This window comes from Chelonus insularis, unplaced genomic scaffold (genome assembly GCF_013357705.1).
Source record: "Chelonus insularis isolate UGA/USDA-ARS -01 unplaced genomic scaffold, ASM1335770v1 contig_159_pilon, whole genome shotgun sequence".
Taxonomy (NCBI): domain Eukaryota; kingdom Metazoa; phylum Arthropoda; class Insecta; order Hymenoptera; family Braconidae; genus Chelonus; species Chelonus insularis.
The window spans coordinates 35,376-139,119 of NW_023276399.1; the positions used below are offsets into that span (position 1 = coordinate 35,376).

The following is a 103,744-nucleotide window of genomic DNA, read 5'->3' on the forward strand; positions in this document are numbered from 1 at the left end:
TTTATAAATTTTAGGAAGAAGTAATTTGATGTAATTACTAGAGACATAAAAAAATATTATTTTATGGATTTATAATTTCAATTAAATAAAATTATATGAAGAAGAGTTAGTGTTGTCACACAGGTTTTCATGAAGAGACTGTTATCTAAAACTGTCTTATCTGTTATCAAACTAGTCTTGGACTTACGAACCTCACTTCACTCAAAAAGAAGAATTAAGTTTGAGTTTAAATTAAGACTCGTATCAAACTTCAATTCAATCGTATTGTCTAAACCAATAAAGATAGAAAACGTGATACCATCGTGCTCATGATAAAGATAAATGATAAGAAGAAGATACTTAAGGCGACAATAAAAATGACACCTGTGTTCCCTAAACCAAGTAAATTGAAATTCTCACATACCGATTGGTAGTAATTATTAATTTAAGTAATTTAAATATTTATGTAAATAAATTCAAGGTAATTGGTGAGGCTTTTAAATGATTGAATTACCTGTCAATCACATAATGATTATTTCATTTTGAATTTTTCCTGAATTATTCTTAGAAGCTTCTTCTTCATCAGGTAATTTTTTTACTTATTTCAAAATCTGTCTCCTGAAAAATAGAAAAAAACAAATTAATAATCGTTGAAAATAATTATTATAATTACTTGTATTTTTAATGATTTTTATTTGTTTCTTTAAAAGTGCTTTTCATCACTAATTATCACTTGCTTATGATAAAGAAAGTGACGTCTACCTGGGTATTAAATTATTTATCCAATATTCAAATATTGAATTTTGATAATTACATTTCATATAAACATTTAGCAATAATTAATCCATTTTATAAGAAAAAATTATCATTATCTTTAATAAATATCGATGCTGAATTTAATCAGAACTATTTTTATAATCTTTTATATTTTTTTAACTTCTTCTGTCAATAAGAAGTGTCTTCTAATGGCGATAACTCTCTTAATAGAAACGATAATGATCAATGTAACAATGAATCTTCGCATGAGAATAGTAATTAAAGTTTTTTTCGCTTCTCGAGAACTAAAACTTCAATGAACTCTTGAATGAAATTAACATTGATGTAAACAAATAATAAAGTAGGTCTAAAGGTAAATGCGTATATGGTTGAAAATATTAAAATGAACAAAAACAAATGATTGCCTCATAAAATTTTCAATATTTACATGATGACTTAATGATTGTCTGTTTCTGCAGCGAAGTAGAATGTACTTCTCCAAGGAAAGGAATTGGTAATGTTGGTGGGGAAGTCAGGGTGAACCAAAGCCAATTGGTCCTAAGGCATTGCATTATGTCGACGGGGGAATTCCTGGTGGAAAGGTAAGAGACGAGGCCTCACAGCTGAAGCCGCTTATTCTTCTTCGCGGCGCCAATTTCGCGCATCTACTCGTCGTGACTTGAACAAGATTCTGTTACCTCTCGACAACACACCACAAGGACGCCGACAGAGACTTTCATCAAGTTCCACATGTGAGTTTTTACAGTTGAACTATATCAAATATACATTCACTCGATCGATTCGCGTAACTTGATCTCCATTTTTTTTATTATCACAGAATGCAATTTGATAAAATTACAGTGAATTGCACGTGCTTCATTTATCACCATTTCCTATCCAATTACTGCATCTTTGGCTATTAGATTCATTACATTTTGTGCGTGTGAGTGCAAAGATTTTATAAAGAATCATTTTTGTCATGACCAGTAAAATTATTTAACTGAGTCAATAAATGTTACATCATGTTTTCAAATAAATTTCCTATGGACTGTGAGTTTTTTATAATTATTTTTTTTATGCTGGTTAATTATGCTATAAAGGTATGCGACTATTGCTTGGAAAACTTTTATTGCTATTTTCTAACTTGTTATAAATTATTGCTTTTCATTAACATTTATGATGTAGGATAGTAGAATAATCATGTGAAATACTTTTTTCCTTGTCACTTAAATTCATTCAGTCATAATCTGTGTCTTTGTCATCTATCGATACAAATAAATATTATAAACATTTGTTTCAATTGTCAAACTGATAAAAAAATCGCCTCCTTTATCGCGTTTTTAATGTTTCAATGAAAAAAACATTTTTTCTTGCCTTACTATCATTTTCATAATTTATTAAAATAATCAACTTTTTGCTTGACAATAAATTAACTATACTTTGTAATACCAAATTGATCAAGTATATTTATCATTTTCAGTTGATATGGTTTAATTTTTAATATATTAACTTCAAAAATTTATAAAATATTTAGCCTGAAGAGTATTATTTTAAATTCATGAAACAACATATTTTTCATCAATTACAAATTTTTTTATAAAGGTATTCTTTATATGCGTCAACATGCAATACTGCTCCAAAGTATTATCACAAAACAGAATGAAAAAAAAAAAAAAATATTTAAAAAAATAATAATCATTGAATGAAAGCTACGCTCTGGCAATCGCATCCGCATTGCAATTCCACATTATTGTATAGTCCTTCTACATTGTTTACTCCAAATTTTTCCTGTTATCAAGGTTGATTGTAGGTCTACATAACATATATACATTATATTTTTTTCAAATCACAGAGAAATTTCATTATTATGGCAGTTTGCTTAATAAGTAAATTCTTTGTAAGACAATTCTCTGAATGCAGAGTCAGTGATTCCCTAAGCGCCTACACGTATTAAAAGACTTTAAGTGATTCCCTGCGAAAAGTGAACAAGGTTTCTCAACATTCTGGACAGCAATCCAGTCATCTGTAGCTTTCTCATGTAAATCATCCGTAATAAGGAGTTATCTTTTATTTAGACTGACGGGTTTAGTACTTGCTTTTAGAGTATTACTTCTACGTAGTTTCTGTTCGAGGTCTTTTGTTAGACAATAACAGAATACTCATAATGATATACGTCAACCAGGAAAAAATGGTTAAATATTAACGAATAAATAAACATAAAAAAGCAAATAACGGAAATAATATTTGAAGATAAAAAATTTTTGGTGATAAATACGATCATTAATATTTTAAATAAATAAATACTGAATACTAAGTAGTAAATATAAAACCAATCAAAATCTTCATTTGAATAAAGTTGTAAATTTTATAATAACTTATTTAATATTTATTTTATTAAAGATATGATAAATTTATTAGTAAATTAGAATGAATTGTTGGTAATAATCATGATAATTATTTTATTATTAGTACATTATATGAGAGGAAAAAACTCTGAAGAAAATTAGTCGTGGCATTCCTGATGCTTTAGGTCAGTTTATCATTATGATTATTCGTCTGCGTCTACGACATAATACTTCTATGAGACATGTTAATGTCAACGAGATTGTTAACTGGCTTATAAATTGAATGTAAGTGCTTTTAATTGTTGAAATTTCTTCTTTCAATCCTTTCGTGATTCTGCGCCTCTTTTGATTAGACTCTTTTGGGAGTTCAAGTGTCCACATGCTATAAAGTTATAAGTGAACTATATGAGTAGATATTTCATAAGAACAATTTTGTGAATTCATTTGTATTCATGGTGAGAACTTGTACTCCAGTCAGATGCATTTAAAGTAGATACACCAGGATCATATTTTGAGGTTTGAATTTTTTAATTTTAGTTTTTTATATAGATACCAAGCACAAAGTGATAATTTCTTCTTATAAATTCTTTGCAAAATAAATTATATAATATGTGACATTTAAAGATCGAAAAATTAAAAATCAAGATATAATTAATGAAATTAATGTCATAGAAAAATAATTTTCTTAATAAGAAAAAATTGATAAGATTTTTTTCTTGTTTATGAGATTGAAATCAATAATGTTAATCCTCAGTCCAGAATATTCGCTTTTGGGTTCAACAATAGTCGAGTGGATGTTGTCTTTTAATTATCGATAAATAAATGAAGTATATAAGAGTGAATAATCAGACTTAACACGGAAACATTATCAATAGAACTCATTTTAGCAGAAAAATATATGTTTTATTCAATGAGTGTTTAAGACTCTTGAAAAAAATTAATATATATGTATTATATATTAGGTAATGATATAATTTAAGAAATAACGTAATATTATTTGATAAACTTCAAAAGATTATATTGTACCCTTGTCATTGACTTTTGGTTTTCAAAAGTCTTCCACAATGTTCATTATGTAAAAATATGCAACATTATTCAATTTATCATGACAATCGTTTGTCACAGCTTTACTCCAAATAAAATTATGCTTTATAAATTATCATTTTATGATTCGGTTCACACTTGGATCATCCTTAAAGTTTTTCCTTTTATTTGTATATTTTTCGTAAGTATTTTTCGTTTTTTGTAAGTAATAAAGTTTTTCCTTTTATTTGTATATTTTTCGATAGAGTAAACAACTTGATAATATATGAGCTTTGACAATTGGTATTAAGACAGATGAGATTAATTGATGACATCCTTTTATGTAAACTTGAGTTACAATGAACTCCAAAAATAATTTTTGAAAAGTTTCTATTCCCAATTGCACCATTCTAATAAATATCCTCCAAGTATTATACTGCAGAAGGAAAAGTTCAAAGAATTCAAATTCGATAAATTTATCAGAACTATCTCACTTTCACTGATTAAGTTATTACTAATTGTATTTTCAAAATAGTATTCATACTAGAACGTGAGAATACAAAAAACATTGCTCCATTTTCAGTTGACTCCATGTATGTAAGTCACGTACACCGTAAAAAAATCGATCAATTGTTATTCTGATAAAAAAAGAAAGATCTAGAGTCTGGCATCAGATAAATATTGATTTGTCCAATTTAAAACTTATTTGTTTCGGTATTGATTGTTGGACTCTTTGATAGATTTAAAAAATAAAGATTTTCAATAGATATGATATATGATGTAATTTATGGATAATCGAACTCTGCAGGAGTCTATTGATAAGACTATTTGCCAGGAAAATTACTTCAAATCACTCCTTAATTGAGTCATTATAAAATTTCTAAAATGATAAAGAAACTACAATTATCTGACACTAATACTCACTCTGTATGATAATGGCTCATTTCAATAAGTTGTTTGATGCATAATGTATCTGAAAATTTCTCGGGGTTTTCCTATGATTTTTTAACACATATTCATGAGCGGGAATTCTGATGGTGTTGCTGTCACTTCCGGCACCAATACATTCTCCACTCCAGCCTCTGAAAAATAAAAACAAACTAATTTTATGCAGACGTCAATAAATATTTTTATTCAATTAATTATATTCTAATCATTTTTTTGTTATTAACATCTTAATCATCATAAACATAATGTATTTCTATTCATTCAATGATTCATTTTATTGAAAAATCTATAAAAGTTATTTTTGTTTTGAATATTTTTCCAAAGAAGTTTCCTATTGCTAGGGCTTCCCCTATTTAAATACAACAATAATTACATACAGAACTAGAATCTGGACGATTCAACAACCTTATCCTTTTCAATCATGCACGCAGTTTGCCTTGAGCAACCAATTTAGTGTTAGTATACAAGAGTCGCTTCCCCTTCGCTAATTCTTACAACGAATACTTTCACTATTATATGAATACCCAGACTATCTGTTGCGGTAGTAGGTAGCATACAGCAATGAATGACCTTTGTGGCCAATGATCGCGTAGTAGTCAACATCTCAAGCTTTACTTCTAGTAGTCAGACCTACGAAGTAGAAATCCGGTATTGATGACAGCGTCTTTTCCTACATCATTCGGGAATCCCAGCTATTTATGCACCTGGCGTCCAAACATTCATTTTCATGACGTCAAGAGACCAAACATGACGTAATTAACATTTAGATGAGAAATATATATTCAAACATTTCTCAAAGGAATAAAAAAATGTACTTGTTTGTTTCTTTAAATAGACATGAAGAATTATAATTATTAAGATGAAATCTTCTCTATCTTTATCGGCTGCTTTTTTACTTGATCAGAAGTCTTAAGTCGGTATAATGATTAAGTATTGCTGTCTCTGTTACCACACACAATAAATTCAATTTGTTATCGCCACGCACTTGCCGATTAGAAAGATTGGGAGATGATACCGTATACATATATATCTGAATGTGTCACGGACTGAGACAGTTAGTAGGCAACGCGATTACCGGGGTGATTTAAATTGATCAGCTTAGTAAAAATACAAAAAGAAAGTTTACTAAATTTTTTTCAATTAAACTAGATTACTGTTTACTCCATTTTCTCGACTGATAAAACATTTATATAAGAGTGTCAAGATTCGTTATGTATGTATATTTGTTTTTTTAATTTACTAAAAAAATTTATTTTCCTTTTTACTGATAGTTTAACTTGATTCCCGGATGAATGTACTTACCACTACCCACACTATTCACATTTTACTATTGTACAGAGATGGTCCAATTCGTGTGTCCACGCTTATTCACTCTTATTCATCATCTATTTTCTCTTGCTCGTGCTCATGTCTCAGCAATTCATTTAGTTGATTGAAAAAAATCGCTACAGTTCAACTGAGAAATCGTAGTCTTCCGGATTTCATTGTCTCCAAAAGATTTTTAGTCTGAAAAAAAGAAGTTTTTTTAAATTCTGAACAATTAACTAGTCTATGATAATAATCTTTAATATTTATTTAAATGATTAATCTATTAACAGACAGAGAATATAAAATTAAATCATAAATTAAAGTAATTGTATCATTTTTGACCATTTCCACAGTAATTATCTTTTAATATCTTTTAATAAACGTGAATAATAATTTTAATTAAAAACTTTTTATATACAGATTTTTTTTAATACGAATATTAATAAAATTTTATTTCTCTCAATATTTATTCAAGATGAGCCTTTGTTGTCAAACTTTCTGTTTGTGTTTTATGAGTCGATAGATAAAAATAATGACAAGTGAATGATTCTTACAGTATTCATTAAAATTTTTTACTGGATTCCCAAGAAAAAAATTATTATACACATTTATTTATAATTTATCAAAGTTACACATTGACTTTATTATTCATTATTTATTTGTTATTATTACTATACTAAAGAATTTAAAAAACAACTGTTTCAACAAATTTTTCATTATATAAATGTGTATTCGATGACATAAAACAGTATCAAACCTTTTTGATTGGGTAATAACTCAAGTATTTTCTTAAGTAATTAATGTAAGATATAGAACGAACATCTGTGTAAGCATCTGTAAGATTCATTTGCAACTAAACTCGTAGTATTATTGACACTTAATGTGCCTTAATGTGTGATTCAAGGTGTAATTCCCTTCTATACTATCACGTGTCAAATTATTGAATTTGATTGGTTCTTGGTATTCTATCATACTTGGACTGTTTAAATTTAACAGTTTAAACTTATACACCGAAAATGTAGATTATACACTGCCTCAGGTAGTTGAGGTGTCCCTAGTTCAGGTATATTTCTATTCATTGGCTTTAAGAAATTCGTTAACGATTATGTATTTTTGACGATTTACAGAAACTACGGCGTCCACTGTCTACGACTGTCTGGAGAGGTTCGAAAATTAGTCAGCAATGGCACCTCATCAAGAAGAGATCGTCGAGTTTTTTACGCAGAAAATAGATTCTACGATGGACGCTCACGATGATCACAATCCAACAGCTGTTCTTACAGCTAAAGCTGTTACTATGGTGGTTTTGTGCGTGGTCAGTACAATTATGGGATCGATACCACTTCAACTCAGCAAATGTTTTAAATGGGGAACTGATAAAAATGATAATCCAAGGTAAGTTTATTTTTATATCATAAATTGCTTCAGTAAAAATAAATAGTTCATTTAGAAAGTGTATTAATAAATTTGTAGCGGCAAGTGGAATCAGAAATAATTTTTCAATGATGAAACAATGAAGGTTGTTATATGATTGATTTATAAAATGATTTTCAAGTGAAAGAAAAATTGGTGAATTCAAAAAGATATTTACTTTTAATTTTTATTAAATGTATTCAATGTCATAAAAAATGTTTCATGGTCAGGTCAAACAGAAATTTGTGGAGTAAAAAATCTAAATTTAAAGTGTCTGTTACATCATAACAATTTATGACTCTATTACAGATCATCCAGGATTGTTGGAATGCTCTTAGGATTTGGTGGTGGAGTTCTATTTTGTACGACTTTTTTGCACATGTTACCAGAAGTTAAAGAAAATGTAGAATCTCTTGTTGATGGTGGTATTTTGCCGGATTATCACTTTCCGTGGGCAGAAACTTTCGTCTGTACTGGGTAAGTCATTGTATGATAATATATTATTAAGTGTTTACGTGATTTCGTTTTCCTGTATGATATTTTCACGTTGATAATATGATAATTGATATTAATCTCAACAACAGCAATTATTCCCGACAAATGAGTGAATGATTTGTTGTTTTTCATTATAATAAGTATCAATGATCGTCCAAAGTCATTGTTGATTATGAAGTTAATGAATAAAACAGAATAAACACATGCAATCTGAATATTTCAGGTTTTTCATCATGTATTTAGTGGAAGAAATAGTACACACTAAACTCAGACAACGAGAGCAACATGAAGTGAAACATGTAGAAAAAGATGTTAATCACAGCACCAATGAATTGGTGGAAAATAATGGTTGTGTAGTTGGTCACGGTCATTCTCATGGGTAAATATCATCTATTACTAAACAACTTATTGCATTATCTTTAAATCAGTGTAATGAAATTGTTTATAACTAAAAAAATTTATTCTAATGTAGGTATGGTCATGGCCACACTCACTTACCAGCACCTGTTATGACAGATCATCATGACTTCGTAATAAGTTCATTGAGGGGATTGTTGATCGTATTAGGACTCTCTGTTCATGAACTGTTTGAAGGCCTTGCTATTGGTCTTGAGGGATCGGCAAATTATGTCTGGTAATTAAATCATTCCCATCATCAAGTGAAGAAGTTTCAATTAGTTAGCACAGTTGAGCTTGATTTAGTTAGTGTTTTTTTACTTCATTTACTGAAAATGTAGTTAAATCATTTACGTATCAAAGTAATTCACTTATATGAAACTTCAATTACACTAGTGAAGAGTAAAAACATAAAGAATACCTGAATAAATAAATGCTTAAATTGTAGGTACATGTTTGCTGCAGTGGCAGCTCACAAATTTGTCATTGCATTCTGCATCGGAGTTGAACTAGTTGCTTCAAGGACGCATCAATGTTTAAGTGTGATATACGTTTGCACGTTTGCAATCGTATCTCCAATGGGTATTGGTATTGGTATGCTTCTCGTTGGAGGTGGCTCTACAGCTGCTAGTGGACCACTTCCAGTGATTCTTCAGGTACTATAAAAATTGATTAAACAATTAAATTCCTTCAAATACATTTAACTATTATGATTATTAAAAAAAAAATTATATAAATACTAAATAAACTTTGATTGATTTTAGGGAATTGCTACGGGAACTCTACTCTACGTCGTATTTTTTGAAATCTTGCATCATAATAGGGATGGTCTTCATCAATATTTGTCCATTATCATTGGTTTTATGGTCATGTTTGGACTTCAGATAGCAAGTGAGTATTAGTTTATTTATTATTTAAGTATTTTTTTATTTGTTTTTCAGATTTAAACTGACTTTAGACAATTTCAATATTTACGAATAAGATGAATCAGAAAAAATTAGGCATCATTTGTGATCGAATATTCATCCACATTTATTGAAAAATTTAATGATACATGCATTGCATTATATCATTTCTATACCATCAACGGAAGATATAAAATAAAAGTATTTTATTTGATAGTAGCATCATTTTGTCATTGAAAAGATAAATTATAAAAATAATTCATAATAATACATGATAAAATGTTAGTATTTATTAGTCGTGAGGCATAAAAAAAAATTTATTTGATCGACTTAATTGATCATCAGTGACCTACATACCTATAAAAAGTTTTCGAGGTATTTCGTGGGCGTATTAAACTCAAGTAAACGGGTAATGAGTTACGTCATTCAAGTTTCGATTTCCGTATTCAAAAGTTTGCACTTAAAGTACAGATATAGGAACAGATTCATTATTCCATGCAAAGAATAATTGTTTTCATTTGACTCTTGTATGTGTAACTAGACTACATAATTTCTGACATGAATAATCTAATAATGAGTATGGTTTTAATGAGGCTATTATAAAACTAATCATTGTTTTAAAATACTTTCACACATTTTTTTAAAGTTAATTTTCACAACTAGGCATGATTAAATTTAACAACTCTAATTAACTTTAGTTTAATATTCTTTGAATATAATCAAAAAAGAGTTTTTCAAGTCCTTTCACTTAAACTTTCAGTTAATGAATAAATGAAAATTGGCGAGTTAAAATTAAATTAAAATTTTATTTGAATTAAATAAAAAAATTGCAGGACCAAGTATTAAAGTAGTCATTCATCGTTATTTTCAATTTAAGTCTTATCTTAAGACGTAATTACAAAATAACATTTATCATAATACTTTTAATTTAACCCCCAAGGACTTATAATGGAGCAATTGTTCATTTTTTCTTACGAAGTAATTGTTGAAATAGTTTGTTTATATTTTTTCACACAATATCAAAGCTAAGTGAATAAATTAACGAAGACATCAGACTTTATACTTAGAAATAAACCGGCTACGATGAGTTTAGCCGTGTGTCGTTGGAGCAGAAGATGATGAGGCAACGGAGAACACGAGGGAAGTCTGTGAAAGGCGGTGGAGGGTGGAAGGGGAACACGATTTGCCGTGAAAACTGGCAGGAAGGGGAGTGATGGATGTTGCGACGTAAGACGCGCGAGGGGATAGTCCGCAACAAGGCCCCCAGTTCCAGGAGTGCTCAGTTCGTTCTACCGCGAGGACGTTGGCTTGTCATAATCGTCATGGCGTTCGTCACGGCATTCTGAATATTTGTAAATAGCTAAGAAGTTATTTTATAACAGAGTCTTAAATATTTAATGGATTTATCAGCTTAAATGGAAAAAAACATGATGAAGAAATATAATTACCAGAAGATTTTGAAGAGTGTGATAAGAAATGGAATGATTATTGTGCATGATGTTATCATGTGCTTTTAATTAACATCAGGAAGTAGGAGTATAATAATTTATAAAGCACAAGATACATCTCCGGGAATTCAGTCTTTCAATAACTTTGCAACTACAAACTCCAAAAAAGTTATTGCAAACGTCATCAACAGTACCACGTTAAGAAACGGATTTGAAGATAACTTGTTTCGCTATAACGCAATTTTTTTATAGTTTAGCTGATAAGACGATATCTTTTAATAGTTTTTAGTTTGAAAAGTAAGTGAATATGAGATAGTTAAGTTAAATATTTTGAAGAAGACTTAAGAAAGTCACAAGAATAAGAATTTGTTTTGAACATCGGACTATGAGCAGATTGATAAGAATTTCTTCTCTATTTTGTGATGACACCCTCTTCTTGCTTGTTAGCATAACAATCTCAGTCAGTATATATGTTTAACGTACAATGGCCTAAGCATCTGAGTTTCTTGTTTCAAGTACTATGATATCACTATCAACTTGAATAAACGAATTTAAAAGTCGAAGGGGGAGTAAATGATTAGTGATATCAGACGGTGGCCAACACTCACTAGGGAAACAGTTTTTCTGTCTTCAGCATTGTTGTCTGAACAGTGTTACTATCAACATCAAGCATCATGGAAAGCATAGAGCCATCAGTGTTGTTCAATCAAACCATGCAAACATCTCAAGTTTCTTTACTGCTTACTAAAATAGCAGCGATGGTCATTCTTGGTCTTGGATCACTATTAGTTGGACTACTACCTTTAATCATTGGTCGTTGTAGATTTAAAAGACGTCAAAAATGTAGTTTGTCCAGTTGTTCAAGCACTTCCACTGATACATCTTCAGCTATAGAAAAGAGAGCTCAGGTAAATATTTTTTAATATTATTTTTTCCTTTAATTCGATTTCAGTATCAATATATATTTAATTTAGATAAATTCCATTATAATCTAATCCTAATTTTGATATTGATAAAATAACTTGATTTAACATGACTATTGTATTATTAATTATAAAATTTATTTCAGGGTCTTTTGACGTCTCTTTTACTTTGCTTTGGCGGTGGAGTTTTATTATTCACAACATTTCTACATTTGGCTCCTGAGGTACGTCAAAGTGTTGAACGTCATCAATCGAATGGCCAACTCATCACTATTGGAACTCTAAGTATGGCAGAGCTACTATTTTGCGTTGGATTTTTCTTGGTTTATTTTGTTGAAGAAACAGTTCATGCAACATTGACGGGAAAAACTCAACATTCTGAAGATCTTCTTTACAGAACAGTATCTGTACGTCGATGTAATAAGCAAGCACCAGTTTCTACATCTAATACGACGATAACAACTGTAACTACTAATAAAAAACCTTCATCTCCAACATCTTGGAAAGTTGGAAGATTTAGATATGAAGATGAAGAGAAAGATGATCATAACAAATCAGATTCACCCAAAAGTAACAAAGAAATAAACCAAGCAGATGTATTACCTGCTGTCTTTGTACAATCTTTAGCACCTATGGACTCTCCACTTGATGCTGGTCGTGAAGATGATCAATTTGTAACGCGTGTGTATCCCCCTCGTGCCAAATCCCCCAAAGGCCACAATCACCATACTGATACTTCAGTTCGTGGATTGCTTACAGTAGTTGCATTATCATTTCATGCAATCTTCGAAGGATTGGCAGTTGGTTTAGAGCCATCAATTGGATCTGTTGTTTATCTAGCAGGTGCAATAGCTACACACAAACTAGTAATAGCCTTTTGTGTTGGGATGGAACTTTACATTACTGGAGCTTCAACAAGAACAATTCTGGGATATCTCACAGTTTTCTCTATGGTCACTCCTTTAGGAATAGTGTCTGGACTTGGACTAGGATATTTTAAAAATGACAGTGAGAATCTTGGTGCAACTCCAACAATTCTACAAGGCATGGCAGCAGGAACATTGCTCTACGTCGTCTTTTTTGAAGTGCTTGCTAGAGAAAGGGCTAATGATAAAAGCGGATTGCTTCAATTAGCAGCAATAATTGCTGGATTTATGCTCATGTTGGGTCTTCAATTAGCCAGTGAGTCATATAAACACAAGAAAATAATAGATGAAATCGATTTGTTAAATATTTATGATGAAGAAAAGGTGTTAAAATAGTTTCAAAAAACTTTGACATTAAAAGCTTTACTCATGAACCATTTTAATCAGAAAAGGTCAAAGATTCTTTCGTTTTAGACTTTCGTGCAAAACATTATTTCAAAGCGTCCTTGCTTTTCTCTTCATTTTGCATGTATTTGTGATAGCAGATGTTCTGGAATATGAAGAGGAATCCACGGTGGATCGATCATAAATTCAAAAATGAAAGAGCTTTACACTCTGGCCATTGTCAGGTCACGGTCACGTGAATCGCGTGCTGAAGATCATTCGACATCGATCAACCGTTACATTAATCACCTTAAAATACATTTGATTCAGTTGAGAATGCAAATTACCGTTGATTAGAAAAATGCCTAATCTGGAGAGACTTTTAAGATCTTGATAGCTATTTATTGATTGAAACATTTGTTTCTATATCTCAGTATCGAGTTTCGTATCGATGAACAACATTCATGTTGAACTTGTCATGTTCATATATTGTGGCAATATATTAACTATCATATCTACAGTAAAAAAAACAATGTAAATTACTCAATTCTCATTATACATTCAACGTTGCGGATATTACATAATTAGATATCATCCACGGTTTGTGCTTCCATAGATAGGAACGACTAGCAACAACTTCCTAATGATGACTTATTATGTTTTTCTATTAAAGATGTTTCATCCTCATGTATCAAAGCTTGGAGTCAAAATAATTACCCATAAAGTTGTAGCAAATCACTCCAAAATAATGATTACCTCATGGGCGACATTTAGGTCCAGGGTAGGGCAGGACAAGTCACGCGCGTGTTGACGACCCAGATGTTTAAATAGAGTGCTTTCTCCTCCACTGACAATGGACCTGACTCCGAGGTCGTCGAACCAAACGTTTCATCGACCGACTTTCGACAGCTTTCTCGCGTACCTATGACCAATTACATCTATTTCTATCACTAGTTCGATTATTTTTCTTCTTTATACATTTTTTATTCAACGTTTTTAAGTTAGGAAAACTGTTTACGCTCGCTTACCTCCTTCAGTGTTTAAGTCATGTCAACATAATTTTTTTCAAGTATTTACATAATTATGCACAATATGTTTACAAAAACATTCAGACACTTAGCAACACCATTAAAATAATAAGTTTTATAATAGCCTTATTTACGACCTACTGAAATATCTTAATCATAAGAACAACATTTTATATTCATTTTAAGAATTATTTTTTGATGATTTCATTGACTAATTACAATTCTTGTTTCTTTTTTAGCTGCACACTCACATTCTCATTCACACTCTCACGGAGGTGGACATGAACATTTATGTGGAGTTGACGAGCATGAGGACCATGATCATCATGATCATCATAATCCTTCGGTCAAAGCAATTACAGAAAATATTGACAGGATATCATCAACAGTAGCTGATGCAGTCACCAATATTATTGCTTCTACAACGACAAGATCAAATCCCAGTTCAGGACACTCGTAAGATCACTTAGGTTTAATTAGAGATATATATTTATTATAAATAATCGTACCGAACTCAAATGAAGAGCAATTATTTAAGTTTTAAATTGCATTTGAACCTTATGCCACATTTCTCCAAATTAGTTGGAGATAAAGCAATATTTTTTCATCAAACCTAACAAGAATATTGACTGAAAATGGTTTATATACCGAAATCAATGTTCTTAATGCTATTGACTAAGAACTCGAGATAAAAAATAATCTAGAATCGAGTTTTAAGAAATTCCCATGATTCATGGTCAAAAATCACATGGATGTTGACGTTTAATTAAATATCCTATGGGTAACGTGACAGATATTTTTAAGCCGATAAGATGTGAAGAAATGACAATAAAAAATAGAAACACAAAAACAAGTATATAAAAGTATTTCAAATATGACTCAATCTTGTATAAAGAAGATAATTATGAGAATTTAGTCGATTTACGAGCTTACTTGACAATATTGTTGTCTTCTTGATGAGTGATCATCATGTAAATATTAGACTGAATGTCTTAACTTCTAACGAATTTATTATTATTAATATTAATTTCTATAATAATTATTTTCGATGTAAGATTAATGTTAGTTAACTATTCATTATTTTATTTTTCATAATTATCGTATAATTAAGAAGAACGCTCATGGATTTTCCAATCTGTAATCTTTTCACGATAGCTGAATGTCAATATGATGATACTAAAGAAGTGTATTAATATAAATGGTTATCTTTATTAAAACACTTCAATGATTGAGTATTTTTATTCTTGTTATTATTATTTATTTTTTTCTCATGATTTTCCGTAATTTGACTAGTACTGATTACTGCATATTTTTCATTTTTTTTATGTTTGTGTGTTCTGCGCGTGTTAAAACTCAATAAATGTATTTTAATAATAAAGAATCAATTTTATAATGAAATAAAAATGTTATGAAATTAACAGTGAGTTGTTAATACTTTAAATATATTTTTCTACCTTAAAACTAATTTAGATCAAAGTTTGTACAAGTGATAAAAATGTATTTTATTTAAATATTGTTTTCAAAACAATCAACAAACTTTTCAAAATATCTTGAGTTCAAAAAACATATTTCAAAATAATAAAAATGAAAACAAAAATATTTCTTACCCCGACATACAGTAGAAGCACTACCCACGTATTAATACATTTGTTGCAGGGTGGAAATCATATAAATATTTCATTCATATTGCTCATCACTTTTTGTAAGTATTCATTTGTTATTGTGTTTATTATTGTTAGTGTTATAGTTAATGGTAATAGGTTTAACAAATCTATCAAATATTATTGAAAACCAGTTACTTCTTAGCAATTTGACTATCAACAAATTGGAGGTAACTATGACCAGCTTTTATAGCCAACAGACCAGTACCTACACCCGCTATGGTACATAATGCTGGGTTAGGTGGGATGATTGATCTGACAACTGCCCACACTAGGACGGAGCCAAAGTTCAGAAGCAGTGCGCCTGCAAAACTGAAAAACAATTGCAAATGTATGAAACTGATAAAATAAGAACAGTTTTATTATAAAGTCTGTTTCAATCAGCAAATTCACTTTAAAACAAGTGAGATTTTCTTGATTTTTATTTGTTATCTAGTTAGATTTTGATAAAAAATTAGCAAGTGTTATTTACCTGAACGTAATTCTCCAACACTGATGAGCTGATTTTAAATGCTCTCTTGTGTAAATGTATGATCCCGTACCAATTAAAGCACCGCCCAATAAATAATTTGTTATATCAGTTTTCGGAAAAACTCTGAAACAAATGGAGCAATTAATATTCATTCATTAAGAATTAAATGCCATTGACTATGATTACGTAACGTCTACAACTCTTTATACATTGTATGATAATTATGATAATCAAGTTTAATAGGTAAAGGAGGTTATGTTTAATCGATTAAAAATTTTACCTGATAACAAGTTGAGGATTCATCACATTAACAGAAAGTCCTGTATAAGAAGCTACACCAAATGCAGGAATATAAAATTTTGTTAAACTACATCGTGTAACTGGTTGAAGTCCAAACTTTGCTAGGATTGAGTCAGAAGGTGAATCTCCAGAACCGGCCATTATTAGATATTTTATATTACTAGTAGTTTAGGTTTAATGAATTTCTTTGTATTGTGAGTCAATTAATTATAAATTAATTACAGTCTTCTTGAATTTATAACTAATAATAAGTAAAGATACAGTTATCTTATTAACAATTTATTAAAGTGCGTTTATTGACTCAGGAAAAATTCCGCAACATTTATGACGGCGCTACTGTCCAGGGTGGCGCTGTTTTCGCTATGTCTTCCATTTTCAATATCGAACTTTGGTAAAACTACAAATCCGTAAAATTGTAATCAAGACGATTGCAACTTTATTTTTATAAATAATTATAAAAACAATATGATTATTTTGTAAATTATTATTCGGGATTTTCATTTTTATTGTTAAATACATTTTTAATTGATCATTTCATTGATCAAAATATTGTCGAATCTTTTTGTGTACGTTGTGTACTATTACAAGATTTTTAATAAACAACATGACTTCAAGTAATCAAGAGAATACTTTAAAAAGAAAATTAGATGATCGTGATGATTCTGAGGATGAATATGGTGAGTTAATTAATATAATTCATTATTTTTTACTGATCTGTTAAATTATAGCTTTTACAAAATTTGAGGTTACTTTTTCTATTTATATTTTATTAATTCTTCATATTAATATTTACAACTATTCATAATATTTAGGAAACAATGACAATGTCAAGAGTAAATCAGAGGGTTCTTCATCAAATGCTCTACGACTGTGTCCATATTTAGATACCATAAACAGACAATTTCTAGATTTTGATTTTGAAAAGTTATGCTCTGTTTCGCTATCAAGAATCAACGTCTATGCATGTTTAGTTTGTGGAAAATACTTTCAAGGAAGAGGGACGAATACCCATGCATACACTCATAGTGTTGCAGATGGACATCATGTATTTTTGAATTTACATACGTTAAAATTTTATTGCCTGCCCGATAATTATGAAATCGTTGGTAAGTATTGCTGTCTATAAGAAAATATATGTATCTCAGTTTCCTTATTAAACGCCTCAAATTTTTAGATTCTTCTTTGGATGATATTAAATATGTGTTGAATCCAACATTTAATAAGGACCAAATAACTCAGCTTGATATAAGTGACAGACAATCACGAGCTATTGATGGTTCAATGTATTTACCAGGCATTGTTGGTATGAACAACATCAAAGCCAATGATTATTGCAACGTTATTCTGCAGGTAATATATTAAAAACGAACTTCATGAATTGCTTAAGCTTAAAAATTTAATTTAATTCAAGATTTAAGGTTGATAACGTATAATAAACCAACAGGCATTATCACACGTAACTCCACTGAGAGATTATTTCTTGAGAGAATCAAATTATGCACATATTAAGAGACCTCCTGGAGACTCTTCATATCTTTTGGTTCAGAGGTTTGGAGAGTTAATGAGAAAATTATGGAATCCTCGTAATTTTAAAGCTCATGTTAGTCCTCATGAGATGCTTCAAGCAGTAGTTTTGTGGAGTAAAAAACGTTTCCAGTTTACGGAGCAAGGTATTCAAATTATTTTTATTATAGCATAAAAAGCATAAACCAAAAGAAGGAGTTTATTCATTATTCAATTGAATTTCAGGTGATCCTATCGATTTTTTGTCATGGTTTCTCAATGCTCTTCATCTTGCATTAAATGGTAGCAAGAAGAAAAATTCAAGTATAATATACAAGACGTTTCTGGGGCACATGAAAATATATACAAGAAAAATTCCACCTCTTGAACTCGAGGAAAGCCAAAGAAGTGAATTATTAAATACTGTAGAATATGGAGAAACTGTTACAGAAAGTCCATTTTTGTATTTAACTTGTGATTTGCCTCCACCGCCGCTTTTTAAAGATCAAATTAGAGAAAATATCATCCCTCAGGTAATGAAAATTTCCATGTTTAGAATTATACATTAATTATTTAAATAATTTACAAAAAAAATGCAATAGTTGACATTGAAAATTCTTGATAAAGTAATAAATGATGCATTTTCTCATGCAGGTGAGTCTTTACACTCTTCTGAATAAATTTAATGCTATCACAGAAAAAGAATATAAAACGTATAAGGAGAATTTTATGAAAAGATTTGAGATAACTGAACTACCACCTTATCTCATTCTTTATATCAAGGTGAGTATTTATATTTTTTCTTCAAAATCCCATTCGTTATGACTGATCATATGAAACTTATATAATTTATCTTTACAGAGATTCACTAAAAATACTTTTTTCGTAGAAAAGAATCCTACGATTGTTAATTTTCCTGTCAGGTAAATTGTTAATAACAAGCATTCTATAAATCAAAATTGATGCTATTTAATTGTTTCCTTATGTGTAATATTTTAAATCAATTATAGAAATGTTGACTTCGGAGATATTTTAACTGCAGAAGTGAAAGCGACTCATCCTTATACTACCTATGATTTAGTAGCTAACATAGTTCACGATGGTGAACCAGGTCAGGGAACATATAGAGTTCACATCTTACATAGAGCTACAGGTCAATGGTATGAATTACAAGATTTACATGTTACACAAATTCTACCTCAGATGATCGCATTATCGGAAGCTTACATTCAGGTATGATCAATAAACAATTATACTATTTTTATTAGTTCAAAGTTATGGTTGCAACTGACTTTTGCCTTAAGGCTTTCAGCCATAATTGTACATGCCTGAATTAACTGAAATGTATGTTTATTTTACAGATTTACGAGTTGAGGAAAAGTGGAAATCCAGAGAATGGTGTATCAAATTAAATTTGATAAGGTTTAAATTTTTATATTAATAAATAAAAATTTTATAATTGATTTGCATGGTTTAAACAAAGAAGTACCTCTTATCACTTTTAGTTAAATTTTAGTCGTTCTTATTTAATTGAGGTTATCAAGGTTATACCCTTTGTACTAAAGTGTCATGTAATGGAGACTGAAGTTCATAATTTACTAAATGGCTTTAAGTGCAAAGGGTTAAATTAAATGTGTCGCGTCTAATTCAATTATTTAATTATCACCGAATTCCCGCCGTCATTTAAATTTTTTTTTAATTTCTCAAGTTACCGTTCGCGGAGCTATCAGTCAATCTCTGGTGGGGCGCTATTAAAATGGAGGGAGAAAAGCGTCGCGCCAAACGAGTCTTGATGGACGGGGCAACGGCAGCAGACCACGCGAAGCTGTTGTAAGCGGTCTGAGTTTATTTTCACACGCGTTTACGGTTTTACACACGTTACTTGTGATTAATTTCGTGGTTTTTAAATACTGTTAACTAGATTTTATTATTTATATGGCTGTAAAGCCATTTAATGTCATGTAAATCATTCATATACAAGATGTGAATTTTGAGTTTTCATCGTTACAAAGTGCCGCGAGTGTTTGTGATTGTTTTTGTGAATATCTTTTGGATTATCAAATATAATAAGTATTTTGATTTTTGCGAGAAGTAAGTAATGTTTTATTATTTAATTTGCTCTTTTTATTCTTATTTAGTTTGATTCACCGACAAGATTCAATGGCGTCATTTCGATTCTTTTATAAAACTCGATTGACGAGTAATTTTTTTCAACTTTTCAAATTTATATGAGTGAATCTGATTATGGTTATGAATAAATTACTTTTCGTTCATGTTCTCGAAGGTTGTTGAACGTTCTGATATAAATATTTGGGTTTAGTAGATAATGTCGATGCTTTGGAGCTGATAATTTTCTAATGATACGGTTAGACATTTTAATAGTTGTTAATCAATTGGAAAGGTTTTTAGGAATAAAATACCAATGACGATCGTTTTCCCATCTTCATTAGTTTCTCTTGAAAACGGAATAATATATATTTATTCAAAGTAGGCGGTTGCAACGACTTTTGTCGGTGTCGCACGAATCTTCACTGGTCCACTTGGTCCAAATACCTGTTTCACGCGAGGTCCAGAAGAAAAAAAACTCGAAATCCTGTGGCTGACTGGGAGGCCATAAAAAAGATATGGTGGGATGAGATGAGAGTTCGGGCGTTGATTCGATGATGCTAAGGCTTAAAATTCTTAACGATCGATTACGGGGAACATTTTCAAATAAATAAAATCTTAAAGAGATACAGTTACATGAGGTAATAGTACACGTTTTTCAAATTCTATATTTTATATAAATATTCCATTTAAATAAGATAACCATAATTTTTCGTTCTTCTATTAACAGTATTCATTTTTTATTCAACAAGTAAGTTAAACCTGGATGTTGATGATTGTACGCAATATCTTTAATCCAAGATATAAAATATTATACACGTTATTTTTATAATTTATTTATTTATTTTCGTGCCGTAAATAATTGTCCTACCAGCAATTGCATGAAGGAAATAAGTGTCTAGGACATTGGAGCATAGAGACAGGTGGCAGGTGCATTTTAGTCCTTAGTAGTAAAAACAACTTACAAGTTTGTAATGTAATAGTCAATAAAGACATATAGGATATTTAATAATATGATATAAATTATGCAGTGACATTATTATAAAACAAGTACACTGGCAGGAAAATTATTTTTAATGAGTAAAAGAAAAAAAAAATCACTGAATAAATTGTTTTCCATTTAGCTAGAACTTTTGTATTACATACAGCGATTCACTAAGTCTATTGTTTCCTCAGTCATGAATTATTTAACGAAAAATGTTTTCCTTTGATAAAGTATAATTTTGGAGTGCAATTTATAGTACAGTTAGGTATATATTTACTTTCAATTAAATATTATTCCAGTTCTCCTTGCTTATTATTTTTTTCTCTTATTACTGATATAAGATAATTAGTAGTCTCGATAGATGTAACTAAATAAAAAAAAGCTTGTAAAGTTTTTTTTCAATAATAATCAATCGCCTGAAATCAAGTTTATATCCAGCAGTATTTTTCTCAATGAAGTTTTTTTTCAAACAATTAAAATGATTTGATTTAAATATTTTATCTGTTAATCTTGAAAATAAAAGTACAAAACACAAGTGTATCTGTGGAAGAGTATAAAAAAAAAGAGCTTCAGTATGAAGTCTAAGGGTGTACTTTAATCGGTTCTACTTGGATGAATAATTGAGTCTAATCGATTCATTCCGAGATTTGCCAAGCTTCCGCCTTTAATCGACAGTTTCAACACAAAACCTGTCTGGTATCATCCATTTCCTTCGAGGAATTTTACTTCCTTTCAAGCCCTAGAAAAAATAGAAACATGTTAAGCTTTTCGAGTTTCCTTTGAATAAAAAAAGCTACCTACGAGGGACATTTTCTATCAACAGTGAAACGTTGAAAGTTATTGATGTCAGGTGCTTTATATCAACGTCTTCAGTGTCCAGATGAGTTGTCACCTGTACAGTGACATTTGATTTTTATTCATTCGCCACAGTTGGACGTTTTTATCATTAGAATTTCAAAAAAAAACTTTGACATGATAAAAATGCTTGTTTGTCTCAAGAAATATCTTTAGATCTATTTAGCACAATGTGAAACTATTGTGCATTTCTTTGATAAAACTGGGCTAGGAGGTCGGGAACTCGGTTGGAACTGTGACTTGTTAAATACAAGAATTTCAACAAGCGGATAGGAACACCTTAGAGGGTAGACTTTACCCACCATGTATGAAATACTTTTTATGATGTTCTATTTCGCGTTAGGGCGTGTGGAAGTAACGTAGCGAAACGGCAAAGAAACACTCACCATGCTTGGCTGATCGTTAGGAGATATGTAGGGACATATAGAAGAAGACAGTAAAAGACTAATGTGTGTATATGAGTAGGTACTCGAGCGTTGAGAGGAAAGAGGCCACACAGAATACAATGGATAACCGAGGGCTACTCTCATTTATGTAATGCACCTACAAACAATTGCGGGATCTACTCTATTCTTGATGAAATACTTTGTCACATAGATAGACAGTTTTGGATCTTTTCTTCATGAGAAAATACTTTATAAGTGGTGTTGAAGAATTTTATTCGTTTTTATTTAGTTGAATATAAAAAAGACAAAGGGAATAAATTGATAGAAATTTCCAAGACTTCCTTTATTTGAATGCTAAGTAAATTTGAATATTTAATTTCAAAAGAAATATAATTGAGTTTAGGTGTTGTTAAATAGTCATTGTTTAATGATAATTAATTGATTCGATTAAATATTCTATTGTGTTTATAATAAATATTAGATTTCTTATTTTAATTTTTCTGTTAATTTTTTTATCTTCATGCTAATTTATGCAGTTCTACTTTTTCAACAACAGTCATAATCAATATTAATTAAAGAATAAATTTCTAATTTTTAATTAACAATTGAAGCTATTTTATAATCCTGATAGTTCTTTATAAATGGCCAATGATTACATGATTTAACCTTTAAAAAAAATTTATGATACTTAAGCTGGTGATATTTCTTGGAGCACTTCAAATGATCTGTGCTCTTAAACATACTGTAAAATCATTAATTAAATTATCGTCATTAATATCAGTTTATCGTCCATTAATATTGTCTCATTCGTAGCTGATTTACGCTAGAAGAGTCATTCAAAGAATCGAAGCAGTTTATTATCTACTAAAATTCAATTTTTGTTGCCAATTAAAAGAACACTTGGGCTATAAGAGTGCATAATAATTCCATTTCCTTTTATTTTAATAGTCTTACTCAAACCAGCTGTTATCGTTATGGTAATAACAACCACCCGGTCAAGAAGTATGAATCTTATCATCACGAAATGTGCTGTGTAGAACTGGACTTGAGTTTTCAGTAATCAAAAGCTTCCTATTGTAGTCTCATATTTGTTTCTTTTACTTATCTGTGTTTTCTTTGTTCTTCTACATTTACATTTTGTCGACTTATTTCCATTTACTGAACGTAACTTATAGAACTGTAAATAACTAGACATTTTGTATATGTATAGAACATGCACAATATTATGTTTGCCATGAAGACACCTGTTTTGTTTTGTGTACTTTTATCATATGAAAAGTTCTTGTTTTACTTTCTGCTGCTTCTTTATTACGTCTCAAGTTAATTTTTAATATTAAGTTTATCATGATATATGTAATACTTGGAAGAAATTTTAACATTGACGTCGTTTCTAGTTAAAGATCAGGTAGCTTGTACGGTAAAACATACAATGATTGGCACTTTAAAGATAGTTATTGGCATCAGTTCTACCTGTTTTAACCCATTGACTTGGTATCGAAAGTAATAATGACTGTTTGAAGTAACAATAGAATTGTTTATCTTATCTTCAATAATTTTAAAGGTAATCAGTTTCGATTGTTATTGACTTTGTGGTTGGTTATACAAATGTCCAGATGCATAATATCTTTAGCACCTGTCTTTACGACAATGCAATGTTGGATGGTTCAATATTTTTATTTTAGCCTCTTGATTGTACCTTTTGTCCTCATTCGTCATACTTATTTGATGACTCTTCTTTTTCTGCTTTTACAAATTATTGTTTTCTATCTAAATGCCCAATCAGTAGACCAAGTGGTATTCCATATTTTCTGTTTCAGTGGATTTTGGGAATTTTCTAGGTTTTTAGAAAAAGGGGAGGACAGTTCTTGTGGCTTTAGGGGAGATATGTATATCTAGAATTTTTATCATGTTTTTTTTATCCGTGAAAATTAGCTGAATTATTTATATTTTCAATTTGTCTTATGTACAAATTTATGACTATAATAAAAATGAGTTTAGTTACCAAGTGAGGACAGACTTGATAAAAAAATAAAATTGATTAGGATTATCAAAAAATGATAATTATTACTCCAATTTAATAACAATATCATTAAAAGTGTATATAAAATATTTTTATTATCAACCAATAATATTGTTTTTTTTGTATTAATTATTTATCACCTTTATTCATTTCTAATTATCATTCATTTATTTTACATGAAATCAGTTATTTGTCGTTTATACTTTAAATTATTTTTTAAATTAATGATTATTAATGAATGAAGACGGTAAGAATTTAAATAAAAGTTAATGAATAAAATTATTAACGATCTAATGGAATTTTTATAAATTAAAATTTATCTATAATAAATAATAATGATCACTCAATCTGTGTAAATAAACTCATGAAAATATTTCCATTACATGACTATGTAAATGACAGTGCGTAGGCAGAGGTAAAAGACTATAACATTAGAAGCTAACAATCTTGAAGTACTGCAGATTAAACCTATTTAACGCTTGAATATAATATTGTTGGCACAAAGAATCCTCACTTGTGTTATGGATATTGTAGAATGTACAGGGTTGACCATCAAGGTCGTCAGCATCGTCCGAACGGAAGTCATTGGCCACAGGTGGAATAATCTCAATTTGCCACATTCTTGTATATTTTTCCCTGTAATCCCTTTCTTTAGACGACTCTTAAAGATCCAGTGGCTTCCGGCCAATACCTCTTCCGGTTTCGTGTCACGCATACTTGCATGCCGGTCGTCCTCGAAAATATAATAACGAACCAATGGTGAATATATTATTTGGTGATGAACTTTGTAGATGATGATTACCATTTTCTCTTTATTTATTTAAATATTTAAATTTAATCATTTGTTGTGAAATAAAATATTTTTATTTTAATTAAAAAAAAAATCTTAAGACGAATAATTTTGTTATTTACCTACTAAAACATTTATTCTAAATTCGATTCTGACGAATATTTTTCTAACAAGTTCTTGCTTGAATGAATTTACTTCCATGTCAATCCATCCAATTATTTTTGATGCGAAAACGAGTGAGAAGTGTTAGAATGTGAGGGTTGATATTCGAGAAAATCCCTTGGATTTACTAACAATTTTCAGGCAATTTCATGGCAATTTCCTCATTCTTGTATTAAATCCTACGACAGTATAGTAGAGATTTGAAGAAACATCCCTGTATGGAAGATCATGATCAGTGTATGTATCTATCAAGTTGGTGGTGTTATCATTTCAGTTGGGACAAACATTGTCGCTGAAGGGGAGAAGTGCATGCCATCCTACGCTTGGGAGAGTCCCTACCGGATGTGTTACGATGAGGAAAAAATGCTGGTTGCCTGGAGGGTTTTTAGTTGGCGATAGGGCGACGCCTCCTTCTGTCACTCCAACTGGTATCTCTTCAGCGTACTATATTCATCTCTCTCTCTATCTCTATCATCTTACTGGCTCTAGACGATTGACTTACAACCCTCAAGATGTCCGGGACAAGCTGTAAATTCTATTAAGAAAATTCTCAACCGGAAAATCTATCTTTAATTCGGTTATTTAAATTTTATCCCACGGGTTTTTGAATTTGATGAAGATTTTTTAAACTCATTTTGCATATTTTGAAAGGATATGTTTATTTATTAAAAATTAAAAAATCAATTACAGTGTTAATATTTAATTATTTTTGATTATGAATTTTTTTTTAAATGTTTGATACTTTCAGTAAAATAAATTTTGATAAATATTTAATTTAATTGAATATTACTAGTGAGTAAAAAAATAATCTGTCGGCTTTCGTGATTAAAATGAAGCATAAATTAACACGAAAAAATTTATTTTTAATTTGAACTCAACATGCAAATTTTTTATGCAATGTTTTTTGTCAGGTAACGTTGATAATAACTCATAAGAAATTTCCTCATCATATTTATGAGAATTCTACAGAATTTTATTGACGTCACAGAGCTAATTATTGCAATTATTATTAATAAAAAAACGATTCATTATAGAAATGAACAAATAGTTAAATTTTTTATCAATATACTAGTGGTTTTATGTATTTAGAAAGTTCATTATATAAATTTAGTTTTCCAACACAAAGATGATCGATTCTTAATGATTGAAGATGGGATAGGCTCGTTGATTGACAGAGAGTTACAATGAGGAACCGGAAATAATAGAACGTCTGATTATTTATATGCATGGGCACGTAGAATCAGCCAGGTTGATAGCAGTATAGAATCACGAGGTTGGAATTCGAGAGTTCGTTCGCTGTATGCTGCCATATTCGCTCATAGTCAATCTAGTGCGAGGCCAATTGTACTGTCCAATCGATCGGAAACACGCGAGATGCTAAAAGGTTGCATAACTTTTGCTCTTAATGTGTAGTCTGTATAAGCACTCAAGTTCATCGATAAAATTGTCATGACTATTTCTATCAATAGTTGCTGACTATTTCCATCCTGACAATCTTTCAAAATGATTCGTTATTTCAAACAAAGGTTACATTCAAAATTTACAAATGTCGTCAACGAAAATATTGCAATTGATTTTTGTTTCGAATGGTTTTTTAGTTGGATTCAAGTAAATAAAAATATTGATGAGAATTTAAATATTCATGTGCATCAAATTAAATACTGTTCTTATTGTTCAAACAAATACAGAGTAAAATTTATTGTTAATAATTTATTGGAAACATTTGTTGTTAGACAAAATGCATTGTCAATGAAAATTAAAATTTTATTATTAATTATTTGAATCGAAATTTGCAGAATTTCTTTTATCTAGTTAATTTTTGAAAGTCAAACTTTCTAATAACTTTAATTAATCAACCGACAAAAATAATTATAATTTACCGTGGCATTGTTATTTAATTAGAAGTTCAATATCCCGCACCAGGTAAATAATTAAATAGCTCTCTATACTAATTAAAAACTGTTGGTAAACAAAAGATGCATTCACACTCTCACCCTATAGAATTAAGAATTAACTTCATGATAGCCATTAAAAAAAATCCCAAGTCAATATTTCTCATCTATAAATAGCTTCTGCTTGTTAGTCTATAGCAGAATATTTAAATGATTTGTAGTAATTGCTTCCGAAGTAGGATATATAGGTCTACATCGATAGCAAATGCATATAGGGATCATACTAGAGAGGCAGGTGGTATCACCTTTTAGAGCAGGTGTTTCTTGTCCGAAAACCCATCAACCCCAATTTCGCAATGTTTTATTTCACTGGTTTCTCAGTTAGTATTTGAAATAAATATTCCCAAGTAACAATTGGAAATGTATTCATCACATTCAAAGCTCGAGAAGTAATGAAATTAAAAGTGCAGAAGAAACGTTAGTGGGTGCACGCAAGCGGCTAAATAAGTGTAAAAAAGCAAAAGTAAGAAGAGAAAGAGGAGAATGCTTTCATGGTTGTTTCTGAACAGAAGCCATACACCATATGTTGGCAGTCCCATGCTACACACGCTCATCGGACATTTGGTTTAGTTACTCGACGACGACAGTGAAGAGACTGGTGATGTAAAAGTTGAGTAGAAGCGAGGAAATGCGAGCCTACACGCGCGAGAAGCTTTACCCGTGCTCGCTTGATTATCCAAGCGTTATATCGATTACTCGGAGACTCGTCAGACGGTCCTTTATCCTCGAGCATGAGAGTTGAGGCCACTGAACTCTTGGATTTACTGTCCAATGACAATTGAACTTTTTCTATTCATAAACTAGGCTCTAGATAAATGAAAATCTATTTAAATATACCTAGTGTCTGTCTATACCTTTGGGTGACGACATCATTGTTTCGTTCCTCATCTTCATTTTTATACGTCTTCTATATATGGGTCGATGTTATTTAACGATCGCTGCTGACTCCACACCATACTACTTATTTAGCTTAGCTTGTGAAGTCGGCAAGTGGGTAATAGAAGTGAACAAAAGCTCTCGCTTTGCTTAACAAGAAGCAATACACACAACACGTATAATCTATTGTGCGTATACACACGTGACATTAAGTTTATTCGACTTTACTGGAATGCGTGTGGATATAAAGAGTAGAAACGATGGTAATAATATCATTCATTATGAGAACTATCCCACGGATCTGGAAAAACACACATGAATCCAAAGGTGGAGATCTTTTTAGACCTTTATATTTCAGACTTATTTCGTGGTTTCTCGGCTTTTCCTCTATTTGTCTGGCTGCTATCCTTTTAAGCTTCAACATGGAGGGAAAAAAAATTCTGATAGATTAAAGGAAAGAATATTTTTTACTTTAATGGAAGAAAATTTCTTGAATCAACTGTGATGCTTCAAATACTTCTTTTATGGAAATAGTATTTGAAAAAAAAAAAATCTTAAAGGAAATATTATTTTTAAGAGTTCAGATGCGAATCATGAGCTTTTTATTCTCTGATGAAAAATGTTTATCAACCACCAGTCTTCTCAAAGAGAAAAATAAGCTACCAGACTTGGAAAATTTAAGAAGATTTTTTCAAGTGCATCATGATCAGATTAAAATTTTTTTTTGGGTGAAATATTCTATATGGTACATAACATGGATTTCAATTTACTTTTTTTTTTTTATTAAAAATAGATAGTAAATATTAATGAAATTCTTGGTAAAAATAATCTCGTTAAATTGGTCAGTTTAAAATTTAATTAGTTCTAAACCAATTTAAAGTAGATGGAGAGGTTTACGAAACAGGATTTAAAATGTTAGTAGTTAAAATAAACAGATGTTTTTTAAAGGCATCAATGGTGGTATATAGATACTAAAATTAGGATTTTTTTTTCTGTTCAGTACAGTTTTCTAGAAATATTCATTTGTTGAAATAAGTTTATTCATGCATATTTATTATTTCTTTTTCTATGCATTCTCATGACCAAATTCAACTCCAAATAAATAATTCGGTTTTCTAAATATTCCTGGTGACAGTATTTTATTTTTATTACCTCACTTAGTTTCAATAACAATAAATTTCGTCTCCAAATTCTGAATTCATTTGAATGCTCAAAATGAAATTTATCAAATTCTTTCTTTTTTTTTGCTCCAAAATTCTTTCTCGTGGGAACATTGTATTCCCCAAGATGGAAATCTTTTTATTTGACTTTTGTACCAATTTTCTTGATTACTTTTGCTCTAGATTTCAACGAAATTCTTTGACACAGATTAAAGGAGACATTTTTAGTGATATTCACTAATAATTAAGTCGCCATTTGTGATGTTGCTTTTACAAATATTTGAACAAATTATTTCCTCTACTTAGATAATCTTTTCCTATTTAGAAAATCATTTTTCTCAGACTCAATAGAACTTCCGTGAGACTTTTATTTGAATGATGTCAGGAGCTCTTGTGCTGATTCACATCAATTTATCGGCGGGATCACAACAAGCACTCGATGTGCCAAGCAGATCACTTGTACGATTCTTGGCGAGTCAGCTCGTTCCGGGGGGTTGGAAACGAAGTGGCGTGTGCTTGGTATGAGTGGTTGTCACCAGGTGCAATTCTTCTATGAGAATAGAAAAAGATAAAATTGGGGGTGATGGCCTCGCTTCGTTCTGCTCTTGTATAAGTAACTACATAAATCTCAAAGGTATCTTTTCTTACTGATTCCGTTTTTTTCTTATTCACCTTTTAGAGTGTATTTTAAACATGCACCGGAAATAAATTTCGGTTAGATCAACATTTTTTCTTTGCTCTTTTTAAAGAGAGATCATTGAAATCTCTTTACATTTTTACATACGTTCCTCCCATTCTTTTCATTTCTCGGGAAGTCGTCTGGAGTCATGACATTTTATTTATACTATAGAAAATGCTCTTTCTTGAAATTTAATTTATTCCAAATAAATAATTTGAAAGAATTTTATTTTATTAAAAATGACGGGTTTAAAGGTATTTTTAGTATTTGAAAATTATTGAAATGTTTTCAAAAAATAAAAAAAATATTTCCTTATTTTATTTTACATTGAATTTAAATTAAAATGTAGAAATATTTTTAATAATCAGTAACAATCTTGAAATTCTATTAAAAATAATAAGAAATATATATACATTTCAACAGTTATAATTTCTCACCGTGAAGTTTACAAAGTAGTTGCATTAGCAAATAAAACAAGTAAATTTTATTAATATATAAAACTGCACTGTAGTTATTCGCACGTCCCATTTACAAAGTCGAATTAATAGAGTGTTATAGAAAAAAAGCTAGTGCGTAGATAAATTACGCAGAGGGACGATCTTCTATCCGTTAATGAGGATGTAACGTGAATGCAACATTTTACGTGAGTGTTGCATGTGGGCTGGATGTTGGTAAGCTGCGGTAAACTTTAGCTCGTACATCTCTTCCCCGTTCTCGTCGCCTCCGCGATCTCATTACATCGCTCCGATCGTAGAAATTGCAAAGAGTCACCAAGTGTTTATATAGGTCACACTTTCCTTAACTTTTAATCTGCAAACACTAGGTTATTTTCGTGTTTTGTCACGCTAATGTCTTTCGAAATTGAGAAAGTCCAGCCAGGATATAGTTTGCGGGTGTAGTTTGATCTTACAGTATTAGCCAACGGTATCACATGTTTAATTATACGTAATCACCAATCATTTAGTGGTGGTCTGATCAGTGTGATGTAGATCAACATGCAAATCTGCACTAGTAATTGGATATTAAATTGCCATGGGTTGAATGTCCAATCTCTATTGACTTTCTCAAACGAATTTTGCACTTCCCGTTCCTTTTCTTTAGTCAAGAACATAAACTGAAACACTTCACTTCTATCCCGTGACATTTCTAATCTCCTTTCCTGATAATCTCTTGTTAGTCATTTCGCTCATTCTTTTTTCACAGAGTTAACTTTTAGATAACGTTTTAAATACTGCTGTGATTTTAAAAAAAATAAGATTTAACAATGGGCTGTGAGAAAAAAAGTTTTCAAGAAAATACTATTTTTACGGGAGATCTATTTTTCAGTGAATTACCGTTAATAACGTAAATAAAACTTTTTTAGCTGACAGCCTGCAAACTGCTTTAAAATTAGTTACAACATGAAAGATATAATTTAATAGCAGTATAATTACATTGTTAACTTCATTTATGTTAATAAAAAAAAATACGATAATATTGAAAAATACATACTGGAAACAAAAAATAATTTTTTTAAATAAACAATTAATACAATTACAATACAATTTCAATAAATTAAAAGAATAATACATGTTCTCAATAGCAATTTTTTCCAACGAAGAACACTCATTTAATTCAGAAAAAAACAATTTTTTCATAGAAATGATTTATTTATAAATTTTGGTTGAATTGAATACATTTTAGAATTATTTATTGATATGAATTTTTATGAGATATCAAGAAAGAATTTTCCTTTATCTGATTACCATTTCTTGTTCCAAGATAGTGAACTAAGCAGGGGTTTTTTCAACTGGATTTAGCTTGCAACAAAGAATCCACTGAATTATACACTGTCCTCTATACATATTATGTTTATATATATAAAAATAATATTGTTGTAGTTTTCGTGGTCAACGTCGCGCATCGCGACCATGCTGAAGTGAATTGCTTAAAGCTGGATACCGTAAACCGAATCTCCTCCACGGAAGAAACGGGTTTTCATTTCCTGAGTGTGTAATTCTTTATTCTCTGCAACATATAAGAAATATGTTAAATCTTTAAGATCTCTTTTGCTTTAATGTATTCATGTTAATTAATATATTTTGTTTCACTTTTTCGATTTCAAATCTCTTCTTCGTTACAAAGCTTTTAGATAAGAAAATAAAAATAAACGCAACCAATTATCTCTTCAAATGATTCTGAAGTAATTAGTTGTTGGATTATTGCGGAAACCGTTAGAAATTAGTTCAGCAATAAATTTAATGGGATATTTCAATCACTAGGCACTCCTCTCTAATTTGGAGCGTTTAAAAATATTTTTAACAATACCGTAAAACTTCTTCTGATTATTTTTTATTTAATTAAAAATAATTAAGCTTCAGACTAACTTCAGTAGATTTTCTTCTTTTTTATTCTAACGGCTTAACTTTGTCGAGAAATCTTACGAATTTATCTATGAAAATAAAGAAAAAAATGAGTGTTTTAAAACTCACTAAGCTTCAGATGACTGAAAAGTAATTTTTTATCTTTTTTAAATTTATTATTATTTAAAGTAAAAAGTTTTGAAATCAAAAAAAATAGCTAAAATGTTTGAATTTTCAGAAATGAATTTTTTTATATTACTTCGGTTATTTGGTATTTAAAAGTGAAGCTTTACTTCAATTTCAAAGCTAAAAATTTTTTACTACAACATAGAAAGCAATCGCCAGAAGATAATTTAAGTTGAAAAAAACATAAAAATTTTATTAGGAAATTTTATCCAAATGTTTTTAATAGATTTTTCCAACAATAAATTTGTGTATAAAAATTTATACTGCACCGATTGGTAATTTTTGGTTTTAAATCTAAATAGATAATTCGAATCAGTTTTTATCACTAATAAATGCCGATTAAACATCAAATTTAGGATAAGAAAAAAGCAATGTTCGTAATTGCTTCTGAAAAAATGGTTTATCTGTTATTTGTATTGATTTATAATATTTGTATACTAGAATTGAGATCAAGTTTCAATCTGAAAGATTTACATACATCAAAATTAATTTAAAAAAAAAAAAATTTTCAAAGTCCTGATCAAAATCATATTTAGGTTAAATTAAATCCGATATCCTTATTCCATTGTTGCCAATTTCCCAAAAAAATATGACAAAAATTTAAATCATAGATTTGGAAGTATTTCGTTAATGTTCTAGTTCCGCTTGTCACGTAAGATGGTCTTGGCTCGTTAGACTCCCTCGCCATGCTTGATGTTGTCATTGGATGTCTTTTTTGAACAATGGCCTAGTCATGGCGGAGAATCTGCAAACAATGTGCTTTTGCGTCATTAAAATTTAACCAGGTCATACGCGCGATTCTCATTAGAAAATTCAATGATATTGAATAGTGTTTATAGATATTAATATCATAGCAACACAATGTGCATACTCATACAGATATTTCCAATATGCTGTGGGAACAGAAGTCTAGTAAGATTGACCTTTCTTATCACTTACAAACACTGTGGCATTTGGAGTCAAGATATATCTATTTTTTCTGAACATACCAGATGACACTTCATTTATTTAATCAAGTTATTGCTTTTTTGTTAATTTCTATGATACGAGTTAACTCATTTATTCATTCAAAACATTCAGTTACAGATTTAAAATTTAGAAAATATTTTCATCACTTGTTTTTAGATTTATTTCACATAGAAAATTATTTTTAACCCATTTTTTTCAAAATGTATTTTTGAGTTTCAGTTCAGTTATGGAACACAGGCAACAGAAATATAAATCGAAAGCTCTAACAATAAAATATTATTTAGCTTCTATCTTTTACCATCAACAACAATAAACTTTTCTTTTTAATTTAATTAGCAGACCAACTTTGTCACTGATCATTCAGTCAATCAATCATTAAATTAAATATTACTAATAATCCTACCATAGTTTATTTTAAATTTTTAAACCTAAAAATAAAAAACATTCCAATAGTTAATTAATTTTTGATTTATTTTAGAATGAAGCTTTTATATTTATAATTAATAAGAAAAATATGATAATGATTGGTACTCGAGTAGTAAAACACATAAAATATTAATCTACGTTCATTAAACGTAATAAACCGAGGTTTAAAGCTGCAATTCTGTGAGGTAATAACGATCGCATGTACTTCTTTCAAGCGCACCCTTTAAAACTCTTTAGTTCTGAGTATATTTTCCCCGGGACATAGATGCTGAGGGTGCACTAGTCTATCTCACATCAAGTGAAGATACAACTTCAATGTTGATTCCCTCTTCATATCCACAATGCAAATACAGGAAATTGCTTTTATTTTTATCGATTATTTGTAGCCTACAGATAGCTTTTTTTTATTTTCCACTTGATTCATTTAAACTTTTGATTTATTACGTTTTTTAGTGAAAAGTTTGACTATTTATACAAAAAATAAGACTATATCTTGGATGTATTCTAATGAGTGGACTTGATAATTTGTAGAAATAGTTTGAGAAAAGAGTAGTCGTAGGCACGGTTTGTGTGTTTTACCACACGTGAACATAAGAGGCCAGTACGATGCTCCAAATACCGAGTGTATTTTTGCCAGTGACTTAAATTCATTTGCTTCCAACTGAGATATAAACTTTTGTCAAAATAGAAACTTTACTTTCGATTTGTGTTGGACTTTAATTAAACTTACTTTTCACTTTAGAGTTTTTTACTTTTATTTTTAATGTTATTATGACAATGGTTTTGTCGTAGATGAAATAAGAGGTTTATGTTTAATACTCTGGTAAATTTCATGAACGATATGACAACTCAGCGAGATTATATAAAAGAAAGCATGAGACAATTTAATGTGGATGTGAAATTGGAATAAAGGTATATAATAGTTTTGCTGAGTATGAGTTCATTGTAATGACTTGTCCTGTTCATTTAAACTTAAGATTTGTGTTTAATACCATTTTTTTCAATTAATAATACAATTTATTGTTTTAAAATTTCCATTGGAGACATTTCATATGTTGACGAGGAGAGAAAAATGAAAAAAAAATGAAGAATGAAAAAGTAATTATGTAGAAAAAATTCATCAAATATAACTGAGCAATGAAAGACCGAATGCTAAATTTTTATTTCAAAATATAACAATAAAGATATTTTCATTTGAATTGACTGATACAAATTTTATTATATTTAACGTTAATATTCGAAATGCAGCAACCTATAATGAATCATTGACTCGTTCTCGAAAATTCATCTCCCAAACATATTTAGTTACGTTGGAAAATTTATTCGGTAAAAAATATCCAATCAATATGTGTAATTAAATGTTGTAGTAAAACCCTGGATCTTGTACATAAATTCACCTAGCGTATAATATTTCCATATCGCTAGAGATTTACTCTTATATACTATTTATCAAGCCCATATCAAAACTTGTATCACAGCAGAACCATTAAGTTGCTGGAAAATTTATCTTTTCCCGTATAATATATCTTAAAATTGACTTTTAAAGATTGGAAATATTTTCAATGGCAAAGTAGTCCGTGGATGACGGATAATAAGAAGAGTACATAGATATAATACGGCTATAGAAATTGTCCAGATTTTATAGTTAGATCAGAAGAAGAGAGATATTTAGCAGAGCAAAACGAGTGTCACGTACACAATCTTGCGTTCATGGTTCCGTTATTCGATTATTTATCCACGAACGTGTAGACGCCGGCGTTGCACGCGTGAATAAATAGTATTTTCATCATGTAAATATAGCGATGCACGTGCAGCAGAAGAACGACTGGACACGTCTTACAGTCTATCTTTAAACGTTTGAAATTAAAATGTTCAACTGTTGAGCCACAAAACCGCGTGCTCTAGCAGACTAGAAAATCCGTTGCGATTTCCGCACGTCAGCGGAACCCATTATACAGCGATCCGGAAAAAAAATTGAAGAAATTTTTTCAAGCACCAACCTACGTTCATGTGATAAAACCTGCTTGTCATCATCTTGCAATATTAAAGAAATTTCTTTCCCGTTAAGATGAAAGATGTTGACGAACTGTAATACCATGAATTTCTCCTAGATATGCAAAATCTGATATTTTTTTAGAGACTTATGAGTTCGTTGACTTGCCAGAATATTATTCATATGACACATATATGAATAAAATCAATAACTTTTTAATTCATCTAGTAATAACCTCAAATTACTTTACTTAATAGACTTCTTGTGAGAAGTAGGCTTCTCGAATAAACACTTGATGTTCATAAATATTAAAATTGCTACTTTGCAGAATGGTTTTAGATTAATTGGAGTTTTTAGAAATTTTTTACCTGAAGTAACTGGAAATGACAGAAAAATAGGTCGATAAATTTTCTATGAAAATTTTACTGGGAAGATAAAAAAAATTTAGTCTGATTTTATACAGTCCATTAGAGATTCTATGGAGGATTTTCAATATTTAATACCGATTAATGGTCATTATTTATTTATTTCTACAAAACGGCATGAATTATATCACAAAATTTTGCTTTATTCACAAAATATTCAAATGAACAACAAAAAACAATAATCTATTCATCTCTTAATATCTCAAATATTTAGCAGTAATGAGAAGCTTCATAATAAAATATTCATTCATATAAAATACATCTTTCGAGTGTTTCAAATAAGTTATAGCTGTTTTTGATGAAGAAAAAAAATAAATGAGCCTTTTTAAGCCCTAGAAAAAAAATGAAATGACTGAAAATTACTGGATGTAATGAAGAATCCTACACTGATAGAGTTGATGTATTTGGTAAAAAATGTGTGATACAAATGATCACTCCAAAACATAAACTAAACGAGTAGTTGAAAAACATAAATTTCAATTAGGTTACATGAATGTAGATAGAAGAATTCTGTTGGGTTAGAAAAGAAGCAGCCTGTGTAATAATTTACGTGAAGTATACCAAGTAAATAAATGCGTAGATGTTCTTTCTGATAATTCACGAGCATTTACAATCTAGCTTCGAAACGGTTATAGCTGGATCTTGAGCTAATATTGGAAAGATTCAGTCACGAGCTAATCTCTTTAAAGTGGATTTATAAGAGTAACTCTGTCTCTGACTGAAATATACATCAACAGACATATAGGTAGGCTTTATGAGATGGGATTTGCACATGACAACGTGACCTCAGCATGGCTTTCAAGGTAGATCAGAGTATGTGAGGACGAGTTGCGTCGTCACGCAGTTCATCCAAGGTCGGGTGATGAACCGAGATGGTGACAGGTCTTTTTCTTTTCAAGTTCAAAGTCTTGTTAGATCAAAGTTTCTCTGCGATGTAAAGTAGGAAAAGAAAATTTTCCGGTTGATTAGAGCTTTCACAAAATCTAAAAATTAAAGGGAAATCGATCATTTATTCGGTAAATTTAACTCTGTAATTAATTTTGAATGCTAAAAATAACAGATAATGAAGTCATTTAATTTTTTTCCCTTCAAAAGACGGTTAATATAACTAGACTAATCATATTTAAATTGAATTAAAATGTATCCGAGACTAATATTCTCATTTAATGAACAGGTTGTTTGATTGAGTTTATTTTGATTCGATTAATGCTGACTTAACTGAACATTTTTTAATGTAATATCAACAAATGATTTGAACTTTGTTTTTAAACAAAAAAAAAATATTTTTGTAAAAAGTTGTTTATAAAAAAAACAATTTATTTAAAAACATATCAATATTAATATAAAATACAGACAATTTGTACAGTTGTTTCAGGATGATTGATACAGTTTTGAATGCATAACATAACATAATGCAGTAATGTCTTGCAGCTTTAGTAATATGAATAAAGTAATGAATTATGTATTAAGCGCGGGTGGTAGTGCAATAAATAAAACTTTTTAATGCATTTGATGAGTAACAGTTGTACCACACTATATAATAAACCCGCGTCTCTCGCTATGACTCAACCTATTCTTTGTTGCAGGTTCGAAGCACTTGTGATCAATCGATGGCGAGACTCCTTCTGCAGAGGATCTTCAAGTCAGCTATACCTAACTGCTGAGGGTCTTCGTAGCGTCACGAGTGACCTGGATCGTATGAAATGTTGAAACTGCAATTGTCTGAGTGAAAGTGTCGTGACCCGGCACAGCCTATGGCTCACCTCTTCCTCTTTTGTTTCTTTTCTTGAGAAGTGCATGCTGATCGTAAATAAAGATCTCACCCATAGCAAGCTATTACTCTCATAAATTGTAAAACAACAATTGGAATAACTTAAGTCGCAATGATTGGAAGGAAAAAATTAGATCATCTTCATTGCACTTTATATTATACCTGCTTCAATGTTGGATAGTCAAATTTAGTATGAAGTATGACTGACTATTTGGATCCGCATTTCGTCCGAGCACTCTGCCGTGATCCGGACAGAAGGACATTACAGGTAAGCCACACTAATTCACCTCAAATCGATTCCCAAACTATAAACTATACTTTAATGTCAGATTATGCACAATATCGAGGTGGGTTTAATGGTCTATATATTTTCAAATAAAGATTGAATTTATCTATAAGACGTGGAAGAAATGTAATAGTGAGTATTATGAAATAAAATTATTGTCATGTAGGATAAAAATAGTTTTTAAAAACTGTTTTCTAGTAAAAAGTATAATTAAACTTCTCATTCATTAATAACAGGATTTAATTGCTGTGTGTCATCATAAATTATATGAATTTTATATTTTACTTGACATTATTCTAGATTTTTTAACATTTTATTTTCATCCATGCAATGAATAATTATAAATGACCAAGATGACTATGCTATGATATAATGCATTTTTTTTTTTTTTACTGATTTCAAGATTTTAATCAGTTTACTCACGATTTACTGAAATTCTCAATTAGTTTATTCAGACAAATTTATCAATAGAAATAAATCAATTGTTTTCTCTAATTTAGGAATTTTTTTTTTAAAGTAATCCCACATTTATTTGGGCAATGTTCCAAGAACTAATTGGTTATTATGTCTATGACTTAATATTGTGCAAAATATTGACAAAGTTTTGGTTGTTACCAAGCCAACAATTTTTCAAACATAAAACTACTTATTCTTTACCCTATTCGATTGTTCTGGGCCATGGTTTGTTGATCACTCACCCTTAATTCCCAGACTAATTAGCACGTTCTTCATAGATACAGTATCGATGAAGCCTATCATGAAAGCCAACAAAATATCGATTGGTAAAACCCCTTATTGCAGCATTTACTTTATGGCTTTTTAATTTTACCAATGTCTAGAGAGTGATAATGATGAGATAAAATAAAGTAATAACTAAAGTCTTTTATATTTTATAATTATACCCACATAGGAATATACATTTAAACATCTTTTTTATCTTACAAATACAAAAGCAGATAATTCCATTTCTATATTTCGAATAATCTGAGTCTGCATGATGAATAGAAAGGCAAAGTCTAGCTGTGAATCATCAACAAGCTTTATTACGTAATGCGATTATTTTTAAAGTTTCGGATTAAGGAAGTGTATTATAAAAGTTGAATAATTTTTTAAATATTAATCCAAACTTGTTCAGCAGAGTTATTTATTCGAAAATCTTTTTCAAAGTTGGAAACAGTACAAAAATGGAAAACTTCAGGCATTATAACTGTGTAAAATGAAATAATTTAATCTAATTCAATTAGTTCAAAAAAAGATAAATTTGATAAAAGTTCAGTTATATATTCTGTAAAAATATAAACTATTTATTCAATTAGCAGTTGAAATAAATTTAATTAGTAACGTGATACTTCTTGTAGTTGTTGTAATATACAGTTGGTAGATATTTGTTTGGAAAACTTTTCAATGAGTTTCAAGAATGTTATAGCCAATATTTGTTGTATTCACTTCTAAATGCATGTACACCTGACTTTGATAATATTCTCGGTGAGGAAACCTGCTTTTGCCTTCGCACGGAATGTCTGTTATTCCAGCGACGAAGATGACCAAGAAGAGGATATACGTAACGGTACCAATACTTGCTGTACATTAGTGTGAACTTACGTTCACGTTAGATTAATTTGCAGACAAATATGTTGCCAATCAAAAGTTCTTTATGAAGTTGATAAAAATTACCAAGCATAAATAATTTCTAAATGAGATTCCAGCAGTCATTATCAGAGTATGGTAATGAACAAATGAAAATCGGATGACCTTCGTATTAGTCAAGGTCCATGAGTGGTAAATATATGCTATACTACATATACATGATGTGTAACTGCATTATTTCAACGTGAGTTGTCTGCACTTGAGATACGATCTCCAACTTCAAGGTCGCCCAGTACTTACTTCGTTCTACATTTTGTGGTACCGTGAAAAATAAATTGAAATAACAAAATAAAATTCGAACAAACTCGAAAGAGTATGGACACTCTGACGCCACGTAAGTTATGGGAGAGTCAAAAGGTATAAAAACAAGGTAGACTGTTTGGCGCCACTTTTTCTGACTTATTTTCTAAGTATACTCTTTGACATTTTTATATTACGATGGTTTGTACGCAAGACGATTGAATATACCTCAGGGTATTGACTTGTTTCTTCCACCAGTGCATTAAAGTAGAGTGACTTTTATTACCTGATAAGAGAATACCGGTGGCTCTTGATATGCAAGTTGTTGGTTGCAATCACAAGGAAATAAAAAAAAATGTAACTACAGATGCTGTTGATTTTTTTTAGTGCTTTTAATAAAAAGTGAAACATGATTAGAGAATGTAATTATATACTATCATAAAATTATACTGTGAGATAATGCATAAACATGAAGATAATATTGTATTCCATTAACAACGATCAGAAGATGTTAAATCGTGAGGAATTATATGTATGATAAAATTGATACGGTCATTTCTAGTATTCCATTTCCTCCCAAGTTTCAAATTTATCTTTACATCCTACTATAAAATGTTATGTTCAGTTTACTTGTTTTATTCAATTGCAGTAGAAAATTTAAGTTTTCCATGAATCTGATAAAAAATATCTATAGAGTTGGAGTACTTGCTAACAAATTCAACTACTTGATAAGGCTTGTTGTTATTTTCAATGAAATCCAACTCAATAAGTGATTCAAGAAGTTCTTCAATTAAGATAAAAAATCGAGTTGTTGATAAATAATCAATTTTTTTAAATGAACTACATATATTTTAATTAATGTATTAGATCCCAGATAGTAAATATCACATGAGTATGCAAATGTGGCAAATTTTGATAAGCCTGGGATAAAATCTAAATCACTTATGTTCTTAGTAGTTGGATCAATTTGTTTTAATAATAAATGATAAAAAGGATGAGTCTGGTAGTAGACCATGAATATAAATATGGTGATTTTCGATTAATATTGGTGATAAAACGTCTGGAATACTAAGCCAAATGGAAAAAATGTAAGAAAACTGTAGCATCACAAGTTACCTGTATTGATAGATAACCAATCATGCTTAATCATAATTATTAATTACTGGAATTTTAATCGTTAATGAATATAACTAATAATCTAAGAAAACAACGACACTCATGTTTAAATTAACTTGTCATAATTAAATTATAGATATTTGATTAGAACTTATGAATCGAACATTTTTAAATAAGTTAGATATGATAATATCAATAAGACATCAAAAACAAGGTATCAATATTGTCATTAAAAATCATTTCAAGTCTTTCATACTCTTTTAAGGTGAAATTAATCTTTACAAGCGCCTTTAAAGTATTCGATCCGCTTGATTTATCCAGTCGCGACAAAATATGCAAAGTGTTCTATGAGGGTAACTGTGTATAGTTCAACGAACAAGTCTTGAGCCTTTCGATCGGTACCGAATGCCACGCGAGGTCGCATGTTTCATGACGCTTGCATGTAACAAACTAAGATATATTGAACTATTTTATGTATTTAATATTTATAAGTCATACTTTTCTTTCAGGATCTTCAAATAATTTATTACGGTTTGCTGGGACTTGAAGCGTTAAGACCATGCAGAGATTCGATTCTACGTGGACTCTGTAAAGTTGTGAGATATGAACGACATTACGCTAATCATGTTCTCTACTAGTGAGTATAGTAAACATAACTGTTATCAGAAGTTATTATTATTATGAGTTAAATGTCCAATTTGAATCTACTCTGTTCGCTCGTATCTTTTGTCAGTGCAAATACTAAGTATGGTGTTTGTCATATATAATTAATTAATCTACCACCCATGAATCACGCTTGCTGATACATAAATTGAATTTGTAATAGATATTATTAGACATCAATATGTTGTATTGAATTCCTTTGAACTAGTATTTATTATGCATTGATATTTATTGAATTATATATTATAAAGTGATTAGACAAAAAGAAAAATTGCTTTGTTTTGATCATAATCATTTGTCAACAAAATAGAATGATAATTAAATATTATTCATCATTAATAATCATTAACAATATTATTGAGAACAATAAGTTGCTTACACTGATTGTATTTTATATTACTCAATAATTAGTTTATTATTTCAATTATTTTAGTCATAATTAAAGAAAAAATGCAAATTTAATTACATCATACTGATTGATTCATACTGAATTATCTTGGAGATATAATTATTTGTAATTTTTATTGCATCTTGTTTTAAAGTAAATTTTTAAATTAAGACAGTTATCGCCATCTGGTGGATAACAGACATATTCATCTATATTACCAACTAAAGTTAACTACAATGTCGATTGTCTATTGTCGGTAAAGCAGATTTGCATATGATCTTCATTAACTGTTTGATGAGTTCATGAAAAATCCGGTAGACGGCGCAGTTGATTTGCGTCATCGCCAAATTTTACCGCGTCTTGTGAGTTTTATTTACTGCGTAAATAGTGTTCAGTTATCCGTTAAAGACATAAAATTTCTTAGTAATTTTATATGTCATGTGTGTTTGTGTTTACTAATTATTATGTGACTTGCAGTACTGGAGAATTGGCAACCTGTTGGTATATCCTGTTATCTGGCTCGGTATTCATCGATGGATCGATGTTTCTGCCTCGTTCAAGGTGAGTTCTGTTAGTTATTTTTCTTTCCCATGAAAATTTATGTTCACTAAATATACATAGTCATGGATATTTATAATAACGTAAGAAATAAACTACGTTAATTATATTTCGTTTATGTTGGAAATAACTAATTGGAGGATTATGAAATGATCAGTTATGTATGAGAATTATAGAGGTTTCAATTGTTACACATGAAACATATTGTGCTCCAAAGCTGCATCAGAGTTCAGAAAAGGGTAGCAATTGGAAACTCTGTTACATTTATGTCATTTCCATTCCCCTAGTACTACGGAAATCCTTATTAATTCTATAACCTCGAGATAGCATACGTGACATGCTTTAAATTTATAGATATTAGGATAAAAATAACATCACTTGATACTTCTATGTCACAAGAAATATTTGTGCTACATATCAATTCTAACAAATATGATTATACATCAGCTTCTAGTGGTTAATTTACAGGAAATGACTTTTAATAAAGGACTAAAGTCCAACTTAGTAAGCCAATAGTTGGAATTGCTTATTCTTATGATTAACAATTTTATCAACCAGTCATTATTGATGTATTAATCATCATCATTTAGTTGATTTATTTAATGTAAACAATAATTTACTTTCTTTCATTTGTTTTGTTGAATAAGAGAAGACATTTATCATTTTTAAAAATTGATTAAGTTGGTATTTAAAAAAGCTGGATGGAAATTTGATAAAATTCCTGACCTTTCATCAAATCAAACCTGAGGTTATAAACCTAATGTTGTCTTGATCGACACATGACTTGGATCTTTCAAAATATTTATCAAAAGCACGAAAGGTATGAATGTCATCAGATTTTTGTCATGAAAATTGTATGTTGTGGCTGTCAATGTGGTGACAAGTGAGTTGACTACCTGTGAGTTCTATGAGAAAATCTATGATATTGAGCTTGGTTGATGGCAGTAGGGGGCGTCGTTTTGTATGCTAGAGGCAATGTGGCGAAAGGTAACTTTATATATGAAGTAAGGAGTAATAGGTCCAGATGGAGAATGAAAATGGGATGGTGAGCATAGTAGAGAGAAATATAGGCACATAAGTGGGATAGAATTCTCTCAAGTATGAGTGAGATAGATGGAGAGATGGAGTTTCTCGAATTCTTTTCAAGTTAAACAGGATAGGAGTGGAAGTATCGCGAGCGGAATGAGAGAGAAGACAGCGGCGCCGCCACGTTTGTTTGTCAACCACAACATCAGTAGTACATGAGCCGGTTTATGAGACGTAAGTCTTTCTCTTTTGCACGAAAAACTTTGAAACAATTGTCTACTTTACGAAACGTTGCATTTAATATATCGCGCGCTCATTCGTCGGGAGTAAAACGCCGACGCATTTCACACGGTGAGTCGAAGCGTGTCGTGGAATTGAGCGTGAGAAAGAGGAAGTCAAAGAGAAAAGAGGGGGAGAGTATTAAAAAGATTCGAGAGAAGAAGAAGAATAGGAAGGAAAAAGAAGAAAAAATACGTCCGGGTGTTCCACACACACGTCATAAGGTGAAGGGCCCGATTATTGATATCCTCAGTGTACACCTCAAATATCCTTAATTTAAAAGTCTTAATTTATTGATGTATTCAAATTGTTCGGACGTGTTTTTAATTTAAACATTTTTATAATGTCAAGTTGGAGTGGAAGTTTTCTCAGAATTAAATTGCATCAATTCTATTTTCTTCATTGACTTTTTTAAAGATAACTTTTTATTGATATTCAGTTAATATTATCTTATATTTGAATTATAAAATTTCTAGCAAAATCAATGCTTGAGTCTAAAATATCACTATTTTATTATTATCAAGTATTTAATATTAAAGTCGATTCAGGCATCAGTTATATTAGAACAGTAGAGTACTGTTTTGATGTAAAAAAGATTAAATATGTAGGAAATGAATAAATAAAATACATCGCTAATTTATGAGATAAAGTTTGTCATAAAGAATATTTTTTTTCCGCTTATCAAAAATTAAGTATCTTCTCTTCAACTAGTGTATCCAGTGGACCACTATTTAGACCATTAAAATGAAAAACTTGCTCCAAACAAGTACAAAAAAATTTTTATATAATTTTTAAATTAATTTGGCAAGTAATGAAAATTTTTTTCATGCATAATTATCAAAAAGAAACTCGCTAGAATATTTAAATAAATATCCAATGTGTCTATTAGAGGATTAAAGAAAAAATCGAAAGTAAAAAGATTTTTCTCGTTGGAAGGATGAGCTATAGTTCATGACTGAGACAGTATTGATAACAGAGACTTTCTGGCACCTTACACAATACGAATAAAGCATAAAATGCAATCTTGCATGACTTGATCAGTCAATTTCGTGTCCTGTGAGTCGTAACGAATCAACAGAACATCAAAAGACTGCCGGTTGACTCTGTCCTCTCTCTTACTCTCTATACTCTCATCCGTGTCCTCATACTTTTCGCGAAGAAGACCCTCTCTGGAACTCGTTCTGGCTAAGTTGGTTGAGTTGCGAGTGTGCATACCGAAAGATTGCGACCAGTGACCCGTGAATAAAATGCGCTGAACGATAAAGAGAATACATAAGTACAAGAAAGATAGAGGCAAGGGAGCGACGCCCAGCAAACGCTCCGAAGGATCGCCGCTGCATTCCGCGGCTGCTCCTGCACGAGCTTGTTGAGTTCGTACGCGCATCGTGGTGGCAATCAGTGGGAGAAGAGAAGGGACATCGTCATCAACTCTCTGAACTGTTCAAGCCACTTCAAACGCTCTCTTATACTCTCTTGCACGTTCTGCAGGTACACGCGATTATCAGAGACACCCTAGTCTCGCTCCACGAGTCTTACGTTCTCTTTAACCGCTCGCTTTCACCAAGAATTGTGCTGATCAACTTCTATATTTAATTCTTAAATCGATTTCAATCATCGATTTCTAATATTCCAATTAAAAACTTGCTAAATCATTTTTATTTTATTGAAAAAAGTGTGTGTGTGTGTTTTGAAGAATTTTTGTTATACTTTATAAAGTTGATTCACAACAACTTGAACAGAAGTTGAAATCGGTCGATCGGTTTTTTATATTGAATTCATAACACATATCGTCATATACGATACCGTGAATAGTGACAATTGAAAGAGTTTTTAAAATGTTTGACCAGTGAATTGATTGTGAAGTAAAGTGTGAGTGTGTATTTTTATCAAATTGCGATCGAGATCGGACATTGAGGACAGTAAAAAGAGGGTGGAAAAAACCATCAAACTGGATGCGACCGACGGCGCCCCGCCTCTTCCACCCCCGCCTGACATTACTGTCACTCAGGATGACCGGTGAGCTTTTTTATTATTTCATACCTTTTTTCTTTCATTTTTTTTTCCAACTTTGTATTTTTAACTTAACCACATCGCTCTCCGATTAAGTGAAATTTTATTTTTAAAATTTATACTTGAACTTTTGAAAAAATCGATCCCATGGCTTTATCATAAAATATCTTGGAAATTTCACGAGTAAAAATAATCACTGCAAGAGCTAACATTTTGTATAAATAACACAATACTTTGATAATTAGAAAGATTTCAGAATATCAGTAGATATTTAAACAATACCATTGTTAGCTTTTGTTCATGACTGTTGTGACTATTGATAGAATCATTATCTGATTTAATTCCAACAATGATTTATTATTAAGTATTCTGTCTTCTAAGTGCTGTTTTTTCATTCAATTTTTGTCTTACAATGTGAATAAATTCTCCAGCGTTTTTCCTGTTATGTGCATTTTAATAATATTAATTATAAACCGTATAACAGAATTCACGTAAGCATATGACGTAAATATATACGCACGTCTATGTTATTAACACGCTTCAATAGTTTTAACTTAATATTTATGTATCGCATGTAAGTTCGGTTGATCAAGTGATGCTGAATTCCGCGAAATAATTTACTAAAATCACGCAAGCATAACATTAAATAAATAATTATTGTAAATTCATAAAAGTCACGCAGATATATATAAAGAAGATGAAAGATTAGATCCCGGTTTCCATTACTTTTATGTTAACAATTTAAAATCCTGCAAATAACCAAGTCTTACCGGTTTTCCTATTATTTCAAAGATAATAAGCCAACCAGTCTGCGATCGACGTTTTTTTCTTTTTTAAATTAATCTCACCACGACCCAGTAATGAAATTCTTGCGGTGTTGATGTAAAACACGACTGAAGAATTCATGTTGTGCTCATTATTATTATTATTTCGAACTAAAAGTACCTACAGTGAAATTAAAAACCACGTAATTGAACTACCTGTTTGCCTATTGAGTTTTGAATATATAAAGTTTATGCATCAGGTTCGTTCGGATACAATGTTTGAAAAATGTTAACGTAGTTTATCGTAACTGTTTTGACGGGCAATTTAGCTTCGTCAGTACATAAACAGTTGAGAATGTTTGCTAAACATATATTGCAAACTTCCATTCTAAGCATTACATTGACGTTTATTTATTTTTTTTTATTCGGAAATTTTTTTTTACGATCGATAAATTATTTTTCTATCATTGCAGTCGAGTCTGATCAGACTAATGATTTTTTTCTGCATATTTAAAGAATTTTTTTTTTGAATTTTTTTTTTTGTTTAAAAGAAGCCGTATGGTACAAAGGGACCAAAGCAAAGATTATTGATTTCCGATTCATGGAGTTATAACCAAAGCCGTATTATCGTAGAACGTAGTGTAGTTCACCAATTATACCGACAAGTGTGCGAGACTTACATAGAACAGTGTGTGTATGAAAGAATTTAATCAGAATGAGAATAATTATTCTAATTTTCTTTTTTTTTATTTAAAACGTATTTGGAGAGAAAATAGAATAATTAATTCAGTGACTTCTAGAAATCTCAGATTACAATTATTTAATTATTTTAAAGATGGTTGAATATAAAATTCATTGTTTTTCGAATGACATTTTTAACTTTTTAAAACAATTAATTTAGTGTAAAATATTAATTTAAAAGTCGAATTGTGATTATTAGGGCATCGAATAAATTATAATTATTTATTTGAGTATAAAATTTAAATACTATTATTTTTTGGCAACAGCATTAATTTTTAAAACATTATTATTATTTTTATTTTAAAACTTTATTCATATTTAAATTGAATAGAATAAGATTATTTCTAGAAAAGTAAAAGAAATGTAAATGAAAATAATGGTTTCACTTAACAAATTTTTTACTTTTCAAATTCATCTTTCTTTTATGATTAATGCAACTCGTCTTATCCTTTTAAATTAATTGGAACTCTCAACCTGCTGTAAAAAATATCAAGGTTCAAGGATATATTTATCTGAATGCAAATAAGTGCTAGAGATAATTTCAAAGTGGAACCAATTTGTCAGGTTGGCGCCAAGACTATAAATATAAATTCAAGCTCTCGTTCAGTTCAGACGGTGATTAATGTATGAAGTTTCGTCTCGATAAATAGATATTCTATTAATTTTTTCCTTTCGGTTGTCGTCACAAACTGCCGGCTATCTGTTGGCCTGTATGATTATATGCGCCCACGTTGTGTGATGTGCACTTCAAGGGTGTCTTGAGTTTGTACTCTATAATAATATATATTTTGCGTTCTAATACACTAATTACAAACTAGATCCTCCAGTAAAATTTTTCGCCTACAATATTCATGAATTATTCATCCAAAACTCAACCATTTCAAGTTATAATCACGTTTATACGATAACTGTCGTGCTATTTTCTACATCTATTAATTGGTTTTGTATCATCAGACCGTAGAAATGTCATCATTATTTAGGCCACATTTAATACAGTTAGTTCAATTTTATTTGTAGTTTAATTATTAAGTATCTTTATTTTATTTACTTACTTTAACGGAAACGGCAATTTAATTTTTTTATAAAAAAAATATAATTAGATCTTTAGCACATTTTAAGTAATAATTTATTCCACTTTATTGCTTTTATTAAACTGTAAAAGAAATTATTGGACAGTTATTAATATTTTTTTTAATTAAAAAAATTTTTATCGCTTTATTTTATGAACTGATTATAAATATTTTCATGTAAAATTGGTTATTTAATCGATTTTCAATGTTTCTACTTTTTTCCATACTGTGAATGAATGATTTTATTATGTGAATTGAATAATAATTATTATGTTGATTCTATATTAAATTAATTTATTCGCAAGTTAATCGACTAAGTACATAAACTCTCACACTCTCAAGGCTTTCTCTTCGCTGTCACGTGGCAAAAGAATATATAGATTTACCTTTAACAGTTAAAGTGTTGAGGTATTTGTTACTTATTTTCACACTTTTAGAAAATCTCAAGTTGATAAACTCTCGCTTCTTTTGCTTTCCTGGAATCGGACAATATCCAAAAGAAGTTAACGCTTTCACATTATAAATGAACTTGTCGTTTTCTTTTCTCATGAAATACTTTGTAAGACGTGATTAGTAATAACTAAATAGTTATTTCAATGCTCATACATTTATTATTATCATAAATAAAAAAAAAAAATTATTCCATGCCATGCTTTAGTTATCGTAAAAATGATGTAAAGAAAATTTGAATGATTTGGTGTTGAAAACAACTTGGAAAAAAAGAAAACAAATGCTGTTGAAGACTTCATTAAATTGACTATAAATTTCCTTCATTAAAATTTTCAATGAAGTTTTTTTTTCGGTCGGTCATAAATTATTCTTCAAAGATTTTTTTTGAGGTTTTAAAAAGATATGGATTTAAATCGTATGAAAATTTAACTGAATTCACTTTTTATTAATGATTCTATTTTTATTTGACAAACTTTTTTCTTTTAACTAACATCTATTTTATATTTATAGAATAATATTAATGTAGCCATTTTTTTTAAACAAAATTACTTTAATGACTTGTAATGAAACAACGGTTTAAGAGTATTAACAATAGTTTTGCAATTTTTATATTTTGTAATTTGCCAACACAAAAGTAATTTCATGTTCGAATATTTTTTTCAATTTTATCGAAAAAAATTTTTTTATCTCAATACATAAGTAAACTTCAAGGTTTCACATTATTCTCTCTACATTTTTTATAATATTTTTTTATCGATTGGATAGTAGACAAAAGACATACATTTGCAGAGAAAAATGCAACTTATCTGTATAATTCATTCTTGCAAAACTGCATTGCAGGAAAATTTTGTGCCAAAAGGAAATAATACCAACTAACCCATATTACATGGCATTGATATACTCTTAAAAGTAAATACAGAAGTCCTTGAATTTTTCTATAATTAAATCAACTGAGGCTAATTATCAAGTGCGTTTTCCATTTCTTTACCTAACACATACAGATTCATTATTTATTAATGACATTTATAATTTATTCTCCTCAGTTTTCTTACTCTAAGGAAATAAATTAATTAATTTCATCTCATTTCACTTCCACAAATGAAACAATGAAGTACTTTGAAATAAAGTTACAAAAGTTTCTGTCGACACTCATCCCAAGACTGAAACAATCGATCAAATAGTCAAGTTAGGCGAGAACACAACTGTATTATATTCGTCCTATTGTAATTCCTTTCTTTCTACTCTTCTACTTTATTCCTCCTTCTACTTCTACATCTTAGTTTCCTTCTTATGATGCAGCTTCCTCTACGAACATACAGTCAACTCAACTGAAAAGTTTAGGCTCATTCAAAGTTTCAAACGCAATTTGCTCCACGTGCAAGTGCTATGAACTTTTTATGTCCGCTGAGAAAAGAAACTTTTCTAATATTCTAGCAGTCGTTATAGCGTATGCGAAAATCCTAGATTTCAATTTATATCCAAAGTATTTTACAACTCGTTGAAAGTGAATGGAATTATTACCATGGTCAACAAGTGACACGCGATGTAGTGAAGTGTAGAAAACATTTATAAACTTGTTTGAAGGTGAATTTCAATTTTTCTCATGTCATCAAGAATCTTTAATTATCTATCATTTGATAAATTGTTTCGCTAATGTCATCACGATATAATCAACTTAATTTTTTTTATAATAAAAAAATTATTTTTCTATTGTGTAAAGAAATTTTTAAAAATTATTCTCAACATAATAAAAAACTTTATAATAAATTATTTTTTTCATCATAAATTAATAAAAATAATCATGTTATCTAATAATATAATTGAATAAACTCGTTCGTCAAATAAGCTGATAACCTACGAAACTTTATTGTAAGAAAAAACCAACAATCATTTAATTATTAATTTAATTCAATTAATAAAATTACCATTGATTTATAAAAATTATCTCCCCTCCATATAATACTTATTTATTTATCAATTAAAGCTGATGTGTCACAGATTCTAATAAAATTCGAAGGAAAAATTGTAGAAGTTTATAATGGAATAAAACAGATTGCTCGTAAAATTTTTTTACAATTAAATTTTTTATCTAACATTTATGAGCATTAAAGCCAAGTCGTAACCGATTGCGTATTTTTCTCTCCGTAACTCCGATTCACGTTCTCTTTAATAGAATAATATAATGAAAACCTTCTTTACCTTACTATATGTGACGTCACATAAAGCAAAAGTGCAACGATGCACAGTTCTACGCGCGATCGAGCGCAAAAGGATTAGAATAATCGATAGGTTGCTAGTAAATAGAGCAGCGATAAAACGAAATATTAGTAGAAGATATATTCCGTCACCTTTATCCATAATTTCTAGATAATAAATGATTATCTAAATGAAGAACAATTATTACCATTGAGTCTTTCTTATATTCTTTGTTGCATTTTTTATCTTACAAACATCTCTGATCGATGATGAACATTAGATTCAAGTGAGTTTAAGGCAGAAATTATACACTGACCCATTGACCCTTGATGTTGACCCTTGGAGTATCTCAAATAATAATAAGTCATGCGTGATGCTATGATACTGTCCTCAATCTTGAAGACACGATGAGGCTTATAACAATATATGTAACCATACTTTTACCTCTTCCTTTCTCTTCTCTTATATTGCCTCTATCGCGCGTGGCTTGCGTGTCAAGCAAGCCACTCTCACGTTTATTCTTTGTACGTGAGAATGAGAATGGCCGAGTAAATTCAACGTTTGAGGACTGATTTTCGGATGAATAAATACCATTAGTAAAATCAAGGGATTTGAATAGAGAGTAGATTGAATCTTTCTCTCTATAATGTATTTATCACAGAATTGAGGCTTCGAGGACCCTAGAGAAATCTTTCATTTTTTGCTTTCAAGATAGGGAAGAATATTCAATTAGATAATCGAACAGTTGAATGAACAATTTATTAAATTTTTGCAAATATTTCATATACTTGAGAAAGGATTTAATAATGCTCGATTAAAAAATAATTCATTCATCATTATAATTATTTGTTTTTATCAATTCAACAGCTACTTAAGTGCTTTAAGAAAGTTGTAATTTAATTATATCAACGGTTTTTATATAAGGAATTAAATTTTAATGATTAAAAATGTTTTCTGGATACCTTTTCAGTCTTAATTAAAAGATCTTGAAATTTATGCTAAGTTTGCTCGTTTAAAATAATTTCTTTTCTATGAATATTCATAAACGTAATATGACACTATTTACTAACGATTAACATATAAGTTTACTTTAAAATAACATATTAATTAATGATAGAAAAAAAAAAGGAAATCTTGATGAAAACACAAGTGATTATTAATATGTTTTGTTCATAAAACTTGTAATGAACAGCAAGGGGGAATATGAAAGCCTGATAATCTAGTCGTTCGCTGATTATATACACGATGAGGGAGAAAAATAATTTGGATGGGAATCGAGTTGAAAATCCATGCAACATAATAGCATGAGTAATATAGAGCTTTATATGAGAGCATAGTGATACGTTAGACGTAACATTGAAAATTGAACAAGAGAGAGGGAGACAATGCATTAGAGAACAGGTGAATTGAAGAATTGAAATAGAGGGAGAGAGCAACTGGTAACGGGAAACTTACTACACAGAGTGCCAGCGTGGTTATTATTATATACACTAGATGTTGATAATGAGGTTCATATCGATACCTACTTGGTACATTTCATCCCTATAGGGTGCATAATAATGAGTACACGCTTAGTTGCTCCTTGAGATGGTTCAATAGTGCGCGAAATGTTCTTTTGAGCTCGTGAAAATAATCCAGGTTTTTATGCACTAGATTTCTGAAGCTTTATCACTGCAGGTGATACTTGACAGTTTTGGATTTCATTCTTACGCTTCACTGCCTGAAGCATCAACCTATTGTTGTGCAAAGAAAGGTCGAAGCGTACTTATAATATTAAAAAAAAATAATACATAGTAATGAAGATGAATATTTTCACGGAAATATTTTATGAGCTCAACGTTCGATTTATCAAGCCTTCTACATGATTGATTGGATATTCCGGGCTCGTTGCAAATCGATAGAGATTCCATACAAGAAAGGCGAACATTCTCCTATGTCCCTGAACACGTTGGCGGAATATTATAGCATGTTCTTGCAGAGAAATATATATATGTTTAAATATATATATGAGTTGAGTTGTTGCTCCCACAGGTCGTTTAATGTTGTTGGGAAACGCCTTTTTCAGCTCCAGGCTTTTTCTTACAGTCGTTTGAAAGGAAAGTTTGTAATTACTGGAATTGAGAAAACTTGTAGTTACTATACTGGTTCATTTTATGTCGTTATAAACTCATGAATTGCATTGCAAAAAAATTTTTAACGATAAAAACAAACTATCTCTTCCGTATAAAAAAGGTTTATGCCGATTACAAATTTATTTCCATACCTATTGGTCTAGGAGATTTTTTTTTAGAGAAATCTTCTTTTACCTACACTAGATATGTTATGATATTTTCAATAGGAATTACTAAAAGTCGATAAGACAGGTATTATGATTTTAAATTGTACGGTAAAATCACTTTAATACCCGTAATGATAAATGTTTTTTGAGTCATAAACGATTGACGATAAATCATCATAAAAGATTTGATGATTATTTATTATTCAATGATTATTATTTATAATAAATATCTGGCATTTACGGATGACAGATGTTCATAGTCAGAATAGTTGTCGGTAGCAATTTAAATGAGAAATGGGTCTTCAGTCTTCATCAACCACACACGTTGAAAGTGAAGCATGACGTTTCTTTAGAAATGAATCCTCTCAAGTCTTTAGTATTATTCAGACTCCGTTTAATGTCCTCTCAATTCACGCCATACATCTTGTCTCTTATTCGTATTTACAATTAAATAGCGTCCACGATGTTGCATATTTTACACTCTCTCTCTTTATTTCATCCAACTTCTCTCATCTTTATCGTTCCAGGGCCATAGAATTTCAGAACATGTTAAGATAAAAATTTCATTAGACAACAAACGTTGCAAAACTTTCCGCAGTTATATTATTAAAGCGAAAGTGTGTGTTTCTCCTCAACTCGAATGAAACTGTCATGCTAGGTTGATTTAATTATTTATTATGTCATGTACATTTAATGAATAATAAAAGACCGGCAAAGTTGTCTCGGGAGGCGCTTAGATAAATGTAGACACAATAGATCTCTTAAAGCAGTGGTTTAGAACGAATATTAAAATAGGCAATCCTTTGGGACCGATGAATCTTTTTTAATCCCTTATGTGCTCAACGCCCCTGAATCGACCATTAAATCGTTGGAAATATTATCATCGATATTACGAGCTTAATATAACACTCGAATGGTTTTATTTTTTAGCTATTAAAATTTAATTACTATTCATAAAAATTTCATTCAATTTATTCTGTCTGAATTTAGAGGTATAACAGAGAATGAAAAATTTTATTTTTTATTTAAAAGAATTCTTGATGGTGTTATAATAAAAATAACATTGAAATTTTATATTATCTAAACTTTATAGAGTAGTTAATTTTCAGAGTATTGAAAAAATATAAAATTTTTTAGTAATATGATCCAAAAACATTATACGAAGATCTTTCTAAAGGTTATTTACTCCAATTTAAACATATTTAAGTTAAACTAATTATTAAAAAAAAAAAAAAAAAAAAAAAGTTAAATAATTAATCTTTGTGTTCTTTCAGTCACAGTTTTGCAATAAAAACAGGCTATTTTCACTGACCAGTTCTTCCGCTTCTAATCCTCAATTTGTAAAAAAAAAAATATCCTTATAGTTTTCATTGAGTTCATTAATTCCAGGTTATTTACAACTTATCACTCGTGTCCTAATGATTAACTTCACCTCTGAAATTTTCTTGACCAGATCGACAACTTGTCAATTGTAGACAAGTTTCCGGGTTCGTCGTACTTATTTAACTCTATTACGTTGACACGATTGACATTGTGTTAGAATAGTTGTAAAAATATAAGTGTCCTCATGTTGAGCCTCCTTTAATATTATCTCTATCACAGTCTATGGTTGGCATTCAGCTTTTTTTAGCTTGGTTAAATTTTTTTCACTGTCTCCCTGCTCTTGAAAGCGTCGGAGGCCAGACGCCGCGTCGAATTAATCGATCGATGCGTTAGGGTAAAGCCGAAAAAAAGCTTCGGAATATTGGTCCAAGAGAACGGCATGCGAGGTAGACACGATATAGGCTGTTGCGCACTGCTTCGGTCCTCTGTGGTCTGGCATTTCGGCTCCAGCTTGAGTGGAATATCCAGAGAAGTGTGTACTGGAGTTAAACCACGCCAGGGTCGATATCGCCGGCGGCATATCGTGTAAGACCACTATATAGAAGCACCTTTCGTACTCTGAAACCAACCTCCGTCGCCAACGTAATTAAACGATGCCTGAATATCCAGGGATGAGTTGAAACCTAACGCTTGGATATTAGTTCCTTTCGTCAGAGCATTTCCAGTTGACGAAATTACGAGCCAGGTATTAAATCAAGAGCTTATATTTAACTAGAATAGAATTTGATGAATGAAAAAAAAAAATCCTTTTTTTATTACTCCGGTCAACACGATTTTTATTCCGTGATAATTTTGTGGTAATTAGAGAGTATTTAGAATCCTGCTGTGTAAAAATGCTGTAAAAACTGAACTTTTTCTGCAATCGTAAATTATCTCCGTGACTTTTGGTCAAGGATAATAATTTTGATACAATAATGACTCTTTTTTTCGAAGTAATGGGTTTAATTTAATACTATTACACGCTAGTTGAGGTCAAATTCATCGTAAAACAGGTTTACTTCACTTCGATTTTACTTCGAAATTAAATTTCCTGTCACTGTTTTGAAGAACATTGAACAATAAACACTGTTAATGGAGTAACGGAACATATTTATCGATCTTGAAGTCGATAAATATCAATAGAAATTAACAAATAATTTTTGTATTGTTTTAAATTGTAACAATAAATACCCGAGGTGATGTGAAATTGAGTTAATTACACATGATGGAAAAAATTCTTCTCTCGTCGACCAGTTTTTTTAAAAGCTGTCTCAAGTTGCACTCATGATCTTAATAAATTTTTTATTCTCATATTCACACGTGTCGTCTTCGATAATATGCACTGACATTGCCTCCATTTCTGCACCTGCCCAACTGCTGGATGTTGGCCCATACATACGGGCTTTCTTAAGTGCAATGTACTAAATAAAAAGAGAGAGGCTGATGAGTCGCAGACACGCTCTCTTACCTTTTCCAGGGAGTCATTTACTCTTCTTCATCAGCAATTCTTTTTTAGCAGATGCTACTTTTATTGCTGATGAAAGTCTGCATACTCTAAGTCAATTATCAAGGGTCGTCAACAATTAATAAGTGTAAAATTGTACATTTGATGATTTATTTTACTTTTAATTTCTGTAGATTCATCTTTGATGTAACATCAAAGTTTTTTATTGTTGAAAGTTATAAATTATTTAAGGAGGAAAGTAAATTAATTATGAATTATGTTCATTAAATGCACGCAGTTTTATTTTATAGTCATGAAATGTGTCTCAACTGGTTGTGATTTTTCTTGACACTTTCACTTTTAATTTACGATTTCTCTCTAATATTAAACTTGTTTATAATCAATTGGAGACATCAGGATGAAGATCGATGTGAATTATGCGGAAATGTAAAATAAATATCCACTCTTAGGAATCCGGAAAAATATTGAAATACTCATTTTTATTAATTCATTAATAAAATAAATTTCTACTTTTAATAAGAAAAATATTTGCAATTTGTTGAGCTATTTTTTTCTTAATATTCTTCCACTCTCTTTTGTTAATTACTGTCATTTTATTCACCAGAGTAGCTAATTTAAGAAGCTAAAGTTTGAAGCTATAACTAATAAGAAAATTTTATCTTAAGTATTGAGGATAATAGTTATGAGAATAATAATTAAAAATTCCGACTAAAGATTATCATTGTTCTGTACAAAAAATTCATATAAAATTTAATTACCTCCCTAATAACCTAATTTTCTTTCGTTTAATTTTCTTCTTAAAAAAAAAAAAAAATAAAAGAAGTTATGTTTTTTATTCACAAAATACAGCTCAGATTGAACTAATTATCTTTAATTAACATAACAGCTATTATTGTTTAGATATCTTTTCAAATGCATCAGCAAAGTAACTTCTGTAACAAACTTTTTACCGATATTATTCAAATACTTTTATTCACTAAGATAACTTCTGAATAGTTTTCCTGGATTTTATTAGATATATTTTTGCGTCTTTGTGCTGTGAAAATTTAGGTTGAATCGATATGAAAATAATGAAATTGGGCCAAAGAGTACATTGGGTTACGTGGAAAGTACTTTAAAAGTAGAATAAAAATGTTCAATTATTTTTTTTTTTTTTCGTCAGCATGGTTAAATATATATTAACGGAATTTTTTAAGATTCGCACAATTAATAACTAATCGACACGTTTCCAACAGAGTCATTGATATACCCCTGTGGACATTAAGTGAGTTCGAATCACGTGTAAATGTATTATAGAAGTTCCAGATACGAAATTGGCGAAATAAAAGAACTTGGCGCCAACACGCCGGACGAGGAAGCGGAACCGGAAACCTTGTATAAAAATCAGCGGCGCCCGTATCGTCAAATGATAATTTGCTAGAATAAAAAATTACCCGGGCAAGAACATGATTGGCAAGTAGTGTAATTAATTTTTCAATGGTCTTTTTTGTTTAATGAGTTGAATAATGAATATATGTTTATTTATATTCAAAACAAATAAACAACTAGACAGTACTGCAATGATGTTTTTCAAGATATCCAGTTATTCAATCATAAAACAACAAATTCAAACAAATATGTTTGAATTCTTAACGTGAATATCTCGTAATGTGGCAACTATTTGAGCGTGTTACTAACGACCTCCATAATATAAACGTTAAATACTTCCGACACGTAATCTACGATACGTATATATATAGTGTCAAGGTCATTATATGTATTTATGTCGAGCTTATTATTAATAAAGCTTTATTAACTAATTTATTGCGCGAGAACAAAAAGCCTTTTTATCTGAAATAAGTGGGATTATAAAGAAATCTAATCAGCATATTTTTTGTGATCTAATACATTGAAGAAAGATTATTACATTTTTTTTTCCTTCAATATGAAAAATTATATTTTTATTTTGAAAGAAATAAATAATTAATATTCATTGATGTTGAAAGATTAAAAACATTTTTATTCTTTTAATTAACTGATATGAACTTTAAGATTATATTTGATGAAAATGAAGTTTTGTAATAAAAATATAAATTATTTATTACGTCGTGCACAAAAAGAATGATACTTTTTGACCCATTGTGTATTTTAAGTAGTCTGATTTATTTTTTAAAATTATTACTTTCTTTACAGAGTCATTGTTATCCTTTTTTTAAATCTCTTCCTGAAACCATAGGAAGAAAAAGGTTCGAGATTAAAAATAAGGGTAGCGTTGGTTTCGTTGAAAATCAGATAAAAGTAACCTATGAAAGAATAAAAAGGTTAAAAAAGAAAAAAAGAAATAGCAACGACGAATAAAATTTTTCGGAGTAACATTTTAGTAACCCTCCTGATGTGAACAAACTTGAACACATACTCAAGAAATCATTATAACATGAAAGATGAAAAATGTGATTCGCGTGAAAATGAGGGCTCTATATATTAGCCGTCACGCCTGAAAATCGAGGGGACTTTTATACACGCGACATGGACCAACGATAGCTTTCCCCGGGGATGGTAGTAGTAGAGCACAGTCAACGTGAGGCATAGAGAGGAGTTTCGTTCAGAGATTAGCCACGAGAGAGCGTAACGTTGAGAAGCACGTTCTGTTATTGAAGTCCTTCGTATGATGAGAGAAGCCCAGTGTTGTTTCGAACAGCGTGGCGCGAGTTTCGAGTTACCGCGCTTCATAATAACTACATAGATTTTTTTCTCATCTCATGGGAATTAAACTACTGAAGAAAATTATCGCATTAGTTCTTTTGTGACGTGAAACTGTGCAGTGGAAGGAAAATTTTTTTACCGTATTTTTTCGTGTTATTTCATACATCACAAGAGGGATTCGTTTTTTTTCCGTATGTTCTTACACAAAAAAAAATTTTTTATAAACTAAACATCCAGAGCAAACGAGAAATAAAATAAAAAAATGAGAGAATAGATAAAAACAGTCTCGCTAACCAGCTAGTTAACATCTCTCTTAGCTTTATTAGTCAGAATTTAAATTAATTATTGCGGTTATAATAACATTTGATAACCCACTAATACATCATCATCATCATCATCAATAGCCGGCCTAGTCTCGAATGTTGGGAAAAAAATAATTCAGTGGACCCGCATCATCATCGATTGTTGAAAGATTTATTATTAATTATCTACTTCTTCCCCCGCTTATTTTTACACAACAAACGGCGCCTACTTATCTACTTACAGCTCACTCGAGTCTCGTAATTATTTTTTCAATCTTCTCTTCTCTTACATTAGAATCTCACCGGATTATATATAATATGAGTACCGTTCATAAAACCGTTGTTAGCAAAAGCAGAAAGTGAAGAAGGTAATTTGCATCCGTTCTAAAATGACAGATGCACTTTAGGATGAAGAATGACAGATGACAAAGAATATTTGATGAACCAGTATACTCTTATATATTTAACCGGTGTCATTATGAACAAACGAATTCGTCAAATATATTATCCTATCGATTTTTTTCAACGAAACATAGCTAAAAGGTTCACAAGAATAAGTCGTGTATTATACCGTAGCATATTTTTATCGTTGTCAAGTATCCTCAAAAGTTCTTAGAACCTTGTATTTTCTTTGTCGACAATTTCTTATAACTTTTATACGGACAAGCTTACTAAGTAACTATTTGGCTTCTTCTCAACAATGGCTTATCTTTCACTCTTAATTTAGTTGATATAAAACAAGTCTTTAGTGACACTAAAATAATTGTTTATTGATTTTTGCCATCATCATTTATAGATGAGAAATGTTTATTTAATGAATGAAGATACATTTGACAGGGCGAATAATTTAACCTTTCAATAAATATTATTTCTTATTTAATCAATGAAAACTGTTGAGTGAGAGCCAACCAAATCAGCCAAAGAACTTCCGTTTAAACTTTATCACCATAAATTTGACGTCGTGCATAATCTATTGCTTTACAGTTGTCTGCACTTCTGCAGACAGTAAATCCGTTATGTTAGCATCATCCAGCCCATAGAATACCTAACCAACTATTGGCAACATTATAAAAAAAATTAGTCTTTTAAAAGATTCTTCTAATATTGATCCTTGACACGTCCATTAGAGGTTGGATTATCATGTCGAGTCTATCGACGTTTCTACATGGCATATGTTTACTGCATTCACCCGGAAACGGGATCGTATATTCTTGCGATAGTCACAGGCAGTCGATCCCGTTTGTCGTGTTCCCCTTTCATCCATCCTCAGTTCTCGCAATCCTCAACCACGTTGACTGTATGTACATCATATATATACTTGTATCGTTACTAAGACGTATTTCGCCTTCAAGCACGCTTCACTTATTCGTGCACGCACTTCGTGCTCTTTTACATCCTTTTTTCTTGTACGTAAAGATCAAGAGCTACTCATGAGTCCAGAAACTCGCTTCCTTATATCAAGCATGAAAAGTTTTTTCACTTTATTTTTAAAGTCATTCCTTTTCCTATTTTCCACTGCTTCTCACCCATCTATTGCTCCTTATTCAGCTATTGGTTAGATCTCCAGGGATTAATCTCTCCCGCTTTATGGGCTTTCGATCTCTGTGGTTGAGAGAATATTCCTCTGATTTTCCCACGAGAATCTAAGAAAAGAACTTTGAGAACTATTGAAATCGCAATAAAGCTAATTATTTAAAATGAAATAAAAAATTTTTCGAGTTTCTATGAAAAAATCTCTTTTATAATATTTTTTAACATCTCTATTGTTGAAAAAGTGAATCGAATTTCTGCTGTAAAAAAAATTATGTAAGACAGTAACATAGTTTTCAAAATAAAAAATAAGTGTCGTAATAAATATAATTGTTTTCAAATAAAACTGATAGTAAAAATGTGTAAACAAAATGGCAAAAGTCATTGGAAAATTCTATTTGCAATAAAATTACAAAAGAATAATTGAAGTGTAAAAAATGAAATGAAAACATCTTTGCCTTCATTATTTATGTTTGACAGATAAAAAGAAAGAAGTCAAGTAGAAGAATAGAGTTTATAAAAAATTCACTTGCTGTGATTCTCTTGTCAATATTATGCTTATTTCTTTCTTAAAATTTTGGTTGATTTTATTTAATGACCCGGAGACTGGAGAAGATATTAACTTCCGGCTCTCGAGATATGTTTGACGTACATTGCATAAGGCAGATGGTTCTTTCTATAGTGATTCTTTCACTCGTTTCCTCTCTTCTCTATCATCATTTCTTTTTTTCAACTCGACTTCCAATTTAAATAACGAAACATGCGCTCTCTAGTAATTTCAACGTCAACTCGTCTATCTTCTTCTTGTACATGCAAATCCGAATGGACGTGCAATGCCGAAACTCAGAGAGAACATTCGTTGCGAGATTTATATTTATTCGTTGCATTTGGTACAACGTGCGTTTTACTCTTCGACTGGTCGATGCCAGTGCAATAATGGAAACTCTCTCGTTGACACTATTCCAATTGAATTAAAATTATATACGACCTGGTACTGAATTCGCTATCATACATACATCATTTCGTTTATAAAATATACATGCAAGAAATGGAATTTAATTTTTTGCGTTTTTCCAACATACTCCAATGTAGATAAATGTTGTATACAAAAAATATTTCTTATTAAGAAGATTTATAGAAAATTGTTGCTTTTTTCTCCTTGATGAATATTCATTGGAAAACATAAAAAACAGCAGCCGTTCGAGTCATGATTATTGCATTATTTTTCTTGATGAGTATTAATTGGATACATATTCAATCCATTGTCATAATCGAATGAAAATTAATCCATTTTCTATCTATTAGAGATTTCAAAATAAATGCAATTAAAGTCAGATTTATTTTTACTCAATAAATTATTTTTACTCATCTTTTTATCTTGAATGATTTTATTTTATTCTTCAGAAGCTATTAAATTGAACACTAACACTTTTTTCTAGAGTTATAGATTATATTTATATAGGTAGTATAGAGTATATCCTGAGTTTGGTCCTGAAAGATAAATGAAACACTTCAATATCGATTTACTAGTGTCGTCAAATATTGTCTTCTTCTTTGCCACGTGTCTATAAAATTACTCTTCAAACTTCACCTTTTCTCCTACGTAATATTTTAATGATAAGTGCGAGGGAAATAAAAACGGGTAGAATAAAAGATAAATATTAGTCCACACCCACACCTATCATCAGGTCATTCTGAACGTCCTTGTATTCATAAGCAAGGAAGCATACGCACGATGAATAAGTCGCAGATGTTTTCTTATAAACCACACGTTCCAATAAAATTCTCTCCCTTTCTCTCTTTATTCGCCATTCGCTCATGTACAACCCTCTTCAACTCTCACTCTCATGCACTTCCAGGCAATCTTTTTGACCGCACACCACAGACTAGGATTTTTAAAATCAATTGCTTCCATCATCTTTTTCATAGAATAAAAAGCCCAAGTTATGGAGTTGGATCTTTTTCGTGAGCAGTGGGTGTAGTGGAAGAGGAAAGAGAAAGATGCCTGTATTCATTTATTTTATTTATACACAATTCGGTTAAGATATGCCGACTGTTGGACTCTAATTGATCTTGAAATCTGTAGGAAGTGGCTAGCAGAGGTGGCATTGTACACATTTAGGGTAGCGTGGGTTAAATAAAAAATTAATTCGTAGTCATTTTAGAGAATTATTTAGCAAAAAATTCATTAATCATTGAAGTTTACAAAATTGATGAATTAAAAAATTATCTAGTTGGGACATGAAAAATTATTCACTTTGTTAGGTGAATAGATAGCTAAAAGTAAAAAAAAACTACTTTTTAGTAGATAAAAACAGGGCTTTAAAAACGCTAGTATTAAGAAGGTCGAATATAAACTTGCTCAAGAAAAATTTGTTCCTTTTATTAGAAATATTTTCTTCAGCAAAATTTTTTATTTGAGACTTGTTTTTTTCTCTTTTGCATTACGATATTTTCATATTTTCTGTGGGAAATTTCCGAAGGATTGCAATTTAATGTAAAAATTTTTCTCATGAAGTAAAACTAAAACTTGAATCATGTTATAAATATTTTTGCAGATGCAGTGGGATTATTTTCAGGTTTCATTAATAATTTTTCGATAGAATAAGATAGAAGTTCGTAGGAAGATAGCAAAAGAGATGTCTGTGGTATCATAGAAATTCAAGAAGGTGAAGTAAAAGTCAAGTGATCAAATGTTTTGGTTACATTAAATATATACATGTATTCATGTATGTAGTAGTTTGACATAGGATGCTTTGCCACATAAAGCTCTGCTCATATACTACATTGCGTAGGCTCATCTTGCTACTACCCTTCTTCCTCGACTGACTTGTCAATTCATCATCCGCTTGAGTCCCGCGAGCGTCCCTTTCATCCGTTGATTATATTCCACGATGAAGGAATGCCTTGAGTCGGCTTTTATCAATATACAAAAGAATATATCTTGTCGTGATTGTACATAGAAATATTTAGAAGAGAAATTTTTGATTATTATTAATGATGTTAATTTATTCTAATTTATCACATTATCAATTGATGATATTTTTCAATCGATTTTCGGGAAATAATTTCTTTCTTCGATCATCAAAGGTTTATTCTAAAAATAGAATAATTAAGTGTACTTATTACTATTTTATTTGACCGCATTATGATTCAGAATTATTCGTGAAAGATCAACATAATTTTACTCTTTGAAATATGATGACTGATGATGAATAACATGAATGCATCATCATCCTGTCTTCCTATCAGCGTCTTGTTTTACTTTTTTTCCACCTTTTTTGTCTCATAAAAGTCTAAAGTCATGCTTTTGTTTCCACCTTACTTAGATTGACCGTATATTACTTGCCAAGCCTTGTGCAACATCCAATTAATTAAGACAAAAATCTTTAATCTATTTTTTGCTTCAAATATCGACAAAAATCCAACGATTTATTGACTTTATATAAACTGTGAAAGAGAATGGAATGAAAAATTATCAACTTTTTTGACCTACAATTTTTAAATAACACAATCAATAATTTTTGTTCAATTCTTCATTCTTGTCTCAATTAATAAATCAAAATGTCTTTTTAGACATTGAAAATTTTCATTTAACTGTTACCTCAAGCAATTATTTATTTTTACGACACTATTTGGCCTATAAAATGAGGAAAAGTAGACGATGAAGCTAGGAGGGCATTGGAGATAAAAAGGGCAAAATAAAACAAAGGCATGGAGATAAGAAAAAGGAAAAATGTAGGATAAATTCGGGGGGTAAAAATCAGTTGAGAGGCTCGTTTAGGAGGGATTGACTTGAACTATTGTACGAAAAGTGTGCATATATGTGACTCAGGTCTATACATCAAGACAAATGGGGTACTTGGTTCTTTTTTTTTTTATTAAACGACCATCATTGGCAACGGTTCAAAAGAGAGACCTACGTTGTGAATCGTTATCGGTTTTTTCGAGTGGAACAGTTTACTCAGATTTCCCGGGTACTTGAATGGTCGTAACACGTCCTGTATCTCTGCTTTCTCTCACATGTGATCGTCTGCAGGTATCGTCATATCGTCTCTCGCTGGCTCTATCTCTCGTTTGCAATAATGGAATTGGAAGTTTGCAGCCATTGCTTTCCAATAAAAGAGCTACCAATTCACACTGTAGACATTTTACTCGCACGTTTGTACTTTCACTATCGTTCACTTTGTTTTTTTCTCTTTAGATACATTCACACTTTTCTGACTATGCCTACTTGAAGTGGCTAGACATGTTACAAATTTTTTTTCTTTTATTTCTTCTTCCAATTCAATTATTTATTATTCAATCAAAAAATTTTAATTATATTTTCCCATGCAAATATTTATTCTTTTTCAATCAAAAAATTGATTGAAAAAATATTCTCTTATTCGAACTGGACGTATTTTACAGTAAAATATAATTAAATAGAAAATCTATAATTAAATATTTAATTGAAGAAAAAAAAAATTTCTGAATAAATTGTTATCAGTTAGCATAAATTTATTGTTATTATTTTTAATGATAATTATTAGAACGATTTTTGTAGTTCGACTAAACATCATCTCGACATGAATTCATAAATATCATAAATACAGAGGATATGAAATACTTTGGCTGCCTACAACAGTGAAACCTGATGGCGCAACGAGATAATCGTTGTTGATCTCTAACGAATGGAAATTTTATTAAGCGAGCTGTGATATACTAGTGTGGGTGTTTTATTAATAAAGAGAAGCGCTAGAGCGTTTGAATTTCCCGTCATCATACAAGACATTTATTTTCACACTTGCATATTTCCCTATGCGTCGCGTGCTCGCTTGAAATTACCCTTTTTCTCGATATCTTTTTAATGCCGTTCGGTCGACCATAAGGAACCGCGACGTCGCATCTATTACCTTCCCTCCTATCTTTTATGTTTTTTTTTTTCTTTTTTCTTCCGGAATCACGGAGCACGGGGCTCGATACGGCAATTACACTTGACTACAATGCAACTAGAGATTCTCCTTAGCTACCTAGGATGTTATAGAAATTATATCCATGTAGACTTTGAACGTTGGGTCGAAACTACTCTTGTAGGCTTCTTTTCACTTGCATAATAGTAATTAATGGTCGTAATGTAATTATTGTGAGCTCTAAAAAATTTTTATTGGTATTAATAAAACTACAATCTCTCTCTCTTTTGCACCATCGCTATGTTAATCTCTTCTACACTTGTCGACTCTTTTATACATTAACCTGATTTTGTTGGCCAATCATCTGCGTCAGAGAGCCCTTGAGAATTGTAGAAAAATTTATTTCACGCTCACATCATCTCAGATCTATTGCGAAATAATAACTTTACAAATATGCGGGTCGATTTTTGCTGCACAGTTATAATAACATGGTGTATTCTAGAGTTTATCGTTATTCATTAGGTTTTGACATCGGAATTTATTCAACGGGAAATTTTATTTCTACTTCAGTTGGTAATTAAGTCGAAGATAACTTTACAGTAGAATAGATTTTTAAATTGAAGTTCTAGTGTTTTTCAAAAATATTCTATTATGAACTAGAATATGATTTAATTAAATAATTATTTCAATAACAATTGCATTCGTTCAATTTCTACCCAATATTCCGAAAAATATTAGAAAGTAAGGAAATATAAAAATAAAAGGATTGGCTAAAACATTTGAAGCCTTTGACGAATTGCTAATCAAACAATCACCATATTTACCTAAAAAAAACAGGTACAATAGTTATAGCACAAGGTGAGGTATTTCTCAAACACATAATAACAGAGCTGTCAGACATTGTGTCCACGTTCTAGGTGGTAAGGGGTACACACCCAGCATTGAAAGTTGACGATGGGAATGTGGCTCGTTAGGAGAGTCTATCTTAGTCGCGCTGTCGTCTGTCGCGAGAGGATACCAAGGATTAGCCAGCTCACAATAGAATAGGTAGTATTATGGCATAGTGCAGCTTTATATACTTGCTTTCGAGGTGGTTGCAAACATCGGTGACGCACTCAAGCGTGTATCTACACTGGCAATGAATAGAAAAAAGAGGGAAGTGATTTGCAAGGATCTACTAGTCTTACACCGTTGAACGTCTCCAACTCATCCATTCTCTTATAATACTTGATCCTCTTGATTTTACCACGCATCGTTTGCAAGCGGTTTTGCTTCGTAAATGATGGAATCATGATCGGCGCCTTTGTTGCTCTTCGAACATGTTTATCTACCTCGTCTTTTGATTGCAACGCGAAATACACTTGAGCACTTCATACCCTCGTTAACGTCGCTTACGGCAGTAAATGGACTTGGTATTTTTTTCACTCAATCCTTTTTCTTCTTTACTTGCCGACTATTTTCACGGCGTTGGCCATTCTCTATGCTTCTCGCATCTTACATGTCTTCCGGCCAGCTACGTTGCATATAATTCTCGACTTTTCCGCAAACTATAGACTAGAATTACCTTCTACAGCCATCGGCAGTCGGGGCAAACAGAAAAAGAAACCGGGAGATAAAAAATGTTGAGATCATTTTACCGGAAGACACGCTTCGCAAGACTTGTTGTAAATTGAAATTCTTCTATATTCGTTTTTCCGAGAGAATTTATACTACATCGGAGAATAGCTGCTACTGAACAACCAAATATTTACTCTTATCAATGATTTTCCTTATTCTCATCTATTTCTGTACGTGTGGAGATCCTTTTTTATTCTGTACTTTTTCGAGTGTAAAACACACTTGTCAGCCTCAAGAATCCACCATGAGAGTGTTCTTTACTTTGGAACAACTCTATTGAAGAAATATATATATCACACTTTTGAACTAAACAAAAGTTGTTCGTAGTACAGACACGTTGAAATTGGGAAAATATCTTCTTTTAAAGTTTGTTTCCTATTTTTTCATAAATATGAAAACATGATAAAATTTTTTTTTATCGAATAAAAATATTCTAAAAGTATTTTCCGTTTATTACACTAGTAATGAAATATTGAGTTTTTCCTTTTATTTACGATTAAATCTGAAAAAGTCATTCATTGCATATCAATATTTATTCTGTCGTATTCCAATAAAGAAAATCCTTTGAACTGCATATCGGTTTTAATCTACTTATGGGCGGGCATCAAATTATTTCTAAAAATATATTTAATGCACGATGAATGCTCATATAGCGTAAAGTCTAATTTTTTTTATTCATCCAGCCGTAAATTTAAAATGAATTTTCTTCCGAAGATGAAGATAGTCAGGAATAACTGTGGATTTCTTCATTTTGTAAAAAAATCTTACGAAAATTCTTCAGAGTTTGTTGAAGGAAAAATTTTAATTTCGTTGAAAGGTGTATTTTTATTCGACGATTTTCAAACAAGTGTCTCAAATTTCCGGAAACACCTGGAAGTGAAGGGAAGATAATCCCGAAATGAATATAGGGGAAAAAATAGGTGATAGTGATGGCACAAAAAATTCATCACTAAGTAGATGCACCTGTAAAAATCTCTAGACGACAGGTAGATGCTTAAAGGCCAGCATGAATCCTGTATTTTTCAAAGCTTTATGCAATGCCTTTTTACTTGTTTTCTGAAGTCGATCTATATAATACTCTTTTCTCTCTCTCTCACGCATTCCTCTCTCAGCTGACTAGCTCTCCAGTGAAACTATGGAAAGCAAGAGAGTACAGATAAATGACTCGTGTTACTGCAGAGTGTGTAGATAAAGGGTTTCACGAAAGAACTAAAAGAATCGCGTGTGCCTCCTCAACATCGTAGAAAGATACTGAAGAAGAGTGAGTGAGAGAGCTCAAGGGCTTTTCTTCAGGCTCGTTGAATTTTTATAAGGCAGAAAAGCTGCTTGAAAGTCGTTTGTCTCTTCCGCATTCTCATTTAAATTTTCGTCGACGTTTATTTTCTACTCATTTTTTTTTGTAATTGCCAAAACAATTAATCAAGCAAAAAAACTTTATGCTGCATGCAAATATCATCAAGACGGTACTATTTTTGTTTATTTTTCTTTATCACAATTTTCTAGAAATTTACTTTACGTAATTTTTTTGTATGCTTTATTTTTCATGAAAACTTTTTATGTCAAAACTTCGACAGAGAGAATTTGAAAAAAATTGATATAAAATTTGATATGGTGATATTGTAAGCAAATGGATTTTTTTTTGTTATATAGAAATAATAACTGTGATAGATAGTGGTTTAGATTGCATTGAAATTTTGAAAATTGAACAAAACTTTCGATGGGTTGTGATGTTAAAAATTCACTTCTCATATTGGATAAATCAATTGATCCAAACGATTCAAAAAAATTCATGTCCAATTGAGATCAACCATTTTTTAAAAATATTTTCCATAAATCTCTGCAATGAATAAAAAATTGTTTTGTACAGATTTTGATAAATTTTACTTGATGGAGAAATTTGATAAAAAAACAACGAGTTACGGATAAAAAAAGGCACCCTGCTGATAAATAAGTCCCTTCATATGGTAGATCATTCCAGTTAAAACGTGAAAAATGTGTAATATTATTGCCACATCTTCTCGTTAAAATTTTATTTTGAATTTAGTATATCCAGTCAGTGGAACAGAAAATCTTTTCAACGAAGATTAATTGATTTTCAGAGAGGATTATATTTTTTGTGTTCAATAAAAATAAGCTAAAGTGTTACATTGCCTTTTAATTAATTTCTATCAAACATTTTTCAATGTTATTTTTTCTAAAAAGGAAAATTTTTTAATATTTCTATTAAAAAAAATTATTTATAAAATTTTTTTATAAAGTTCTCTTTACTTTGGCAGTCTTTATAAAATTTATTCTGAGAAAATGAAAAAACTTGATGTAAGATTTAATATAAAAAAATTCTAAGCAAATAAATTTTCTTATCAACGTGAAAATTACATTGTTGAAGATGTCTTTTTCCTCAGCTATTCACATTTATCATATTGTCCAGCACTTTCTGCTCAAGTTAAGTTTCAAGCACGCGTGAAAACGATAAAAGTTGATAGAGAATCTAGCTGGTTCTTGAGACATATCAGTTGCTCTGGGACATATATACAAGTGTTCTATATATGTCTAACATAGAATTTTTCATCTGCAGCATAATATCTATATTTTTCCAACGTTGACATTTTGTATCGAGGATATGGATCATCGCCAAGAAGATTTAACTCATGAGAACCTCAAGATGTAGACAAAGCTCAGAAAATAAAGATAAGAGAACAATAAGCTGAAGAGATGATAGAGTTGATGAAAAAAGTTGATTATTGATTTCCCGATGCCCTCGAGGATGTCGGAATATTCTCTGAGTCATCACCGAGCTTGAATAAATCGACGCAAAATAGAAATGCACAAGCATACGACTCAGCTACGGGGTCCAAATGGTTCTACCCCTGTTCGTGGTCCCGTGAGACGTTGGAATAGCTTTCATGGCGGGGGCGTTGGAAATTTTGGGGATAACTTCAGCAATGGGGGAATTTGTCTTGGTCAGAAAACACCTCAAGAGCCCTATAGAGCTGTTCCAAAAGCTGTACAAGCACTCAGAAGTGAAAGCGTCGACCGAGGTCATCGAATTCAACCCCCACCGCCCCCAGCATTTCCCCGTCGACGATTTTCCGTTTGGTGAGTCTTAGTGAAACATCTGAAGGTCAACTTCACATCTATAACAAGCATTTTATTTGAAAACTTTTCTTTAATTATACTGAAATAATATTCTCATGAAAACTTATCCGGCCACGTAGATTGTTTCTTGACATTTAAAGGTCACTAGATGAATTAATTACTTTAGGAAATACTACTTTCGTTGGAATAATTAAATAACATCTAATGTGTATTATGGGGTAGTGTGACTATTATTGTGTCTACGCTGAACTTTATAAAAGCTGACCCTTATGTTATATTATGTATAATATCAAGACAGACATTTTCAGTGAGGAGAATTCGAAAACTAAAGGGGAGAAAAAGTAAATATTTTCTCATCATTTTAAGTGGGCGAATCTTACGATGATACATTGAAATTACTTAGTCCGGGGATTGATCATTTTAATGTGATTAAATGGCTTTTCTTTATTATCAAAATTTGAGTTCATTATTATTTATCTTGTATTACGTAGTATGAATTTCCTTTTTCACTTAACCTTTGACATTAAACAAAATAGAAAAATTTCAATAAACAAAACTTTTAGTGATTGTTTTATATACAAAAGGGAATATTATTATTATGTTTGTTTCCATGAATAAATATTTCTTTTTATTTAGTTTCTTACAATAAAATGAAAATTAGAAAATATTTCATAAAAACTTTTGAATAGAAATAAAAAAAAAATTTTTTTTCTTATTTCTAAAAAGTTTTCTGTATAAAAAAGTCTCTTATAAATGTTCATTTTTATTATTGAAGTTTGGCCTTAATTTGTGCTATAAAAAAGCTTAACAGACTGTAAAAAAGTTTATAAAAAAATAAGTACTAGAATTTTTTATATTAAAATTAAGTCTTATCCGAATAGTGAATTAATTATGAAGCAAAATTTAAATTTTAATAAAATTGACAAAAAAACTTTAGATATTAAATAAAATGATAAATGAAATTTTTTTAAACAATAAACAACCCAAGCTCAAGATAGACAATATTTTTTAATTTAACTTTAAAGTAGGTGGAAAAAGAAAAACACTTGAGATGATATCAATCACAATGAGATGGGGGATGAGTAACATTTAAAAGCCGTGGAGTCTTTGTCGGGAAAATTCACGAGGGAGAAGATTAATTCGCGAAAGCGTTACCGCAGGACAATTGAGCACAAGTATAGTGATGAAAAAATGCTGCGAATAAAAACAGAAGAACACGTAGGGAAATTAGAGATTAAAAGATAAATATTCGTAAATGTAAAATATTGCTGATGTCCTTGGTTTCAAAGCTTGCGCCGTCGTCAACTCAATCGATCCAATGCGTCGACAAATACGCACACGTACACATGCAAGCTAAGCTATTCTGTAATATATTTATATAGATGTAATACCCATATATCTTTATATACATGTTACGTATCGAGAACTCTCAGTCCTAAATTACATAATGGAATTGAATGCCAACTGTATTCCCTCTGTTTCTGATCATCCCTCGTTGCCTCAACCACACGCACGTGTGTTTCGGGTGAATGAGTGGTTAAGGTTATCTAGTATTGCGCATAGTTGGTGAATCCTCTCGTAGAATTACATGGAAAACATGGCATATTGCGTTTCCCTGTTTTGTAGCGTAGGTCGCTCCCCGAATTCAAACCCTATTAAAGTTGCGACTGTCACTATTAATGCTAGAATGTTTATTGTTATTTATAGACATATAAATTGTCTAAAGTATTCTGGGCACCCTTCGAGCTTTAGCTTTGACTATTATATACGAATTTTAGCCATTTAATCGATTACCATCGGCCATGGAAGAGAGATTCTTTGTACAAACATTGAAAATGAACTGTTAAATTGTCATGGTAAATATTTAACAGGTTGATATGAAGTTGATTTAAAGGAAATCATTAATTTAAATTGAAAAATTATCGTAGAATGGGAATTTTTTCATCTGTGATTGCTGTTATATTGATGAAATTATATTTTAGATTGAAAAAATATCGTACAACTAATAATAATTTTTTTTAACAACATTTTATTTATTTTTTTTTTAATGTAATATTCAGATTTATTACTTTTCTGACTTTTTATTTTATACAAAAAAAAGCACGTAAAAAAGTGGGATATAAATTTGATAAATTTCAGAAAAAAGTTAAAAATAAATTAAAAATTTTTTTCCAGTCTTTTGTGAGTACAGAAAAGCGTTGGCTGTCGTACATCTATATGTCTATCTATCAAAAAGTCACATGAAAGTAAAGTGAAATTTTATTATGACTGATTCACGGTTGTATTTTTAAGTATAATAAGCTAAGAATACGATGATGGTTATATCATTATTCCACTTTTAAAGATATTTAGTTAGATAAAAGATACTTGAAAAAATTCTTACAATTTAATAACTCGTAAATCATGGCATTAATTAGTAAAACCACCTAAAATATTTCCGAGGTCCAGGATTATCTGAATTTAATTATTACGTTGAGTTTATTACACAACAAGTCAATAAAAATTGATTGCAAGTTTATTTTATTTAAATAAAAAGTCATAAAAAATAGAGAAAGTGAATGAAAATAAAACAAATTCAAAAAATATGTTAATGAGTTAATTAATAATAAATTAAAAAAGTATTTGAATTAAATACAAATGAGATATTGATGTAAATGAGAAAAGCAGTTTGAATAGAGATTAGATTGTTAATAATTAAATCAAATATCGTGAAATTTATGGTAATATAGTACGGATGATGGATAATTGACTGAATGCCGATTACTTGTCTTGTTTCCTTTATGACATTTATAGACGAGCTTTGATCTCATGACGAATTTGTCCAATACATGAAACATATGTGCTAGTACGTACATAAAGATCGACAGATATGTATGTGGAGCATGTTGTGAAAGCACTCAAATGTTGGATGAAACAGGGATTAGTTCCGATGTTAATAGCCAGAACTTGTTCATTCAAGGAGTGGCTTATTGATGTAGAAGAGAAGTAAACATCTGTTTGCGCACACCATCAGTAACACAAGTATATCAACAAAACAAACTTGTATCTGTTTTGTTTGTATATAATTAAAGATCATTTTCACCAATTGATTTCTACGAACGTTAATTAAATTTATTATTAATTATTTCATTACGTAAAAATTCCTAAATACTTTGACTGTAATGTAAGTTTGCGAAGTTACTCTGCGTGACTAATTACTTGCAGCTCTCTCATTATCGCAATGCGCTGAAATAGTCGAGAATGTAGGAATTATTGTGAATATAAAGAATTTTATGTTTGATTGTTTGAAAACAATTTACCGCAGGTTTATGTTTCTATTTAAAATGATTACTCTTCGCATAAATGTATTTACTAAATTGCTTCGAAGAATTTACCTATGTTTAAACATTTTACGAAAAATAATTAGTTAAATAGTTTTTTTAAAATCATTTTGTTTTGTAATTTAATTTATTAACAATAAAGTATAGGAGGAAAAATTGTTACTAAGATGAAATATTTTATAAAAAATGCTTGTTAACAAGTGTCTAGAATATTTTTTAATTAAACAAAGAAATATGCTTTTGTGTAACTATAAAATATAATTGAAGGAAAAATGTTATGGCTTAACAACATAAATTCCAGCAGGATTCTGAAGGAAATGTTAAAGTTAATAGAAATCATAAAATAATGATAAGAACAACTACAGACGATAATAAAAAAAAACAAGTTAATATTTTTTGCTTCACTTTTTATCTGAGATAAAGAAAAAAAAAATAACTAGACGTGAGGGGTTTTGAGAATGTTCATAATATGCTAATAGTAACAGTACATTTCTCAAAAAAGGATATAGAAAGGTTATAGAGCTCAAAAGTCTGGAAGTTGGTGGTTATTAACGTCGTCGCGACGCCCACTTTGTGGGTGTATAATAGCACGCGTGCGAGAATCACAAAATTGTCTGCGAGAGAGAAAGACGGCGCCTGGGTGTTAGCGTCAAGACGACGATGACGCTTCATCCCTTTCCTTCTTAGCAGAGAGAAGCTATTAGGCATGAAATTCACACTGCAAAAAGGGACGTAAAACCCTTCTAATTCTATATAAGCTGATGTATGACTCTCCACCTCTTTGACACGTGCCGCACCCACGCAAATATTTCATCGCTCAAACTTGCCTTCATTTAAAACTCGACCACAAAACTTCATCCAATTACGATATCCATGAATACGAATAATTAACAGCATGCCCTCTGGGCTTCATTTGTTTCAGCTTCGGCAAACGAACTGGAGGCAGTGCCAGGAGACCCAACGAATGCTTCGTCCTCGAGCCCTCCGAGATGATTGTCGTGAGTATTACATTTATATTTTTTTCATATCACACTCCAGATTCGTTTAACTTTTTTCCTCCACTTTAATCTACTTTACTGTTGCATTGCAAATGTAATCGTAAGGCAGGGAATCGTATTGTTTCAAAGTAGAAGCAGTGACAAAGCTTTATTCATGGAATTTATTTAAGGTCAAGGGTCTATTGTTTTGTTTTGTTTTTATTTTAATAATCGAACTGTTATGTCATGAGCAATTAAATTTTCTCATATATTTAAGTATATCTTGCTTCAAGTATTATCTTGGTAAACAATTTCCATTCATGAATTCTGAGGTCAAGGTTTCTTCCACTTTTTGCTTTTAAATTGAGTGTTGTTGACAAAGTTTATTCAGTTATCTAATTGGCATCAGTAATTATTATTTTCTCGTGACAAAAGAAGTTTATTATTTTCAGGTAACAGTGAACTTTGCGTATAAATTGCATTGTTTTGTAAAAAAAACAGATAACTTTGTTTAATGGATTTCGATAAAATCAAGGCTCCCCTTTATTTTGATCCGTTTAGAATACCTATCCTTTTTCAAAAAGCTCCATTTTATGGATTATTCCTGAAGCTTAAAAGAATCATGTGAAGCAAAAAATTGAAGCAGACTTTTCGTCGTTGTTAAATAATCAAAATAGATTTTTTTTTCTCATTTAATTAAGAGAAAAATTTTATTTGTCTCATCAATCTTGAAATTTTTTTCTATTACTTGAGAAAATAAGTTTTTAATCCAAATAATAAAGTAAACAAAAAAAGAGATTATTAACGAACTGACTTTTTTTCATTAAGGGACAGAATAAAGATTTTCTGCAAAAGTTGTAATAAAAATCCAAGTATCTTTACTCTGTGAAAAAACAACTACATTTTTTTAAAATTTTCATTATCACAAAAATGAATATTTACAAGGATAATGAATGCTAAACTTTAAAGAAAAACTAGAGCAAATTTTTTTTTCTAACCAGCAACACATGAGACCTACTAAAAATTCATTAAAGTAACAATTAGCAGAGTAATTATTAAAAAATCTTTCTGTGTCTTCTTGAAACAAAAAAAAAAAGAAGGAAAAACAAAACATTGTTAATTAAAATATCTGTTATTACACTATGACCTTTCAAAGTGAAAATCATACTGTAGGTAGAAATGACAAAAAAGCTTCTTTGATACAACAGATATTCATCAAGTCAAAGCATTCTGATTTTATTTACCATACCAGCAAAACATGAAATACCATTTATTAATTCATTCATTCATTGAAAAGTAATTCATAAAGATATAATTTATTATTTATGTGGGTGTGAAAAAATTGTTTCGTACATCCTACACTTTTTTTCTCTGTCATTTAGCTAACACTATTTTTACAGTGAAAATTTGCTCTGCAAATGTACCAGCAAATGTGGAATTTACTCAGAAATTTTTTTCGCATGGTTTCCACTTACATCTAGATAATGTTCACAGACTTTAATGGCTGCAATGATTGTCTCAAAATTAGCAAAAGCGTAATATAACGATGTAAATAACATAGTTTCTCCAGACATAATAGTATTCGATTCTCTGATCTCTAATAGAGAATTCTGACATTCAGCACCAAAAGAGAACATGAACAAGAACTACAGGTAATCTGAGAGACACGACAGCTAATCAATATTAACCCAAAGAGTTATGCTAATGTTGTTTAGCAGTCGTAAGCTCACTAGGTCCATGCACACATACATATGTATGGGCTTTGTATTTGTAAACATAACAGAGGATGTTGGAGAAGAGATTGGTATTGGTATAAGCCAAGTTCTAAGCTGGATTAGGATATATATATATCGATTGAATTTTTATTGTTATTAATAGCTAGAAAATAATTATAGAAAAGTCATTAGCTATGAATAAGTTGATACATAACCAACCTGTAATTTACATCAAAAATTCTATTACATTATTCATCTATTTTGTCGGATAAAACTTGAAATCGATAAAAAATGACACGCATCAGTTTTGTGCTGCCACCTTTCTTCTCTCAGAGTTCTACCTAACCGACTCGGTTGAATTTTTTATTTTTCTCTGAATAATTTATTTACTTGGAATTGATTCGATTTTTTAAACTTTTTTCTTGTTTTTAAATTACTCGAATTTTTTCTCATTGTTGCCTTTTATTTATTAAAGCAAACGTGAACATGAAGCTTTAATTACGATATTTAGTCGGATGTTTCTCTATTAAATACAAACATGAATCAATAAAGTCATAATTAGTTAAATCCTCGAGAGATAAACTTTCCGTTTGTTTCGCTAGGTTAATTATGCACAGGTAAATACATCCATCTGTTGCTAAATTAAAAATTATGTCTCTTGTTTTTTAATCAAAAATTACTATTGTTTCTACTAAAAAAGATATTTCCCTCTTCTATTTTGATAATTAATATTGAAATTCAAATGAATGTTGATTTTAATGGATTATTCAGTGTATATTATTGATGGAATTTATTTAAAGCTCTTGGTAAATATGATCATAAATCTTATATTGACATGGATTTAACATAAACATTATTTCAACAATTTTCCCTTGGTTAGTTTGAACATAGATTAATACGAAAAACCGCATTTTCCATTCGAGCTTGTATTGATTCTATTGTGGAGATAAATTCAACGTGGTTTTGAATTTTCAGGCAGAATGACTGCTCATTTAAAAGCTACTACTCGATGAGATTGCCATGAGGTAACTTGATACCACATTTGGCCATATTAATCTAATGGTCAATCGAAGGTGAACAAAACAGACTGGTGCATATAAATAAATTGCGGTTTTCGAAATGACTGCTTCAATACCTCTCTCCAGTTTCTGTACTTCAAACATTATATATATATATATTAAATTATGTACAGAAAATCATGTACTGGAGATTGAAGCAGAACGTGCAATGCACGCTAACGAAAACAGATTAAATCGTACGTGATGGTGGTTGAGGTAATTGATAGCCAAACTATAGCAACTATTTGAAGCATTTCAAATTGTGTAAATAAATTACGAAATAAGACACATGTGTAATTGTGTATCAACCAGGAAGACGAACAAGTATTTTGTAATATACACTTTGGAACGTGTTTATCATCAAACAATCAACAAGAGGCGCTGTAGAGATTGGTTTGATAGCACGAGCATTCACTTTTTCTTTTTCTTCTTCCAATTAAATCGAATATGAATATTTACTCATTCATTATTATTTGGTTCACCTGATTTATTTTCAAGTGAATAATTTTATTCAAGAGACACTGAGTTGTGAAATAATTGGTAATTGATTGTTTTCTGAAGAATGTAAAATATGCCGTGGTTATCACAAAGCAAAACACGGATCGAAAAGTATGCAGAAGGAAATGGAATTAATTAAATAATAAAAAAACAAAGCTGTTGTTGAGATGAGTGTTAGTGAAAGATAAAACTGGGTTATGCAATAGCACGGAATGTCAACGGTGTTGTTGTCAAGGGATTCACTTCCTGTCGCCGTGTGATGCTTCGAATATAAGTCTCAATGTGCACCAGTGCAATGCTCACTTAGTTATCGCAGTTTCTAGGTTCATTCGTGCAATTGACTGCGATCATTGTTCTCGTGAAATCAGCGATGCGCACGTGGAGTTTCGAGTAACGATCCCTCGGGGTGGGTTTGCACATTGCACTCGTGATGAGGGGAAATCTCGAGTTTCACTACGACTAAAAGCTGTATCGTCGAGCCACACTGTCGCCGGCACTGATGATACAATTAATTATCAGTGATCATACTGGTACGGTGTCACTCGGAACTGTAAAGTGTCTCTCTTGTCTCTTTGGTTTCAAAGTCTCTTTTTATTGTATTTTAATATTCAAACTTAAAAAGTAAATAAATATGAGTCTGAGATATTTTTTTGCTTATGACTTTGTTTAACGTCTCGAAGTTGACATTATGATCAGCTTTCATTTCTCAGAATATGACTAATTAATTAGTATGAATAATTAGAGATAATTTTATAGCATTTATTTATTAGTTTTTTGCATTTTCACACATGTTTTTGTTTCCTCGTTCTCTTTTATTTGTGATTCAGCTTGAAATATGATAGCAGTGACTCATTCATCAGCTATTTAAATGATTGATTTTGATCAAAAAATAACAATTTTAATTTTTTCATTATAATTGTAACAGAAATTTCTCTTTGAAATATTTAATAAAATTTATAAAAAATGTCTACGTAGTAGGGAAAGAAATGATACTATAAATTTTTATGTAATGTGCAAATTTGTTTTTCATTTTTTTGTAATTTTTCGATCAATATTTTTTATTATATTGTAGTTAATATTCATGAAAAATTTTCAAATCTCCAAGTTTTTTTTTTTCATAAACTACAATCACCCAGAAAAATGAATCTGATTTGGGTATATTACAAAAAATGGCTTGGATGACAGAAATAAATGTTGGAGCTTTCGATCGAATTTCAACACTCCTTCAATCTCTGACGATTCAAATAATTTAGTGATTCTTTCATTTGTATAAATTCCAAGTTTCTGCTGAACCTCTTTAGTGTTTGATCACAGTAACTGATGAGTTATCTAGGCGCGTTACTGTGTCCCTGAGTGACGTCTAATTAAGGTAATCCCATTATTTATACAAGTTTTACTCTTTGGGCATATCTCTCTTTTGTTGACGAGTTGCTCGAGTTTACCTTGGCATCTCTTGTCATGGTTGGATGGCTTCGATAATGTGCGGTCGTCATCCTCGTCAGGTCGTTATTCTCTTTCGGCATATAACCGCTGTAGATTTTCCCGCAAAAAATGGTGGAATAAATCCGCTCTCATGAATTTTTGACGTGTATCTTTATATTAATGAGGAAGACTGAAAAAATACGGTATTCTTTTCTTGAGCGTAACAAGGAGGTACGAACAAATAACCAAACGACTGAGTAAAAAATAATATACGTGATTTTTTAAAATATTATTTCTCATATTTTACTTGTTATTATTTTTCTTCCCTATCATATTATTTTGACATACTCCACTGAAGTCTAGATATTTTTCAAACATCTATTAAATTATTTGAAGTATGAAAAATTTAATGTTATCATAAAAATAATAAAAATGACTCTCAATCAGAATTCATAAAAATGAAAAGAACAGAGAATTATGCAGATGAAAAAAATTTATTGAAGAAAAAAAATGGATGAATTTTATTATCAATAATCCCCTTAGAGATTGTAAATATTCACATGATTGCTAAGTCTCATATTTCATCCAAATGTTAATATCGCACGGGAGAAGTCAAAGTAAGAATCCAAACAAATCTACAAACTTTAGTGCGCGCAAAAACCGGAGGTAGAGAATACGACGTGACATGTAAGCTTAAAATTCGAATTTTCAGTGACGTTAGATCGGTTTTTTTCATACGCCAGTGCGCGTCTCATTGAATCTTTTTAGTCAATCAAGAAGCATCAATACATTATTGAAGAAAGTGTGATAGATTGAAGGAAGACTACAGAGAAAGACACGTGACCAAAATATTAGTCGTCTTCCGTATGCAAAGTTAATCATGTTCCGGTTTTTTGATAGTAGAAATATAAAATGACAATCAATATGACTGATCATAATACGTCATATCATTAAATTTACTCACGGTCAGTGATAAAAATTACCACATCCGCGTGTATATGATTCATGTCATCTTATAGAAGGATCTTTCACATTATTTCTAATCACATTTCCACTTTAAAAAGTCAAACAAACTCTATTATGTAGGGAAAGAAATAGAATGACGTGTGTGCTAACGTTGTGAGATACACAGGAGCTCTATGTCCATTACTGAGAATTCGATTTCTCCTCTACGACGTCGAAACTCCATTACTACTTGACGACAGAGCTTTTGGTTGTGCTGCCAGGAGTAGAACTCTCGTGCGGTCTCTTGTGGCTTCAGTTTCGTCTTTCGAAAGCACTAGGGCGGAAAGCATATGAGTATATACACAAAACAAGAGGCTAAAACAAGTTACAGGAGAATGAACAGTAGTAAGGGGCTATACTAAGAGTTGTAGTTAAACAGGAAAGGCTCTAATATATCTTGATTTATTGCATAACTTTTAATTGTTACGCTAAACTACGTGAACTTTCAAAAAAGAACCATGATTTACCGTTATTCCAGTTGAGAATCCTCCATCATTTTATGCATTAATTAATTTTTTTTTTAATTTTCTGTCTAGGATAAAAAATAATTTTCGTTCGTGGCATTTTTTTTTAATTAAAAAAATCACATTTGTAATTAATTTATCAAACTTTTTAATTTATTTGTATCATCGTGAATATATGTTCAATAATACTTCATTGACGTAAATAATGAAACATACGATGATACCATAATGATTAAAAGATGGCTTAGTAATTAATTGTTTTAAATGAATTTTTCGATATTTTTTTGATTGATTTAAAACTTTTATTCCAATTTTTAATAATAATTGGATAAATTAATTTCAGAAAAATATTTTACTATAACCTACATATTGATTGGGAAGAATTCATGAACAAATAATTCAATTCCAACATTTCAGCACATCTATTTTCACTTGAAAATTTTGGGAGGTTGATTTATCAAATCGACATGTGAAAATCAATGATAAAATGATAGAATAAGCGAGAATAGTATTTCAAGATATTTTCTACGTTATCTTTTTTGGAATAGAATAGTGCTATAAATCGAGCTTCTCTTCGATAATGATTTAGATAAAACAGATAAAAGGATAGTTTTGATGAAAAATAGAACGACTTAAGTATCAAAGAGTTGAGAAAAAATTATTGAAATACTTGCATTATCTGTCAAATTTATTAGGAAAAAAACTAATCCCGGAAAAATTACGATGCTTTAGTTGTCAAATAGATCCAGAGGCACGCATATGCGTAGGTTATGACTAGTATAGCCGAAATAATGGGTTGTGGGTGTGGGACAAAAGGGGCAAAGAGGAAACGGGAAAACCCAAACAAATTTTATGGAGAAGAAGATAGAGAGAGAGTTGTAACGAAAATAAACTGTCTGTCCTATGGAAATGTGTAGTATTTCCAGACACGATTGTGTGAGATTTGTTATTTATTTTCCTACACTTTATTCGAAAGTACATTAACCTCTTATTTCTCATCGCGACTACTTCATCATTTTTGCTTTATACGATGCTCTTTATTGTATACTTTTTCCTTTACGTCTTTTTATTATAAAATTCGCGACTACTTTATCCCCCTCATGCGAGAGCCAAGTTCATTCATTGTACGCAACGGCGTAACGTAACTTCCTATATAATACTGAAGAAACACGTTCTAAGACTCTCCCCACTTCGTGTAAATTTCATTTAACGGCTGAAATATATTTGCATCATTTTTTCGACTTATACTGGTTTACATATTCACGGTTTTGGAAGGAAGTTGTTTTCGGATTTGTGAATATTTTTATTTTTATTGAAATATTTTTCCATGGACTATCTGCACATCTACATCATTTATTTTCTTTCTATTATTTAAAAAAAAAAAAAAAATTTAAACATTGTAAAATTGTATAAAAATATTTATCTATTTTCATTTAGTATATATTTGTTTTTTATTTAAGATTATTAAATTATTCTCTTAGATCCAGTTTATGAACTTTGTGCAGAATAAACTTTCCACTACCCGAGTTTCATTCCTCAATGTCAGCAAAAAATATTTTCAGTAAAATCGATAGAGTTCTCTTTCATATCCATAACGACTCCTAAACATCTGTATTTATATCAGCTACATCGATACGCCATAAAGACTCCGGAACACAAGCTGTGGTTGGCTTTGGAGCATCCTTTTCCTGTGCTTTGATTTAGTTTTAAACAGTGCACATATACGTATGTGCATGTGCATTTGTGCTCTTTTTATACCATACTAGTCGAGTGAAACAGTCGTCGGCTTTGTTCTTCGTTCAATCTGGATAAGAATAATTGCGTCACTAGTTGCACCTGTTTCTCTGTACAAGCTTGAAGACTACTTATGTTGAAAAAAATATTATCCACATTACATATAGTGTAAATACAAACTGAGACTGCAACTATATTTATTCTAACCATTGTTCACTTTTCTACACATTACACCATTTATGTAGGTCAGATAAACTTTAAAGTCTAAAATTGTTTCAAGGTTTGGGGCCACCCATGATTGTTGAAATTTTTAGAAATAATTTTGAATATACAAAAATTTTTATTTTCAATTAATTAAAAATAATAAACCAATCGAAAAAAATCGTCAAACCTCTTTTTCAACATTTCATGATTTTTAAAAAATACATTTTAATTTCTTTTACAATATTTGTTTTAAATAATGAATTTATTGATAAATTATTCGCTTAAAATAAATAAATAAAATTAATAAAGCTGAAAAATTATTGATTAGATTTCAAGTACAATTTCTTTAATCAAGTTTTATATTGATTTTAATCAATATAAAAAACAATTATAGCATTAATTAAATTCATTTCATAACTTGCCAGTAATCTCATCCAAGAGTTTACAAATAAATGGTAGTAAAAATAATCACGTTACGTTTTACTCCAAAAGGAAGGAAAAAAGTTCTCCATAATTGAAATATATATCTCTGAAATAGTTGTAGATTTTATACACACTAGAGCATGATTCATTGAGATAATAATTCATCAGCCAAGTAAATAAAATAACCCTCGAACCAGTTCCCTGAACCTATTTTCTTAATGGCGTTCAGGAGCCGGGAAGAGTGAGAGGAGGAGAATATGGTCTCACGTTTTATCAATGGAAGACATTTAGTGCAGTATATAATCATATAATGTACGAAAGTGTCTATCGGTTTTGTGACAAGCGTGGGCAGATTTCCGTGGGTGAGAGCGCACTCGATACATTAGTAAAATGTGCTGCGTAGCTCTCTGAATGCGAGTGAAGTTTGCGCACAGTTGAGTCGGTTGCATATTATATGATCTCAACGCGTCGCCGGTTCGACTTTCCATTCATGCCTTGAGGCCACACGCGGTGTAATCGTCGTCATGTAGTCGGTCTATATCTAATTTTATATTAATAAATATGTACCGTAATATATATTTCATGACTGATTGTAGATGTGTGTTGTTGTTTGAAATGTAGTACGTGGCTCTTTATCTTATGTATACTTGAGCACACATGAAAACCAAATGCGTCTGCAGGAAGACGAGAAAAAGAAACGTTCGGGCACATCCGTGAAGAAGATAGTGACGTGCATTATCTCTTATATACACATATATGAGAACGGGAGGAGGGAGGAGAGGAGGGAAAGAGAGAAAGAGTATCAGTCGTTTTTGGTTCGTGCTGCCAGTTAGTTTGTTACTGAGTGTCCGCAATGTTTAAGCAAATGTGGCGTTATGTCAAAGTGCTTTACGTATCGTTAAGCATCTTGGAATAATCTTCGATCTTTTCGTGTTAGTATAGGCAAGAGGGTGGGCGTGATATAGAGAAGGGAAAAGAAATTAGAGCTTTACTAACAACGCACTACTGCTAGTGAGTTTAACTACCTGCCATACCCTCATTCATTCTTTGATACAGACAAACCCCTCTAAATAATCCTGACGTATTCACTTCCTAGAAGGACGATTCAGATTCGTATGATGTTGAATAATAAATTAAGATTCGAATATTTTAACATTTTCCAACTTGATCATTCGACTTTTTCTATTGTAATACTCTCACATTCATCAAATATTTCACAAATTATTTTATCTAAACTCTAGGTTCTCGAAAGACATAAAGATAATGAAATAAAGTATTCTGTTGTCGAAAATTTTAAATAAGAATTTTAATTTCTTTTATTAATCAGCTTTAATTACTTTATTGACTTTTGAAGTAAATAATTCTTATAGTTAGGTAATTGCTTCTCTTTAACTAATTATGATTAACTACTGATTGGTATTGTAACTATTATCATTACTGCTATTGATAACAAGCAATAATTAGAGAAATTGAATGAACAGAAAAATAAGTTTTTTTGATAACATAAAAAATCTTCAATAACATTTACATAAATAATTATCAATCAATGATTTATAATTAATTTCTTGTTATTTTATCAATATTTGTGGAATTGAAAGCATCGTGTAACTTTTTTTAATTTTCATTGTTTTTCATATTGATGAAAAGTATTGAACAATAGATAATAACAACAAAAAACACTGGACATTTTTCCTCGTTAAAAAATAATTGGAAACTGACTTTCGATTACACAGACGAAATACTGTTGATCACTGTGTAAGTTCTCCACTTGTAATCAGAGAGTACACAAACTACCGGAATTCCACATTGAGTTCAGTTCCTGTATTTTGTTAGCTATCGAATATTTTCAATTTTCAACTCTAGTATTTTTTACATTAAAACACCAACACATCTAAATATGCTCTCAGACGACGCGGGTGGTGCCCAAAATAAATAGTCGACGACTCTCGCGAGAATGCTTATATATTTATTCGCATTCGTCGCGTCCCATCACACCAAGAGGATTTCTCCAGAGCAAAAGATGAGGGATAAGTCAAAGGAATTTTTAGCTCTCAAGTGTGTCTTAAAATCTTGCATGTTGTCATCAACATGAACCAAAGTCCCTCGCCGCATTTTTCTCAAATGCTTTTAAATGAAAAAGAGCGATGAAGACTTTCAGAGACGCCTGAGGTCTACTTGAGGGACACATCCTTGACTGCGTATATTCACCAAGTCTTGTTTCAATCCAGCTCTCTTGCAACACGTGTGCGCTTCTGTCCATGTCACGTGATACCCTGTTCATTCGGTTTGCTTCCCTTCGCGCGAGTGCCTTCTGAAATTTAGTCGAGTCTTTCGGAGATAGTTCATGATGGAATACCATTCGCTAAAGTTGCCAGAGGCTATTTAATTCATTTCCAGTGTCTTTTAATCTCAAAATTACTTTCCTACATCACATCTTCTCTTGTGCAAATATCATCTCCACTATTTTACCTTTTAAAAAACAACAATTCTTCAAGTTAAATAGAATAAGAGTTGATAAAATTTTTGTTCATCAGAATCAAGTGATTTGTCGAGTACGAAATGTGGCAAAAGACAAAAAGAAAGTACGTTTAAAGTTGATAATAAATTTATTTGACCGAATTACCAAATCCCGGAGTGTGTTTAGTCGTTGATTGACTAGCGTTAACGTATTGGAGTATACTTTCGCCTCGATGGAGGACACGGATACTTGAGAGTAGATTGAGAATTTCATCGATTGAAGGAAGAAAGAGGAATAGCCGCTAAACGAGAGACATTTATAGAAAGTGCAGAAAAATGTTGAAGCACGTGGGACGACCTACCGTGCGTCCTCGGTTCAACGTCTTAAGGAAAAAACGAGGTCGTTCGGGCTCTAGGAGTTGGCCCGGCACCCCGTACACTCTCTCCGTAGCTTCATCTGAGGTAAATTCTATACCATAGGAAATTTCTGCATTGCATTTGAATGCCACTCATTACGCATTCTTTCATAATAAAATCATTTGTCAAAATTACTTTGGGTTTTCTTGGTTGGAAACAATATCACATAAATTTATGCGATGATTTATTCATCGTGTTTGAAACATGGAACTAATTCTTGTGTCTTCATTATCATCAATATTTATTTTATTTTATTTCATATTCATCTTCATACTGTTGGTGCGTTTTATTTCTAAAAATTTTTATGTAAGATGTAGTCATTTTATTAGAATTAATTTTCAAAACATTTAAAAATTTTTTACGGCATTTTAAAGTAAATGAGAGTCATAAATATTCATCAAAAAATTCTTATACTGCTGCATGGTAACAATTTATTCAACCATTTTTTCACCAGAAAATTACGTGACACTGAATAAACAAGAAGTAAAGGTATATACAACATTTGCACTTTTGGTGCAGAGTTATCCATATAATGTAAGAAATATTGTTAAAAGAAGTCAGTCCAGAGGCTTGGCAAGAAATAGACATGATCCCGCGGGCGTATTCTTTTGTCGATCTCGACAGCACGTTGTGGCGACAATGGCCTAAGCTCAAGGGATGTATGAATAATTTCTTGTTAAAAACTGGATAAAGCCAAGGCAATTGATGTCATTCAAATTATTATACAGTTTTGTTAACTTTTTAAAAGTTATTTCTATTCTTAAAAAAAAAAATTCAATTGGTCCTATTTCCAACAGACAGAAATTTATTCATAGAGTTTTTGATATTTACGTTTACTTGTCGAGACAGTTTATCGGAATTATCCCATTAATATTTCATGTACCTAAAGCTATTGTTGAGTTACATCGTCTTGAAAGTTTTCAAGTAGAAAAGTTGAACAACTTTATTTACATGATGGCTCCAACATGAAAAACATTACCCAAAGTTTTTTGTTCTATCAATTTTTTAAACAATTTCAATTAATGAAATGGAAACTTTTCAGTAAATGTAAATTACCATTGATATTGAATGTAACTTTAATTAGCTGGTTGATCAATAATCAAAATCATTAGATCATTATCAGAGTAATATTACACAAATTTTTAAATATTCTCATTACAATAGTTATCAGAATATTTGCTCATTTATTTCCAATAAATAAATGCACCGGAGCTTTCTATTACCGTATTTCTAAATGAAAGGGTTGATGGTCCAAAGCAATTTGATGCTGAGAGGGTTCTTTGCTCTCTGGGGTCCTTTACCCTTTCGTTACAAAACCAGTCGTAGCAAATGAGAGGTCGGAAAAATTGATCAGCGACCCTGTTTTCGATTACACACATACAGGAAATTTATTAAACCCAGTGTGGTTTCAACGCTTGACCTCAAATCGACCTGCAAGCTCATATATTAAAACGCGGTAGGTATGTGAAGGGTGAATTGTCGAGTAATCACACCAGCAGCATTCATTTCCACCATTTAACCGGGTAAATTTAATTTTCCCAGCTGGGAACAAAGGAAAAGTCTAGAGTTGAAAAATACGCAGAGACATTAATATAAACGAATATAAATGTAGCGCATTTGAATGACGAGTAACCGGTGTATCTACCGGAAGTCCGGCCTACGAGTTCCGGTCCGACATACATTTGCCTCTCCCTCATTTCATTTTTTCTCTTTACTTTTGTTTCTCTCGTGGAAAACAGCGAGAAATCGGATTTATCTCGAGTGGAAGTGAGGTTCAAATGAATGAACGTTATTTGCAGTAGCTTTCAACCGAGAAAGTTTATACATATAAAATCCTAGATCAGTTTGAGGATCATCTCTCTTGATGTTGCAGGTATATTTTTCTCAATAATCGGCTTACTCTTCTTGTGCTGATCAAAGAGAAGCAAGTTCAACAGAGATGATAATTCTCTTTATAGTTATACCTGAATGTAATCGTGTTTTACTTTGTTGCAGATCGACTATCCAGAAGTTCACGGAGGTGGAAGGATGCATCGCCCACCGCACCCCCATCCCATCTCGGATCATCGTCAGGTCAACTTGGTGTTTGATGATACGGTAAATAAAACGCTATCTGTTTTTCTGAAAAAAATCCACAGATACCACTTCGATTTCGATAAACCACCAGATTGAATTGCTTTACAATAAAACTGGCTATTTGATTCTTCACTATCTTGTTCTCTGTGCCATTTGATTTGTTTCGAGATATGTATGCATGTATATTTCACTCTATGTACCTCGTCCTCCCACGGAAAATACAATGTGTTTATTCAAATAGACATACATGCGTTACATACTCAGCTGATGCTCTTTTGGAGTTTTAAAAAATATTTAAATCATTATTACATTTGAATCTATTAGTTTTCATTTATATGGAAAATTTCTCTTGGATACATTACGATTAGAAGTATATTGAATACAACATTTATCATTCTGTTGGAGTGAAATTCTTCATTTTTTTTTTTTAATTAAAAATTTTATAATCATGAAGAAAATCATTCTATTGCAAAGAAATAAATTAATCTTAAATATGAGTAGAGTTTAGATTTGCATTAGAAAGCATAGAAAAGTAGAAATCTTTATAATACTCATTTTAAAACCATTCTTTTTCTCATCAACTTAAGAACATTAGTTAGTTTTTCACTGAAAGACATTTTTCATCATTATTGTCATCATAAATAATTGATAAAATTCAATTTTAAAATCCGTTTTATTACTTTTGTGTCCTTTTTAATGAAGACATAATTCTAATCCTGTAGTAAACCGTAAAATTGTCGTAAAGACAATCGAGAAATCCGGAAAATAGTAGACAAATGACCTATTGTGTAATAAATATCTTTGGCTCGTTCATTATATCCATTTGTCAAAATATTCAGAAAATTTACAAATGAGTGATGAGAGTTTTCGATAAGGATTTGCAATTCGTACGTGATGACTATCTCGGCTGAATGGGCAAGTGATTTGGAAAGCACACAGTTAAAGAAGGAAAAGTGAGAGAGTGCAGATATGAGAGAAAACCAATGGAGGGGACATTAACGGATTGTATTGGTATAAATCATGAAACAGGACGGCCAGTGGCCTTTCTACTATCTCTGTTGCCATCAATATACATAATACAAACGTTCGTTTAAGTTTCTATAGTCTAAGTACATAGTATAATCCACTCGGAAATGGGCAACGTGATTTTTATTTTCTTATGTCCTACCTTCTAACTAAACATTGTATATCCATTTGTCTGGATCCCTCGACTGAACTCCTACACATTTTTGTTTGTAGAGATCCCACTACAGAATACCTGATGTATCAATTTTCGATGTTTTTTTAACATTTACTCCACGGAATGTTAACAATGAACTTTTTTTTTCCATTTCTATTCGTCCTTTTTTAGATAATAATAACAAGTGTGACGGATTTGGATGCATTCTTTGGAGTTAGGTCTCGTTTTATGTTACATTTTGTAAAAAATAGTGAAAACGCATTTTTTTTTTAAATAAGTGAAAGTTTATATTAGTACCTCTAAAGATGATAGGTAAAGTGGAAATAAATTTTTAAATGTAATATTTTGGAGTAGAAAATTAATCTATTTATCAGGAACATTTATCAGTGGAAGTTTCCTAAAATATAATTAGCGAATGTTTAGTTAGGACTGAGAAAATAGATATAGTTGAAAATTAATAATAACTATCCCTTTTACTGAGAATAACGTTGTGAGCTAAAAATAAATTTCCCATTTTCCGATATAAAATAAATTCAATATAAGGCTATCGTTATTAATGGTATTTAGTGAAAGCACTACTTGTTACCAATTTTCCTATATTTATTTTATAGTAAAAATTTAATTCTCAATGCAATTGTTTATATTTATAACTCACAATTGTAAAATATATTAATAAAAAATGTGCACTGAGGGAAATAAAACTACCCTCTAATATTCATTAAGTTTTAATTGAAATTCGAGTTGTGCAAATGAATGAAAAATATCGAAAAACTATTAACGAAATTGAATCGGTCAATTGATTTCCATAGATTTTTATTAGAATGACGTAAAAAAAAGTTAAAGTTGATAAAAATTAAGTAATGAATGGAAGCTACAGGTGGGCCCCAGTTGAAACTCCCGCTGATGACGTCGCCCCTGGGTTCCTGTTCACTCATTAGGTCACGTGACTCGCGTCAACTCGCTCGATGGTTGGCTGTTGCACTCTGGTAGATCAGCGGCGGCGCACGGTCAGGAATATTAGTAAGCATAGAGGGGAACGATGTTTCAAGTTTCCCCAAGTTAACAACAGAGTCTATCGAAGTAAACCGCTAGCTCGATGGTCAACAGTAAAACAGCAGTCAAGTCAGAGCTGAACGAGCTCACGAGAATATATACAACAGTGTAACTGCAAACAGAGAGTATGCGAGTGAAGTAGAGCGCGAAGTTAACGTTGGTGTAATGAAATAGTAAACGAAAAGTATGCAAGATGCGTTGGTTTATGATATTAATGAATTCGTGATGTATTATGATGTACAAAAAAAGGAAAAGTGAAAAATAATTAAGTAAAAAAACATTAAGAGTTTTATATACGTGAATGCATTTTCGGATGACATCGAAGATGGATTCCTTTGGAGTGTATCAAGTGAGTTTGGATATAGGAAGTTTATATGCTAGAGCAAGGAAATGCTCTCGTGCTCAAAATGGCCTTGGCCAGGCACGCTCCTTTCTCAGTGATGCCTGGCCAACCAGACGTGGGGGGTTACATGGCCGTATCTAAAGTTTTTTTTCATCTTTCTCATTTCGTTCTATCAATAATGCATCATGTCGTCTTTTTTATGGTTATTGTGATTATCTTTCAGTAGTTTTCATGACGTTACTCCAACAATTCCGCATTCTTTCGGGTCAGAGATTCAAAACACGCGTGTTTTGTTTAGAATCATCCTGCTTCCATCATCTGAATAATGCGTGGGTGTATTTGAACATGAATCGCTGAGAGATCCTCAGTCGCGTCTATGCGTGATGTCATGTCCAGCGGCGTCCTAGCCTTACCCATCAATGCAACTCGTCCCCAATCACGCCCATTCTTGGTATTTCATTGCGCGTCTCAGTCGGTACAAACATATTTGTCATAATTTTTACTCCAATTTCCAGTATGTTCTTTTTAATTATCATTTAGATGGCCACCAAGGATACATGTTGTTTCTCACTTTAACATGACTTGGGTTATTTGTGTGTTTCATGGAAAAGTATAAATTTTCCGCTTGCTACTACGTATAATTTTTTATATAACTTAATGAGGAAGATTGGCCACTGATTTTTGTTTTATGTGTGTGTCAATCAACTTGATGTACATGTTTATTGTCTGATTTAATGATTAATTGGCTCACAAAGCGATCAAGTTTTCCATTGTTTTTTGTTCATGTTTTTTTTTTCATAAAAAATACCTGTCTGGTCGCTTCAAATTTATCATATATGCTTTATATAGAATTTTATTCACTTTTACTTGTGCAAAATGACTGTTTTGTTTATTTTCATACCCCAAACATTCAACAACTACGAGAATTATGATAGCTGTGGTCTCGTACTTTTAGCACACTCATTAAGTACTTGATGATTTAATGAATATGGTTGTGATTGATAATAACATTTAATCAATGTCTAAGGAGTCAATAAAACTTTAAACAAGTTTCAAACCCAATTTTCATTCAATATGTTTTTATTTTAAAGCCTGAAAAATTTTTATTCAAATAATTAATCGCCATCTTCCAAAACAAACCGTTTTGTTTATTCAGTTTTCAAAATTAATTGAAGCATTTCTTCTTCTGCTTGAAATCTACGAGTTGTCTGGGGAATTTTAATTAAAACCTATTTTTCATTTCTGTTTACTCTTCACAAAGATTAATTTAAATCCAAGGAATTTCTTGTTATATTATCATAAAAAATAGCTTGCTTTTATTTGTGAAGCTCGAAAAAAATATATATCTAGTTGTTATTACAGCTTTTGATACTTGCTCATTTTTAACGTTCTATCTAATTAAAAGAATCTTAATTAAAATCAATTATCATCTTATATCCACTCCATCGAATATCGAGAGTACACAGACAGCACTCTTTTTTAGTTATCATCACGAATAATTGAATATTAATGTAGAGCTAGCATAATTAATGTAGTTCTTAACATGAAAAAATTTCTGTATGACAAATAAAAAATATCAATATGATTTAAAAAAATATTATTTTATTTTAGCCGATGTTGAATGAAAATGGCCAGTTTTATTAAAAAATATGTTGAGTTGCTTTCAGTTTTATATTTAAATAAAAAAAATTTAAGAGAATTTTAGCTAAAATAGTTTTTTTTCTTCTTTTTAGTTCACACAAGGCCTGACTGGTAGGCCAGAATTGTACCAGAAGTCAAACAGAAGTAGTCATTCCAGCGATACAAGTTCTGCATACAGTGGATCAGACACAATGACTTCAGTGCAAGGTTCTTTGGATGCAGACAATGACGAGGTCGACTTCTCGGGGCTCGTTGAGTCGATAGTCGACAGCGATGAGGAGGAAGATCTTGCAGAAAGCATGGATGTAAGTTGTTCTCACTTATCTTTATTACTTCTTCCTGCGTCAAAGAGAAATCTAATAAAGGAATGATTTAAATGGTTGGATTTATATTAACAACTTGATAATTGAATCGGAATTCTTTTCAGAGCTTAACTGTACGTGATACAGTACGTGAATGCTTGGAGAAAGATCCCGCAGAAAGAACCGAGGAAGATATTGAGATACTTTTAGAGTTCACTCAGCATTTAAAAGCATTCACGAATATGACCTTGGCCGTGAGACGTGCGCTGTGCGCTGTGATGGTCTTTGCAGTTGTAGAGAGTGCTGGGATGGTTGTTCTAACTGATGGAGAAGAGTTAGATAGTTGGAGTGTACTGATAAACGGTGCAGTTGAGATTGAGCATAGTAATGGCGAAATCGAACAATTGCATCTTGGTGATAGTTTTGGAATTTTGCCAACTATGGAGCGATTGCTACACAGAGGAGTTATGCGAACTAAGTGAGTAAACAATAATATACTAATGCAATCCAAGTCACGTTTGGATGAGATTACAATCGGTCAAGATCAAGATATAAATATTTAGTGTGTTAGTTCTCTTGAATCAATAATAAATCATCATTCTTTGTCTTTCTCAGGTGCAATGACTGCCAATTTGTGTGCGTCACGCAGGCCGATTACTTTAGAATCCAACATCAAGGTGAAGAGAACACGCGGAGGCACGAGGAAAACGGAAGAGTCATTTTAGTAACTGAACTACGAGGTGCTCTTGATGGTGGAACTCGTAGAGGGCATGTTGTTATTCGGGGGACACCAGAAAGACTCATGTTACAACTCATTGAAGAAAACAGTATCACAGATCCAACATATGTTGAGGACTTTTTATTAACCCATAGAACATTCATTGATAATCCATTATTAGTCGCGGATCAACTCTTGGAATGGTTTGGACAACCACAAGTGAGAGATCGGGTTGCTCGTGTGGTACTTTTATGGGTTAACAACCATTTCACGGATTTTGAGACCGATCCGGCAATGATGGAATTTTTAGAAGCATTCGAGGCTGGCCTTGAGCGAGAAAAAATGCAGGGTCAACAGAGGTTAGCAAATATATTTATTTATTTTCTCTTTGAAAAATACTTACAAGGTTTTTCACTTATAAGATAAGAATACAATTAATAAAGTAGTATAGAGTTCTATATAATTTATAATTAAAACATAATTTTTTCCTTGCAGATTATTAAATATTGCTTGTGCAGCGAAAGCGAGGACGCGAACAATAACACTAGCAAGGCCTTGTAGAGACGAGGTGCTAAATTTCAGTATATTAGGAGGATATGAGAGAGGATTTGGTATTTTTATTTCCAAAGTAGATAAACATTCGAAAGCAGAAGATGTAGGATTAAAAAGAGGTGATCAAATTTTAGAAGTAAATGGCCAACGATTTGAACATGTCAGTCATGCGAGAGCATTAGAAATATTGCGTGGATCAACGCATCTCAGTATTACAGTTAAATCGAATTTATTAGCATTCAAAGAGATGTTACAAATGCCAGACAATTCACCACGGCCACGTGGAAGAGTAAATAAACCAGAAGTGCCGCGAATACCAAGTGATCCACGAGTCAGATTGTCAACACACGTAGACCCATTAACTCCAGCAGGTCAATTAAATCCAATGGTGGGTGGAGTTCCTTTGTTAATACCTGATAACAATGTATCACCTTGCAAAGATGCTAAAAAGGAGCATAAAGGATTCATGACACTTGGACCTAAACGAAGATTCCAAAAAGCTTTGATGAAGATGAATATATTGCCAAAGAACATAATAAATGATGGAATGCACGCGGATGATTCGTTAGCGCCTCCTCATACACCTCCTGGAACAGGATTATCTCAAACTTCAAACCTTTATCATTCTCGAAGTAATCCAGATTTAACATCAATTTATTATGACGATTTACGGGCACCTGATTATCCAGAACATGTTCTGAAGGTTTTTAAAGCGGATCAGACTTGCAAATATCTCCTTGTACACAAAGAAACGACTGCACATGAGGTTGTAATGCTCGCGTTACAAGAATTCGGGATCACGGAAAGTAGTTCGAACTTCTCTTTAGCTGAAGTGAGTGTTGCTGAAGGTGGTATGATTAAACAACGAAGGTTACCAGATCAATTACAAAATTTAGCAGAGAGAATAGGACTCAGTTCAAGGTATTATTTAAAGACAAATGGGGTGTCTGAAACTCTAGTAGCTGATGAACAAGCTCCTGAATTAGTTCGTGAGTCTCAAGTGCATTTTCTCCAATTAAATGCTGTGGAGGTTGCAATTCAATTAACCCTTCAGGACTTTAGTATATTTAGACAAATAGAATCTACTGAGTATGTTGATGATTTGTTTGAGCTTAAGAGTAGGTATGGTGTACCTATGCTTAGCCAGTTTGCGGAACTAGTCAACAGAGAAATGTTTTGGGTAGTGACAGAAGTTTGTTCTGAGCATAATCTTGTTAGGCGAAGCAAGATTATCAAGCAGTTTATTAAAATTGCCCGTCAGTGTAAAGAGTGTAAAAACTTTAATTCAATGTTTGCGATCATTTCTGGTCTTGGACATGGTGCAGTGTCAAGATTGAGGGCTTCCTGGGAAAAATTACCTAGCAAATATCAGAGACTATTCAGTGATTTGCAAGAATTGATGGATCCTAGCAGAAATATGAGCAAATATCGACAGCTGGTTGCTTCAGAGCAAACTCAACCACCAATCATACCTTTTTATCCAGTTGTCAAGAAAGATTTAACATTCATTCATCTCGGAAACGACTCAAGAGTAGAAAACTTGGTTAACTTTGAAAAGCTCAGAATGATTGCAAAAGAAGTCAGAACACTGACAAACATGTGTTCATCACCGTACGATTTGCTCACAATGTTAGAACGTGGTGGACAACCACCAAGTTCTGCAATGGTAGCATTAAATCAAATGACTACAGGTAATCAGGGAGGACAAACGGCCACCGTTAAGAGACGGAAGAAATCAGCAGCTGCTCCAAATCCAAAGAAAATGTTTGAAGAAGCTCAGATGGTGAGAAGAGTAAAAGCTTATTTAGCTAACATGAAAGTTATCACAGATGAAGAGCGTTTGCACGCGTTATCTGTCGAGTGTGAGCCACATGCAGGTACAGTAGCAATTGCTGCTGCAGTACCTCTTGGTGGTAGTCGAGGTAGACGTCATCCATCTCCCACTTTATCAACTACCAGCAGTGCGAGTAGTACTAGTGAAGGCAGAAAAAGTATACAAGGTATATCCTTTTTTTCAATAGTGTTTCCTACTATTCTGAGAGCTTTAAAAATCTTGTCATCCTTTTATCGATGAGTAATTTTTTAAGTTAGATTATAAACTGTTTTCATTTTTTTTAGGTACAAAATTCGGTGCAGCATCTCCACAAGCAGTTAGAAAGATGTTAGCATTGTCAGATCCTCACAAAACACGACCGTACCAGCCAAAACATTGTCCTCCAGCACTTCCAGTACCAGGATTGTCTCTTCACTCAAGTGGACTAGAACCAAGTCCTGGTGCGCCTAGAAGAGTTGGTTCAGGAAGTCGAGTGCCAATGCATGAAAGGTCACACAGTGATACACCTTCAGGTCTTCCACCTCCGGTTGATCTTAGTGCTGAGAGCAGTAGTGTCACTAGTCTGAGTAATCTTCAACCTTTAAGAAAAACCTTAACTAGTGGTAAGTTGTGTTAATTTAACATGGCTCAGTTGATCGCGGCTAAACAAGTAATTAGCTTAAGAAAAAACGACTAACTAGGGAACGGCTTACACTTTGTCTTGAACCATGGTGCACTTTCGTTGCTCGTTTATCCACCGTTTCGGATCGTATATAAAACATTCTTTTACTTGCACGTTGCACACTCGTTTCGCAATATTATTTTATATATAAACATTTTTATTCATAAATGTTTCATGTCATTACATGTATATCTTTGCATAAGCATCTTGTATATCAGGTTTATAACATTTAAGCCAGATAAACCGAAAGATTACGATCCGAATGTCACCATGGGACATACATTTGTCATTTAATTCTGAAATATTGATTAGAAAAAAATTAAAAAACAAATGAAAAATAGACTAGAAAAATAGAAACTGGACACTAGATGGGCTGAATAGTGTTATGATAGAGAATGTTGCCGGCGTCTGCGTAGGTTCGGTGACGAGCAGTGACAGTGGTCACTCTACACAGTTGGATAGCCACAGCGGGAGCAGCGTGGAAGCTGGTGGGAGTCCACCACCACCACAGAGACGTCATTCTTCGATGCAAGGTATGTAATTGCGTGTATAGAAGCCTAGATAATACTTCTTTATCCTTGCTCATATATAATATTTCTATCGTGCCAGTGCACACCAGTTGTAGAGTAACAAATTTTGTATTCTTTAGCTTTATTTTTTCATTAATGTCAACTAGTCCAGTCAATAAAACTTATCTGCATGCTGAGTCAATAGTCATTACATTCAATGTTTAAAGTAAATTATGAAATATTTTGATTATCAAATGGAAATTTTTAGATGTTTTGAATGATTTTTTTTATTAATACAGTTGATTAATATAAAATTAATCAAATCAGAAGTGAATTGAGTATATAAAATAGTAATATTTATCATAGAATATATAGTTGCTTTTGATTTTACATCACCGGAAGAGACGATTTAGAAACTTATTTTGGAAATTCAATACCAGATTGACTGGACTATTAGATGAGCAACAAAATAAAGCTTACTGAGTAAATATTTGTGTGGTAAAAAGAGGATTGCTGAATACTTTCCTCCTCATGTTTACGAAACGTCGTATGTCCCATGGCAATATCTCTTACATTATTTATTCCATTCAAAAGCAAAAGCTTCTTTCATCTACCATTCTCATGCTTCTAAGGGACTTTGGTGTGGTTAACTCAACGAATTAACTGCTTTTTGTATCATAAATCCATGTTATTTTATTTCTCTGTCAATGTCAATTGTGGTGATATTGTTTGTAAAGCCTACAAAACAAGTCCTCGTTATTATATATGTGGTGCAGGCTCAGTAAGGGGTGGATTACCTCCATTTCCTCATGCAGTAGCTGTGTTACCTCCGCTTCCTGTCAACCATAATCATCTTCATCATCATCAACATCACAACCAAGATCCCCAACTCCCTCAAGGTGAGTGTCCGTTACCTGCATGCCTCCTGTCATGGATCGATGCATCATTTCAATTGCATACCTGTTCGCGTCAAATTTATGCTCCGAATTTAGCTCAATATATTTTTTATGACTTTAAGCGCTTGGCTGAAGAGCTAGTGTCAGCATTGTAATAATCACGTAAATTATATGTGGCTTTGTTATTTGACTGGCTATGCCTTTTGGCTGAAAACTCAATTTTTTTTCTTAATTATGAGTGGAATTTTTCTTTTAATCTTTTACTAAATTTCTAATTAACGAACGCTTCTCTAGGATAACTAATTCAATTAAATTGAAAATCAAACCCTTTCTCTGGTTTTACTATTCTTGGGGAAAAAATCCAATATTCACTTGCCGAGTTTGTGGTGTTTTTTTCATGGCCTGACGCTAAAATTAATGAGGGTTCAGTCTCGTCGATGATCGATTTAGTTTCTGGGTGATAAGACAACGTTCGATCGTCGACGTAGTCGTGTTTAGCTTGCGCTGGGGTGGGAAAATAATTGGAAGAGCGAGAACAAGAAGGTAGAGGGTTTTCAGGTCCTGGTGGAGCGAGCATTGGACTTGGCATAGGACTTCCAGGACCTCTACATCAAAGTGGAGGATCTTATTTGATGAATAACTCGATGACGACGATGAATATGAGCTTGATGCGGCCTGGGGTCGGTCCTGCTCCTTGTCGTCAACCCCCAGCGTACAAAGTTGCTGCTCAAATGGCAAGATTACACAGGCTAGGTCGTGCCCACAGCCACGAAGGAGTTACTTACCGCACCAATCACGAAGATGGTACTGCAATAACGCTACATGCACACTTTATACTTTACTCCACACTCCATACTCATATTATATAGTTAGATCCATGTCAATTTCGCGTGCTAATGCTCCGGTAACAAATTTTTATGATAGCTATTCTAGAATATTCTAGAACATCCGTTAGGTGATGGCCATCGAAGTGTAAACTATCTTTATTCCCGCTATTTCTTTATTAAGTTAATCACTTTTCAACTATTATTATTCCTCAGGGATTATTGAGATTTAACATCCTTCTGTTTTTTAACTAATCTGTTTACCTGTTTTTATTTATTTCCAATCGTACATTGTCATTAAAGATTATGACAGTTGTGAATATTAATATTAGTGTAAAATAATATTAATGTATATTGTGTATCTAATTAATATCATTCATGTTCATGCATTATCATTGATAATATTTGATGCACTTAATGCTTGCAAAACTACTCTACCTCACAATAAGCACTCTTGCACTCTTTTGTTTTCTTGCTTGCACATTACACACCTGTAATATAACATTTTTAAAGAAAAAAAATGGCACTTTTTTAAATTCAAGACATTCATGGTAATTATTTTATAAATTGCTCATTAATATTATTATTTACTATCAGTTCTTTTATTTATTTATTTTCAATTATTGGGTTGATGCAAAACTATACACTTTTTTTTAGACATATTATCAATATAAATAGTCTATTTTAATTAGTTAGAAACTACCTTTTTAATTTTACTGTACATAATGAGTATTTAAAGAAAATCTTAAGTAAAAAATCATCTTTCCAATGAAAGTCATTCTATAATTTTTTCGTCATTTAAATAATAGAATAATTATTGTTGAAATAAATTTGTATCACTAGTAGTTGGCTTAATTAAGTATTTTTACCATAAATTACAATGAATGATAGAGTTTTGACCTAGTAGAGTATATTTAACAAAAATACAAAAACTATTTACTCAAATTCTTCTATTATACAGATAGAAGAATTATACAGGTTAATTTCTCTTGATAAACATATTCATTAAATACCTCTGACCTGTAATTAATTAAATAGAGTTATTTGTATCAATCCAGTATGATTATTTTAGCTTGAATTTGCCTGTTTACAGTAAATACAATTAGCTCTTCGACCATTTGACATTTGAACTAAAAGACACCTGATAGTATTGCATCATTTTATTTATTGCCTGCTATGAAATTTTTTAAATTTATTTAATATAGTTAGCCTAGAGTTTGGGTAATCTTTAATTATAGAACTACTTTTAATAAAAAAAACTTCATTAATTGTGGAATGTTCTATACTGCGAAAAATATTAAAAGATATATTTTAATATACGAGGATATTAAAAAATGTTTCAGATTACTTTTGCTCCAGGCTAGCTATTTCATTTAATAATACAGTTGAATTAATTAATTGTTTTTCTTTCTAGATGACGATGAAGCTCAAGTATCTGCAGTGTAAATAAATCTACACATCATCGAAGAGGAAAATCCCCGGCCGTCCTTTATTTTACTCATCAGTTTTCTTTGATTCGTCTCTTGGATCATGAATGAATCGATCAACGTCTCTTCCAATAAAAGCGAGCGCAATTTGAATATATATAGAAGATAATTGCGACAAATTGTGAAGAAAAAAAGTCTTTTAAGAATGTGCATGTAGTGCTTCCCTAATTGTCGACATGAACCACATTAATTTATATACTTCCTTACTAACTCATGCACTCTATTGATATTAAGCTAGACTACAACAAAGATCAAGAAAGAGAAAAATACAAAGAAAATAGTTATTCAAATTAATAGCAAAAATAAAATGATTTATTCTTTTGAATCATTAAATGACGAACAAATAAAATCTTTGATTTGATAATCAAAGAACAAACGACACTCAATTATGAGTAAGGAATATAAAAATAATCTATATAAATGTGTAATAAATTGAACCCAAAGATGTTAAATATCCTGTATCGCCGTGCACGTAACGGTGTTTGTATTATATTAATTTTAAGCTAGATTTGTAAGCTCCTTAGTATATAAGTTGGTGTAAATAGTTTAGCAAGTAGTTATAAGTTATCATAAAAAGCGCAAAAGAGATATTAAGAGCTACGAAAGCGCAAAAAGCCGCAACTTATGGCTAAGAATTTTTATTTCCCGGATCAAAGGATTTATTTAAACGAAGATTAACTAGTTGCATGCTGCGAAATGCGGACAAGACTTCATATAATTTATTTTCAAGTAGATAAACTAAAAAAAATTATTTAAAAAAAAAATTTAATATTAATAAAAATTGTGACATTAGTTTTGTTAATATTTTTTGAGTAACGGACCTAATTTTTGAGGAATTATATGCGTTAATGAATGAAAAATAATTAGAGGTGGAGCACGTGTCAATGGTGTCCTCGAATTATGATGAAAATCAACAAAAGAAATAAATACGAATTAAGTAAATTTAAAGGAATATTAGTTAACTATATAAATAAATAAATAAATAATTGAAATAACATGCTAATAAATGCTCATAAAACAGTGCACTTGAATGTCAAAAATTTCAATTAGAAATTTCGACATTAAAGGACACTGTTCGGCTAGTCGGTATGCCTATAATATATGAAAGATCCTAAGGAATCAATCTATCAATGTAGAGTTTGATAACTTGGGAACAGTATTGATGCATATTACAAACAAATATACATATATATCTCTTTGTACATATCCTTAATATGTTATAAAAATATTACTCAACCTTTTAAAAAAATCCACTTTCGTAAAATGAAATTTCTTTATTGTCATAAACTCAGAGTCATTTGTCATGTGACACAATATTGTACAAGTTTTGAATGTTTATAATATTTTGTTTAATGCGGAAAGCACGTACCGCCAATTTTTCATTCCAAATGCATTTAATGGAAATTTATTGGGCTTTCGAATTAAAGTAACCCTTTGCGATTTACATACGAAATGTATTTTCTACTTAAAAATTATGCCAAAATGTACAATCCTTTATGTCTTATAAATATTTAATAATTGATAATGAATAATAATTAATAATTAATAATCATTTGTTAGATTAAAATATTTCTAACGTATACGTAAAAGGGTTCTTTTGAAAATTCGAAATTTATTTAAATAAACTAAATATGCAATAGAATAAAAATTGCAACCATGATTTAACTATAAACTTAAGGAACAAAACAATTTAAATGTTCATGGTTGATTGAATAACAAATTAAGAAAATACACAGGCAGTCAATGGTGATATAATGTTCCTTTAGAAAAAGAAAAAAAACTTGTCGATAACATAAAAGAAAATCCGTAGTTACAAACCAGAAAATATGTTAATCTTCTTTGGAGGATATTTATATATAGAGACAGTTTATTATTTTCTTCTACACGTTTTTATTTAATTTATAAATTAAAGTCTGTTGGTTTAATTATTTATAACACGATCATGTGACTAAGACTACATTGACAACAGTAACTTTTGATGAAGAAAAAAAAACAATCATAAAATCTTTTGTATTTAATTTGTTTAATAAAACTCAAATCATAGTACAATAATTGACTTCTACTTTCACTGACCTACAATAATAATTGATATTCACGGTAAAGATACTTTCCTCTTTTTTATATTTTTTTTCTCGTAATAACTGTCATTAAGTATTGTCTTGTTAAACAAACGGTTCATTCATTCATTTATTTCTATTTTATATGCATTTAACGGGAGCAATATTTCATAATTAATTTTTTTTTTTTTTTTAATCTAATTATTAAGAGTGTAGATTTCAATTTTCAACGGAACTGAATATTCGTACAATAGATAATACTATGCGACAGTATAAAAAATTAATCTTTAAAATTAAAATTCAAAGAACGTCCGTTGATTCCACATAATTCTTAATATTTATATAATATTCTAATATAATTCATGAGTATAAAATAGTATAGCGGAAAAGTATAAAGTGTGAGTGTGTATTTAAAGAATCGCTAATAAGATATCAAGCCATTAGAACCCTCCTCAAATGCTAATTAATATTTTTATTCACAAAAATTAGCCTAGTTATCTATCGAATTTATTTTTTTAATTAGATTTTGATAAAATTTGTACTATTATTACATGCTAACACGCACGTACTGTAGATTGTTTTATTATTTTTTCTAGAAAACTTGTTATCTTTTTTGATATGAGCGTTATTAGTAGTAATTGGTAAACATTTGTATTTGTGAATACATATCCAATATTGATTGAATATATAAATATAAAGAAAACGAAAGAATAACAAAAATTTATTCGATACTTTTAAGGTAGATAGTATGACATCGTTAGGTATTATTTGACATCACATTACGTCATCCCAAAAATGTAGGACATTCGAAAAAGGTAAGCAATTCAACAGTTTTACCTTTATTTCGCCTTTTTGCTACCAAAAATAACCCGTTGCTTTTTTCTTACCATCCAATTGAGTCAACCCTCCATCACATGGCCCCAGGCGTTTCCGCTATAGCTACTCGATGAACCTGAGGTAGAACATAGCTTGCCTGAGTACCACCTGTTGCATGTTGAGGGCAGAGACCGAGACTACTCGAGA

The 103,744-nt window shown here is 30.9% G+C and overlaps 4 protein-coding genes and 1 long non-coding RNA gene across 21 annotated transcripts; 3 read left to right on the forward strand and 2 right to left on the reverse strand.

Annotated features, from left to right (window-relative positions):
- Window positions 1–553: 553 nt before the first annotated feature.
- On the reverse strand, window positions 554–7,274 carry LOC118064056 (uncharacterized). 2 transcript variants are annotated; one of them, XR_004690014.1, is made up of 4 exons: window positions 7,117–7,274; window positions 6,354–6,557; window positions 5,028–5,185; window positions 554–597 (listed from the first exon to the last, which is right to left on the reverse strand). It is a non-coding gene; the product is annotated as an uncharacterized lncRNA (long non-coding RNA). The 2 variants fall into 2 exon arrangements; XR_004690013.1 differs by lacking the exon at window positions 554–597 and adding an exon at window positions 4,077–4,272 and having other exon boundaries at window positions 7,117–7,273.
- Window positions 1,311–15,456, forward strand: LOC118064054 (zinc transporter ZIP1-like). Of its 5 annotated transcripts, none has more exons than XM_035078425.1 (8): window positions 1,311–1,487; window positions 7,487–7,754; window positions 8,082–8,249; window positions 8,491–8,646; window positions 8,740–8,901; window positions 9,112–9,319; window positions 9,428–9,554; window positions 14,457–15,452. In XM_035078425.1, the coding sequence occupies exons 2-8, from the start codon at window positions 7,543–7,545 to the stop codon at window positions 14,675–14,677; spliced, it is 1,254 nt and encodes a 417-aa protein (XP_034934316.1). In that variant the 5' UTR covers window positions 1,311–1,487; window positions 7,487–7,542; the 3' UTR covers window positions 14,678–15,452. The 5 variants fall into 5 exon arrangements, with proteins under 5 accessions (XP_034934316.1, XP_034934320.1, XP_034934317.1 ...); XM_035078429.1 differs by lacking the exon at window positions 1,311–1,487 and adding an exon at window positions 3,423–3,596; XM_035078426.1 differs by lacking the exon at window positions 1,311–1,487 and adding an exon at window positions 6,098–6,264.
- A 14-nt stretch (window positions 15,457–15,470) lies between these two features.
- LOC118064055 (uncharacterized) lies at window positions 15,471–16,986 on the reverse strand. The gene is made up of 3 exons (XM_035078430.1): window positions 16,631–16,986; window positions 16,351–16,473; window positions 15,471–16,190 (listed from the first exon to the last, which is right to left on the reverse strand). Exons 1-3 carry the CDS (start codon window positions 16,789–16,791, stop codon window positions 16,013–16,015), a joined length of 462 nt encoding a protein of 153 aa, XP_034934321.1. The 5' UTR covers window positions 16,792–16,986; the 3' UTR covers window positions 15,471–16,012.
- A 14-nt stretch (window positions 16,987–17,000) lies between these two features.
- On the forward strand, window positions 17,001–19,930 carry Usp39 (ubiquitin specific protease 39). 2 transcript variants are annotated; one of them, XM_035078423.1, is made up of 10 exons: window positions 17,001–17,327; window positions 17,463–17,756; window positions 17,825–18,000; window positions 18,095–18,320; window positions 18,400–18,686; window positions 18,808–18,936; window positions 19,015–19,076; window positions 19,164–19,386; window positions 19,515–19,575; window positions 19,862–19,930. In XM_035078423.1, the coding sequence occupies exons 1-9, from the start codon at window positions 17,255–17,257 to the stop codon at window positions 19,563–19,565; spliced, it is 1,521 nt and encodes a 506-aa protein (XP_034934314.1). In that variant the 5' UTR covers window positions 17,001–17,254; the 3' UTR covers window positions 19,566–19,575; window positions 19,862–19,930. The 2 variants fall into 2 exon arrangements, with proteins under 2 accessions (XP_034934314.1, XP_034934313.1); XM_035078422.1 differs by lacking the exon at window positions 19,862–19,930 and having other exon boundaries at window positions 19,515–19,663.
- A 12-nt stretch (window positions 19,931–19,942) lies between these two features.
- On the forward strand, window positions 19,943–102,710 carry LOC118064050 (rap guanine nucleotide exchange factor 6-like). Of its 11 annotated transcripts, XM_035078403.1 has the most exons (14): window positions 19,943–20,244; window positions 38,052–38,504; window positions 42,035–42,162; window positions 43,054–43,137; window positions 75,137–75,212; window positions 88,584–88,685; window positions 92,974–93,186; window positions 93,309–93,661; window positions 93,799–94,260; window positions 94,397–96,453; window positions 96,572–96,889; window positions 97,365–97,481; window positions 98,912–99,157; window positions 100,592–102,710. In XM_035078403.1, the coding sequence occupies exons 2-14, from the start codon at window positions 38,436–38,438 to the stop codon at window positions 100,621–100,623; spliced, it is 4,257 nt and encodes a 1,418-aa protein (XP_034934294.1). In that variant the 5' UTR covers window positions 19,943–20,244; window positions 38,052–38,435; the 3' UTR covers window positions 100,624–102,710. The 11 variants fall into 11 exon arrangements, with proteins under 11 accessions (XP_034934294.1, XP_034934300.1, XP_034934296.1 ...); XM_035078409.1 differs by lacking the exon at window positions 98,912–99,157; XM_035078405.1 differs by lacking the exon at window positions 97,365–97,481.
- Window positions 102,711–103,744: the final 1,034 nt, after the last annotated feature.

Bases quoted from the DNA above. Each gene is read 5' to 3' on its own strand.
- LOC118064054 (XM_035078424.1), top strand. From the start codon at position 11,691: ATGGAAAGCATAGAGCCATCAGTGTTGTTCAATCAAACCATGCAAACA. The intron at 11,925-12,085 runs GTAAATATTTTT...AATTTATTTCAG, and splicing joins CTATAGAAAAGAGAGCTCAG to GGTCTTTTGACGTCTCTTTT. The intron at 13,122-14,456 runs GTGAGTCATATA...TTTCTTTTTTAG, and splicing joins GTTGGGTCTTCAATTAGCCA to CTGCACACTCACATTCTCAT.
- LOC118064055 (XM_035078430.1), bottom strand. From the start codon at position 16,791: ATGGCCGGTTCTGGAGATTCACCTTCTGACTCAATCCTAGCAAAGTTT. The intron at 16,474-16,630 runs GTAAAATTTTTA...CATTTGTTTCAG, and splicing joins AATCCTCAACTTGTTATCAG to AGTTTTTCCGAAAACTGATA. The intron at 16,191-16,350 runs GTAAATAACACT...ATTGTTTTTCAG, and splicing joins TGTTGGAGAATTACGTTCAG to TTTTGCAGGCGCACTGCTTC.
- Usp39 (XM_035078423.1), top strand. From the start codon at position 17,255: ATGACTTCAAGTAATCAAGAGAATACTTTAAAAAGAAAATTAGATGAT. The intron at 18,937-19,014 runs GTGAGTATTTAT...TTATCTTTACAG, and splicing joins ATCTCATTCTTTATATCAAG to AGATTCACTAAAAATACTTT. The intron at 19,077-19,163 runs GTAAATTGTTAA...AATCAATTATAG, and splicing joins ATTGTTAATTTTCCTGTCAG to AAATGTTGACTTCGGAGATA.
- LOC118064050 (XM_035078403.1), top strand. From the start codon at position 38,436: ATGACTGACTATTTGGATCCGCATTTCGTCCGAGCACTCTGCCGTGAT. The intron at 93,662-93,798 runs GTGAGTAAACAA...TGTCTTTCTCAG, and splicing joins AGAGGAGTTATGCGAACTAA to GTGCAATGACTGCCAATTTG. The intron at 96,890-97,364 runs GTAAGTTGTGTT...GCGTCTGCGTAG, and splicing joins AAGAAAAACCTTAACTAGTG to GTTCGGTGACGAGCAGTGAC.